The sequence below is a fragment of the Tachysurus vachellii genome, chromosome 1 (genome assembly GCF_030014155.1).
Source record: "Tachysurus vachellii isolate PV-2020 chromosome 1, HZAU_Pvac_v1, whole genome shotgun sequence".
Taxonomy (NCBI): domain Eukaryota; kingdom Metazoa; phylum Chordata; class Actinopteri; order Siluriformes; family Bagridae; genus Tachysurus; species Tachysurus vachellii.
In genome coordinates, this window is record NC_083460.1 from 19,004,788 (window position 1) to 19,148,966 (window position 144,179).

Below are 144,179 nucleotides of genomic sequence, written 5' to 3' on the forward strand. Positions count from 1 at the left end.
GAGAATGTCTGACCCGGTTAATGTGCAGAACATGGAGGTAAGACCGACTGTTTCTGTTTATGTTACTGATAATGAGAAGCCTAGCTGCAGTGATGTAAAAGCTGTGAGTCAGAGTGATAGTTACCCTTAGTAATCGCCCTTAGTGAAGGGTACGGGGTCAGAGTGATAGTTAATCTATAGTGAGGTCAGTAAAGGTGTGAGTCAGAGTAACAGATATTCTGTCCTTATTGATGATGAACAGGAAGTGAGATCTAATGAGAGACACAGTGATGAAATAGACACACTTTAAGAGGCAACTGAGGAAGTTTTTGGTGATGATGACTTAGTTACTGATATGAAAAAATACATAACAGCAAAATCAGGTATGGATTCAAACCTGCAAGGAATAAAAGCAGAGCCGCTAAAGGTCAATTAAAATAAATGCACATGGGATTCTCTTCTTTTCTTACCTGCCTTTTAATACCACTATTTCTTACTTTTACCCTACCACCTTTCACTATGAATCCCATGTTTTGTGTCTTTAACTGTGAATGGGGTTAGAGATAGAAATAAATGGACAGAATTAAAATAAGGTATAATCCTAAATATTTTGTTTTCACAAGAAACTCACAATGATGTGAGCAGTGAGGTAGTCTGGGGTGGGAGGTGGGAGGGGAGTGTTTTCTCAGTCATGGGACTAACCTAAGATCAGTTGATGAGGTAGAGAGGCGACTGCTTATGATTAGAGCAAAAATAAATGATATAGATATTGTATTTATTAATATCTATGTTACAATATCTTAGTTTTTACATGAGTAACAACCTGCAAAATGCATGTGTCACACCTTGTATTGTCTCTGATCATCACCTCATCACATCAAATTTCATTCTGTCACAAATGATTCCATAATGTTCTTATTGCCATTTTAATGTAAAGCTAACACAAGACCTAGAGTTTTATGAGAGTTTTAACATTTTTTGGGGATGTGGGGCAAGCCAGAAGAAAGATTATGAAAGTGTTCTTCACAGATGGGAGGCTGGAAAAACTATTTATAACACACACCACAATTAAGATTAAACAAGCCATGTGACTTGTAGAGAGAGAAGAATTGAAAATGTTTTAATTGACCAAAACAATGCAAATGTGCAGAGGGATCTTGTTTAGAAGAGGCAGGAACTAATAGGTATTTTACAGGAAAAAGTCAAAGGAGCAATTTTTAGAGAACGTTTTATCTCTGTATGTGATATGGATGCTCCTACAGATTACTTAATTAATCTAGAAAAAAAAAGAATGCTTCCAGCAGTGTTATGCCTGATGGAACCGTTACTTCAGACCGAGTGGAGATGAGAAGACTAGCTGTTGCCTTTCACTCAGCCCTGTATACCAAGGAGTTTACGGAGCAATGCTCACTGACTGCAACTGGCCAGTTTGACTCCTAACCCTAAGGTTGTGGGTTCGAGTGTCAGGCCGGCAATACCACGACTGAGGTGTCCTTGAGCAAGGCACAAGTTTTGGTCTAGAACTCCCCCCAACTGCTCCCCGGGCGCAGCAGCATAAATGGCTGCTCCGGGTGTGCGTTCACTGCTGTGTGTGTGCACTTTGGATGGGTTAAATGCAGAGAACAAATTCTGAGAATGGGTCACCATACTTAGCTGTATGTCATGCCATGTCACATCTTCAGGAAGGCTGCAACCAACGTCGATTCCATCAACTTGGAGGACCATCACCACATGCTCCAACCAGAAGCCATGGATGACTGCTAAAACTGCATGCGCTGCTGAAGAGGGGACAGGGCGGCCCTAAGAACAGCAAGGGCCAAACTGTCCCGAGCCATTAGGGAGGCAAAGCGCGCACACGCCCAGACAATCCACAGCCACTTCTAGGACAGCAGAAGCACCCGGCACATGTGGCAGGGCATACAGGCGATCACAAACTACAAGACAGCTTCACCTGCCTGTAATACTGATGCCTCCCTGCCAGATGCACTGAATGACTTCTATATTCGGTTTTAGGTGGAGAACAACGTAGTGGCAAGGAAGAACATCACTTCCCCAAGATCAGGTACTCTGTTTATCCACGGTCAACATGAGGAAAACTCTATGCAGAGTTAACCTTCGGAAGCCTGCTGGACCACACAACATTCCTGGCAGGGTGCTCAGAGAATGTGCAGAAAAGCTAGTGGATGTTTTTACTGACATCTTCAACATTTCCCTGAGCAGATGTATATTTCCCTACATGCCTCAAGACAACCACCATTGTCCCTGTCCCAAAGAAGTCTACAGTGTACTGCCTCAATGACTATCGTCCCATCGCACTCACACCTATCGTTATGAAGTGCTTTGAGAAACTTCTCATGAGGCACATCAAGACCCAGTACCACCCTCAGTGGACCCCCTACACTTCGCGTATCATCCCAACTGCTCCACGGACGATGCAATTGCCATAGCCCTTCATTTAGCCCTCGCCAATCTGGACAATAAATACACTCATGTACGAATGCTGTTCATATACTTTAGTTCAGCATTCAACGCAATAATCCCTCAGCACCTGATTGAAAACTGAGCCTGCTTTGACTGAACACCTCCCTCTGCAAATGGATCCTGGACTTCATGACTGGGAGACCTCAATCAGTCCAGATTGTGAACAGCATGTCCAGCACCACCACACTGTGCTGACTCACGACTTTGAAAAAGAGTGCATATTGGATTTTTTAATAGTGCTTTGTTGGAAGACTCACATTTTAAAGTGTTTTAAAATGGAAGGGTAAGAAGAGTACGTTCTCAAGGTTGCATCAATTGTGGGAAATTGGGAAAAAACAAATACAACAATTGTGTAAACAATACAATTTCAATGTCAGGAGTACAGCTAAAAAGATTCAAGTAATTGAAAATAAGATTATTGAAATACAGAGGTTGATTGAAGTAACAAGGAAAAATGAGCATTTTAAGATTTTAAAAGAAAAAAGAATGTCTCTGAAAATCTGCTGGGATATAAAGCACAAGGGGCTTTAATTAGAACCTGCTTCCAGGAGTTTTCTGAGATAGATGCTCCTTCAAAATTTTGGTTTTGGTCTAGAAAGGTTTAATTCATTGAAGAAAGTAGATTCATTCTTGAAGAAAAGAAGAAAGTAGATTAATTCATTGCCTAAAAGATGCTAATGGAGAGGAGCTAAGCGAAGCATCAGAGAGTCAGAGAATTGTCGAGTTCTATGAGGAAAAAGTGAAAGCTAGACAATTGTGTGAAGATTTCCTGAGTGATTTACCGCAAGTAGAGTTACCAGCTAAGGCGAAATTAGTTGCACAATTAACGGAAAATGAGTTATATGAGGCTTTGCAAAGTATGGACAATAGAAGAGCTCAAGGAATTGGGCTTACAGTAGGGTTTTATAAGGCCTACTAGGGGTATCTTAGGCAGTGACTTTCTGGAGGTGGTCTACCATAGAGGAAGGATCAAGAAAGAAACTACCTTTAAGTTGTAGGCATTCCTTGCTAATTTTATTACTAAAGAAAGGTGACTTGAAGGAAATTAAGAATTGGAGTATCCCTTTTGAGTGGATTTAAAAATATTGTCAAAAACCTTGGCTAGTCGTTTAAAGAATGTGATGTGGCAAATAATACATAATGATCAGTCGTACTGTTTGCCTGAAAGATCGATAACTGATAGCATCGCTGTAATCACAGATGTCTTTGTAGTGGCAAAATTAACAGGTCAAAATTTTGCTCTCATTTCATTGAACAAAGAGAAAGCCTTCTATCGAGTAAAGCATAAGTACTTATGGAGTTTTGGCTTTCCCTGCAAATTCATTAATTTAACTAAGATACTATATAGTGACTGATGTTCCCTATCAGGGATGTTATATGCTATAGCAATTGAGCCTTTTTTGCTCAAGTTGAAGGTTCTAACGGGTGTTACACTGCATGGTGAACAGAATCTTTATTTGTCTGCATATACAGATGATGTAATGGTGGCTTTTACAGGAAAAGATGATGTAGAAGGAATGAAAAAGGTTGTAGGGAAGTATGAAAAACTATCATCAGCTAAAGTAAATTGGAGTAAATGTGTTGCTTTAGAAATAGGAGGGTGGAAGGAGGGGAACCCTTGTTTTCCAGGAGGTTTAAAGTGAGTTTAAGGTGGAATTAAGTATTTGGGAGTTTATTTGGGTAAAGAGTAGCATGTTAAAAAAAAAAAAACTGGGAGGGGGTAGTAGAAATGATTGAAAGAAAATTAGGAAGGTAGCAATGGCTACTCTTTAGAATGTCATATAGGGGTTGTACACTTATAATTAACAACTTGGTGGCATCCACCCTGTGGCATCCTCTGGCATAACTTAAAACACCCAGGGGTCTGTTATCAAAGATAAAAGCACTTATGGTTGATGTTTTCTGGAATAAGTTGCATTGGGTTCCATAATGTGTTTTGTTTTTTACCAAGAGATGAACGGGGACAAGGGCTTGTTCATCTAGAAAGTAGGAAAACAGCTTTCAGGTTACAATTTCTGCAAAAGTTCCTTTATGGTAAAAATAATATATGAGTCTCATATTAGAGAGAATGTGGAAAAAGACTTAAGAAATCTGCCATTGTACTATTAAAGCATAAGGTTTTATGAAAATATCAAGGGAGACACCTGCATCGTCATTGTTTTGGCTCCTGAAAGAACCTTTAGTGAGAGGAGGAAGACTGGACATTTGTGAAACGTCTTTCCCTGGAATAACCCATAGATTAATAAACGTGAAGGCGATCAACTTGGGGCAACTGTTGAGTCGATACAACAGCACAGTGTCTGGGAATAAACTCAAGGGGGATAAAAGAGGAAAATTTTAACTGAAGAAGAGATGAGATTAATAATGGGGTACACGAGTGGATGTCCACCTGATAATAATGACCCCTTTCCTAATATGAAGGTTTCAGCCATGGCTTGATATGAGAGAAAAGAGTTTGGAAATATGCTCAGCTGTGGGGGAAAAACTTTATGAGATGAGTGTTAAAGTGTTGAATAAAGATAAGCTCAAGAGTAAAAAAGAGATCTTTTGGAAATTACACTTTGGGGTTGATGAGAATTTTAAAGCAGAATGGAGAATATTATATACACCACCATTGACCAAAATTACTGGAGACTTGCAATGGAAATTATTGCATGGAATTGTTGCAGTGAATATGTTTGTAAGCATTATTACTCAGTCTGTTGAAAGTAAGAGCCCTTTCTGTGACTATAGACAAACAATATTTAACTGTTTTTTTGTATTGTAATAGATTACATTTTCTGTTTTTAAGACTGCAATAAATGTTTGTTCAAAGTTGTCTTTTCCAATGTTGGTTTTATTTATGGTTTTAAATATTGGAAAGAAAGTAGAAAAAAAGGGCGTTTAACAAATTTTATTGTTGGCCAAGCAAAGATTGCAATTGTTCTAACTAAAAGGAGAAAAGCAGAGGATAAGGAAGAAACTGATATTGATGGCACTTTCAGGAATCTTGTTAAAGCAAGAATAAGACATGAAATCATGTTTAATAAATTAATGAACAATATTGAGGGTTTTAAAAAAGTATGGAATTATGCAGATGGTTTGTGTACTGTTTTAGATGATGATCTCTCTCTCTCTCTCTCTCTCTCTCTCTCTCTCTCTCTCTCTCTGCTGTAAACTCACAGCCTCACCCTTTCCAGGAAGCCTCCAGACCATGAGACGCCAGCGGCAAACCACCAGCCCTCCAAAGGCCTTGAGCCACAGACCCAATCAACCTACTCCTCACTTAAGAAATAAAGCCCTACTTTTTCTGCTCTAACTGCCTGTTCTGTGTCTGTGTTCTGTTTGTGAGTAGCTACATATCTTGTCTAACTCTGTGCAGATCAGCATCAGGAGATGTACATATGTTAAATGTATCCTACGCTTTATTAGAACCATCTGTACACCTGAACATTCAAGTGTATATTTAATCATCCAGTGATGCTTGTGCATCATTAAAGCAGCTTCAGTTAATGTTCACATCAAACTTCAAATTAGGGAAAAAATATAATCTCAGAGAATTTCACAGTGGATTGAAATTCCTTACTGATGAGAGATCAGATTCAGATTGGACTGAGCTGCCAGGAGGTCTGTACAACCACGATGAGCAGAAAAGCATCTCAACATGCACAAAATGTCAGACCTTGACTTGGATGGGCTACAATAGCAGAAGACCACGTACGTTTTCAGTCCACAAACAAGAACTTACCCAAAGGTTTAGAAAAAAAAATCAGCTGCCATGTCTCATGTTTCTGTGAGTCTGTGCCTATGATAGCATCTGATTCATTTTCTTGGCTGAATGGAGAGGAACCTGATGTGATATTCTGATGTTGAAGCTCATCCACCTCTACGTTTTGCACAGATCAGCCCTCTGATCACTCTCATCAACAAGCTGTCCGGACCCTGGATGTTTTTTATATTTCGCACCATTCTGAGTAAACTCTAGAGACTGTGAGAAATCCCAGATCACCACAGACACACATTTCTTCCTTATTCTGATGTTTGATGTGAATATTAAATAAGTCTCTTGATCTGTATCTTCATGATGTTCTGTATTATGCAGCTGTCACGCGATTAGCTGATTAGATATATTAGATAGGCATGTATGTCCAGGTGGGTAGGGGTTTCTAATAAAGTGGACAGCAAGTGTATACAACATTAGCAAAAATCCTGTAAATATAAATATATATCTAAATTAAAATCACATTTCAGTAACACAGTAACTTTACTGAGAGTTTATTAAGCTACCTGTTTTTTTTCTGCACTCGGAATCACATCTCTGTGTCTAACACAGATGATGTGCGATGATGATGATGATGATGATGATGGTAATGATGATGATCTGTCCTTCTCCTTCTCCTACTTGTCTTCTTACGCAAGTACTCAGGGTTCAGTGGAGGATTTCTGCCTCGATTCTGATTCACACTCACTAAAGCCGCCTCTATGTGCACACACAAGACTTATGCATATAGATTTGCAGCTCCAACCTTTTTTCAAGGATTTAATTCACTTTCAGGCGAGTTTATAATTTGATCTTTGGACTTTGATCTTATGCCATTTCCTTTATCTGTGCTTTTAGAGCAGATACCTGAATGTTTCAGCTCAGTGCCTGTGCATGCAGCATGTGTGCTGTTAGACTTCAGTTAGATATTCAGCTTAACTTTATTTCACACTCCTGCCTTAATGTTCCAAAAACGTGTCCCTGACTTGTTATGAGTATAAAATAGTGATAAAGTGTTGAGCAGTTGAATTAAAAAAACAAACAAACCTGGTGCTCTTTTAGGTTGTAGATTGATTTTAAAGACAGCGGGTGACTTAACACTGAGTTCAGTAAGAACGTATGCCGTAAAGACTGAAACGTCATGTTCTCTTCTCAAGCTCTGTGGTTCGAGTTTAATTGCATTTGAGATCGGCTAAAATTCACCTTGTGATCTCCTTTTGTTCTTGCTGTTTTCTTTTATCTAAGCTTAGAGCTCATAACAGGTAGAAAAAGAAAGCAAGGAGCTTGTGTGGGCTTTTAGAGCCTGTTCTGTGCTCAGGTGCTTTTAAAGCAGCGAACTCTCTGCCGTAACGAGAACCTCGCCTTGTTCGACAGAAGGCATGACTTCAAAGTGCACCCAAATGTCGTGACAGGCTTCCAGATCAAATGTGAGCTGTACCTCCTGAGTAATTTGGCATTGTCTGTGGGCTGCCTGTTTCAGCAGATGGCCAAGCAGAGGCTGTTTCATTACCAGCACATCCTCAGGGCTCTCAATCAATGCTGTCTCTTGCTTTTCTGTCACTGCTTCTGTCTTTCATCACTAGAAGAGAGTAATTCCATTCAACTCACTCTGTTTTCACTCCACTGTTGTCTGCTGTGATCCAGAGAATCATCATATCAGGCCATAAACATGTGCAGGTTTTATTAATTAAAATACAGTAGCAAAGTTAAACATGGCCTTTTTGGGGCACAAAAGTCTAAGAGCACTCATGAAAATATTTCTCTTTCTGTTCTAATTTAACACAACAAATGAAAAAGACAAATTTTAAAATATTTCATGATTTTTTTTTCGTTCATTTTTTGCTTTATTAACAGTGTGCACTCGAGGAGGACCAGACTTCAGAAGTTTGTGCAGAACCTTTAGATTGAATCCATCGGAGTCTCGTTACGATCACAAACTTCAACAGCACAGAGATTAGGAACGAAGATAATATGAATTTGAACAAAGCAGTTAACATGCTAACCTTTTAATCTTTATTTTAAATATTTAAAAAATTCATTAAAAAATGTTCAACATGATCTCTGACCTTTGGACCCCAAAAAATCCAGAGATCTAGAAGATTATTTTCTGGTCTTTGAGTCTTAGAATGTTTGATGTAGTTTACTGCTGTGTAACGAACATGAACTGAGACGTATTTAAGGTGGTCGTTATTCATACGTTATACGCCTTATGCCGTAGTTAAGGTTAGATCTTTTAAAAACAGATGCCTCCTCTGACCCTCCAGACCAAAGATGGGGGACTCGATGTCATATGACTTGACTCGAGTCAGACTTAAGTCGCAAAGTTTGAGACGTGAGACTTGCTTGACAAATATTAAAAAAAGACTTGACTCGACTTTGACTTGACATTCATGACTTGAGACTTACTTGAGACTTGCACATGTGTGACTTACTCCCACCTCTGCTCCAGAGCCCAATGCATGCGACAAAACGAAGGGATTTATTTAAAACAACAGAAGTTTGGAAACAATACAAACATGAAAACTAAAAAAACGTTCACCCAAAAAAGAGGAACAAAATCGGGAGACAAAAGACACAAGGACTCAAATAAAAACTAATCAGAGAGACATAAGGAACAGGTGTGAGAGGCAGGAAGGCACTAAGGCTAGGGCAGGGCAAACACCCCTGAGCAGAGGACTCATGCTTTAACTCATCATTAGTTCATTACTGATTCAGGATTAATTTCAGTTATTAGTGCAGGATTCTTCATGTACTGTTATTAGAAAAAATCCCTTTTTTTTCTGATCATCATACTTGAAGCTCCAGGCTGAGTTTTGTTTTATTCTCACTAATAGAACTTCTTGACCATTTCCTAGTTTTTTTAGCAGTAGTGTGATGACATCCTGTCAAACATCTCTTATCATAGGCATGAGGCAACATCATTCATTTAGAATCCTATTCATCTTTCAAAGTCTTCTTTTAGTTTTTGTTCTTGTCTTTTTCTATAATAATGACAATTCTACTTTAGTGATTTTTTTAGGTTGCTTGGGATTTTTGAGCATTTCACAGCAAATCGAATATTTTCAACAACATTATAATCATCCTCGCTTCATATTTTTTAATTAATTTTGCCAGTTTAGTACAAATCCCCATTGTCAAAATCTAGCGGATTATTCCTCTGAGGCTGTTCACTTCCATCGCAGGGTGTTCAGAGGGTTTAAGGTCAGTGATCTGTGCAGGAAACTTTGTCATGCTGGGACAGTGTTGGGCCTCTAAGTTCCAGTGAAGGGAAAATGTGTTGCTGATGAATAAATACTGCATGATGGTCCTGATGCTTTAATATATCAACATGGACAAAGTACAGTAGTAAATGTACGTCTCTTGCTCTACTTCCTGTACACCCTGCTTGTGAAGTGTAAAACTACGTTCACACACATGGTGATTTTTATCACTGCAAGGCTTCAGCTGCTGCATTATCAAGTCGTTAGTAGGTGTTCCCATTAATGGTTTCCATAGTAATGATGTTTATTAGTGGGCGGAGCAACTAAAATTATAAATTAGTTTTTGTGACACTAAAATGAAACATTCTGGAGTGAGATTTGGAGTTTGTGTGTAAAATCCAGCAGCGTTTATGTGCATCACAAACGAGATGAAGGTGTGATCTTCGTCACGGTTTACGTGTGCTCTAGTGTCTTAACTGCCATCAGTGGAGCATTACGTCACTCCACATTTATATAAAGTATAAGTTTTATGAAATTTATCTGATTTCTGGACACGCCCACTTCCGTCACCTGGGAGTCCAAAGCTCTCATTATTCGTCTCTGTTATTCATAGTATGTGTGAACGCAGCATGAGGAACTGAATAACACCACAAACTCAAACCACCAGAGATAGATGGCAAGTCTGGATTAGTTACAGAGCCATGACACTGTCTGGTGGAGAAGCTCTAAAACAAATACGCTCTCTGTGGGTGTTTGCACATTTCACTAAGGTCACCTGAGACTAATAAAAAAAAAATAAATAAAAAACCTCTAAAATTTCTCATTTCTCAGAGAAAAGGGCATTGTGTACTCTTAGAGGCTATAAAAACAGCTCTTTTTATTAAATATATTTCTGAAATAGATAAACGGTCATATACAACAATAGCCATATAGAAAACTGAACCCCTGACCAAAAGAAATGGATTTCAGTAAGAAAGCATGGTGTTGTCTCATGACAGGTAATATAATGCACTTCATTCTAGACCTTTCTGTAGACTCGGCGGATTCTTAGTAACGGATTTAGCTGCATTATCGGGTGAACGTTTCTGACATACAGCCGCGGACACACACAAAGCTTTCACCATTGAACTTTTGCTAGTGCTGACTAAATGCCAGCGCTAATCCGCTTTTGTTTACCGTTTTGTCTCTTGTTTGATCTGATTGTCTGATTTTGTCAAATCCTCATCACAGATATTTTCTGACATGAAAAGAGACAGGGATTTTTCCACATTATGAAAAAAGCTGAGACGTTTCCTTCTCAGTGATATCAGAGCACATTCAGTTGAGTAAGCAACAAAACACAAAGCCTGTGCTGAGTGTAACAGGGTTGGATTAAGCAGACCAGCATGTTTCCTGTCTTGGGCTTTTTACTTGAGACTTGTGTGTACAAGGTGCTGTGTTAGAGTCTCTCACTGTTATCAAACAGCACACAGTATGTCACACAAGTTCGGATTATTTCCTCATCATTTTTTAATCAAATAGTTTCTTGTTCCACAGAAGTGTAAACTGGAGTCCGTACTGACCCTGACTTCCTGTCCAGCTTGGATCAGAACTCAGCAGCTGTGTCAGACAGGAGAGGAGGCCTGAAGTAAAAGATGGCACAGAAGAGTCAGAAGGTTTGGGTCGGGCGCTCGTGTGCACAGCTTATAATAATATTCTTATTTCTGTAGCTAATGCAACAGAAGCAACTCCTGTCAGATGAAGTACTCCTTGCCGACGTGGTTCGGTTTGGAAGGTTCCAAATCCAAGCTGGGTTTTTTACTCTTTATGGAGACGGCAGGCAGAGGTTGGGGTTCCCTGTGTTGGTAAAGGAAGCGGATCAACACAGCCAACACACACAGCGTCGTAAACACGATGGCAGCCACGACTCCTGCGAATGACACAATGAGTGTTATTACTGTTTCCATTAGTGACCATTAGCTGATTTAAATATCCAATACATCACACCCTGCTGTACTCAGATCATTTGCATGTGCAACGAGATAAACTGGGTGTGTTAGAGGTGATTTACAAAGAAGAATTTCATGAAATTGTCAAAAGCGGGGTTCATTTATCAAGCTGGGTACAAATTTGTTAAAGGAATTTACATGAAAATGTAAAAACGGCATCATAAAAACCTACTGGTGCTCCTGAAGGTGTGCACACCTACACACAAGACGTATAACTCTGATCATATCACTTGCATGGAATAGTGAGTACAAGAATATCTGGAATTTTTGGGTTCAGTCTTGTTTCACAAAATTGGACAAACAATTAAATACTTATTACACTAATTCTTCTTCTTCTTCTTCCTCTTCTTCTTCTTCTTCTTATTATTATTATTACTTGTATTATTATTATTATTATTATTATTATTATTATTATTTGTATTGTTATTATTTTTATTATTTGTATTATTATTGCACTCTATTCAATATGTTAATGTTTAATCATCATTAGTTCAGCATTCTATTCATGTTGAAATAATGAAACCTCGAAGGTCTGAAACACAGTCAGTAACCGAAAGAAATGTTCAGACCTGTAAATCAAATTATATTTGGTAAAAACAGACCAAAGTGCAAATTATTTAAAGTAAATGCACAGATTCACTCATTTGGAAAATTGAATGCTTTTTGAAGAGCAGTATTGTGGGTAGTAGAAATCAGAGTCGAATAGATGTGAAATACATCAATTTCATTAGATTTATTTATTTTTTTTATTAAAGGTGGGGTTTCTGTTGTTTGAGAAATGCTTCAGAAAACTGAGTCGGGACGACAAACAAAACAAAAATTAAAACAAACGTGTAGCCAATGAGCACAAAGGGGCGTGTCTTGTCAATATGGGCGAAGAGAGTGTTCAGCGCGCATGTGTGACATTAGCAGAAAGTGGTTTTAACATTGACATGGAGGATAAAAACAAAGAAAGAAAGTGAAGAAAGGCTTACGGTAAGGCAAGAAGTAGGACCCGTGTTAATATAGGATCAGCTTTCCAGCACTGGAGAGAACTGAAGGAGCGGGAAGTTGGCCGCATATTCACAGATTGGAGTTTCCCGAGTCAATAACTCCTGAGCTAAACGCTGTTTTGCTTTGTTTCACAGAACTAATATATGCCGTCCTTTGCATGATTATGCTTGTGTGTCATTTTTGCTCGTTTGTTTATCTGCAATCGTATTGTTCTTCCCTTCAGCTATGATAGACACATTTGTTTCCATTAGCCTGGGTTACGTATGTATGTTTGGGCGGAGCTATCAATACAGGGGTGGGACCCATTTTGGTTAGGGGCATGTTTGTTTTGGTGATTTCAAATGTCAATATTGGCTTTCAAACATCGGAGACCCCACCTTTAAACAAAACTCTAAATAAAGGATAATAAAGTGTGTGCGCGTGTGTGTGTGTGGGGGGGTGTTTACTTGTTTACTTCATTAGTAAAGAAAAACAAAAAAGAATGTTTAGAAAAAAGAATCATTACAATATTGTAAAAATAATTATTATATTATCGTTATAAATAAAACTAATTAAAAGAGGTGATTCTGTCGGTACTGTGCGGTGAATACTGAACAAAACCAAGCGTACCACATTAAACCACCCAGCAATGTCAAAGAACCTTAAATAAATCAGCCATATTGTCATATTGTCAAGTGGGTGTTAAGAACATTTCTACGTTTTTGCACACAAATTTCTCTAAAAATCTAAGAAGAGATTTTCACTTTGAAAAATGAGAAACTAAAGTAACAGTGAGACTTTACTGGTTTATAAGTTTTAGCACAATTCGGAGCATTAGATAATCAATGCCAGAGGATGGCTCGTGTTCCCGAACAAACCTAAACCTGTTCCTGTTGTTTCTCACCTCCAATTAGTGCTGAGTCACTCTGTGCACTCTTTGTCAGAGGAGCTTGATCTCGGTCTGATTTTGATGATTCATCTCCTGGAAGAGAGAAACAGGATGGAAGATGGAAGAGGAGTCTGAGCTTAAGAAAGAGAACATGAGGATCATGTAGATTCAAGAGATTTGCAGTAAATCATTCAATCTAAATGGTAGAGTCTGCTCACAGCTTGTACCTGAGCCTGTGTGGGTGATTATGTGAGTGTCTATGCTTGATTTAGCCCCACAGTTTGAATCCTCCAGCCGGCCATGAACACTGACTGCTGAACTGCCTCTGTTTTGGAGCGCTGCTTTTAAAGGGGCAGCTTGATTAAACTGGACAGAAGACAGGCAGCCGACAAATCCTCTTAGTCCTACACGCACCACTTCCTCATCAGTGATGTCACTTCCTGTTATCAAAGATTAGAAAATACAGAGCAACAGTAAGCACTACTTTAGAAAAAAAAAACTTTTCGTTCAAGTTTTTTTGCAGGATTCAACACTTTTACTATGGATTTATATGCTAATAACTTTGTGCCATTTATATGAAGCTAGTGGGTGCAAGTGTTGGGCATGCAGAAGATAGGGATAGGTGGAGAGAGATGATTCGCTGTGGAGACCCCTGAAGGGAATAGCCGAAAGAAGAAGAAGAAGAAGAAGAAGAAGAAGAAGTTCATTTGTAATAGGAGAAAACTCAATAATAGGTGCATCTCAATAAATTAAAATGTCATGGAAAAGTATTTGGCACCTGCCCACACTGCCAAAAGCACCAAATGTTTATGTCCACAATGTTGACTGTCTTTTTAAACAGTGTGGAAAATTTCAGAAATGCTTAGATTTTCTGCCAAAGCCAGAAGCTTCTGTTTGGCCATTTTTTTAAATTAAGAGTCCAGTTCTATGTGCAATTCCCAAACAGCTGGAGGTACTTGTGCATCTCTACCAACAGAAAACATACAAATATAAACCGCAAAAAAAAAAAAAAAAAAAAAAATTTGGTACCATAAAAATGTGTCCTTATCTCCCCAGGGATAAATAACCTTTGGTTTGAAAGGTTCAAATAAACTCCAAGCGAACAACAAAGAAACTGGTGAAGGGGTTGGTGGCATCAGATAACAAATATGTATTTCCACCGTTAAGAGAGTCCTACATCAGATTGTATGTATTTCAGTAAAAATCACCTACACCAAGACAGCATTATAAAGCCCTGCTGAAATTTATAGGTTGTCACCAGAATTTTGGAGGAATGTTCTCCAGTCAGAATTTATCTGAGTATGCCATATAAGAAGGAACAAAGTTGATGCTTTATTCTTTTTTTTATCTGAAGAACACAATCTTAACTGTGAAGCATGGGGGTGGCAGCATCATGGTGTAGAGAAGCTTTGCTGGAAAAAATACTGTTATTATAGAAAATGGATGGCAATCTGACGGAGGAGGAGTTTTAGAATACTGAAGTAACACCTCAAGACATCAGGTAGTAATTTCAAGCTTGGACACAACATTCTTCTTACAACTGGATGGTAAACATTGAAACATCTATAGTTGTTAAAAATTGGCTTCAAGACAAAGTGAATGTACTGAAGTGGCTGTCACGAGGCCGGGGTGAATCCCACAGAACATTTGTGGAGTTAACTAAAAAATGGTGTTTGAGCAGGTAGACCACCAAATCAGACCGAGTTACACCAGGAATTAGTGAAAAGTCCAGTGTAGTATTGTGAAAGCTTGTGGAAGTTAAGTCATTAAATCTGTCACAAAACTGTCTATTATTTGAAAAGGACCTGTTATAGGTACCCTAATAGACTGAAGACCTAAAAGGTAAAGAAACATGGAACCTGTGGGCTGCATATAGATGGATTTATATGAGTTTTGGGAGTAAAAGTTCCCTGATATTCCTCTGGTTAATTTGGCTGGGAAACTCTCACTACTCTTCAAAAGAAAAAAAATGTTTGCCATTCTATTTTTTCTGGCACGTTTCAGAAATATTGATGGGTTCATTACTCTAATCTCTATGAGTCAAGGCTACAGCAGACTTGCAGAAATCAATATTGTCCATTCACATATTTCTTTCCCTTTACGTTGTTTCACCATTAACGACTAAGGATGGCTGCACTGGAGCTCGTCGCATTTAGGCGTGCACTTTACTACAAATTTATTTCAAACATCCTCCTGTCTCTACCAAAGAATCAGGGTCATGCCATGTCCTGTCCTGCTTATTAGTTACCCGATTTAAAGAAAAAGGTTTCCTAGGCAACGGCGTACAAATCCATTTACCCTTCACTCAACCCATCTGTCACAGTGCTGATGGCTCAGAATGCACACTCTCGCTCTCTGCCTCTCTGCCCTGCCAACCACCCACCTCATTCTAACCTGCCTCTGAAAAGAAGAAGAAAAAAACACCCATCAAATGGCTCTTTAGAGGTGCAGAGAGAGAAAGAGAGAGAGAGAGAGAATTCTGAGAAACTGCTCATTAAAATTCATAGAAAATTATAGTAGTCCTGATTGCTAGCAGCTCATTTTGGGTGGAGTCGAACAGGTACAAAGAACAAAGAACATCAACAGTGAACAAAGACACGTTCTTCAGCTGGAGCTGGAACTCACCTCGGATTCTCCCCAGAGTTAAAATCCTGACTGGAGCAAGAGCAGAGCCAGGAGACAGACTGTACTGCTGCATCACTGTGTTATCGATCTGGAGGCACACGAGCAGATCAAACACAGATCATTCATACCACTTATAGAAAAATGGAGATTTATTGGACAAGCACATTCTGAAATTCTTGCGACGCTGCAGTAAAGAGTGTCCCAAAGTTGCATTAAAGGAACACTTCAGGATGTTTCCAATGTGATTTTATGTATTTAAAAATGGAAATGAATAATATTGTTACCGGAAACTTTTCATGAATTCTTCAGAATTTAGCTTAAGACAGAAGTATTTATTTTATTGTCTTTTTCTGATAAAATGCATTTGGTTGAAAATAAAAATGGTTACTAGCTGGAATGCATTGCTCCAGTATTTGAAAGACAGACCTTTTAAAATTTGTTTAAATCTCCATACTGAATTGTTAAACTTACTCCCTAAAATATTATACAGAGTTTTGCAGTCCATATATAAACATTTACATGATATGATTTCAGGACTACGTTACCATCTGTCCCTGGATCTCAAGTCATCACCATCATCATCATCATCATCATCATCCTCATCCTCATCATCATCATGATGATCATGTGCATGTTGTGGTGAGGTTTTACAATGTGTGTACATAGTCATGTGACCAGTCGATTTTTTCTTAACCTGAAATACTGTGACATAATATCACAGACGCTTTGACTCAGGAGGGTGTTAATACGTTAATACTGATGATCTACCGACAACATGCACTTACAAGAATATAATATTTCATCACAATAAAACAGAAAAAATATGATCACTAAAATAGTAATTTTTGTCAAAAGAACAAAGCACATATTTATTTCTGTATCTATCACCATATTTAAATGTTAAATGGTCCATACAAATCATAAGTGTTGTGGTATGAATTAACCCTTTTGGCAATTAATAGTAACAGTATCTCTGTCTGGGTTTTGATTCCAGTGAAGATCCAGCTGTGTGTGCATCTAGAAAAGTTTCCCAATGAGGACAAGTAAAGAGCTATTTGAAGACCCAATGACAATACACACTTTTGTCTGTGTTCAAAATAATAAATTAGTGTCTTGTCTTTGTGAGCTGCTTTGAGACTCTCCTAATTTCTTTTGCAGAAATTATCCGATGAGAACAAGCTACATTTTGAAACCTTACAGTCAATATTATTGATAAATAAAGATGCTCATATTTCAATATCTCTGGGGAAAAGTAACAACCTTCTTATTTTAGTCAGTTGATATCTAGCTAGCAGGATGTGCAGATTCTGTTACATTTAAGAACAATGTGTAATTGTAGTTTTACCATTGTGTATTTTATATAGAATAGATATAATGATCATTTCAGGGTCTTTGTGGTTCTTACAGTCATCAATAAAGAAGCTGTTTTTATTATATAAGTTTAGCTGTCAGTTTTCTGAGACTATTACAAGACAGATTTTGTATACAGTGACTGTCTATAAGTCTATAAGTCCCCTTAAACCAGTGGTCGCCAACCCACGGCTCCAGAGCCGCAAGTGGCTCTTTCATCCCTCTGTTGTGGCTCCCTGTAGATTTGGAAAATAAATATTTAATTGAAATTTATTTTAGTTAGTTAGTTTTTAAAAAAAAATGTAATTCTAAATTCTAAGATTATGATGCTTTGTAACATTAAAATAAACCATGTGTAATTTTTTTCGCTCAAAATATACGTCGTAAATGCCGACTTGCGAAATCCGCCGGCGGGAAATTGAAAATTCCATTCAGTACAGATCAAGCTTTTCAACCCCAGGTAGGCAAACATGGAAAAATGCAAGAAAAGAAAAGTTTCTGAAGAAAACAGAACATTTAATGAGATGTGGACAGATTCATTTGCTTTTACTGCTGATGAGTATGCCTAATGCTGCAGCCAGCAAGTTAAAATTTTGATGTCATGAATACGAAGAGGACTCAATTAGACGTTGAACATTTTATTTGAAAGTAACCTTCAACCCAGCGTCTTTTTTGTTAAGGTTATTTCAAACTGTTCAAAATATTTTTGTTTGCCTGCAGAAATAAAATTTCGTTTACTCGGTAGCAGTTCATTGATTTCATAAATGCAACACACCAGGGGCGGTTCTAGGATTTCATCTTTAGGGGGGTTTAGCCCTCAGTGAGAATTTAAAACAAGAAGAATTTTATATTATATATTATATGACTACATAGTAAGCCAAAAGTTATTTAAAATGGCAAAAGTGGACACTTTTTATGCATGATGTAATGATGCCAGTCTTGAATCAAATCAGTTCATGTACAGTATGTGTGTATTCTCTACAAACAGTGTGTCCAATGAATGCAGTCATTAATAAAAAAAAATATTCACAACACAAAGACCAAATCAATAAATGTTATTTTTATTTAGTATTGAATGGATTGTTAGCATTAATATTTTGTTTGTGCTATAAACTCTAAGAATTGTGAAATTTCACTGCTTTTGGTTGCCAACTTTGCGGTTTTCCGCCGATTAACGTTATAGATAAACGCCTCCAGCTCTGACTGCCTGTGCTTCTCCGTTCAAATAAAGCAGACAGCTGATGATGCACTTTTGCATCATCACTTTTGAAAGAATACAACGCACACATGTAAAAGCAAAGTAAAAAAAAATCGCTCTTGGATCAAACTGATAAATAATTTTCTTTCCCATCGACGACATGTCCTGCATTTTAACGTAATTTTTATTGTTTATTTATGAAAGTAAATATTACACTTTTAGTTTTAGGGTGGCTGAGATCACAGACAGGGGTGCTGGAGCCACCCTAAAAAAGGTCTAGAACCGCCCCTGCAACACACTACAGTTTAATCTATACTTTCCATAAAGGTAAAAAGCGATATATGCAGTGTTATCTTCATTTTAGATGTCAAAAGGGTTTTGTGGCTCCCTGTGTTTTTTTTCTGTGGGAAACGGATCCAAATGGCTCTTTGAGTGTTTAAGGTGGCGGACCCCTGCCATAGACCATTATAGGTAAAACCACCGGTGAACAATCACTGGAAACTAATACTGATGCTTGAATGTACTTACTCTGTGGATATAAAATATATATATTAATAATAATAATAATAATATAGTGAACCTCATGTTATTGTGTTCAGATAATAGCACTGCTTTACATTTATAAGGTGGCTGACTATATTTTTCTGACTCACTAACTCTGGACACACATTTGGCCCAAACAGTGCCAGAGTTGGTACAGATATGTTGGTAAGATAAGTTGGTGCTACCTGGGTGTGAAGCTGCTCTCCATATAGTAGACTTTTGAATACCTGAGACATACAGTAAAAGTGACAGGAAGTACAGTAAAGACTGCCTCCTACTTTCAGTTTGCATTAAGGCGGTGAAGCTGGGGACAGTGTATCCTGCCCTCGAGGTAGCTAAATTATTATTTTTTTTTTTTTGCAGAGGGAAAGAATAGGAAACGTATTGCTAATTGTCTGGTTGCCCATGAAACTAGGAGAAGCCCTTCATCCCTCAGCCAACAAAATGCACATCATCAGACTCCTCATGGAATTTGATGTAGTGATGCTAGGTGGTCAATGCAAAAGACATCTTAGCTGAAAACCTGGCAAGACCCCAGTGTGCTGGTAACGTTTGAACCTTGAGGTCCCCTGCAGAGTCCAGAGGTGACACTCTGTTGTTTAAGTGACTCATTCACCTTCTACATGTCATGAGTTTGTTGCTGTGTAGGGGTTAATTCTGGGATGAAGTGAGTCTTGCCTGGCTCAGTGGGTACACCTGCAATATGCCTTTACTCACTGTTGGACAGACTAGAGCGAATGAGCCAGAGGGCATGTTCACCAACAGCTGGGAGTGCTGTGGACTGCCTGCTGGCTTGGAAAGCCAAGGGGGACATTTTGAAGGACAAGGTCATTCTCAATGACCAGTGGAGCACATGCAAGAGGAATTGCATCTGTAAAGTGGGGTCTCTTAACCTTAGCTAGCTAGAGGGGGGGAAGCTTTAAATATGCATAGCTGAGCACATTTGAGCTCTGGCCGAGCATCTGTAGCTGCAGCGTCATCACTGTTTCCCTCATCAAAGTCATGCAGAGTGAAATTTCTACTACAGTACATGGCAAAACAGCTTATTGGGAAGTAGATCCAAATGAATGAAACTCTTTGGCTGTAATAATGGCACCACAGGCAGCCAAGAAGGCTTGTGGTTTCTCAATCTCTAAGACCTCAGGTGCTAAAACATTCCAGAATGGAAGCTAATAGTTGTGACAGACGGGCAGATTGCCTTGCCAGTGCAGCAAAGCAGTGCTCGTTTCCTATATGCCAAGCAAGGAAACTGACCAACTAACCACCTGACATGTACTACTGTCGGTCACACCTTCATATCCCTTCAGGATTTTGTAATGTTGCAATCACAGAAATGAATGCAAAATCAAACAAACTCCACAGTATTTGGAGAATCTTGCAATTTTCCAAACATTCCAGACTTTTTACTTTCTGGCCAGAGACGCATGATGTGACATCATCACAACACACAATCTGCCAAAGTCCTGTTTGATTTATGTGTCAAACATGTACAGTTATCAGAGAAAGCCATTACATGTGTGTCTTCACTGATATAAGTGTAAAAGAAAAAAAATCTGAACTTGCAATTTCACCAATTTTCCCCAAAGGTTTGAGAATTACCACTGAATTTGGTAAGAGGACACATTCATTAAATGTAACTTTTTTAAATCATAAATTATTAATAAAACTTAACAGTCTGTATTATGTTCTAATTCTTATCACTACTTAATATGAAACAAAAAACAATAGATTTAAATGATGACCAATCCCATATAATCAGCAGCTGAAGCCGAGTCACTCTACAGAAGTGTTACCTGGACATGAAGATGATTTCCATCACGATTTATTCTGACCCAGTGGAACCGTCCGTCAGCTAGATTGGCAGGTTTAAGACTGAACTTGTCTGGACCTGTCTCCTGGTTCAGCCTGTACCAGATCTGCAAGCTGCCTGGGAGACCATAAACAAGCTTTAAGAATGTACAGCGATGTCCTGTGTATGCTGGCTGAGTCATTTACATCATTCATAAAGCTGCAGATCTCAGACTTGACACATTTCTGGTACCATTTGCATTTGTGAGGAAGCATGATGTGTCTGTCAGAGTAATGCATTATCAGTTAAACATGCAGGGAATACTCATTTCTCCTTTCTCTCTCTCTCTCTCTCTCTCTCTCTCTCTCTCTCTCTCTCTGCCATGATTCACAGATCTGTGTTTGCTATAAAGGATTTATAAAAGCCAGTCATGGAAACTTGAAGAGATGGTGTTTCACTCCTCTCTGCCAGTCAATAAAAAATTCAGAGGAGTAAAAGAAGAAAATGGGCAGCAGAGAAAGAAAGAGAGAGAGGGAGAAAGAGAGAGCGAGAGGAAGAGAGAGAGAGACAGACAGACCAGGAGCTGCCATTATGAGATTCCTCTTCCATTCCTTGTGTATGTACAATACAGTATCTTTTTTCCTACAAGTGAAATTAGAGGATATGGAGTTGTCGAGTTGAATAAAATGTAGTAGTCATAGAGAAACATTTTTATGTGATTAATTATTCTGAACCAGGCCCTTTTTCTCTCTTTTGAAAAGCAGTAATTGCTGTACAGTTGATCTCTTACCATTTTGGGTCAGGGTAACTGCCATGTAGCGCTGGTCATAGGACTGAGCAGACAAGAGCAAAGCTGGTGTGTGTTTTGTTAGGAACCCGAATGCCACGTTTTCCCGGGATCTAACCATGTCTGAGTGTTTGTTCCTTAGCAGTTGTTTTGGATCCTGGTTCCTCATTACGGCAAATGGCTCCTGAAGGGCATACGTTACAGACGTCCCTCTCTCAAAGGATGCAGAGATAGCTAAAACAGACACGCACAGAAAAAACAGACAATTATGCTAAAAAAAAAAAAAGCTTTTGCTAAATTATGTAAAACATTCTTTTTCTTCATTCTGATACAGCATGTGAGCACAGACATCAGAGAATCCGCAACTCTGGCTCATCAAGTTCATCAGATGCATGAGAAAATTTCTTCCTCTACTGATTTTTCTTCTAATTAGGAAGCAAGCATTTGGAAACTTATTGCTATGATATAAATTACAGGCTCTTTTTTATTTAGTCTCTTTTCATTTGTCACCCTTCCACCACACCGAGCTGTAAACAGTCACTGTGTAATCCGACGCTTTCTACAATCACCACTGTAAAGACACAAAGCTATTACATCACTAATTTGATTGACAGGCCACTGGGTGAGTCTGAAGGAGAAGCAGGGAAGCTGTAATTAGGTTCTTGGCAGGTGAAGCTTCTCCTCTATGGCCCACTAACTCCATGTCAAATTAAAGAGAGTTGACAAGCAAGGACGTGCTTTCAACCAATCAAACCCCTCCTTTCTCAACACATCTTTAAAAGGTTGAATGGATCCATGGATATCTTTTAAGAAAGACAGGTTTTAGCCAACGATTATTCCACTACATGTTTGACATTTAGGGCTGTAATCCAGTCAAGTCCAAAAGTCTTGTCAATGTTTGTGGCCATGGATTTCATACTTATGATAAACCTGTGTATTCTTTAGTCCTCACAGGTTTCTCACTAGTGTTGAGACAAGCACCTTTAATTCTAAATCAAATGAATTGTATAGCACTTTTAACAACATTGACTCAAAGCAACTTTACATAAGTATAGAAACATAGAATAAAAAAAAATTAAGTTTAAATTACTATTTAGCTCTAACATTTATCTTTATTAGGGATAAAATAAAAAATGCAGACAGAAGGTTTTTTTGTGTGTAACATGATTGTGGAAGCTGTCAGGGAAAAGGGTGTCTAAACAGATTAAAGATCCAAATGCAGGGATAAAGGGGGAAAAAAATGACAAATGAACAGGAAAACAGAAAAACAAGACAAATACAACCGACACGAGAACAACAAACAGAGAGACAAGGACTCTGGTATAAATTTGGGGTAACTATCATTAAGACACAAGGAACAGGTATGCAGAGGTGGGAACGGATAAGGAAAGGGCGGAGCTAACAAGTGATGCAAAAACACAAAAACACATGGCACAAACAAAAAAGCAACAATGTCCCCCTAGTGCCCAAACAGGAAAAAGTCCAGGCCAAATCCTGACAGAAGCTGGGGCATGGTCAAGCCAGGAGCGTGGTCAAGCTGGGGATGGATTCACCGAATGTCTGCTTTTTACCATCATGTTTTTAATTAGTTGTCAAATTAATACAACAAAGCCACTAAATGATCTACTGTAAGCAAGAGCAAGAAAGATGTGAGGTCTGAAGGCCAGACCTCCATGTGTCAGGAACTGGTGTCTCTGGCAGGAACAAAAAAACAGACTGTGGTGCAGGAATAGCAGAAATAAGAGTTTGTTAAAAGAAAAGAAAATAAACTCAACAGACTAGAGAGAAACTAAGCAACTAAAATACAAAAACTAACCCATAAAACACGAGGCAACATCAAGGACTCGACCAAGAACACGTGCAAGACAACCAGTTTAAATAAAGGAGGTAATTAGTGAAACATAAGGGACAGGTGTGTAGAGGCGGGAACGGGGACAGGACTTAAACCCTGTTGGAACACCCCCTTGAGTTCCAGTGGGGAATTGTCCAAGTTATCCATTACTCCCTGTGGCTCTTGTGTTATCTTGTGTTAAGTCTTAGTCGTCAGTGTTGGTCTTGACGGCTAAGTCTTAGTCATCAGTGTTAGTCTTGACGGCTAAGTCTTAGTCATCAGTGTTGGTCTTGTATTAAGTCTTAGTCATCAGTGTTGGTCTTGTGTTAAGTCTTAGTCATCAGTGTTGGTCTTGTGTTAAGTCTTAGTCATCAGTGTTGGTCTTGTGTTAAGTCTTAGTCCTCAGTGTTGGTCTTGTGTTGTGGCTGTGTGATTAATTAAGCACTCTACTTTAAAAATGAATTTCAGCCTGCCATATTGTGGTAACATAAACCTGATACTGAATGCTGAATTAAACTGATCTGAAGTCTGAATCGTGTGTAACTGAGACACACATTTAGAAACATGTCTAAAAATAAAACACAAAGCACGTAACTATTGCATAACCTCAGAAAAGAGCTTAACTGTGTAAACATGACTGTGGTCTGAATACTAATGTGTAAAATTTCTGTATTAAATCCTCACTAAGTGTATTTAACTCAACTCTAAATACAACAGCTGACACATATTTACAGTTAATTTAATTTCTAAACAAATTTATACAGCATAATATATTCCAGAACTAAGTATAGCCCAAAACCAAATCCTCTTCTAATGAGTACAGAGTAATTCTCACCTGTTTTGCAGTTGGCTCCTGTGAATGCTGTGTGTGTGCAGTCGCATATGTAGCTGTTCCTGTTCTCCAAACACCTTCCTCCATTATGACATAAGCTCTCACTGCTGCAGTGACCCGGGCAACCTGAGTTCATGCCGGGAGTCATCTTAGCACGTTCATGAAGGTCAAAGGTCATCCCATTGATGCTAAGTGCACGGAGGCACCCTATGAAGCCCCTCTGAGTGGTCGGTGCTCCTCCTGAGAGATGTTCGCAAATAAATTCTTTAATGAAAATGTATATTTGTTTATTACATGAATGATAAACATTAAACCTAAAATTTTTTTAGAATGATATAAATCTATTGTCTGGATATTGGAAGTTTGGACATGGGACTAACAAATTTAACTGTTTGTCTGCTATTAAATAACAAATGAAGAATATATCTCTTATGTCAGTTAGAGAGGTATAGTAAAGCTTTTTATACACCATCTTTATAGAAATTCATGTAATGTTAGCTAATGATGCTGGTGACAGCCAGCTGAAAACCTCATTAAAACTCATTACAAATTAAATCAGGGCAGCAAGATCCTCTCATCTATTATCACAACAGCAAAAAGCTGAGTGTTTCAGCTGTCATTGGCAGTGTTAACTAGTCAGTATTGTTAGTTAAGTATTTTAACTAGCCAATAGTGACATCTTTTATTTTGGGCTTTATTAATTGCTGAAAAAAACAATCTTGAACAGCTAGTGTAATTAAGTATTTATGACTCTTTAACAGAAAGTGATATGCAGATTTGATGTAAATAGCATCTTCAGCGCACTGACCAGCACAATGCAATTTCACCATATGTCAATCTTACAGACAGAAAATGACAGTGTAATCAGTAACTGTCATGCCCACTGTCTGGAAGATGGCGATGAATTATTTATTCAGATAATGTGCCAAAAAGTGATTGAAATAAAAGCTCTATTGAAATAATCTATAGGCTTTTAAATTTTTCTTTAGTAAATTGTCTCATTCGCCTCTTCCATAAGAAAATCTCTTCCAATATGCACACGGTACAATTAAAGTCTATTGCAACTCGAGTGACTGCTGTAATCAACTTACTCTTCAAAGAGATGAAATCAAATTCAAAGCTAAAGAACTCATTACAACTTAATGAAGCAGTAATTTTGAGTCATAAGCCCAGTTATTAACTAAACCCCTGAACAGTTAATAGCTGAGTATCTTTATCACTCATTCTGTTTTTATATCAGAGCCCTATATTAAAGCCCCAGGTCATTATGAATCATGTGTAGTATATATGATGCTAAAACTACACATCTGCCTTCATACCTAGTGTTCATTTATGGCATTTAGCAGACTCCCTTATCCAGAGTGACTTACAATTTATTTCATTTTATACAACTGTGCAATTGAGGGTTAAGGGCCTTGCTCAGGGCAGCTTGGTGGACCTGGGATTTGAACTCATGCCCTGCCGGTCAGTAGTCCAACACCTTAACCACTAGGCTACCACATCCCTGTGTGTTCACAAGTGAATGAAAATATGATTTTGTACCACTTATTGAACAAAGAATCGCATGGACCCTGGTGTCAAACACAAAAAACAGGGCACAGGGCAGGGAAGATCCTAGTTAGGGTATCAATACATTACAGGGCACAATCACACACACCCGTTTACACACTACAGACAATTTAGAGATGCCAATCAGCCTACAGTGGATGCCTTTGGGCTGTAGTAGTAAATCAGTGTACCAGGAAGAAACCCCTGAAGAATATGTAAACTCAACGCATTAGAAAATCATAAGAATACAAATATAACACAAACACATGCCAAATTTTGCAGCATAATAAAAAAACAATGAATGCAAGGTCTCTGTAATACATCCTTGCTCGCAGACACAAAGAGTCCTTTGAAAAGAGTTCAGTTTACCAACAAAGAGCTGGCTGTTAAGCTGGAGTCTGTGCTGTCCTTCAGTGGCTGCTTCAGCGATTTGAAGGGGCAGCAGGTCGACCTGCAGCGATGCCTCTTTCACATTCCTTTCAGCTCGTACATAATGCCACTGTCTGTCATTCAGAACCATCGGCGACCTGGCTACCAGAACCACTGGGCCGTCACCGAGGTCAAAGGTGAACGTGACTGCTGATGGAGCTAGGAAGAGGAATTACTATTATTCATATCAATTTTATGTCATATTGCTTACTAATTTGGAAAATGTACTTTTTATTTTTGTTTTTCATTTACAACACAACATTAAAACACACTTCCTGCGCACACTACAGTATTTTACTCACAGCTCAGCTCCAGCCTGATGAAGTCTTGTACTCCTACATTCTCAAGGAAGAGGCCAGAAGGAGCTCCGGTCTTGAAATAAAAGGAGATGTCTATGCTCAGCTCAGCTTGCAGTGTAGGGAAATGCAGATATGAGGACTCCAAAATAAAGGAGGCAGAGTTCCACAAAAATCCTTGAGGCAGTGATGGACAGGAAACAGAGATGGTAAAATAACTTACAGGTCCAATTATAGAAATAAAATCATCCGTGACAACGTGGAAATAAATTCAGCAACAAACAGATCCTTAAATCAGTAAATAAAACCACCCACGATCGCCAGAGCAGCGCAGAGGTCCGATTTGAAAGAGCGCCTGCGATCCCGTTCTGTTTGTGTCTCCGATGGCGATCTCGCTAAGCGGTAAATGGTCTTTGTAAGACAACAGGCCAGTATCATTCACCCTGCAGAGAGAGTGGGAGAGATTGTGTGGGGCACCAGGAATAATGAGTGAGAAAAAGAAAAAAATCAGTTGCTTCTCAGCTTGAGGTGAAAAAGCCTTGGGTGAAAATCGGAACCGTATGATCTGCTGCTGAAAAGGTGTTAATGGTGAACGTGTGAAGTTAAGCAAGCTGGCTATGCTCACCCACAGAGATGTTTTAATGTGGTGCAAAAATAAAAAAATTAAGTCTGGAGGTTTTTTAACATGACATTACTAATATTTATTATTAGCAAGCTACGTTAATTTCAATAGCATGCAAGAAAAGCTTGCATTTTTCCATGCATGTTGATGTAGATTACCATGTTTCCTGGTCAGCATCACAGTTGCAGAAGTAGTTCATGTCCCTGCAGTTGCCTTCCAGGCTACAGGAGCATTGCTGCACTCCAGGCAGAGACCCTCCCCAGTACATCCTCTTAACACCGTCCCTGTCCAGCCACCATGACAAAGGAGTGCCATCTGGAAATATTTCACATTTCCATCTGTGCTGCAACTTTCAGGGATCATTGTTGCTCTGACAATTTATATATGAATTATATGTAACAAGTACAAAAGAATACTGTCAGTATGAAATGTTCCCTATTACTGCATGTGCTATTTTTTTTATTTAATTCATCGTGGATGCTCACTGAAGTCAGTGTCCAATGAGTTCACTTAGTAAAAAAAGAGAAAGGATTTTTTCATTTTACACATGAAACACACAATTCTGTTCCAACACTCCTTTGATGTTCTGTACCATGTGCAAATGGAACCGCTGGCTACAAGTTAAATAACATGATTAGCTAAGTTGCTAAATGAGCTCCTCTTTATAGACCTATTTAATTCTTTAATTCTAATAAAAACTTACCATGCAGTAGCAATTTCATCTGTTTATCCCACATGAAATAATTTCCCCTGCGTCACTCAGAGTAAACACTGTTCATACTTTACCCGAGGTTAACAACTAATTCTGGGTATTCACACTGTACATTACTTAACTGGTTTAATGTTTTTATCTTATTTGTTTTTATGTGTGCCATCTACAGCCTTGATTTTTTTATATGTACGGCATGTGACTGGTGTAAATAATGGCTTGAGCTTTCCATGTCATTCCATGCCAATCATTTGTTGATATCCTTCTAATTTTTCAATCAGTTCCTTAAATCCTGTCTTATTTCTGACTTCTCTAACCATAGCTGTAAACTCCTCTTTGCTCCACTTGATATATTTTCTGTCACCATTTTACTTTTTTGCTCAAATGTGTAGCTATTGTTTACACACAATTGTTAGTGTACAAGGCATGTGATATGAGGTCGAAGTGTTTTTCAGTTTCTGATTGGGTTTCTGTTGCTAATCATCTAGTTGTAATGTTGGAACACAACATCACTTCACACTGTACACATTTGACACCACAATGTAGAGTTAATAATACAAAAGTGCTGCTAACTCTGCTTCAGTACAGGGTTTCATAAAAAAACCTTGCTAAATTCTAAATTACAAATCGAAAACGTTCCTGGGGTTAAAGTGGGGTTTGGAATAACAATAATTAGCAGTTAAGTACAGTGTGAAAAACCTCTTTGAATATTAATGATATAATGTTTATATTCATTAGAACAATAATCACCTGTTTGTGGAGTGGAGTAAAAACCAAGATGGCGGAGTGAACCGACATGGCGGGGTGAGATTCAACATGGCAGCGCACTGAACACAAACGCAAACACTGGATTACCATTGAATTCATTCATTTATCAAAACAACTTTCGCTATACTGGATAACCACCCTTGTCAAGACTCGGACAACCTGCTCAATTGCATCGACAGCTATTTCTACAATTTGGATACCATGTCAGAACCAAACAAGAAAATACGCAAACGGGATTCATCCACCGAAACAGACGAGGAAATCACAGTCGAGGTCAGTGTACTCGCATCCATAAACTCCAAACTTGCCATACTCGAACTTCTCCATACAGACATCCGTGATCTGAAAGCTAGTTTCGAATTTTCTCAATTACAAATCGAAACTTTAATGCAAGAAAACGTCGAACTAAAAGCAACTGAATCACATCTCTCCACTCAAGTCACAAAACTCTCCAAAGAAAATCAAATTATGCAAGAAACCATATTGGACATTCAGTGTCGCAGCATGCGCGATAATCTGATATTTTCAGGAATAAACATACTTCCACAAAATACACCCGACGACCCAGAGAAGGCAATAAAACAATGCATGACTCTCTTAAACTGCCCGCAGCAACAGTTGAGGAGATAACTTTTCACCAAGTTCACCTTCCATCCAAAGACCCCAAAAAGCCACCTCCAATAATCACTAAATTTGAACACTACAAACACAAAGAACTCGTTAAAAGCAGAGGAAATCGATCGAAGAATACCACGTATGGGATGTATGATCAGTTTCCCAAACAAATTCAAGACCGCAGACGAAAACTATTGCCGATAATGAAACAGTTCCGTGAAGAAGGAAAGCGAGCTACTTTATCGGTAGATAAACTTTACGTGAACGGAATACTTTATCGTGATCTAAACATCACTACGTGGCAATAGTTTAACCAAGATTATCATTGCTCATCCTAACACTGACTGTTCCATAATGCATTTTACATTGCCATATAGATAAAACCAGTTATAAATTTCATTTATCATGCCAATAGCTATTAATGAATTCTTATTACACACCCTGATGTCTCCTTTATACTTTTTTTTCTTCTCTCCTTTTGTTGTTGCATTTTTTTCTTTCTTTTTCTTTTCTCTCTCTTCTTTTCATTTATTGCTACAATGTTATATATCTGCCTCAAGCATCACATGCATTGTGTCATTATCTCTATGTATTTTTTATTTCTTTTTTTGTTAATCTTTACTCTCTCTATCTGCCTCTGACATGGTCAGAATTTCTATTTGTGTGTGGTATTTGTATAAGTGTCTTGTCTATCTATGTTCAGTGTAGTGTTTATATATCTATCGTGTCCATTCATGTTTTGCGTTTGTCTATCCCAGGCGGGGAAACCTCCCACCCCTTCTATATATCATGGCTACCTACTTTAGGTACAAATAACACATTCTACACACTACCTACTTTCAGCCATGCAAACACTTAACCTAATAACATGGAATGTACGTGGCTTTCATATTACTTCTAAGAGAATTAAAGTAATCAACCACCTTGTTAAATTAAAGGCAGATATTTGCTTTTTACAAGAAACACATTTAACAGATAAAGAACTACAACACATCCATTTCAAACAATTTGATAAAATATTTTCGTCTACATTTAACAGTAAACAAAGAGGTGTTTCCGTCTTGATAAATAAAAACATCAGCTTCACTCTCAATTCTTCAATCTCAGACCCAGAAGGAAGATTCATTATCATCAATATATCTATTAATCACTTAACTTTCACACTGGCAAACATATACGCTCCAAACAGTGATGACCCACTTTTCTTTCATAACCTTTTTTCTTTGCTGTATAACACCACAAATCTCATAGTAGCTGGAGATTTCAATACTGCTCTTAACCCATCACTTGACCGTACACACAACCACAGCAACACACGAACTGGTCACTCATCAGAAGTAATTAAACAATATATAATGGACTATGGCCTTAGCGATAGCTGGAGAGCAAGGAACCCACTACTAAGAGAATATTCTCATGTTTCTTCAGCACATCGTTCTTCCTCTAGAATAGATTTCTTTCTTGTTAGCAACTCACTAATTCAACAGATATCAGAAAATACTATCCATTCAATTATTATCAGCGACCATGCCCCTGTATCTTTAACATTAAACATCCCAGTACAGAAGAAAACTTTCACAAGATGGCGCTTCAACACTTCTCTCATAGAAGACCCCAACTTTAACACTCTTATAAAAAGAGAATGGGCATCCTTTCTGGAAATCAATGACTCTTCAGAAATCTCACCATCAACACTTTGGGAATCAGGCAAAACAGTCATGAGAGGCATAATTGTATCATATTCATCGTACAAGAAAAAACAGCATCAACAATTGGAAAACATTCTTGAGCAGAAAATTAAACAGCTAAGAAATCAACAGTATACCACCGCATCTGAAGAAGCACAAACCGAAATAAAGCAACTAAGAACAAAATTGGATAGTATCATAAACAAAAAAACACAGTTCTGTATACAACTACTCAAATATGATCAATTTCACCTCAGTAATAAAGCAGGTAAATATCTGGCAAATATGCTACAATATAAAAAAGACAAGTCACTTATCACATCCATTTTGGACTCTTCTGGTAAAACTCAAGGACCCTCAAGAAATTAATAACACCTTTCGCCAGTTCAGTACAGCTGTTTGTATTCTCCCAGCACTCAACCTCTACAATCAGAAATTGAATCCTTTCTTAACACTCTGGACCTTCCCTCATTAACCACAGAAGAATCAAACTTTTTTAGAACAACCCATCACCGTTGAAGAACTCAGCAAAGCATTAGAAAGCATGCCAAATAACAAATCACCTGGACCCGACAGACTACCGGCAGAATTTTACAAACATTTTTGGGATATTTTATCACCAACTTTTAATAGATTACTCACAGAAATTCAAAGTACATCTACCATTCCCACACATATGAACACAGCACTTATCACTGTCTTCCTGAAACCAAACAAGGACCCAACACATCCCTCTAGTTATCGCCCACTATCATTAATCAATACTGACCTGAAAATTATCACAAAGACTCTAGCAACCAGGATTGAAACAGTTATGCATTCACTAATTCATCCAGATCAGACAGGCTTCATCAAGAACAGAAACGCAACAGATAATACTCGCAGACTCTTCAACCTTATCAATATCGCACAAAGACAGCCACAGGAAACCATAATTGCATCATTAGACGCAGAAAAAGCATTCGACAAGGTCAATTGGACATTCTTATTCACCACCCTCCGTAAATTTGGTTTTGGAAGCTCATTCATCCAATGGATTACAACCCTATACACTTCCCCAAAGGCAACAGTTGTCACAAATGGGATCACTTCACCAAGCTTCACCTTGCACCAAGGAACTAGACAAGGTTGTCCACTCTCTCCATCCCTTTTTGCCATATTCATAGAACCACTTGCTGTAGCAATACGCCAAAACCAAAAAATTAAAGGAATTCAAGTCAACAAATCTCAACACAAAATTAGTCTTTATGCAGATGATTTATTATTATATTTACAAACTCCATCCCAATCACTCCGCGAAACATTCAACGTCATTAATGAATTCGTTACCGACCTGCCCCGGTCGGAGGGGAACATCTGTATCCTGGTGGCAGTGGATCGGTTCTCCAAGGCCTGCCGCCTCGTGCCCTTGAAGGGCCTGCCAACCGCCTTCGAGACCACGGGGACTCTCTTCCATCATGTCTTCCGGAACTTCAGCCTCCCGGAGGAGATTGTGTCGGATTGTGGGCCCCAGTTCACCCCACGGGTCTGGCGGGCCTTCTTCCAGCTCCAGGGGTTTCAGTGAACCTCTCGTCTGGCTATCACCCACAGTCCAATGGCCAGGCGGAGCGTAAGATCCAAGAGCTAAGCCGGTACCTCCGGACCTACTGCGGCCGGAGCCAGGAGGACTGGTGCCGTTTCCTGCCGTGGGCCGAGTACGCCCAAAACTCCAGACATTGTGGGCCGCGCCCTCAGAGCGCACCACCGGATTATTCCTGCGTTTGCTGCAGGTATTTGTGTTTGCTCTGCCTAGTTTGTTTTCTAATAAACTTTGTTTGCTGCTACTTCGGCTTACGCCTCCGTTTCCGCATAACAACTATTCTCAATGATTCCGACTACTCCGACAGACTATTGGTATAAAAAACTAGACTCTCTCAACCACTCAATTATACTGGAAAGATAAAAAACCGAGGATAGCACTTACAGTACAACACTCCAAAACTCAAAACAGTTAGGCGGACTTGAAGCACCAAATTTCTTGCACTATTACCTGGCAAACCAACTACACCACTTATATAAATGGACTCAACAACATACATATTCCAACTCATGGCTTGATCTTGAGCAATATCTGTGCTCCCCGAATTCAATCGCAGACCTTCCCTTTTTACCACAGTCAATTAAAAAACTAGACTTCTATAATAATATCAACAACTCTGGCAGCCTGGTGGAAAACCAATAAAATTACAAAATCACTTTTAGCACCATGTAGATACACCACAATTTGGCACAACCCTGACTTCCTTCTTCACAATGAATCGATCAATTTTCCTAAATGGCAGCAAAAGGGCATCACCCACCTCCACCACATATTTGAAAATCACAAATTTATGCCATTCACCTCAATTATCCAGAAATTTGAGATTGAGAAAGACCAATTTCTTCACTATCAACAGCTTAAATCTTTACTCAAAAGTAAAATAACTTTAACTAATACCTTACAGCCTTCTAAAACCAGTGAACAGTTAATGGAAACCACCCAAGAAAACTTATATCTAAACTTTACAGACTCATCACTTCATCTAACCCCACAATTACCCTGCCCAAGGAAAAATGGGATATTGACCTCACGCTACCTTCAGACCCGGATTTATGGACACAGATCTGTAGAAACACCTTCAACATGACCACCAACACCAATTTACAACTCATACAATATAAAACCATCCACAGAACCCACATCACTCAGAGTAAACTATTTAAAATGGGACTATCTGACATAGATATCTGCTCACAGTGCACCTCTGGGAACACAGACACCTATCTCCATGCTACCTGGCTATGCCAGCCCGTTCACTCCCTCTGGACTACAGTAACCAACACACTGTCTTCAATCCTGGACTGCAGAGTACCACTGTCTCCTATACTCTGTCTTCTAGGAGTTATTTCAGATACCCCCATCCCTCTCAAATATAAAACCCCAGTCCTTATCTCTCTAGCTGTCGCTAAGAAAACAGTCTTTCAAAACTGGAAATCGAAATCATCTTGTCATATCAACCATTGGACTAATCTAATCACAGAATTCATTTTGACAGAAGAAACCATTGCGCATAAAAATAATAATATATCTGCCTTTAAAGAAACCTGGAAACCATTCATAGTCTTTCTACAAATTCAACAGAATATGAACCAAGTGCATTCCCATTACCCTCCTTCCCACCCTTCACTTCAACCACCCCTATCTTTACCCCCCAATAATAACTAATAGACACACGTACAGATATACCAACCCTACACTCATAAATTCTCGCCTGTCTGTCTGTCTGTCTGTTTCTGTCTGTGTGTTTGTCTGTCTATGTCTGTCTCTGTCTGTTTGTTTGTCTGTCTGTCTGTCTCTCTGTTTTTCTGTCTCTATCTATCTGTCTGTCTTTGTCTGTCTATTTATGTCTGTTTATGTCTGTCTATGTCTGCCTGTCTGTCTGTCTGTATATGTGTACCTAGCTGGTGTGTACCCCCCTGAAATCCCTTTTTTTAAAAAAATTTTATGTTTGTTAAACCTTCATATGAATAAAAATAAAGTTGTCCTCCGAAGTCGGGGGGGGTGGTGGCTGGGCAAAAAAAAAAAAAATAAATAAAAAAAAATCACCTGTTTGGCATTAAATTAGATGTAACATAAAGAATTGCACCACCAACCCACTAAGGGCATCTTCAGAGGTGTTTTTTGTCTAATGGCAATTACAGTCGAAACACTCGAGAGGAAATGAGGGTTTGTTTATCTTGTGAGCAGAGCCACATGTAATAGCTGCGTCCCTTCCCAAAGACTTGAAGATTTACTATCTGACTCTATTTCAAGAAGTGTTTGTGTGCAGAATGATCACAAAGTTGAGCTCTTGCTTAAGGGATTTAAAGAGGCTTTTACTTTGGCAGAACATTGTGAACTGAAGCCAGAAAAGAGACAAGAGATGTGCATGCTGACGTTAGCTACAGGCTCCTCTCCAACTAAGAGAAGAAGTACTTCCCCACAGCAGAACAGAGATATCAGAGAAAGTAGTCAGGAATAGCTCAATGCTGTCATCTACAATGAAGTAATAATCTGAGTAATAAATTATTAATAATTTAATAATAAATTAATAATACATTATTAATAATTTATTAATAAATATTTTCTCCACTGAGTCCAGTTTTATTGAACACATTGTTTTCTTAAATAATCACTTAAAGCTTTTATTTTTTTAACCAGTGGTTAATGGCTCATAGTTTGCATAGCTCTAGTATTTCTGTTTTTGTCTAAACTTATACGTGTAATATATGAATAGAAATAAAAAAATAAAAAATTGATTGAAAAAGATTTCAATTTTTGTTGACATCAAACCCATTTCTGCTCTCTGAGAACCCCCAAAATGCTTGTTCATATTGTCCATCATCCAAAATCAAAGTCTTGTAGCCATGCAATAATTCACTTCTTTATACTGATTAAAAATACTTGCTAGCAGAATAGAACACCAGTGTACTGGTACAAAGGCTTAAAGCATGTCTAAAAATCTGATTCTAATTCAAACCTTGAAAAAATTCCATCAAATCCTTTTGATGAGGAGACGAGTAAGGAAACGTGTGCATTAGTAGAATAAGGATTGGCATGTTTGAAGGTCAGAAGTGGCCCAGGTTTGGGGCATCTACCTATTGGAATAATTGCTGCTCTCTATTTTTGGAATTTGACAGACACCCTTATTCAGAGCTACTCACATTTTGCCTTCTACAGCTGAGCAGTGGAGGGTTAAGGGCCTTGTTCAAGGGCCTAGCAGGTGTAGTTTAGCAGTCCTAGGATCTGAACACATAACCTTCTAATCAGTAATCCATCATCTTATCCACTGAGCTATTACAGACTTGATGGCATAACTACTAACTACAAAAAAATCCAAAACCATCACTATTCCACCATCAGCTTTTGCAGTGGGAACGAGCAACTTTTCTTTTTTATTGTAACAGATAAAAATGTTATTGCTGTGCAAGGATAGATTATTTCCAATCTTAATGTTAGTCGTTCTTGTTGAAGTTCAAAAGCTGCATTTGTGGTTTGGGGGGTCTTAGGAAGAACTTACCAATCATATAAACTGCTGTTTTCTCCTACACCCTCTGGAGTCAGTGAACTCCCTGAACCATGAACTCCAATTCCTAGAAAACACAACAGTCTACAAACACGGCTGTTCCTGGAAATCCCACCTCAGAATCCACCACCTATTACCTGCCATTGAGTGTTCCTAGTGACCTATTAAAAAGTGCTTAATTACTGCATTTATTCATGTGTAAAATATATTTGAAATAATACAGAAACATTCTTAAATTTATAAACATATAAAAAAGACACCATTGTATCTGATCCGTTCCTGTGTCATCTCACAATCTTCCTAGACAACTCGCTGATCTCCCCTTCGGCCACTGTACGACACAACCTTGGATTAAACTGACACTGTCCAAAAGCCATTTTTATCCACACAAGCCACTCAGGTGCTTGTTCGGTCTTCAAATTTGGTTGTTTCATTAGACAAAGCAGTAATTGTTGGAGACATTAATATTAATTTTGACAAGTTAGAAGATCCTCTGAGAACAGCAGTTGTTTCCATCTTAGATTCAGTAGGGGTGAACCAGAATGTAATAAGACCCACTCATAATGGAGGTCACACTATGGATCTCGTTCTAACCCTCGGATTAAGTATAGAATATATAGTCACAGTGCCTCAAACAGAATCTCTGACCACTATCTCATTTCATTTATATTGCACTTCAGACACCATGTTTGCAATTTGCCACATCACCGGGTTAAACGTACATTTACATCCACTACTGCAGAGAGATTTACCAACAGTCTCCCAGAATTACCATGTGACCCACAGAACTTGATCAGGTGACCCACAGAACTTGATCAGGTGACTGACTATTTAGAGTCAGTGTTTCACTACACCCTAGATATTGTAGCTCCAACACTCTGGTACAATGACAACACACAAACTTTATCAGCTAGGAAATTAGAACATAAACAAAACTACAGCATCAAACTAAATGATCAGTATTTCGATTAGCATGGAAGGAAAGCCTTCATAGCTACAAAAAATCTCTTAGTGCTGCTAGATCGATGTATTTTTCTGAAGAAAACAAACTGAAGACAACAAAAATAAACCTACATTTTTATTTAATACTGTAGCAAAATTAAACTAGGAATAAAAACACTGTCAAAAAGCACACACCATCTAATAATTTAATACCAAACAATTTGATAGATAATGCTGTAGATAATATTTCTCTTTTTGATCAGTACTTAGACCCTTTTGATCCCCTTCAAGAGACTGACTTATTTTCACTGATTTCTTCTTCAAAATTATCAACCTGCATACTGAATCCCTTACCCACCTGTTTCTTTAAACAGATATTACCAGTAGCTTTCCAACCCATTTTAAAGATAATAAATTATTCCCTTAGCACTGGCTATGTGCCGGAATCTTCAACCTAGTGGTTGTCAAACCATTGATTAAAGAAACTGACCTCGAACCAGCTGTCCAACTATAGGCCAATATCAAACCTCCCCTTTATCTCCAAGATCCTAGAAAATGTTGTAGCTTAGCAGTTATGTTCAGACCTACATAGGAATAATGTTCATGAAATGTATCAGTCAGGATTTAGGCCTCATAGCACAGAGACAGCGCTGGTTAAAGTGGTAAATGACCTGTTACTGGTCTCTGATCAGGGTTATGTCTCTTTGCTGGTTTTACTTGATCTTAGTGCAGCTTTTGATACAATTGATCATTCTGTACTACTTGATAGGCTAGAACATATTGTTGGTGTTAAAGGGACAGCTCTCTCCTTGCTCAGGTCTTATTTGACAGATCGATATCAGTTCATAGACCTAAATGGTGACCACTCTAAACAAACTAAGGCAATGTTCGATGTTGCACAAGGTTCTGTTTTAGGCCCATTGCTTTTCTCCCTATATATGCTACCCCTTGGTGCAATTATTCGTAAACATGGTATTAGCTTCCACTGTTATGCTGATGACACACAGCTATACTGTATGTTTCAGCTAAGTCAGATGTGAGTCACCAGATTAATAAGATTGCAGATCGTGTGAAGGACATTAGACAGTGGATGCTTACTAACCCTCCTGCTTAACTCTTATAAGACAGAAGTTCTTGTACTAGGACCACAGGCAGCCAGAAGTAAGCTTTCTGATTACAGAGTAACTCTGGATGGTCTTTCTACTACATCATGTGCAGCAGTAAAAGCCCTTGGTGTGATTATTGATACCGGTCTCTCATTTGAAGCTCACATAAATAATATCAGCTTCTTTCATCTCAGAAATATTGCTAAGATAAGAAATATGATGTCATTACATAATGCAGAAACACTAGTTCATGCATTTGTTACCTCTAGGTTGGATTACTGTAATGCTTTACTGTCTGGATGTTCCAGTAGGAGCATAAACAAGCTCCAATTAGTCCAGAACACAGCAGCTACAGTCCTAACTAGAACCAGAAGATATGAACACATCACTCCTATTTTATCCTCATTGCATTGGCTTCCAGTCAAGTTTCGCATTCATTATAAAATACTATTACTGACCTATAAAGCACTTAATTTTCACATGTCTTAGTACCCGAGTAATCTTTTGTTTTTTTATGATATGTCATGCCTACTTCGATAGGTGCAGGATATTTGTTAGTACCTCAAGTAAAAAAGTCTCCAGCAGGGGGCAGAGCTTTTTCTTACAGAGCCCCACAGTTATGGAACAAACTTCCAATTAGTGTTCGGGACTCAGACACAGTCTCAGTGTTTAAGTCCAGGCTAAAAACACATTTGTTTGGTTTAGCTTTTTATGAATAGCATTTCTTAGGTAAAGGAGCAGATCTGGAGGGTTCATGGACATAGAGTGCCTGGTGAACTGGGATGTCTGGATGTTGTCTCCTTACCACCCTCACAAGTAAAAGTGCTATATAAATACATTTTATTTCAATCTTGTCATTTCAAGACTAAACTACTGCAAATTGCTTCTGTTAGGTCTACATCTGAACACAAATCAGCCTTTACAAATGATCCAAAATTAGCTGAACTACCGCACCAACCAGCACTTCCTCCACTTTTTACATTTAAAACACTCGTGCTTGTATACAAAGCCAAGAACAGATCAGCTCCCTCTTACCTCAAAGCTTAACACTTCCTGCACTGCACCGTATTTCCTCAGAACTTCTAGCACTGCTCAACTCAACTTTTGGGGCCTGGTGATGAAATGAACTTTCCCTAAATGTTAGTACATCTATGTCACTGGCTATCTTCAAATGACGGGTGCAGACCCCTTGTTTAATAAAAATAAATAAATAAATAAATCTCTGGTGCTCTTCTTGTCCTGTAGTTTATGACTGATTGTATTCTTAGTCAGTATTACTGAGCCAGTATTGATGTTTATACTTTTGTATGTTACTCTGGATAAGGTTGTCTGGCAAATGCCACAATGTTAATGCAAATAAATATAGATAGTAATATACATTTTGTATAATAAATGTCTTCAATAAATATCAAATATAAAAGCCTTACTCACCCCAGGTGTCAAAGAGGCGAGACTTCCTGCAGCGATATGTCACTTCCTGCTGGCAATGTTCTGCCGATGCCACCAGGGAGCGGATGTGATAAGGCGAGATTGAGTAGTTGAAAATAAGGACATAGGGGCTTCTGGGAGTGGAACCTTGAACGCTAACAGGCTGTAAATGATCATGGCCTACAACTGTCCACAGTTTGTCCTCTGTGAAGAAACAAGAAATCACTGACATACAAAGATTTTGTGCTAAAAACATGAAACACACACTGTGGTCATCATCAGTTGTGGGGTTGAGCCTCTCAATCTAGCCTTCATTTGCCCACATGTGCACATGAATGAGAAAAGGAGATTAGCAACGTGATGAAGTGAGATACAAATACCTGATGAATATCAAGTAGGGAACAGAAGGTCATTTATTCCGGGGTTGTGAAATGAAGAGCGTTACGGAGCTGGTACTTACTTCCTTTCTCTATGCAAATTAAAATCCCCCATGTGTGATGGAAAGAAGTGCCTGTTTGCTGAGCCTTAAAGAATCAGCGTGGCTAACAGATCCTGTAATTGGGGTCAGTCTGAAACAATCTTCTTGCCAGCAACGGCTAAAAAGATGATTTCTATTTGTATTTGTCTTTAAAGGGTTTGAAGCATGAAATGGTTTATCTTCTGAATGAGAAGAAATGGAGAAGGATAAAACAAACTTAGCAAAGAGAAACATCTCACCCACACAAGGTACCGAGCATGTGGCTATGTTTGCCTGGGTTATTTAGCCTAACTCTCAGCACCGGTGCTCTCCTGCAGCCAGAGTCAGCCTGCAGCAAAACTAAGAATAATGGAGCTATCAGTCTTGCGAGGCCAAGCTGCCAGTCTCTGCAGGCTGACACGCTTTCTGATTTTTTCCCCTTCTTCCACCTACATTCCTCCCTGCTGCTGACATAATGGACCTTTCTTCTCTTGTGAGAGGACATGCTGTATTACAGGCTCAACCCAGAGACAAATCAGTCCGCTGTCTGATGGGAGAAGCTGAGGGGATGTCAAAAGGTAAAAACCAAGATGGCTGAAATTACTAATGAGTCCTGACAGGGGGTGCTGAAAAATTCACTGGTCCTCAGAGCACAGGATGCACCTGTGAGCCTTCACATGGTAGACGTTTTAAAGTTCCAAGGACAACTATAGTTTTATTTTTGTGTTTTTTATTCATTTGTTTAGGACATTATATATCAGGTATAAATGACAAAATGTAAGTCGCTCTGACAAAATGTAAAAAATGTAAACTGTTTATTCCAATTATCCCAAATCAGATTATTTTTCAGTTTGCATTGTCTAATTGCATATTTGTGACTCTGAGTCCTAATATAAGTCTGTTGTAATGATACATCAACTGATGCTAAGCTAGGGCACATCATCAGTGATGTACCTGATCTCATTGGGTGTTTCGGGTCTTTCGAAACATCAGACACCCTCCTTCATGTGACCCAACTGAGGTTGATCAAGCCTCAGCTTGTGCCCTAGCAGCATTTGTCCACGGATCTGCTCTTTTGATCCAGAGCCACCTCGAAGCCTTCTCTGCAGCCTCTGTGCTATTGCAGATAGCCCTTCTTCTTCTCTCACCCGTGATGCCGAGTGCAGTGTAGAATACTCTATGTAGAGGGACTGCCCTGCAAAACCTCTGCACCCCACCTCCACAGGTAAGTGGAGCCTTCCTTCCAACCAAACCTTCCAGCTTTGGTTATGGCAGTCGTTGACGAGGCCTTCATATTTCGCCCTCTTCCGATCAAAAGCTTCCTCCATTCGATCCTCCCATGGCACAGTGAGCTCCAACATGACCAGGTTCTTTGATGCCTCAGATACCAAGACAATGTCAGTTCTCAAGGTGGTATTGACGACATGCTGGGGGAACTTAAGTTGTCTACACAAGTCCACTTTCAGCTGCCAATCCTGTGCGGTGTTCAGAAGCCCTGATGTTACCCTGGCAGATCTTTCTGGTTTCTCTCCAGCCCTGATGAAGCTGATGGTTTGCTTGGGGTGCTTTGACTTCCAGCAGTTGTTGATAGTAGCCTGGATATTCTCTGCAATTGTTGCAACTGCTTCAAGGTTCAGTGTGTGCATGCTGAGATACTTTTCTGGCCACCACAATTGTACAGAGTTTCTATGTGAGTTACAGTAGTTTTTCTGTCAGCTGAAACCAGGCCTCTTAACAAGTTGCTGCAGAACTATTGTGGTTATTCAACCATTCTGAAGAAACTCCAGAAATGGTTGAAATCCCAGGAGATTAGCAGTAACAGGAATACTCATAAATATAGGAATAAATCATGTCACGGTCAAAATATATGAGGTCACATATTTCCCCATGCTGATGGTTGATGCTGCTGGGCATATTTTGAGGAGTTTGGAGGAAAAACTAAAGAACCCACATGGACCCTGATAAAGTACGAGTTAACCTTAACCTTAACCCTAATCCTTAACCCTATAAACATTAACTCAAGCTTAGGCTGGATCAAATATGGTAACATGGAGCCTGTGCATTGGCATAAATCTTTTTTATGTATATATTTTTAGCTTTATCTTTTATGCCATTTTTATCTTCCTATATCCTTCTGCACTACAACACCATTTATTCTCCTCCAGTGCTCTTCAGTGTCTGACTATGAGGAGTTCAACTAGCTGAACTACTCAGAGGTGTAAAGACAAGCTGAACCAAGTTAATGAGATGAGTAATTTCTTAAGGCATTTTCACAGACCTAATTAACACCCTGTGACTAGAAATACATGACAAATAAGGTAGAAAGTAACCTACGTGCATTTGTACAGTTCACTAGTGTGTGATCCAAGGGCCCGCTGCCATCAGGATCAATGGTGAAAATACCAGAAGGGCTTGCTTTGTTTCTGTAGGCTTCACACGATCGCTCGTAAATTGCTGTGAAAGACCAAAACATGAAAGAGAGATAAAGAATAGTTACTTGTTCGAAAGAGGTGGATGAATCCTATTTGTCATTTAGTCCTATACCGTTACTACGCTTCTGAGTATCAGGATGTCCTGTATCTTTATCAATAACTCTCAGTTGTTTATTTAAATCACCACCAGCATACTGAAATCAAGCTTTCTGCAAAACGTGTCAGTCACATCAGTGGATTCAGGATGTAAATCCCATCAGGTACAAATTTAGTGTTTCAAACAAATATAGCTTGGATAAGAATACTCGGTAATGGATTAGTGCAAGCACAGAACTGATTTTTGGGTGATGCTGAGCTGAAAATCCAACCTGCAAGCAATAACTGAAAAAAAAAACCAAGGTTTATTGTTACTACAGATAATATTGAAATCAATAAACTAACAAACGATTGATTTTATGGAAATAACATCATAAATCACTACAGAAAAATCACCACCACTACCACCTGGACCACCAGTGTGTATATGTTTAACACTATGACAGTTTAAACTGTATAATTAATGTATTACTTTGGTTAGGGTTGGTAATGTATACATTAGCTAAATGTAGCCGTTAACTGTCATGTCATGTAGACATGTATATATACTGCATCTCTACATAATAATAAAAAATAATACAGCAATAATAAAAGAAACTTATTTCTTTAGTGCAGAGACTCCTTCAGTATTAAAGTTTTGCCCAGTGACTTCCTAAAATTAAAATTAATAGCAGGTTTAGTGAGGGGTTATTAATTTTTTCCATAATAATTTTAAGGCATCACAGCTTATTCCTTCAGAAGTTGTAAGTTTTAGACCTATACCTGAAACCTGTTTAATCAGACAAACAGATCTGAATATGTTTCAGCTTAGCACATCCCAAATATGGCAGACAAACTGAAACCTTATTAAACAATGTTTGACATGAATGAATGATGAAGTCCACAAGTTCAAGTACACTTCACCACGTGCTTAAAATTAGAGATGAAAAAAAAAATAAATCCTGTCTGCTGCTGATACACTCCAATGTTGGTTATAAAAAGGGTCATACAACACAGAGGTTGTTTTCTTGCCTCTCTTGGACACTCAAATTCAGCTACATTTATTACCACAGGTTTTCTCTAGCAGGTGAAATTTCACAGTCATAAATGAAGCTGAGGCCATTTTTAAGAATGTGTAGGTATGTGGTGTGACAGGGTCAGAGACAGACAATTTACGGCTAAAATGAGTGTTTGTACTTGTGACCCACAGAGTTTAATACTAGGTTTGGGAATAAGCAAACAATTTAGGATTGAGTTTGGCCTTGAAAACAGGTTTTAAAGTTTTACAAACACTTTATAAATGCATTCAAACCAAACAGATATGAATTTTATCTTTTATCTATTTCCAGAAAGGTTCACGCTGACAAGAGGTGAGCCTCAGATTGAGATCCTGAGAAGTTAGCGAACTTCTGCCTCTCATCTCTAACTTTACAATTTACCCTTTAAATTAGTGTCAAAAGTCTGTGTGTGTGTGTGTGTGTGTGTGTGTGTGTGTGTGTGTGTGTGTGTGTGATTGTTTCCTGTGATGGGTTGGCACTCTGTCCATGGTTCCCCTGCCTTGTGCCCCGAGTCCCCTTGCAACCCTAGGTTTAGGATTAGGGTTAGGATGAACAGCACAGAAACAGATGGATGGATGATAGTAACTGCCTGGTCAGTATAGTGCATTGGTCTAAATTTGGAAATTAAAGCAATTAATTTTAAAAAATAACATGGCCAGGTACTCAAAAGTCTCTAGTTTAGGCCAACTCATTATCTACCTGTGGGGTTTCCTCCAGTCTTTCTCAGTATTTTCAGGGGCATGTTTAATTAGAAAAACACATATTTAGGTGACACTAAATACACATATCAGTATCTGAACCTCTAAACTGATACAGAGACAGGTACAGAAACACTAACAGAGCGTTTATCATTAATCGCAGTCAGATCTTTACAAGGCTTTATTTTAGTGTCTCATCCTAACCATTTTAAAATGAATCCCATGACAAGTCTTTATCTTGTCAGCATGACAGTAGTTAAATGTTTTCAAATTGTTTGTATTCAATATTTATATAATAAAGCGGTCTGTTTTGCAGTTCACGTAAATGATTTTTTTAAGGACGAGCACAGTTATGATCAGTCATCCTTTCAGATATGTAATTTTTTGCTTATTTAAACCTTAATGTTTCTTCTTTATCAGACTGGGAAACAAAATTGAAGCCATCATTTTCATTCAGAGACCAACTCCACTTCACCACAGGCAGCATAATCTTAGGGTTTAAAATCATTTACTTTGCTTAAAACACTTATTTTTGAGTGTCATTTTATTCTTGACCAAATCACATCTGTTTTTTTAAACATTTGTATTAATCGAGTGCCCTTTCTATAGGGCGATGCTCCTGTGTGCGCACTGTGTTATTATCTTAAATATATAGTGTATTTCTGTCAATCTTAGATTTACATATTTTGCACACAGTCCGTTGTTTGTGTTTTGCCCACTGTTGAATTATTAGGCACCTCCTCCTTGTGGTATAGGCTCCAGGGCTAGGATGGAAATTCAGTGCCCAGGTTGTGTCACCTTGGATGTGGCAGCTTAGCGGTTAAGGCATTGGACCACCAAGATGCTACTGCTGGGCCCCTGAATAAGGCCCTCAATTGCTCAGTTGTATAAAATGTGATAAAAAATTGTTAAGGGATTTACAAATGTGGACTGAAAAGGAGCACAAGTACAAACATGTGAATATGAAACAACTTGAAGTTTAAGATCACTCCACAAGCATCTCTAACATTTTCAGACATTAAACGGCTTCAGCAAACAGTAATTATGGAGAGGTTCATGTAAATCTTTTCACCTGAACACAAAAACAGAAAGTTTTGTTGTGTTCATGTCTTATTCAGTGTCACAGTGATGGTTAATGGCTCATATGAAAGTAGATCTTTAAAGTATCTTCAAATTATATGTTGATTTCAAACCCATTTCTTCTCCAAATGTTTGTTCATAATCATCTAAAATTTGAAGGTGTTTATCTTCATCCACAAAAATTCAGTGTAAAAATTGAGAGATAACAGAGTCAGACTCATTTTAGATCAGACTCACAGACACAACGTTCACATGTTTATACTGATTAAAAATGTCAAATGTCAGTTGACTGGAAAAAGGATTTTACAGAAAATAAGCTCTAATTAAAGAAAATCTTTTATCTCAGTATAACACACTGTATGTGTGAGTGAATTTTTGATCATTTATAGGAATTGTTTTGCTAATAAATACATTTAACAATGAAATAAATGTTTTTGACCTAGACTATAAAAGACATCTAGTTTAACAAAACACATGGCTAATCTTTACAATAAAAAAAATCTAAAGTGTTAAGTCTATTGTAAAGATTTTATTTACACTATAAGATATTCAGCATCAGGTGGGTTGTGCTGAACTCACGGTTATGACAGGTCGAGCCCGTGTAGCCTGTTCCAGAGCAGTTACAGTAGAAATGGTCCCAAGACTGGAAGCAAACTCCACCGTGTTCACAGAAATTCGGTACACATCTGTAAAAAAAAGTAAATATCAATATCAGGAACATGTATATGTATATATATATAAAATGTAAAGATAAGAGTTTGTCTGAGTCTTAAATCAGATCTGATATTGTGAGAGTGTGTTCTGATGTAATGATTCAGTCTTACACACACACACACATACACACACACACACACAAACATACACATACACTCTCACATGCACACACATGCACATGCACCCAAACAAACACAAACACACGTACACACACACACTCTGTAATATTTTATCTAAGAGGTTTTTTGAAAACTGAGACTTATTTGTGAAAACCATGTAAAATTCGTACCTGTCACGGATACTGCAGATGTCAAAGCTGAGCTCACTAAAGTTCGTTTGTTTCTCTTGTTGTGTTCTACTAAGGCCGATAGGTTGGTTGTTGATAAAGATGAGACGAAGGCAGCCCTGATATCCAGTGTGAGGTTTCTCACAGCCAAGGTCATAGTGTGATACGGGGCAGCCTGCAACAACACAATGTCCACAACATCAGAGTGACAAAAGCCTGAGCAAATATATTCTGCTTTACGGAAAACAAAACATCAGAATACAGGACAGTTAATGCAGATGTTAGCCGAATCACACTGCCAAATTTCGAGCTGAGAGATTTAATTTGGACAGTGAAGGTTGGGGAAAGATTACTCAGTACAGCTTAAAGTTATTTGCAGTAATAAGTTTTTCTTTGTAAGAACCAAAGCTTTTACACACAAAGTGGTTTTAATTATATGCAGCATTTGCTAAAGACAAAGGAATAATAAAAAAATGACCTGCTGTGGGTCAAAAAATAGGAGGAAATTGGGAGGGAGATCAGTTTTACATTGTCCTAAATAATTATAATAATTTTAGTTGTCCTAACATAATAACTTCCACTTAATCGGTCACACAAACTATTAGGTGAATTAACTGATTTAACTAAAGAAGCAGCTACACTGAAAATGTCTCTGTTGTTTAGTCCAAACACAATACTGAGGTGATTTCTAACTAATTTTCCTACCAGCATCCAATAGGTCAGGGCAATTGGTCATATACTTCTTCAGTCTGGAACGAATTATCAATACGGGTGCTTTTGTGTGTGTGCAGTCGATTTAAACTGGTGGATGTCAGCGATAAAGAGAGCATTTGTACATTTTTAACAGGACAATAAACACATTTTAGAACACTGTAAAAAATCATTTTAATGTACAGTACAATCTTTACCAATAAAACAACATATAAAATTTAAGTAATTATAATACAAGAACAATTCTGTTTACAATAACATGAAATAGGTTTATATCTTAATTCAGTTTGCTATTTTTTATTAGACAGTACCTCCAAATATAACAGTTGTTCTCTGTAAGCTGTTGGTGAGCTGAATAATCTTCATAATCACTGGTTTCTGAATGTCCACAGTCAGATAGACCTGCTGACCTTTGACCTCTACTGCCACAGAGTGCCACTGTCCATCACACAAACCTGGTCCTTCTGCACAGAACACACATGAGGTAGCAGAGTTTAGCATTAAATGCTATCCATATTAACCAGTGGATGTAAAAAAAACCCACAAAGATAACAATCTTCATAGACTGTAGAAACTGCTGTGTGTAAAAATCCACTGAAAAACACTGAAATTATGTTAAATTTAAAGGTGGGGTCTCCGTTGTTTGAAAGCCAATGTTGACATTTGAAATCACCAAAACAAACACGCCCCTAACCCAAATGGGTCCCACCCCTGTACTGATAGCTCTGCCCCACACATACGTACGTAACCCAGGCAACTAATGGAAAGAACTGTGTCTTTATCATAGCTGAAGGGAAGAACAATACGATTGCAGATAAACAAACAAGCAAAAATGACACACAAGCATAATCATGCAAAGGACGGCATATAATAGTTCTGTGAAACAAAGCAAAACCAACGTTACTCACCTATCGAGAAGGAAAAAAGCACCTCGGCGTCTTAAGTAAAGTTTGCCGCATATTCACAGATTGGAGTTTCCCCAGTCACTAACTCCTGAGCTAAACGCTGTTACTAGCAAAACGCGGTTGTAGCTGCCACTCTACAATACTAAAATAGAAAAGAGGTGTTATTTGTGTAGTAACAGTGTTTAGCTCAGGAGTTATTGACTCAAGAAACTCCAATCTGTGAATATGCGGCCAACTTCCTGCTCCTTCAGTTCTCTTCAGCGCTGGAAAGCTGATCCTATATTAACACGGGTCCTACTTCTTGCCTTAACGTAAGCCTTTCTTCGCTTTCTTTCTTTGTTTTTATCCTCCATGTCAATGTTAAAACCGCTTTCTGCTAATGTCACACATGCGCACTGAACACTCTCTCTGCTCATATCGACAAGACACGCCTCTTTCTGCTCATTGGCTACACGTTAGTTTTGTTTTTGCTTTGTTTGGTGTCCCAACGCAGTTTTCTGAAGCATTTCTCAAACAACACAGACCCCACCTTTAATAAACAAAGCTCTTTATGATTGGATGATTAAGCAGTTCTCCTAATTAAGTGCATGTTGCGTTTACATTTTTAAACTAAAAATGAGAACAAAGACAAGTTTCCACAACTTCAAAAACTAATGTGGAAGCGGATGATTTAATAGATTTCACAGATGTAAATTTTGCTCACCGGTGCTGATTTGAGCTGTGCCTTGTGGGATTCCTCTCATGGTGAGCAGGAATAAACCCCTACTGAATTGCAGGGTGAGAGATGATGACTTCGGGCCCTGAGTCAGTGGAACAGTAAGCAAACAACCGTCCTGATTCCATGTACGGAACTGGAGCCGTACGGACAAACCTTCTGCTGCCCAATCGGTCGGCAAAACCAGAAAACTATTGGTGGCACTTAAAAACGTTACAGCCACTGGCTGCGAATCAGAGCATGAGAAAGTCACGTTACCCTGAAACAAAGAACAGATAGAAGATAAAAGAAAGAGTAAATATAGCATCATGAAAGAAATGATCTGAGAAAAGGTGAAGGCACAAGTTCGATGTTTTTTCTTTAAAAGATGAAGAACAGACATCCATCATAACAAGGCAGCTACAAGTACAATTAAAAAGTGTAAATTCATAAGAGGATCTAAAAAGCAGAGGCATATGGAGAAAATAGATTGGCGTGTGGGCGTGAGGTCGACAGTGATAAGGAAAGAAGAAGAAATGTGTCCAATGTCACAGCGTTAACTCCTCACGCAGTTCAACAGTCTGAGTGTAGGAACGGTTTAGTTATTTACTGCTTGTGTTCTCCGGCTGTATGTTTGCTGACATTCTCAAGGCTGGTAATTAAGTACACAAACTGCCTAAAGTTTACGACTGACTGCCAAATGTCAAAATTTAGGGCTTGCATATAAATGCTGGAGCATGGAACAAATTAAAGGATCAGCAGCTTTTTCAAGATACTAAAGTAATAAGTAATGGAGCTTTTCAGGAACAAAAAGATGTCTAATAAAGAGGAAGAGAAAAGCAGAGAGAAAGTAAGAGCAAGAACACCATGTCTTAGTATTCTGTTAATTACTCACAGAAAGGGCACTTTTACACTTACATACAAATAACAACTGTGTCTCTTTCTCTCTCACACACACACTCACACACACATGCACACACACACACACTCTGAACTTGACATTATAGTGACAGAAAAAACTATCACAGCAATTAAGCAGTGTGTAGATCTAACTAACTGAGGTCACACATACTAACTGCCATAACACTCACTCGCTCTCACTCATTTTCTACCGCTTGTCCAAACTACCTCGGGTCATGGGGAGCCTGTGCCTATCTCAGGCATCATCGGGCATCAAGGCAGGATTCACCCTGGACGGAGTGCCAACCCATCGCAGGGCACACACACTCTCATTCACTCGCGCAATCACACACTACGGACAATTTTCCAGAGATGCCAATCAACCTACCATGCATGTCTTTGGACTGGGGGAGGAAACCGGAGTACCCGGAGGAAAGCCCCGAGGCACGGGGAGAACATGCAAACTCCACACACACAAGGCGGAGGCGGGAATCGAACCCCCAACCCTGGAGGTGTGAGGCGAACGTGCTAACCACTAAGCCACCGTGCCCCCAGCTGCCATAACACAACTATCTTTAATACATTTACACATACACACACACAATTCTCCTCAGATGTGTTTACAAGTTGGTATGACAACAGAGATTATTTGAATGTGGGTGATATCTGTAGCAATAATTGCCTTTCTAACATGCTGACAATAAACAGTAACAAAGCCAAGCATCTTACCACGGTGTAGATCTGAGGTTTGCGTCTTTTGGCCATGTCGATGATGTTGACTCCGTTGTAGTAGAGGTTCTCCAAGCAGCCGTGAAAATTGTCCCGCAAAAAAGTACCAGGTTTGCCTGGCAGAGGAATTCCTCCAAAACTAAGCTGATGAGAGTTGATAAAAACAGACATATGCAATGAATGGACAAGCAGCTAAACAGAAACCGGAACAGAACTGATATAATGAGGCGACGTCTGTAAGATAATTGTAAAGAAGCCGGGTTAAGAAACATTGTAAATAAAGTTAGTCTCCCAAAATATATATCAAGATGTTGAAGAAGATAAAATGAAATGGACGTACAGTACAGTAAGCTTCATCAGTTCAGTCGTGTCTACTGCTTACACAATGACATTAAATAAAAGACATTTAGCTGAAAGAACAGAAATGAGTGAATGAATGGAGGCCTGACAGAGATCAATGGAGTGAAGAGATGATGAGTGTGTTGTTGATTGCTTCCAGAGACTTTCATGTCAGGTGATGACACAGAGACAGATGTGAACAACGGTGATAATAAAGTGAGAACCGATTTCACACAGTAAAATGTGTAATGCAGTGCTTTTTTCAATAAAATGTTAGAAACATAGTGGGGAATTGTGCATTATTTAGGAAAAGGAAAAGCTCATTTTAAGATATTGATGGATGGATGTTTTAACCAGCTACAATACTGTATATTTCCTGGAAAAATGTAACAAAATGAAGCAAAAAAATAAAGTAAATTAGAAAAGATGGATAGATGGCTATGATTTGACCAGGAACGAAATATTTCCTGTGCTGGAAAAATTCAAACAAAATAAAAATAAAAACAAATAAAAGTTGTAAGAATGATCAATCCCAACGTCTCTGAGGTATCTAAGGTGAGACGGTACAGTATGTCATCTAAATGACTGCAGTATTCTTGTTGCAGTACTAACAACTGCTTTGACTGCAATTTTAAGCTGCTTTTCATATGTCCTCTGTCGAACATTTAAAGGCCAAAAGTCCTCTTATGAATTACAATCACTCCTTTATTTTCAGAGATGAATATATTTTGGAGCACTTACAGTAGACAAAAACCCTGTTGATGGTAAATATGTTTTTTCTTTTCCTGTTTTCCTATGAACATAAACAACTCTTAAATAAAACATAACTATAGATTAATGTATGTTTGGATGGATGGACAGACAGATGGATGGATGAATGGAACAAATTGAATGAATAGAATTAATAAATTAATAGACAGTTAGATGGATGGATGGATGGATTGATGAACGTTATTTTTTGAGATGGTTTGGTGGATGGACAAACAGCCAGATGGGTAGATGAATGAATGGACAGATGAATGGAATGGAAGGAAGGATGAATGGAAGGATTACTGGATGGATGGATGAAGGCTATTTTATTTTGTCTTGAGATTATAACCCTTTTACAATTACACGTTTCTAAAATGTAGAACACACATTATTTGGTAGAATGGCAGAAGAAAAGAACATGATTTAATAGGTTTTCAACATTGTTTCTCTTTCCTTCCACTTTACTTCCAGCTGATTGCTGTTTTAATGGAATCAATACGTAACAGACTGTTGCAGGATTGCTTCAGAAATTGCGAGCTGAATTCGAACACTCGCGCTATATTTAACTGTCAGTAAGGTTTTGGTGTTATGGTCTGCAATCCTGCAACAGTGGCAAGACAGAGTAGAGACTAGAGAGCAGACAGTACAGAGCAGAGAATAAAGAGTAGAGAGTAGATACTAGAGTATAGAGACTAAAGTCTATAGAGAGTAGAGAGGAGAGAGTAGTAAAGAATAGAGAGCAGAAAGTAGATAGTAGTAGAAAGTAGAGAACAAAGGATAGAGAGAGGGTAGAGGGCAGAAAGTAAAGACTAGAGAGGAGAAAGTAGTAAAGCGCAGAGAGTTGTAGATAGCAGAGGGTAGAGAGTAGATAGTAGAGTAAAGAGACTATAGTCTACAGAGAGCAGAGGGTAGAGAGTAGTAGAGGGTAGAGAGAAGAGAATAGAGGGTAGAGACTATAGTCTATAGAGAGTAGAGAGGAGAGAGCAGAGCACCATCTTACAAAAACAAACCTGCTCTGATCTCACGTCTGATCAGCGATGTTCAATCACAAGGTGACAGATAAGTGAGTGAAGACTCACATTTACAAGTTTCATCTGGCTTTCTTGACAACATGGTAACTAAATGTGACTAAATGTGATTTAATTGGCTTGATTGTTTGATTTAATTGACTCAAGATAAAAATCATTGTGTAATTAGGTCAATATAAAGAAGTTATAGACAAGCAGGTTTTGTGCTTTGACTAAACCAGCTCCAAAGATCATTCTTTCATCTGTAAAAGATAATTAGCTTCCATTTAAAAACCAGAAAGTGTAAAACAGCTAGCAAGGAATGATTGTGAACAGTAAGTGTGTGCAATTTATAAATAACTGCTAAGTAAGCTGATTAATAACGAAGATTTGAATAAGTTCTTAGAACAAATGCTACAAAGGAACACTTTGTTTTTTTATTGAGTTTTCCCATTTTCCTGTGTATTAAAATCATGTAGCCATGTAAGACATTCAAAATGTAGTATAGTATTCATGTGGTATTGAGAAGCTATAGTGAGGTGCACAATTAATTATACATATAAACATTAATTATACACTGATTGCTCTGGATCCGGGAAGATCATGAGGACTTTTAATGTGGAACAGGGTTAGTTCAGGGCAGTATGTGGGGTGGTGGTCCTTACCTCATAGTCTACCTCCAGAGAGTCCTCCTGACCTTGTGTACGAAAGTGCTGTGTGTCTTTGTCTACTGTGAAGTTCACCTGCTTGTTGAAACGCTCTATGAGGACAGAATGCCAGAGGTGGTCATCAAGAAGACTGCCTAACATCACAGAAGTGTGTCTACCGCTGGACTGGGGTTTAGCATCATCTGTAATTAGAGAGAGTGAAGAGAGTGAAGAGAATGAAGAGAGAGAGAGAGAGAGAGAGAGAGAGAGAGAGAGAGAGAGAGCTATAAACACACACACACACATATATATACAGTATACATATACATATAAACAAATATAAAGCTATAAACACACACACACACACACACACACATATATATATATATATATATATATATATATATATATATATATATATATATATATATATATATATATATACAGTTTGTCCTACTGAAATTATAACATTTTAAACATATAGTTCATTTTAAATCCATCACCCTTAAGTGGAAAAAGATAAATATCTGTAAAAGACCTTTTTTTGGTCTTTACAGTACAGGTAACTCTAAAGGAAAGCTTTATTGATGAGATCTCTGACCGCTTTTTTTCACACCACAACTCCTTTGCATGTGTTTCACAAATTATGGGGTGACATGATTGCTTTAGATGATGTTATTATTCAGCTGTGGATGAAAACAGATGGAGAGAGAGCGAGAGAGCGAGAGAGAGTGTGAGAGAGAGAGAGAGAGAGAGAGAGAGAGAAACAGTGAGATATCAGAAGCTACCTAACACTTTGTCAGGAATCTTCTCCTCGCTGTGAGCCGAGCTGCACACACACAGTACACACAACACACACACACTCACAGCACACACACAGCACACACAGCACATACAGCACACACAGTGTAACAATGATTTCTCTTCCACCTCTGTACCTTGACCTAGCCTCATTTTTGACTGTTTATCTTAGTTTTGCCACACGTTTGACCACAGACTGTTCCTTAGCCTAGCCTGTGTAGTCCAGTTCTTGCTACGTTTCTTAACCACAGCCTGTTTTTTGAATTTGACCTGCGTTCTGCTTTTGGATTCATCTGTTTGGATTTATCTGTTAAGTCCAATAAAATCTGCCTGCACAAGTCTCTCAGTGTAGCATGTGACATACTGCTGACTTCACAGTGGGACCCCATGGACAGTCATTAGTGATCCAGCTTCTGTTAGGTGACAAAAACTGGAGCCTTATACGTACAATATGTGCACCAACCTACAGTACATGCTTTTTCTGTCCATAAAGCAAATGTGAAGTGGACTGAGACCACTTTATTTTCACAACACACACATCAAGGTGACCACAACATGAACCACACACGAACCTCTGGAGAAGGTCTGAGTACGGTTCTCGTGTGGGTCATTATAAAATGGTCTGAGATCATTTAGTGTGTTCACTTATGCACAAAAGTGCTGTTTCATCCATCTGAGACCACTCGGATGGAGCGAGTAGCAGAACAAAACACTATAATAACTTTTCTGAGCTAGATGGGTAAAATGTGGTGTTATTCAAATGAAAAAGAAAAACAAAATCCATCATTAACATTTGTGGTATTTGGATTGTGTCCTCATCAAGAGTGACTTACATGTACATTCATCCATTTTACTACAGTTCCATCAGTAGACTTCCCTTCCTCTGGGGACACGTCCTTTAGTCTGAGGTACATCCTCTTGCTTGCACTGCATATATTTGCCTGTTTTTAACTGATGGCTGTTTTGTTGTGTGTTAATATTTATTGCAGATCCTTTTCCTGCTGTATGACCCTGCTTTTGTTTTGTACTAATTCTATTTCTGTAGTTGTGGGCAGAAGCAGAAACAGCAGCCGTGGTGACCCCAAAATTTACATCACAAGGTGAGAAAAACATTATTCTTTCATGACGTTAGACATATTGTGGCTCACAAGACCAGAACTCTAACACCTTTACAAAACTGTGAAACGTTCAAATGGAACCGTGTGTGTTTGCATCCTGTACGGCTAATACAACATTGTGCTTGTGTGTCTGTGTGAGGAGTAGTTGCTATAGCAACAGCTTCCAGCACAGTGTGTGAGCACCTCTTCGTCATGTCACTGTAAACATCTACCTCACTGTCCATTACACTCGTTTACACCACTCCCTCTAATCACTCTTGTTCCCTTCACTCCCCCAGACACCTCTCCTGTTTTTGTTCGCTCCACTCCTCCTTCGTTTATTAAGCCCACTCCCTTTAGTCCTTCCCCTTCCCTCTCCTGCACTCGTTCATCTTCACGTCTTCAATTTTAGATCTGCAGAAATTCAATCTTCCTTTCTTCATATGTATCTTCAATACAATCTCTCTCCCTAGACCTTTTCCTTTTCTTCCTATCTCCCTCCACCTCCCTAATTCTCTCACTCTATCTTCTTAGGCATCTCTCATCTTCTCTTGCTCGCTTCCTAAATTGCTCCATACTTTAATTCTTCAACTTCCTCCCTCCTCCTTGTAAATAGCACAGCTCTTTCCTCTCTCACTCCTCTACATATCGTCTTTTACTTCTTTACTTTTAATGTCTATACTTCACTTGTTCACTCTGCTCGCCATTACACCGCCTCCTGCACTCGTTCACACCACCACCCAACTCTTTTTGCATCATTCCTTAACACAGTTTCCTTAAACTTCTCCTTCATTCACTTGTCTTCACTCGTCCTTTCACTCGTCCTTTCACGATTTTCGTTTAGTGAAAATCCAATCCTCTCTTCTTCATATACTATCTTCTGTCCAATCTCTTGTCCCCTCGCTATACTTTCACTCTTTTTTTTTCTTCCAGTTTCTCTTTTCTTTTCCAATCACACTCCCCTTCCTGCCTCATTATGTTACTCTTACTTTCTTTCTTCCTCTCATCAACTTTGCTTCTCCTCCCTTATCAGTGCCTTCTTCATCTTCCTTATTGTCTGTCTTTTTCTCTCTCTCTCTCTTTATCTTTTCCAAGCACTCTCCCTTATCAAACCCAGCTTACCCTTTCGTTTCCCCTCACCTCCCTCATTTCCCTGTTGCCTAGCCCTCTCAATCTTTATCCCTGTCTTCTACTTGCACCTCACATTATTCCTTTGCTCTGCCTCTTCTCCATTTCTCTCTCATTTCTCTTTCTTTACCTTTTCATTCTTCTGCCAATTTGGAGGAAGGTTACAGAACATCTGGGCCAAGTTATGCACAGTGATTACATTTCATAAGCCATAAGTCTGTCTCATAATATATATTATATTAGGTTAATATGTATACTTTGAATGTGTGTATGCCATGTGGTAGCCTAGTGGTTAAGGTGTCGGACTACCAATCGGAAGGTTGTAAGTTCGATCCCAGGTCCACCAAGCTGCCACTGTTGGGCCCCTGAGCAAGGCCCTTAACCCTTAATTGCTCAGCTGTATAAAAATGAGAATGTAAGTCGCACTGGATATAAGGGCGTCTGCCAAATGATGTAAATGTGTAGTATTTATTGTATAGACGATATTTACTAATTCACAGGGTTTTGCATATAAGCTAATTTAGGCCTAAAGCAATACATCAAAGCATCATGCTTATGGTTCGACAGAATCAGACAAACAAATTCAAACCAAAATAGACAAACACACAGCCTGTGAACGAGGTGATGGATGGCAAAACAATAAACCACAGAAACACAGGAACTCAGTGAGACACCGGGGCTCATGGGATTTGTAGTCCACTACAGATCCGGTGAAACCTTCTTGCACACTTGTTGATACGGAGATGCTTGATGTCAGGATATTGTATAACTTTTCACTATTTTTTTGAGTCTCTAGTACCAGCAGTCTGCTGTGTCTTTAAAGATCCCATTGACTTCTTTTCATAATATCTTATTAATGTATCTTGTATGGATTTATTTTTCATTTTCAATTTTTTTCTGGCTCAATTGAGTTGGGCAGAAATTTTGGTAGAAGTGAAGCCAGGTCTATGAAATCAGAACCAGCCATTTGTTACCTCTCGTCTTACACAACTGCAGAGATGAAATCTTTTTACCAGAGGCTTGTGGTCGTTATGTACAGCGTTGATTTTCTTTGTCATGTCACACTATATGTTCATAGAAAAGTTCCAAAAAACAAGGAAAGAAAATTAAAATGGAAAAAAAAACTGCCATTAAATCTTAACACCATAAATGTAATCATTAATATAATATTATATTATTAATATAAGCTCTTCTCCATATTGTGAAAGTAAACAGTTAAAGGAGCGAACAGCAAAACTCACTGTAATCTATTTTATTTAAATATTTTGGTTTAAATCACATCTCATATCTACAGGAGGTGTTTTCTGCACATTGTCGTGCCATGTTCTGCCAGTCGAAGCTGACAGGGAAGTGAAGTGAACACGAGTTCAAGCCTCTGTTCTGTCCGTTAGCTACTCAGAAACACCGCTGTCACTACAGTACAGTATGTGACCTGACACATGAGCACTGCAGAGTTAAGAGAAGGGTTCAGTGTTATTCTGGTTATGATTTTGTGCTGCAGTTCCCAAGAAACCCTCACAATGATTAGAAAGAAAAGGGGACATTGTGTAGCTTTTACTTAGAAATAAATCACAGTTAGGAGCGTAGACACACGGGCCACTTTAATCTGAACATTCTGGTACATACTGTATGCTCATTTCAAGTAATTATCCAACCAGCCAATTAGGTGGCATAAAATCCTAGTCTGCGGTGAGTTGTGTTCAGTATGGAATGTCATGTCACAATCTACACCACTGCTTCATGTTGCACCTCCTGTACATCACTTACAGAGCTGAAATTAATCTATTCACGATTCATTGTAAAAATCTCACTGCTGCACTTCTGGTTAAATACAAACTGTATTTGATTGGCTTTGTATGGGGTCTTTACTACACAATCACATTAAAGTTAAATCTAATCTAAAATGTAAACAGAATTTGGAATATTATGTGTAATAATAATAATAATAATAATAATAATAATAATAATAATAATAATAATATATACATATTGAACATGAGGTTTATTTGCTGATCTCTCTCTCTCACACTCTCTCTCTTTCGCTCTCTCACTCCATCTCTCTCTCTCTCTCTCTCTCTCTCTCTCTCCATCTCTCTCTCTCTTTCTCTCTCTCTCACACTCTCTCACACACTCTCTCTCACACCCTCTCTCTGTCTCTCTCTCTCTCTCTCTCTCTCTCTCTCTCTCTCTCTCTCTCTCTCTCTCTCACCCAGGTTAAGATGTAGTGTAAGTCTTCCTTTCTGGAGCTCCAGGGTGATGTAGTCTCCTCTCTGGCCCTCTCCATGCAGCAGAACACCGTTTGCTTGCCTGCTCCTGAATCGCACTGAGATCACGTTCTTCACTGTGCTTGTGGATTTCTGATTAAAGCGGTAGAGCAGAGCACTGTGCCCATCAAAATCTGCCACATCTGACTCTGAAAAGCAGAAGAACATATCAGAGAAGTGAGAAGCGTTTGGAACAAATTGACAGCAAAACTCTATTTCAGTCACAGGATGCGTCACGTCACGCTGCGAGAATCATAATTTCTTTGGATTTCACGGTAGCACAAAATGCAAGGCAGACTTTAAGTTGGTAAATGACCTTGTGGAAATTGTCTGTCCATTATGCACACATTGGGAATTGTGTAAAAATGTACATGCAAATGTGAATATGTTTACATCTAAAACATTACTAGGGTTAGGGTTAGTAGGGTTGTGTAAAATTCTTCTGAAATTAAAAAAAATGTAAATTCTATTTACATATAAATGTGAATTTTCTTTTCCTGTGCACTACAGAGTTGACTTTTCCCATTTAAACATTTAACTACTGTTGATACCTCGGGGTTATGGTTAGTAAGGTTACCACACAATAACATTGTAAGTAGTGAACAAAATAGTGAAAAGAAATTTGTATATTACTTTTAGACCATCTTTCACCTCCCCTGCTCTGCACCCCAGAAGGAACCATCAGCCGAGTTCTTATGTCTACCACTTTGTGGAGTATTGTTCAGTTCATGCTAACATACCAAGCCTTTGTCTTAGACCTGTGTCTGTTAAAGTCTCTGCTTTTGCATTACTGTCTTGGATTTGTTTACAGATTATTTTGTTTTACTGTTTTTGACTGATGAGTTTGGATTAGTTTGCAAACATGCTTCACGGTTGACTGCCATTGAGTAAAACAGTAACTCTGTTCTGTTGAGAGAATGTTAAAACTGTTTCAAAAAACAATCATAAAGAAATTTAGACAATGACCATCATTAATATCATTAATATCAATTATAATATCAAATATCCTAAAAATAAGTCTAACATCGCTATGATCGATGATGCAGATACTTCATAACTGTGTAACGTTTAAAAACAGAGACAGGAGGTTAAAATATCCAGATGTTCTGAGACAGGTTCAGCAGACATCATGTGATTTTAATAGACATTAACATACCATTAGGCCAATTCTGATTTATAAACACATTTTTCTTTCACAGTTCTGTTCTGTTTGGTCTCGCAGCATACTGTAGACCTAGTTACAGAGCTATGAATGAATCAAACCCTTCAACATTTCTGGATGTCATCAGCTTGACTTCCATCATTATGAAGTCTTTTTGGTTCGGTTTGTGTGGATGAAAGGGAAAAGACTATCTAAAACTTCAGCAGCCTTGACAGAGCGTTGTCAGTAATTTCGTCGCTGTCACGGTTGACTTGAAAGAAAGAATTTGTGCTTAGTGAAGTCAAGAGGGAGAAAAGACGGACAGACCGAATACCCATCAGCTGCACACAGTCACACGTCTCCTGAGGTCTGAATTGAAAAAGCTAAAAGTGGTGAATACTTAATGCATAATCCTCTTTGGAAAAGATGTATTTCAAAAATGTACAAACACAATCACACACTCAGACGCACAAAGACGGTTACTGACACATATGTTAATCCATATGATAACCCGGTTTCACAGGAAAGAAAGATTTACATGCAACTTATTCAAAACAACTTCTACATGTTATCAAGTCATTGAGCAACATATCACATTTTCACACAAATACAACTGAATGCTGGACTAAATTTCACTATCCGCTGGATTCTTCTGCTTTTCTCTGCAAATACAATTCAGCATCAGTTTTATTGCCAGGTTCTTTAGGGTCTCCATGTACAGGAATTTGTCTTGGTGTGTTGGTGCATAGTAATAATCGAGAAGAAGCATAAATATAAGAAACAAAAAATAACTTGTATAAGCATAAAGATTTACAAAAAAAAAAAAAAACAAGCTATTAGATGGAAATAAAAGTAGAAACCTGAATTGTACACTAATGCAGGATGTGAAAAGTGGTCACTGCAGATATACAGTTATAAATGTTACAATAGTTGGACATGTGAGGAAGGAAGGTGCAACATAACAGTCAGATTTGTGAACATTAATTTAATGTATCTGAACAGTGGTGGGGTAGTTTATTATTGTCGACATGTTGGGTCCTAGATGTTGTTGATGAAGCCAGTTGCAGATGGGAAAAATCTGTTTTTGTGGCGTGAAGTTTTAGTCTTTAGGGACGGCAGCCTTCTGTCAGAGACGAGAGATTCTGTTCAGGATGAGAGCGTCAGCCACAATCTTAACTGTCCTGGAATTGTACAGATCCTGAAGAGATGGTAGATTGCTGCTGAGAATCACCTTCTCAGCAGAGCAAATGACACCCTGCACCTAACAAATAGTGGTGGAGGAGGTGAGTATAAACTTAACAATGGAGGTGTAGAAGTGCACCATCACTGTCTTTGGTAGGTTAATCTTTGTCAAGTACATCCACTGCTGTGCTTGAGGTCCTGGGTGATGATGGTTCCCAGGTATCAGAAGGAGTCCATAGTTGAGTCAGGTGAGTCACACAGAGTGACAGGGGTGGGTGGGGCTTTGTTCTTCCTAAAATCTACCACCACCTCCAATGTTTTCTCTGTATTGTGCCCCAGGATGTTGGTGCTGCAGCAGTTCACCAGGTGGTTAATCTCCCTCCTATAAGCAGACTCATCCCCCTCAGAGATGAGCCCTATGAGGGTGGTGTCATCTGCAAACTTCAGAATTAGTTTAATGGTCTGGTGACTGGAGGTGCAGCTGTTGGTATATGGGGAGAAAAGCAGAGGAGAAAAAATGCAGCCTTGGGGCGAGCCAGTATTTATAGTCCAGGAGTCAGAGACATATTTTCCCAATTTCACCTGCTGCCTTCTTTCAGTCAGGAATTCTGTGATCCACCTGCATGTGGAGTCAGGTACGCTCAGCTGGAAGAGCTTTTCATGTAGCAGAGACAAGATGATAGGGTTGTAAGTGGAGCTGAAATCCACAAACAGGATCCTAGTGTAGGTTCCGAACAACCCGGAAACGGTAGGTATCGTTTGTGAATGGAAACTTACCGATCATCGGACGAGACACCTGTCACTCAAGATACTATACAGGTATGGAATCTTATGTGTAATGTGAAAAGTTCTCTGTTTAAATATAAGAAAATAACATTAATTAATCCACAGTAATCCATTCCATCCATCCGTTCCAAATTTTCCCTGCGGCAGACTGTTGAGACATGTATACCTTGAGTGACAGGTGACTTGTCCGATGATCGGTAAGTGTTCCAATCACAAACGATACCAACCTCTTCCGGGTTGTCTGAATTGTAGTTGTGTTTTCGGATTTGTTAATGTGTTTTCGGATTTGTTAATGTGTTTCGTGCAACGACTCAGACAACCCGGAAAAGGTAGGTATAGTTTGCGAAAGGAAACTTACCGATCATTGTACAAGAGACCTGTCATTCAAGATATACAGGTGAATGACAGGTGTCTTGTCCGATGATTGGTAAGTTTCCTTTCGCAAACTATACTTACCTTTTCCTAGTTGTTTGACTTGTCGTTGTGTTTTTGGATTTGTTAAGGAGTTTCGGATTTGTTCATTTGTTTTCGGATTTGTTAAGGTGTTTTCGGATTTGTTAATGTGTTTTCGGATTTATTGTTTTGTTTCCGGATTTGTTAATGTGTTTTGCACTTCTCGGCCACCGTAAGAAACAGAATAAAAAATAAAGTTTAAAATTAAGTTACTATTTATCTCTAACATCTATCACTAATCCAGTGGTTTGTGTACGCAGCTGTACTGCACACAGAAATGATGCACACTGAAATAACCTTTCTATTAAAGCATGTTTGATTTAGTTTACATGTTAATTAACACATTAGCTAATAAATCTCGCTCACTTCAATTCAAAAACAAAACTTAAAGTAGTCTATTGTCTTGACTTGTGAGTTGAAACATAGTTTGAGTTTATTCACCTTTTTAAGGCAGCATATGGATATTTTAGTCAATACTCTAAATTCTTTTTTATATATATTTATATATAAATATATATCTTATTTAAATAGCGTAGTGGTAAAAGCTTCAAATATATTGGTACAGAAAATGCTCTCAAGTATCGGAGTAAAGGTTTGTTCCTGTACGACACATTGTTGTGCCAGAATGATGATTTTCAAGCTATATGGTGTTCTGTTTAAAAACACACACAAACATTTTTTCTTTGACATTTTAGTGTGTGTGTATGTGTGTGTGTATGTGTGTGTTTATGTATGTGTGAGTGTGTGTGTGAGTGTGTGTGCGAGTGTGTGTTTGTGTGTGTCTGAGTATGAGTGTGTGTGTGAGTGTGTGTGTGTGTGTGTGTGTGAGAGAGAGAGTGTATAAGTGTGTATGAGTGTTTGTGAGTGTGTGTGTGAGTGTGCGTGTATGTGTGTGAGTGTATGAGTGTGTGTGGGTGTGTGAGTGTATGAGTGAGTGTGTATGTGTGTATGAGTGTTTGTGAGTGTGTGTGTGTGTGTGTGAGAGAGAGTGTATAAGTGTGTATGAGTGTTTGTGAGTGTGTGTGTGTGAGTGTGCGTGTGTGTGTGTGAGTGTATGAGTGTGTGTGGGTGTGTGAGTGTATGAGTGAGTGTGTATGTGTGTATGAGTTTGTGTATGAGTGTTTGTGTGTGTGTTTGTGAGTGTGTGAGTGTGCGTGTGTGTGTGTGTGAGTGTATGAGTGTGTGTGTATGAGTGTGTGTGTGTATGTGTGTGAGTGTGTGTGAGTGTGCGTGTGTATGTGTGTGAGTGTACTGTATGAGTGTGTGTTTATGAGTGTGTGTGTGTATGAGTGTGTGTATGAGTGTATGAGTGTGTGTACGAGTGTGTGTGTATGTGTGTGAGTGTGTGTGTATGAGTGTGTGTGTGTGTGTGTGTGTGTGTGTGTTCTTACTGTAACTGCAGCCATAGATCTCCAGTCTGAGTCCTATTCCTCCTGTGGGATTTCCTTCTAGAGGCAGAAGTCGTAGAAATCGAGTCCTGATAGAGTGCAGAAGCTTGCGCTGGACCACCGAGTCCATGTCTGTGTTCCCTGAAAATGTCTGCAGATACAATATTTATACATGACATATGACTCATAACCACTCAACAACCAACGGATACATTTTGCTGAAATATCTTTTAGTGGTGTTTTTAATGGAGCTGTTTTGCTTTGGTTGATTATTATCAGAAGCAAAGGAAGGTCAATTGTGCATATGATGAGTTGTTATTTGCACCTTCCTCTCAATGCAATTAATGATGCAATTAAATTAAATGACTTTTCATGTCTACTTCCACTCTTGTCTTTGTAGCCACTCTTTTTGGTCCTGAGCTATAATTCATGAAGCCGAGCCATTTTGCTCTTGTGGATCTACAAACATGAAGTTCTGTGCACAAATTGTTGATCAGAAATCAGAAATAAAAATAAAAGATGGATCTTTCATGGTATGGGCAGATGAGGGAATAAAAGTATGTGATAGCACTAAAATGGCTGCAATAGCTTTAACACAAGGAATGATTGCTGCCATGTTTGTTCCCTGCACACCAATTTCAAAACATAGTCCCAAATAGAATGAAGGTGGGAGAAAGAATGAACCAGGCTTCGTGGGGTGTGTTCTATTATTCTGTCATATTGGGGGAGGTCATTATACAAGCAACAAGTCCTGAAATAATTCATCTTCATCACTGCAGAGTGCAAAATATTTGAGAGAGAGAGAGAGAGAGAGAGAGAGAGAGAGAGAGAGAGAGAGAGAGATGTTCATAACATACAGCAACACTGTTTTACAGTATCAGCCTAGATCTAATGAGTATTTAAAAGGGAAAGAAAGAAAGAAAGAAAGAAAGAAAGAAAGAAAGAAAGAAAGAAAGAAAGAAAGAAATTTAAAGGGGGTCAAAGATTCAGCACTAAGTTTGAATTTTCCTCATTAATTGAACAAAGTAGTTCATTTATTCCCCATGTGCACATACTGTAAACACTGGTAGCTTCCCCACTAAGGCATAATATACATGTTCTATTCTGAGCCGTGCAGCCACCGGGCCCTTGAACATCGCCACCACATCCACTGCAGCCTTGTCTAGCATTTTGTTCTTCCTTGATATCCAGATGGCTAGTTTTGCTGTTTCAGACAGAAAGTTTAGCAGAACTATGATATATTTCTGTCTTACTGAGTATTTTCGCCCAAAAATAAAAAACTTGCAAAGACCTAAAACTGAAAACCAGTGTTCTAACAACAGGAAAAGACTTCCAAAATGCTTACACTCTGCAAAGAAGTGAAATAAAGACTAGGTTTCTGAACAGAATGAGCAACCCTCTCAACACTGGGATCGAGGTGCACCCGATGTCTGAGGCTATCGCCCCATGTTCTATCCTACACTGGAGGTCGCCTGTCCCTTTATTGATTGGACGCTTGTACAGGGAACGCAAGCAGCCATTAGAGGAAGAATCATTGCCAAAACACTCATCTCCACCATGCATGACACACCTTCACAGATAGCATGTATAGAGCTTTCTTCCCAGCCATCTCAAAGGTACCCAATGCTGGAGCTTTAAAGGATAAGAGTAGTCTCTCCTCTTCTCTCCTCTTCTATCCACTCCTCCACAGCAGCCCTGATTATAAGTGTAGGGAAGTCATAGTGGTCTCCTTCTCTCCACTGAACAATAAGATGTGCTCCATTCTGAAACTCCTGATAGCCTGCAGGCAGTGATCTCCATATCTCTGCTGTTCGTTGTCCCAATATTCAGCATGATCTAATCCCAGTACTTTCTGCAAGAACTTCTTAGTCGAAGCCCACCTGGTGGTCCAGCTTTAAGCATCCAGCAGTTCTAAGACATGAGCACAATGAGTAGAAGACAACAGTCTTGACTGAAATAAAGAGGCTCTTAAACAAAGGCTCCTCCATAAGCCATGCGCCAGTTGCTGTGTCAAGCATCCTTGAGAAAGAGAGCACCATCCATGCTTCCAGCAAGGATCTGTAGAATGGTGTGATCTTCACCAGGAGTGGCTGTGTCCTGCCAGGCAAAGTTTCTCTGGTATAAGAGTCAGATTGGAGTCTAAAAGTCATTATCCTGGATCTGATGCTCACCAGGCCCTGTCCACCTTCTTGTACTAATAAATGTACAGATGCTCTGACCCATTGTTGACCTGACCAAAAGAAACTCACCAACTTCTTGCACAAGCTATGCAGGTGGTTGAAGTAAACTGAATTTTGTACACTGAATTTTCTGGGGTAGCAACCATTTCCATTTAGACAATTTGGTGCAGACTCTCTCCACTACACTCTCCCAGTTCTGCTTTTGAAAATGGGAGGCTTATACTGGACTCTCCACCTGTCCCTCAAAAGGAAGTCTGGTCCCAGCAGGTCTGGCCACTTTGACAATTTGCTGTCTCAGCGATTGCAACTGTGTTATTTTCATTGTGATATAGTACAGTGCTTTCTTTAGTGCTGACTCCAGATCTCCAGATTTAGGGGTATTAAAGGATAAAACATTGCCACACGCTTATTCTTCTTTTTCCTCACTGATAGCTGGAGTGAGTTTAATTTTGGGAAAGTCCTGTTCATCTAGGTTGTCCCTTCGAGGTCCTCTTACAATGATGTTTCTGTAGCTGCTCGGTAGCACAGAGAAGATTTCATCCTTCATCTTGGAAATGAGACATGCTGGTTGCAAGTTTGTCACCACTTTAAGTGCATTGTCAGATCTCCAACCATTTCCATCCAGTAGATGTTCCAGCTTTGTAACTCCATTTCTTAGAAGGCAAGATCTCACAGTTGCTGAAGACAACAGTCTGGTCTGAATAACTGGATTGAAGAGTAGGGGTTCTTCATAAACCCAGTCCCCTTCTTCATCTACAGGTCTTTCCACTTTTAGGATGTTCCTCCAAGCTTGCAGCACTGACTTATTAAAGGATGTAATTTTGCCAAGACTCACCCGATCCCCTTTTAGATGAAATATGTGTTTGTGAAGTCCCAGGTTGCCTGCTCATTGCTGAATTGGACAGATAGTTTTGGTCTAAGCCAGATCTTTGTAGTAAAGGAGTCTCTGAGCTGCTTGTAATCTGAAGGCTCGTATGCGACTCTTGATGTCCACCAAGCCTTGACCTCCTTCTTCAATTGGCAGAGACAGCATCGAGGCCTGGGTCCAGTGCTGTCCAGTCCAAAAGAAGTCCACCATTGTTTTCTGTATTTTGCTTATGAGTTCATCAGATGGTTCGATGACTATCACTTTGTGCCACAAGCTTGAGGCAGCCAGGCTGTTCCCCACCAGAACTCTACCTCAGTTGGACAAGTGTGGTAATTTTCCATTTAGACAATTGGGCTAACACCTTTTCTAGCAAGCCCTCCCAAGTTTTGGTTTGAAATTGTCCATTCCCTAAAAACACCCTCAACACTTAAAACCCTTCGCTTCTCCATCTCAAGCCCGTTTTAGTCCATTGCCCAATGATAAATCCTTCTGTCTTTTCACAGTTAACTTTGGCTGAAGAAGCTTTTTCATACTGTTGCATGCAATTATTAACAATTGTTACATAATTCTGCTCTGTAATAAATATTGTGATGTCATCAGCATATGCTGAAAGGTACACTTTAGCACTGTTTCTAGCACCTTGCATTGTGACTCCATGAAGATCCCTCCTAAACTTGCACAGAAGAGGTTCTATAGCTAGACTGTACAGCTGCCCTGACAGAGGACATCCCTGCCTGATCCCTCTTGAGACCTGTATGGGAAAACTTAGCCCTTCACCCACTTTGACCATCACTAAAATACTATTATAAAGTAACTTAACGAGAAATAAAAGAATCACCTAAGCCAAACCTTTCCAAAACATTAAAAAGATAGCTATGGTCTACCCTGTCAAATGCTTTCTCTTGGTCTTGTGAAAGAACACCCAAATTAGAATCATTAAAAAGACTAAAATCTATGACATCACGTATTAAAAAAGATTGTCCTTAATTGACCTTTCTGGAATGCATTTGGTCTTTCTGAATAATAAAAGCTAAATGGTCTTTCAATCTGTTTGAAATGCATTTTGAAAGAATCTTTTAGTCAACACAGAGCAGAGAGACTGGCCTTAAGTTTGTCAAGAGTCCCAGATCGCCTTTTTTTTGGCAGCAGGGAAAGAACAGCACGCTGACAGCTGATTGGAAGAGTCATGTTCCTTAAACATTCTGCTAAAACTTCATGGTAGTCCAGTTCCTCAAAAGTGTTTATAAAACTCTTCAGGTAGTCCGTCTATGCCAGGCAACCGTCCAGCAGCTAGCTGTTCCATTGCCTCGGTTAAGTCCTGGAAGGTGATATCACCATCTAGTGCCACTTTTTGCTCAGGTCCCAGTTGCGGTAGATTCTGAAGCAGTTCAGCTGTACTTTCAGGATCACATTGTTCAGCACTGTCTAGCTCTGTAAAGAAACCTACTGCTATTTCCTTCATTTCTTTTACATCTGTTGTTATTGATCTGTTTACATGACAGAGATGATGCATCTGCTGTTGGTGAACAGTCCTTTAAAGGTTAAAGAAGAGAATGCTGGGGGCGTCCATGTCTTTAATTGAGCAAAATCTTGATCTTGAATACAGATTGATACCGATACAAAGAGTTTTACTCTTTACAATCTTATTATCAATAAAGTCTCTTCCTATTGTATCTGTTTGTAATTGTTGTACAGTTTTCTTTATTCTTATTGTGTTATGCGAGGTGTAACATTGGCAGAACATTTAAACATTTAAATACTTTGCCTACATCCCACCACTGGCTAAGACCTTCAAGATCGTTTTTTTCTTTTTAAAACAATTACAAAAGAAAACATCCTGCAACAACTTCACATTGAAACGCCAGATGTACTTTGGCTGTAACCTTTTTTTCGTGTTGTAATCATTGGTGACCATATGATGGTCTGATAAATCATTTTGTATAATGGAAACATTCATTATTCTACTGGTCCATGTTTTGCTTATATATAATCAATCTAATCTGGCCCTGTTAAGCCTATTATCCACTATTGTAACCCAGGTGTACTGTCTAACTCCTCTATCACTTTCTCTCCATATATCTGTTGTCATATTTTTTAGTTATTTTTAGGAGAGCTGTACTAGATTGACTGTGAGGTTCCTCTCTATTTCTATCTATTAAGAATTCTGTAGTACAGTTCAGTCCCCCCTAAAACTATACGCACATTTTTGTTAAGGTTTTTAAGAGTATTTTCGAGCTTCATGAAACCTTCCACTCTTTCTGGACCTTTATTTGGAGCATAGACATTTATTAAAGCATAAACCACACCACCATATTCTAACTCTGTAAACAAAATCCTACCTTTCTCAATTTCCTTAGTAAATAAAATATTTATATTCAGACTTTTTGACAATAAAATACGTAGCTAGAACTGCACTGGTATTTGTTCCATTTGTTCTATGACACTTTCCCCACTCCATCTTATTCTCCCTGTCTGTATGTGTTTCTTGTAAAAGCAAAACATTAATTTTATTTATTTAATAAAAATCGCCCTATCTCTAGCCCCATTTACATTAAGAGAGTCTATTTTTAAGCACTCTGTAGAGAAAAGAAAGGCAGAAATTAACAAAAACAAGAAGAGAAAGTACAGAAAAGAGGATGCTTCTTTACTCAAAGCTTCATAACTTGCTGTACGTTGAAGCACAGTTACTGTTGCCATGAATTTTTCTACATCTGGAAAGAAGTCTCTTACCTCTATAGTCTTACAATATGTTACATCTAGGAATTCATTCTCCTGCAGTGTGTAAAAATCCTCCATTATACAATCAGATTCAGAAATTTATGAAAAAGTGTCATCATCATTAATGTCTCCATCATTACAGGCTTCAGAACAATCTGCAGTTGACTGTTTTATATTGACCTGTTCTACATTATTTTCAGTTTCTGGGTCAACTATTTTTCCATTTTCATTCACCTTTGCTCCTGTAGTGTTTTCTCTAGCATTAACATTGTCCTCAGTAACCATTTCTTTAATCACTGTACCTTCATCATTCGCCTCTATGTCACATTCACCAGTGTTCTTCTGCCTGAGACTGTCCTTCATCTGTGACAGATGGACTGATCTCAGGAGCTGCACTTGAGCTGGGTTCATTACTGCCCATAGCTTCACTGGTACTGGCTTTGTGTGGGCAAGCGGCCCACTTATGTTCCAAATCAACACATTCAAAAAAGCACTTCATGTTCCCTGTACTGGCATAGTTCATGAACGATTTACCTTCATGCCACACACAAAAAGACACATCCAGCTCAGGTTCATATAAAAACATTTGTACATGTCTTATAAGAGACAGCACATGTTTTAAGGCCATGTTTATGAATTGTGGTATATTTGAAATAGTCAATAGTTGGAGTAACAAGCGTTGAAACAAACACATGCTCTCACAACTCCGCTGCTAATTAGATGATTTACGAAGTTTTCTTCTTTTACAAAACCCACCACAGCTTTATTCATCCTGGATGCTGAACAGATATTTTCGTACCCGATTTGCTCACCTAGGTTCAGGTACACACCTGATGCCATGACAAAGAGAGAGGGCCGAGACCCACTCCTGAGGGGACGCCATCCCCACCATGAACAACACTACACTTCTACCGGCTACTATTTACTCACTTAATGCATAATGCTTTTAACAGCAGGTTTCCCAAACTGTCGCCCTCTCACCGTGTTCACCCTCACATACACACCCACACACTCCCAGCATGCACTGAGTGAGAGAGATAGAGAGCGAGAGAGAGAGACATAAAGAGCACATAAATTCATTAGAAGACATGGGATTAGTTTCCACTGTTATGCTGACGATCAAAACCAGATGAAATAGCTAAATTGTCCAAATTAACTGAGTGCGTTAAAGAGATAAAATATTTGATGATGTGTAATTTTCTGTTGTTAAACTCTGATAACACAGAAATACTACTTATCGGTCCAAAAACCAGTACACAGAAGCTCTCACACTTCAACTTCTATTTAGAGCTCGACAGTGAAAGACCTGGGTGTTATATTAGACAGCAACTTGTCTTTAAAATCATATCACCCATATTACAAACACAGCCTTCTTCCACCTTAGAAATATTGCCAAGCTGAGAAACATCTGTATCTGATGCTGAGAAGCTAGTTCATGCTTTCATGACCTCTAGACTGGACTATTGTAATGCATTACTAGGTGGTTGTCCTGCACCTTTAATAAATAGGCAGTTAGTCCAAAATGCAGCGGCCAGAGTTCTCACTAGGACAAGAAAGTATGACCATATAACCCCAATTTTATCAACCTCTACACTGGCTACCTGTTAAGTTTAGAATTGATTACAAACTGCTGCTACTTACGTACAAGGCTCTTAATGGTTTAGCTCCCACGTATCTAACTAGTCTTCTAACACGTTACAATCCTTTGCGCTCTCTGAGATCACAAAACTCAGGACTTCTGGTAGTTTACAGAATATCTAAGTCTACTAAAGGTGGTAAAGCATTTTCATATTCAGCTCCCAAACTTTGGAATAGTCTTTAGACACACTTTCCCAGTTTAAATGTAGATTAAAAACTCATCTCTTTAGTCAGGCGTACACATAATACATCCCATAATTGTAAGGACTCTGCCCGGACTCTGGCCACGTGCGTTTGTTTACGTTTCTCGTCACGTGTCTGCCCCGCCTTTGTCTGCTCCATCTACTGTGGTTATGTCCTGTCTTTAGTCTGCGTGATGTTTCATGTTTTCTGTTATTAAACCCTGTTTATTTATGCTATCCTGCGTTTGGGTCCGCTTCTGTTCCGTGTTCATTACAGAAGATGCCGCCACCTTAGGACCCAGCGGGATAGCAGCAACCTGGACCGGCCGATTGGGAGTACCTTTTTTTTTCTTCTTAGATTTTGTTTCCCCCCTGGACTTGGTGCGTTTGGTGACATTGGTCCGCATTTTTTCGGTGAGGGATGCCGCCCTGCTTCCGGTTTTTCCGCGGGGGGCGCCGCCTCACTTCCTGGTTGCGGGCCATATCGCCAGCCCGAGGTTTATTTTGTTTTTCGGTGTCCTGTGACATCGCCTCGCACCTTCCGGTGGGGGCGTCGTTTTACATTTGGTTTCCGTGGAGGACGCCGCCCCACTTTCTGTCCGCGGGGGGTGTTGCAGGCCCGCGTTTTGCCCTGTTTTTGGATTTTTTTTTCTGTGGACTTCCCTGTTCTGTGGTGGAATTTTTTTTTCCCCCTCCCTCCCTTTCCTGGACTCTGGGGGTGGGTCTGGCCGAGGTGCATCGGGGGTTGTGCTCGGCCCTTCAGCTCGGCTGTAGACGTCGCTCGGCCCTTCAGCTCGGCTGCGGACGTCGCTCGGCCCTCCAGCTCGGCTGTGGACGTCGCTCGGCCCTCTCTGGCTGCGCCACCGTGTGCCTTGCTCCCTCCACCTGCCTCGCCGTGTGCCTTGCTCCCCCCACCTGCCTCGCCGTGTGCCTTGCTCCCCCCACCTGCCTCGCCGTGTGCCTTGCTCCCCTCACCTGCCTCGCCGTGTGCCTTGCTCCCCCCACCTGCCTCGCCGTGTGCCTTGCTCCCCCCCCTCCCGGACCCGTGGAGACTGCCTGGACGGACTGGCGCGTCGGGAGCCGCGCCTTGGGGGGGGCTCTGTAAGGACTCTGCCCGGACTCTGGCCACGTGCGTTTGTTTACGTTTCTCGTCACGTGTCTGCCCCGCCTTTGTCTGCTCCTTCCCTGTCATCACACCTGATCCTTATTGTCATCATTGTCTTTTTGTATTTAACTGTGCCGCGTTGCCTCATGCAGCGCGGCATCTACTGTGGTTATGTCCTGTCTTTAGTCTGCGTGATGTTTCGTGTTTTCTGTTATTAAACCCTGTTTATTTATGCTATCCTGCGTTTGGGTCGCTTCTGTTCCGTGTTCATTACAATAATATTGTGCACTATTACATCAGACTTGCAAATATTATGAACAGCAGATACACTAATTCCTCTCCACTGCTTCTCTCTTTCTACCCATCCCGAGGCATCCAGAAATTGTACCAGCTCCGATCTTCTTCCATGCCATGAAGATTTTGGACCTCCACTGAGATGAGGCCGACTCTGAGAGAATCCTGAGGCATCTAGAGATCTACCAGCTCCAGTTGGACTCTGCGTTACTAAAGAGGAGACGCAACTCCATGTGGTGTTTGAGGACAACAACCTCCTCATCACTACAACATTTATCAGACTGTATATTTATAATCACACCCTGCAGTGTCACCCATATGAGGATGAGGTTCCCTTTGATTCTGGTTCCTCTCAAGGTTTCTTCCTTTACCATCTAAGGGAGTTTTTCCTCCCCACAGTCACCTGGGTCACCTCAGACTTGCTCATTGGGGATAAATACATACACATTTAAATATATCTAATATTAATTGTGAACTTTTGTATCATATTAATCTTTATATTAATCTTTATAATACCCTTTTGTTCTATGTTTATGTTCTGTAAAGCTGCTTTGAGACAGTTTCAATTGTAAAAAGTGCTATACAAATAAACTTGAATTGAATTGAATATAAATATATATTCTTCACAACAGCTTAATTAGAGAGCTTAAATTTCTGAAACAGCAGTTAGTACAAGAGGACTGATCATTTAGATACAACATGTTCTAGCGTCTGTGAGACCAGTTCAGACTGAAAATAATTCAACATGGCAACTGGGAACAAAAGCAGCAAATTATATAGAAACAGACAAAATGTTCACTGACACAATGCACGAAAAAGAGAAATGGTGAAGCAGGAAAAGACGACTTCTGAGCAATTCTCTGGCTTGGCAGATATTTACCAGAAATACATATTTAAGAAAAAAAAGTAATGTCATTGTTTATATTAAACTTAATTTAAAGTTGTTTTAAGTATTAGAGTGAATGATCAATTCACATAGAATTAATGTAAAGCAGTTATACGGTGAAATGTTTTTCATGCATATATAAAAGAATACATTCTCAAGAAATCCTGCATATTATTTGTCCATTGTAACATTAGAGATCTTAGATGTGACTTTTACTCGTCTACTATAAACGTCATTTGGATTCCTGAATTTTTTGACATTTAGAGCATTTAGCGGGTAAGTCAGTTCGTTTGAGTCCGAAACAAGCAAAATGCATCCACAAGCACACTGACACAACCCAGAGTCTCTGTTGATTGCACAATGAAGTAGATTAATTCACAAATTACAAGTGCCTTATTGTTAAGTGTGTAATTAGTGTTGGCTATTAAACAGATGGGACTTCACTCTGTATTCAGTAACAGCCAGTGACTCAGTGGAACCTGTTTAACAAATAATGACTATTTACATAACTGCTGGAATTCATTCCACCACTAGGACCAGAACAGAGAGGAGTTAAACTGCAGCAAGACCTGAAGTTCAAAGACCTTGATAAAATGTGCCCAAAAAATGGTCAACTCTGGAGATCCAGTGGAGAAAACGTAGGGATTAAGATGATGATATGATGAGATGAACTGATGCGTTCTGAATAATGGAGGATTGAGCAGAGACAAATAAGCTCTCTAGAGAGAAACTGCATGATTAACGATATCTGATCCTCCAGGACTACACAGAGGCTTCGTGCACTTAATAGTCACTCAAAGAAGTGTGTTTAACAATATGAGTGTGTCAGTCAAGAAATGTCCAACAGAACACAACTGATTGAATGCCTCAGCAATTTCTTCAACAATGCACGTTTTTATCTGGTTGTGTCCGTCCGAGTGAAAAACGATGATAAGACTCTATTTAAACATCCCTAGGATGGATGTAGGAACGAGTGAATTGATTAACATATATTGATTTGAATTTCTAAAAGAATGAATAATAGAAGAAAGAAATATACATTCATCAATACCCATCAATTTTCTGCCTTTGCATGCAGTCATTCATAAAACCTCTATTTAAACATCATCCACATTCCTGTAGATAAAGCCAAGCTGACTGTGACTAATTCAGCTTCTTATTTAAAGATGAAGGCTAAACTGTCTAATCTTCCTCTCATCTAAATACTGGCCACTTTTTCACCCAGCAGAAGCAGGAGCATGGGCCTGCAGGAGCATGCACCTGACGTATACACAACACACTTAGACACAAGCATTAGTAGTAGACGGGGCAGTCGTGGCCTAATGGTTAGAGAGTCTGACTCCTAACCCTTAGGTTGTGGGTTCGAGTCTCGGGCCGGCCCCCCAACTGCTCCCCGGGCGGCTAAGCATAAATGGCTGCCCACTGCTGCTGTTGTTGTGTTCACTGCTGTGTGTGCACTGTGGATTATGTGGAGTTAAATGCGAATTCTGCCGTATGTCACGTCACTACTACTACATCTAGTAAGTGGTGAGCTCATGGTGATGACTGTTATTGGAGTAGATTTTTATAAATAGCAAGAAAACTTGAAGAAATTGAATTTGAAGAAATTTGAAGAAAAATAGCAGATTAGAGAATTTGAAGAAAAATAGCAGACTACTGATGACAACTCTAACTCTGTACATTTATTATATGTGTATTCCAATTAGGTCTCATGTGTTAGCATTTTTATTCATTCAGACACTATATATTAGAACAACATTACTGATAACTGATATAACAATAAAAAATCAATCTCCATTCTACCGGAGGAATAAAACACCAGTGTCCTGAAAAGGGATCATTCATTATGTGAAAAAAAATCTGAAAACAAGCTCCAGAGAGCAGGGGTGAAGGTGTTACAGTCACATTGTTTGAAGAGCAGAAATAAAGAGGCCATACCACAAGATCTACTGATCAGAAGTAAAGATCAGAAGGTCAGACTGGAATTCACAAATAAAAAGCCACAAAAGTTTTGGAACCCAGAGGAACCTCTACCAAAGCTGATGAAAAGGCCAAAGTCTGGATAAAGAACAGGCTGCTACTGGAACATCCTAACTATTCTTTATTGATGATGGATCTCATGATGGCAGCAGAAGAATGTATTCAGAAGTCTACAGAAACATTCTGTCTGAAATTCTGTCATTTTATATTCATCTATTAATCTTAAATCCAAATGTCTTAAGCGTATAACAAAAAAATAAATAAAATGTTCCTATACTTCTGGAGGGGACTTTATAATGTCAATCCTCTCTGACATGACGTGACATGACTGCTCATCACTGAAGGAAATGCGCTTTTGAATCTAGACTCATGACTCAAGCATTTTGTAAAATATTAAGAGGAGAAAAATAATGATACAACAGTGTTTGTGTCATGAGACTGTGATATACTGAGCTACTAATATCAATGTGACATAATGAGATACATATTCTTAGAGTGATCATATAACATACAATATGTATAAAAATCTCTGTCTTAAGCCATATTGTAATAGAGAGCAGCTAGCAAAAATGTAGCTTATAGCAGTTTATTAAATAAAATCTAAACATTATATCTATAATGATCTAAATAACTGATAGTAATGGTAAGATAACTGTTATGACAGCCTATGACAGCGATATGACATCAGGCATGTAGTGTTTATGTCAGTACAGGTTACTATAATCAATATCGACATGTCTGACAGTGTGTCTCACTTACACAGGACAAGAGCGTTCAGCGTAGAATATGTAACTAACAGGAATACGACGAGTGATTCACTATAAAAATGGCCTTCCTTTGAAAAGCCAGGAGAAAATATCCATAAGCATGTTTTTGATTTGATTGACCTTTTAAGAGTGTGTTAATGAGAACTGTCACTGCGTGATAAATGTGCCAAGCCACGGGAGCTGCTCAAGCTCGAGTCCCCTTCGGTCAATGGCATCGATCTGAGTGGGTGATGGTTTGGACACCAAAACCTCATTATGTGAGATGAAGAGGAGTCTGTGTAGAAACCCGTAACTGAAAAAAAAAATGCATAACAGCCACATTGTCAACCCTATTAATGTAAAAGAGAGCAGTGTCAATCCTATTAATGTAAAAGAGAGCAGTGTTAATCCTATTAATGTAAAAGAGAGCAGTGTCAATCCTATTAATGTAAGGGACTTTTATGATTCTGGAAATGTACAGTAGCCAAAGTCTGACAGCTGATTTCTTTCTTTTTTTTCTTCTTTTTTTTTGATTGCAGCCTTTATGTGTCACATAAACATCAGAGAACAATAAAATGCTTTTGTTCGCATATCCCATCTAACACAGCTGAGGTCAAAGGACAGTGTGAGATGATATAGCACCACTGGAGGAGAGGGGGATAAAGTCCATGACCAACCTTCTGATCAGTAACCCACAGATTAACCATTTCAGCCAACTGTTTGTAAGGGACATACAGTATGTATTATAATATAAGAAAAGTGAAAAAACGAATATAGTAAAATACGAAATGAATGTATCTTACATATAAAATGTCCTATAAGTCCATTTCTATTCTGCAGATGTATGAAGTGCCAGTTTAGTGTAATAGAATTTAGTGTAGTAGAATTTAGTGTAGTAGAATTTAGTGTAGAAGAATTTAGTGTAGAAGAATTTAGTGTAGTAGAATTTAGTGTAGAAGAATTTAGTGTAGTAGAATTTAGTGTAGAAGAATTTAGTGTAGAAGAATTTAGTGTAGTAGAATTTAGTGTAGAAGAATTTAGTGTAGTAGAATTTAGTGTAGTAGAATTTATTGTAGAAGAATTTAGTGTAGAAGAATTTAGTGTAGTAGAATTTAGTGTAGTAGAATTTAGTGTAGTAAAATTTAGTGTAGACGAATTTAGTGTAGTAGAATTTAGTGTAGTAAAATGTCTTTAATTTTATTTTTTTTATTTATATATTTGCATTTCTTTCTCGTTGCTGCTGTAACAGAGAAATTTCCCAAAATATGAATCAGGTGCAGTCATGTGACATGTGTGGTGTTCAGGTGAGGCACAGTGGCTGATGGGAAAGTCCTGATCTATATTATAACTATAAAACTATGAGAGCAATGAAAAAAGTTGTCATATTTAACACAAAACAAATGATTAAAATTTGTTAAACAACTTAGTACATTGTGAGTAAAACTCTGTTACAAGTAAACGACAGGAACTCACTCGAAATCTTGAACTTATTTTACTAAATTAAACTAATTTATTAACTAATACATCACCGTCACCAAAATACACCACATTATCCCTTTACTCTTCACAGTAACCAGAACAGTCTAATGGTTAAAGGATGTTGACAAAGACTAAGAACGCTGAATTTGTTGGTAAAGTGAAGTCAACTAATAAAATACATAAATCGTGCAATAACCAACCTGCACAATGTTTTGGAAAGGCTTCGTGACCTCGGCTTGCTGCAGAGACCTCCAGTCCTCAGCATCTCCTGATACCGGAGACCAGGAGAGGTGATGCCGAAAGCGGTGTGCGAGGAAGCGGAAGTGCAGTAAGCGGGCGGGTGTTTGTGCTTGGCTAAAAACAAACCCTAGGTTAAAAACTAACCCTAGGCTAAAAACTAACCCTAGGCGGCCGGCACTCCCGTCCATTCTACTCTCCAATGTTAGCTCCCCGGACAATGAACTACATCGACTCGAATGCACTACACGGCAAGAGTTTAGAAACTGCTGCGTGTTTGTTTTCATGGAGATGTGGCGCTATTCAGCTGGACGGCTCACCTCATTTAGAGCCGAGAGTGGACTTGTGGTGGTGGTGTGTGTGTTTACATCAACACTGAGATTTGTGGTGGTTGTGTGTGTTTATATCAACACTGAGGCTCATGCTGGTGGTGTGTGTTTACACTACTGCCCTTCAGGACTGCTTTAAGTGAATTGACTGACTGATCTTCAGTGAGGCTGCAACAATCAGTACAAGCAAACATCGTTATGAAATGCTTCGTGAAGCTCGTCATGAGGCACATCAAGACCCAGTTACCACCCTCACTGGACCTCCTACAGATTGCGTATCATCTAAACTGCTCCACGGACAATGACATTGCCACAGCCCTTCATTTAGCCCTCTCCCACCTGGACAATAAAGACACTTATGTATGAATGCTGTTCATAGACTTTAGTTCAGCATTCAATACAATCATCCCTCAGCACCTGATTAGGAAGCTGAGCCTGCTGGGACTGAACACCTCCCTCTGCAACTGGATCCTTTACTACCTGACTGGGAGACCTCAATCAGTCCGGATCAGGAACAGCATCTCCAGCACCACCACACTGTACACTGGAGCCCCTCAGGGGCTGCGTGCTCAGTCCACTGCTCTTCACCTTGCTGACTCACGACAGTACAGCAATGCACAGATCGAACCATATTATTAAGTTTGCCGATGACATGACCGTGGTGGGTCTCATCAGCAAGAACAACGAGTAAGCATACAGGGAGGAGGTGCAACATCTAACTACCTGGTGTAGAGCCAACAACCTGTCTCTGAATGTTGACAAAACTAAAGTTTTTGACTTCAGGAGAGCACAGAGTGACCACTCTCTGCTGAACATTGATGGATCATCTGTAGAGATCATCAAGAGCACCAAATTTCTTGGAGTTCATCTAGCGGAGAACTTCACCTGGTCACTCAATACCAGCTCCATCACCAAGAAATCGTCTCTACTTCTTATGAAGGCTGAGAAAGGCACATCTCCCTCCCCCCATCCTAACCATGTTCTACAGAGGGACCTTTGAGATCATTCTGAGCAGCTGCATCACTGTCTGGTTTGGGAACTGCACCATCTCGGATAGTGAGGACAGCTGAGAAGATCATTGGAGTATCTCTTCCCTCTATCATGGGCACTTACACCACACGCTGCATCTGCAAACCCAACAGCATTATGGATGACCCCACACACCCCTCACACACACTCTTCACCCCACACATCCCTCACACACACTCTTCACCACACACATCCCTCACACACACTCTTCACCCCACACATCCCTCACACACACACTCTTCACCCCACACACCCCTTACACACACTCTTCACCCCACACACCCCTCGCACACACTCTTCACCTCACACAACCCTCACACACACTCTTCACCCCACACACCCCTTACACACACTCTTCACCCCACACACCCCTCGCACACAATCTTCACCCCACACACCCCTCATACACACTATTCACCCCACAACCCCCTCACACACACTCTTCACCCCACACACACCCCTCACACACTCTTCACCCTCCTGCCGTCTGGAAAAAGGTACCGAAGCATTTGGGCCCTCACGACCAGATTGTGTAACAGTTTCTTCCCACAAGCCATCAGACTCCTTAATAAATGAACTGAACTGTACTGAGCACAACACACACACGCACATCATCTGTATGGACTGCACAGACCTACACCAAAGAATGAGTTGAGAGATAGAGAAGATTACTGTAACAGTCTAATACTAAAACATCAAATTTCGGTAAGTTTTGAGATTAAACATCAGGATTTAGTTTTCCAGAAAAATATTTCGAAAGTTAAGTCGCTATATAAATTAACGTCAGACGCTATTAACAGATTAATCAGACAAGAGAGATCGGTTCGTTCCCCAGTTCACCCATAATATACATAATATACCTAAAGTTGCCTTGGCCACCCTATGTATAAAACTCTAGTTCCGTCACTGAAGCAGATGGAGAGCGCGCACTAACTAATAAACCTTAACAGTCGTGATGAAACATGGAAGGCGCTACAATAATTAACCAACAATAATTAAGTTCGGGTACCGGGATTTTGTGATGGACAGGACTCCCTGCAGTTTTGGGCTCTGAACAGTCACACCCTCCCCTCTTTGTTCAAGGTAGTGGTAAGAGTTATGGCCATCCCTGCATCAAGGGCACCTGTTGAACGTGTATTCAGCCATGGTGGGGTGATAATGCGACCACATCGCTCACAATTGTGTGACAAAATTCTATCAAATTAAATTTTTTGCAAGTGCAATGTAGTGTAAATGGTTGGTCACTGTTTATGTGGAAATGTCAGCTGTTTTGCAACAGCACTTATAATTGGTCTTCAGTGTTAGGCTTTGAGTGAAAAGCGCATGGGTCGTTTATGGGGATGCACACACACACACACACACATATATATATATATATATATATATATATATATATGCAAAGCACAGTCATATTCTTGCACACGCACGCACATTCAATTTAAAGGGATAGTTCACCCCAAAATGAAAATTCTGTCATCATTTTCTCACCCTCATGATGTTTACAAACCTGTATAAATTTTTTTGTTTTGATGAACACGGAAGAAGATATTTTAAGGAATGTTTGTAACCAAACCATTCATGGGCCCCATTCACTTCCATATTATTCTTTTTTCTCACTATGGAAGTGAATGGGGCTCATGAATGGTTTGGGTACAAACAGTCCTCAAAATATCTACATGTGTGTTCATCAAAACAAAGAAATTTATACAGGTTTGTAACATCATGAGTGAGAAAATGATGACAGAATTTTCATTATAGGTGAACTATCCCTTTAATATTAATAAATTACACTCACTCGTCTTCTGCCATGTTTGAGGCATATTGAAACTTTTCATGCTTTTACTTTGGTCTTATTTCAGTTACATTTACATCTTAGGCTTTGTAGTTTTGATTTTTATTAATTTTTAGATTTTTATTGTATTTACAACTCACCTGTATGTGGACACGTTTTAAAATAAATGCATATAATAATTTTTTGTTGCAAATAAAACTCTCATAGTCCATAAATACTGTAGATTTAACTTTGTTTAATATATACATTTAGTTAAATCATCAAACATCTGTATGACTTGCCAGTGACTTGCTTGACTCAAGCTATGACTTGCCATGAATTGCTTGACATAAAGCAGTGACTTGACTTGACTCTCACAAATATTGACTCGGACTTGCTTGAAACTTGCAGGTTAAGACTTGAGACTTACTTGTGACTTGCACATGTGTGACTTACTCCCACCTCTGCACCAAATATACACTCTTCCAATATACATCCATCAACCTGTTTACATGATGTTTTACACACTGTTTTTGCTCTTTGCACATGCTGTCTTACATTTCAGTCATTTGCTGTTTTGCACAATACTTTACAATATCTCATGTAACTGCTGCTATAACACTGTGTTCATTCTATTATTACTGCACACGCAATATTGTTGAACATACAGTATTTACACTGGTGCTGTTTCTGTGTATTGTCTTTTTTGTATTGTCTTGTATTTTTTGTTTGCACTGCCTTTTGTCTTGTTCTGTCTTGTCTGTCTTGTTTATCTTGTCCTGCACTGTTTGCACCTGGTTGCACAGATGCACTTTATGTATCTACAGTAGGACTAACTGACTAAGTCCTTATAGCTCTGTCTTTGTGTTATGTAGCATCATGATCCTGGAGAAACGTTGTCTCATTTCACTGTGTACTGTAACAGCTATATATGGATGAAATTACAATAAAAGCTTCTTGACTTGACTTGACTTGACTTGACATCACAAACTCTGCAGCCTACAAATGAATTCTTAACAACCCCCTTTATTTCCTCGCTCCCAGGCACCATCCTTCCTTGTATTTCCTCTTAGAATTAGCTCCTTTGTTTCAGTTTATTCTTTAAAAAGTGTAAAGTCAGTTCTCTAGTGTTTAAAAAGACTGCCTTTCTGATCCAGATGATCATTTTTTTCTTGAGTTTAGTATTTTCTGCTTTTGACCATACTTAATTTATTTTGAATTGTTTGCTGGGAACTGTTTCTAATTTTATCAGCTGTTCCTAATAAATTGACTCACACTTACTTTCACTCTGCAGCATCTGTATTCCTAACATAAGGTCAGATGAATCAGATTAAAGTGATAACTGCTCTAATATTTTGTCGCTGTCAGGCAGAAACCTTGTATGTCCAAATTTGGTCAATTTCATATTTTTCCACATATCGATGCTATTGGTCAGTCCCCACGTGGGTCTGTTATTTTTACAAGTTATTAACCAATCTAAAGTCTTGAAAATAGCTTGAGCACAAATCTCATAACTCCATTGGACACTTCAACTGTCCACCTCTTCCTCACTCCGTGGGAGAGCTTCGCGGCATATTTCTCCTCAAGAAGAGTCGCAACGAATCAACACGTCTTCTGAGGTAAATGTCTTCAATACACTGGGCTCAAAGAAAAAAAAATCTTGACCCCCGCTAGTTCTGGTGCTCATCTGAGGACAGGAATTAAGCGCAAGACAATCCACTGCAACGCAGACTAAACCCTGTGCACTGCAGATAAGGTACGGCGTTTTTTTAATTTCCTGAAAAATAACGGTTTTGGAGATACGAGGATTCCGCCTGACAGCGACGATTTGCATTGCATTTACTCTCTACACCAGTTAATATAATCTTATTGTAATGTGAGGGTGCTAAAACCTTTACAATTTTCTCTGTAGGTTGAGCAGTGTATAAAGAGGCATACAGTTCTGCTGAAAAATGGAGTTCTAAAATTAAATGTATTGATTTTTTTTTTTGTGTGTGTGTGTGTGTGTGTGTGTGTGTGTGTTAAGCAGGTATTTTACACTCAGAGAATCAGGAGAACACGGACCAGCAGCATGGTTCTGGAGGCTAAAGTCATCGATCTCACAGCTGTCACAATAAAGCCAAACTAAACAAAGGATAACTGGAGTCAGTGTCAGTAACCACACCAACCTAAAAATAACTGTGGAGTCTGAGATTCATCACAGATACAGTCGGTAGTTGATAGATGGCCTTTTCCCATCATCAAGAAAAACAAGAAAAATAGACTGAATGAATTTGTGTAAATTATTATTTATCCTGTTTAAGTCATAGTAATTATAATATTCTTCGATTTTTTTTTATCTAAAGCATACAGCAGGGCTTCTCTTACTGAATGTGATTATAACGGTGTGTTCACAAGAGGCAGGAAGTAAACATGTATACACAGCATGTGCTTTGGCACATTTCCATAACCCTGTACACTGTGAGTAAAACTCTGTTACAACTAAACGACAGGAACTCACTAGAAATCTTGAACTTTCATTCATTCATTCATCTTCTACCGCTTATCCGAACTACCTCGGTCACGGGGAGCCTGTACCTATCTCAGGCGTCATCGGGCATCAAGGCAGGATACACCCTGGACGGAGTGCCAACCCATCGCAGGGCACACACACTCATTCACTCATGCAATCACACACTAGGGACAATTTCCTACAGATGCCAATCAACCTACCATGCATGTCTTTGGACCGGGGGAGGAAACCCCCGAGGCACAGGGAGAACATGCAAACTCCACACACACAAGGTGGAGGCGGGAATCGAACCCCCAACCCTGGAGGTGTGAGGCGAACGTGCTAACCACTAAGCCACCGTGCCCCCTAAATCTTGAACTTATTTTACTAAATTAAACAAATTCACTGCCACCAAATTACACCACATTACCCCTTTACTCATCACAGTAACCAACACAGTCTAATGTAAAATAGGGACTAATGTGAACAGAGAAGAATATAACCTCACTAACTATTTAATCTCCATTTCAGTTTTATTTGCTTTAACAGTTTTTAACAGTGTCCCAAAGCAGCTTTACAGAAATATATAAATTCAGGGTATAAATGATATATTTTAAATGTATCCCTAATGAGTAAGCCAGAGGTGATGGTGGTGAGTAAAAACTCCCTGAGATAATACGAGGTAGAAATCTTGAGAGGAACCGGACTCAAACACTAGAGACTGTGGAACATATGTTCTCCTCATCCAGTAAACTATTCAGTGAATGTGAATGAGACCTAATAGGTGCTGTGGTGCACCGGTCATCTTTTATAGAATGGGGTGAGAATGATCTGCGTGTCTAGATTCCAGCCAAGTTTCACAAAAATAGATGTTCACCTTTAACTGATCTTCAGCTCCTTCTCTATGTGGACTTTCAACCTTTTGGTGCAAGCAACATGTCACACAGCAACATTCTAAACTCTCAGTTGAATGCTCTGTTTGTCAACACAATTAATAAAGCTGGATAGGAAATATATGCCTCCTCCATACTGTATGTTTGTGGAGTTTCTCCCTATGAACAAGGACCAAATTGTGATGTTTAGTTAAATTGTGATGACCAGTCAGAGTGCCAGTGTCCACTGTCTAAAGAGCTTACAATGGACACATGAACATCAAGAACTGGACCATAGAGCAACAGAAGAATGTAGCCTTGTCTGAAGAATCACGTTTTCTTTGATATCACGGCGGGTGTGTGTACATCACTTATCTGAGGAAGAGAAGGCACCAGGAAGCACTGTGAGAAGAAGACAAGCCAGTGAAAGCAATGTTCTGCTGGAAAACTGTGAGTCCTGGCAGTCATGTGGATGTCACTTGGACTCGTAAGTAAGTAAGTAAGTAAGTAAGTAAGTAAGTAAGTAAGTAAGTAAGTAAAGTTTATTTATATAGCACATTTATCACAGCAGAGCTGACCAAAGTGCTGAACAAAGTCAAAAATAAACATAAAATAAACAAAACAGATGATACAATAAAAATAGAACATAGACAAAAATCCAATTAAAATGCCTGGGAATAAAAATATGTTTTCAACTTCACTTTAAAAGTTGTACTGGAAGGTGCAAGGCGAATGTCCAGTGGAAGTTGGTTCCAGAGACGGGGGGCTGCAATAGAAAAAGCCCTATCACCCTTCGTTTTTAAGCGTGAACGAGGGACAACCAAGAGAGCTCTATCAGAAGATCTTAGAGATCTGGTGGATGAAGAAGGAATAAGATGATCTGTAAGATAAGATGGGGCTTGACCATTAAGAGCTTTAAAAACAAACAACACAATTTTAAATTGGATTCTAAAATAGACAGGAAGCCAATGAAGAGAGGCAAAAATTGGTGTAATGTGATCTGTTTTCTTTGCCCCGGTCAAGAGTCTCGCAGCTGCATTGTGAACCATCTGTAAGCGTGCAATGGATGGCTGAGGAAGACCCAAATATAATGAATTACAATAGTCAAGGCGGGAGGTGATAAAAACATGAATGACTTTCTCCAGGTCATTAAAAGTTAAAAAAAATTTCAGTCTCGAGATGATCCGTAACTGATAAAAACTGTTCTTGACAACTGTATTAATTTGCTTAGTTAAGCAAAGTTCAGAGTTCAGAATGACACCAAGATTCCTAACCTGGGAGGAGACTGAGGGGAAATGCTTGCCAAGCTCATTTATAAGACCACTTCTCAACTTCTCGTACCAGCGACTTAAACATTATCGCAGAGCAAGTACACCCATTCATAACTACATTATTCCCTAATATTAGTGTCCTCTTCAGCAGTATGATGCACCCTCATACACTGTGAAAATTGTTCAGGAACATTTTGAGGTACATCGCGAAGAGTTCAAGGTGTTGACTTGGGCTTCAAATTCCTCAGATCTCAAGACCCACCTAACAACTTACAGGATTTAAAGGACCGGCTGCTAATGTCTTGGGGTCAGATACCATAGTACACACACACACACACAAACACACAGTCAAAAAAGAGTGCATTGCTAGTGTTGTGGTTGTGCATTGCTAGTGTTATTTTATTCGGTTTGTTTGTGCTCTATTTAATGATGATCGCTGTTTTTCTTTTTTCTATTTCTTTTTCTATTTTTCATTACAATGCATTATTTTTCATTACAACACGTTCAACCTGTGCTGTAACTGCAATCATGCTAATAAAGCTCATTGAATGAAAGTGAATTGAATTGAATGAGAGGATGGTGTGGTTGAAACCTCCATCACAATCCATGTGCTGTTTCAATAATAGCCAAGCGGTGAAGAAAATAGTCAGGTAGTAAATGCTTTCAGAATGTTGAGCGATGCATGACTAACCTCCTGCTCCACTTCTTCGCTTCAGTTAAAAAGTGAAAAAATTCATCTTGAATTTTGTACAATAGAAGTCACATGGCATTGTATTACAGTATATTTCTTTGCACAAAAACTGCTTGATAATACCTATGTGCATTTATTATCTATATATATCTAAGGGAAAGTACTGATATGTTCAGTTTGATTACTGTTTGCAAGCCACACAGTTATACTGACAAGTCGGCTGTTGGTTAATAAGAAGTGTGCTTCGTTATTGAGAGTCAGTGCCTCTACACTGGCATGAAGCAGATGGCATCAGACCATGCGTGACTGTCTGATTCTGTCACCAGCTGGCTTTGCTGGAACACTGACATTACTCTGGCATGGAGTGACATCTCCATGAGAAAGTTTCCCACATTCAATGCGTCACAGTGTGGCTTGCCAAGGACACGAGCACAGGGGAAGAGTAAATGTCTGAGTGAGAGTTTTAAATAGTTGGAGTGTTTATCAGGAGACTCCATTAACCTCCATATTTCCGGTCACTGTACACTGTGCCCAAGCAATTTACCTTAAGCCAATCTGAATAACAATAGACAGAATTAATTAAAAATCTGAAATGATTAAGTAAATTAACTTGACATTTGTCGTGCTAATTAACAGGCAAGCCGCGCTTTCAAAGGCACATTTCCGAAAGCTTTCCGAGCCGAAAATGAACCCTTAACAATCCAACCACAATTAAGTTCATGAAGCAGATTTAAAGTCTGTAAAATTATCCTGTAGGACTCGTTAGAGCTGCTGGTGTTCCTAAAGAGAAGAATAACTTATCGATGAGGATATAACAGTACACACCGGACCATTAACAAGATTTAAAACACACACTGCTGGAACTGTTACCATACACTCGGCTAATTTCTTGGCTTTGCTGTGTCAATATTTTGGAAAGATATTTTGTTAGACATTCTGTTTTTATCTTAGATATATCATGTTACATGCACCTTATATACTCTAGGTTTGTGTTTACAGTCAGTGACTTAAGCCTAAATATCCACTATATAGCCAAAGGTTTGTAGACACCTGACCATCACACCCGTGTGTTGTGTTTTGAACATCCTTTTACAACTGTTGTTGTTATAACCTCCATTCTTCAGGACCACCAGAGTTTGCAGTGTGGCTCATGACCAAATTACCAAAATATTTCTGCACAAATGATTCTAAACATCACACTAATCAATTCAAATTAAATATAACAATATGGCTTCCACCCTCATTATTCAGCCGCTCCTGCACATCCTGTTTGGTACAGATGCAAAAATCATGACAATAAGGCAGCGGTGAAAAATGCTTTATGTTACATTTAATTGTGCACACGTTTTATTGTGTCTGCAAGATACCGAGGTCATGAAATCATAATATGTCCATGTAATACAGGCTCGAGGTTAGAATTAGCTTTTTTAATTTTGAAAAATTAATAAATTGTAAATGTTTTTGCTTTCTGTAAAGAAAATGTCTCACTATTTAAAGTACAACCTGACAAGACACTCATCTGCTGTGATTATGGCTTATTTAATTTTAGCCCTAAATTGCATTTATTTATTTATTTATTTATTTATTTATTTATTTATTTATTTATTTAGGGGGCACGGTGTCTTAGTGGTTAGCACATTCGCCTCACACCTCCAGGGTTGGGGGTTCGATTCCCACCTCCGCCTTGTGTGTGTGGAGTTTGCATGTTCTCCCCGTGCCTCGGGGGTTTCCTCCGGGTACTCCGGTTTGCTCCCCCGGTCCAAAGACATGCATGGTAGGTTGATTGGCATCTCTGGATAAATTGTCCCTAGTGAGTGAATGAGAGTGTGTGTGTGTGTGTGTGTGTGCCCTGCGATGGGTTGGCACTCCATCTAGGGTGTATCCTGCCTTGATGCCCGATGACGCCTGAGATAGGCACAGGCTCCCCGTGACCCGAGGTAGTTCGGATAAGCGGTAGAAGATGAATGAATGAATTTATTTATTTATTTCAGTATGTCATTTTTGTGGTGAAAGCAAACTGTGGTTCTGTGTGGAACAGAGTACATGCCCTGACCAGAGAAAATTTAAAACGACACCCAACCTGCATAACTGTACTATCAATGTCAGCGAATATGCTTTTTGGACATGCTGAAGAAAATTGCAATTGGGTTAAAAAAATCATATGACCAAACAAAATATTAATGCCATTCAGGTGTTATTGCATCTGTATGAAACTAGTGCTTCATATAGACAAACTGTGTTAATGTGGCTACCATTATAAAGTGATTTAAATGAAATGACTTAAGTTAGTCAAGTCTTTGTTCATTCATTCAACCACAAACCCACCTGTCCTTCTGAATAAACAGAAAATTAATAAACTGTAAAGTCATGATGCAGCGCAATGACTGACTGGCTCATTACAGCGCTACACATGCAGAGTGTTATGCATATGGTTGCAGACTTACCCATGGCATGTTGTCTTGTCTGTAGGTTCTCCATGTTCTGCCTGAGTCACTATACTGCAGCTGGTAGCTGCTCACCCAGTCTGCCCTGCCCCATCGGCCCTGTGTGGCCACTGCTGTCACCTCCAAACGATCTCTTAGGTCCAACTGCAGCCAGGGACGGCGGTCCTCATGGTCTGGAGACCATCCACCAGAACCTGCAGGGAGGAAATCAAGTGGGAAGGAAGGTAAGTACAGTGATATGAAACAAACAATTGAAACTACTATATGTCCATCATCAAAGACAATGAAATGAAAATCCAATAACCTCTAGACCTGTAACAGACCTAAACACTCCTCAGTGTTTCCACATTTTGTAGTATATAGTATATTCTGTTTTACTTTCTTCAGTCCTTTCTATGCATTTGTAAAGCATCCTGCTAGGTCTCATCTACGTTTCTTTCATTCATTCATTCATTTTCTACCACTTATCAGAACTACCTCGGGTCACGGGGATCTCAGGCGTCATCGGGCATCAAGGCAGGATACACCCTGGATGGATTGCCAACCCATCGCAGGGCACACACACTCTCATTCACTCATGCAATCACACACTAGGGACAGTTTTCCAGAGATGCCAATCAACCTACCATGCATGTCTTTGGACCGGGGAGGAAACTGGAGTACCCGGAGGAAACCCCTGAGGCACAGGGAGAACATGCAAACTCCACACACACAAGGCGGAGGCGGGAATCGAACCCCCAACCCTGGAGGTGTGAAGCGAACGTGCTAACCACTAAGCCACCATGCCCACAATCTACGTTTCTTTCCCTGCTTAATATGAGAGAACATGATGATTATGAAAATAAGTGTGTTAATAACTTCCCTAGAGCCAACAAACAAACAGAGGCTCCCTATTCCACTAGAACAGATACAGAAACTTCTATAAATCCACACAGAAGATGAGATGAGAAGACTGGTGTAGTTGTGGATAGTGGAGAGAAGAGAGGTGGGATTTGTCTTACTGTCATTAAGCTTAATCACAGACCCTGATCCCATTTCTGATCCTTTTATTGTCTCGGTCTCAAATCCAAACTCAGAGTCAATCTCAAACTCAGTAACCGGTCCAGTTTATTACCCTGTCTACTTCTTTCCTAATGACAGTCCTAACATGTCTTTGGCCTTTCTCAGAGTCAGAACATTAATTTAGGATCAGAAATAGCCTCTGAACTGTCCTATGCTCTGCTCCTTTCTCTGAGTTCAGGTTATCACAGATCATTTGTAACTTTCTCAGTTGTCAGTCTTACACCTCATGTTTGTAGACCTCAAGCCTTCCTCTAGTCTCTCTCTAGTCTCAAGCCTTTTCTCTCTCCTGCTTGAGTCGCTAAGCAATAATAAACTCTCATGTGCTCTTGATTTCCTTTTTTTTTTTTTTGCAGTTATTCTAGGATAACACATCCATATATCTCCTATTTGTCCTTCCTCTTGACCTCTGACCTGGCAGCTCCATCTCCAACATCCTTCTACCAATATAACCATCTCCCTCCTCTGTACATGTTCAAACCATATCAGTCTAGTCTCTCTGTCCTTGTCCTCAAAACAGCCAACCTGAGCTGTCCCACTGATGTGCTGTCCATCCTCGTCACTCCTAAAGAGAACCTCAACATCCTCATCTCTGCTACCTCCATCTCTGCCTCATGTCTTTTCCTCACTGCTACAGTCTCTAACCCATACAGCAGATTGTTCTTAAAGATCAGCACTAGAACATGTCTCCTGTTCCTCAGGCATCTTTCTTACTCTCTAAAATCTTGTTGAGCATTCGAGATAGAAACTCCACTGCTGTCTCTCCTAGACCCTTCCACACCTCCACAGGTATGTCATCTGGACCAACAGCTTTTCCACTCTTGATTCTTCTCAGATCCTTCCTCACCTGATCCTTTCATATCTTTTCTAATCTTTGCTATTTCCCTCACCTCTTTGCCGGTTCTTTCTCTCTCATTTTCATCATTCGTCAGCTTCTCAAAATACTCCTTCTACCTTCTCTGCACACACTTCTCACCTGTCAGCACCTTTCCATCTCTATCATTAATAACCCTTATCTTTTGCACATCCTTCCCATCTCTATCTCTCTGTCTTGCTAATCTGTACAAGTCCTTCTCACCTTCAATCGTGTCGAATCTGTCACAAAACTCATCGTATGCTTTCTGTTTGGTCTTTGTCACATCTCTCTTCACTCTGTGCTGCAATTCCTTGTAATGTTGTCTACTTTCTTCAGTCCTTTCTATGTCCCATTCTTCTTAGCTAGCCTCTTCCTCTGATGTTTCCTTATCTTCTTTTCTCCTCCCAGATGACACACCTTGCACCCTCCTACCTGTCTCCCTGATCACTTCTGCAGTAGATTCCAAGTCATCTGGAAGCTCTTCCTGACCACCCAAAGCCTGTCTCAGCTTCTGTCTAATGATTTTTGTATGTGTATGTGAGTATGTATGTCTGTATGTCTGTATGGATGTATGTAAGTATGTATTGGTTTATTGATTGATTATTTCTTGCTTAAAAGAATAAACCCAGACTATTTTAAGCAAGAAATAATCAATCAATAAATCAATACATACTTCCATACAGACATCCATACAGACATACTGTACACACTCCTTAAAAGGCTCAGCCTGACGTTAGGGTTGCAGAGATTAGACGACATAATCATAATCGACCAAATCAATTAAAATGTACTTTATCATAAACCTGTACAAATGTCTCTATACCTCTATATGATATACAATATATGACACTACAGCTGCTTGTGGCAGCAGTGGCTCTGCTAATGTTTTCTTATGGTGCTTGATTCAAAAAAAAAAAAAGAAATTTAAACACTAGTAATAGAGTTTTTTTGTGATTTAACATACTACATAAAGGTTTCTCAATTATATCACAGATACAGTGCTCTAACCAAATAGGATTTTTTATGCCACAAAGTGAAAATGTGACCAATAGAACACTTAAGAGCAAGCTGTGTCTTTCCTTCTGAACTTAAATGAGGGAATTGTGTTATTCATTACCAGAATTTTCTGTCTTATTTGCTCTGTTTGCTTTGTGTTCATTTCTGACCACCCGTGTCACATGGGGTTTTGAGTACAGGTCTAATCTAGCTCATAGAAGAAATACCATATCAGGATAGTATAAGTGGGGATGGATGTGATACACGTTAAAAGGATAATTCTGTGAAAATAAAAAAAATAAAAAAGTGGCCCAACAATATTCGCTGTTAACTTAATTAAAAAATTAATTATAAATCCAGGGTCTAAAATTGGGGCAACTACATAAAATAGTCCATTATTTGACCATTGTTCAAGAAGACACCAGGCAGGCTCAGCTGTTCAGATCTCTAACAGATTCTTTGCTTATATTTGAACCTAATCCCCTTCAGTGTACTTGTGCTGTCTGAATAGATAACTAGATAATAAAGAAAGGCAGTAAACAAATATAAATCTGCTAGTACACAACAATCATGTACATAAGATAAATCTGGCAAAAACGAATTAAAGTAAAAAAAATCATCTTGTTGTTTTGTCAAAGCTTTAGAAAAGTGACCTATGAGTTTCAGGACTACTTGTTTATTAATAGCTGAAAGGTCAAGAAGTGTCTTTATTACAAACTGAGACTTAAATTTGCATTATGAAAATTAAATGTTCCTTAAATAGGTAGAATCAGTGTCATCAGTGCTTATGATCACTAAACGATGAGCCTCGCTTGTGGACGTCAACAGATAGTGAGATGGCAGTCTAAGCCTTTTGCACACAGGTTTTAATGCATACCAGTCTGGTGATGTGCTGCTCCACATACACAGCTTTTCATCATTAAACTGCAGTCACAAAACCAAAATCCAACAGTATCATTTAATGCATTACAAACTATGTTGCCTTACTTATGCAGACTGGATACTGAGTACAGTATTCAAACTCTCTGAGTAAAGGTATTCTGGTCAACACCCCGTTCCTCACCAGTGCTCCCTTTCATGCCTTATCGCCTGCATGGATAAGCCATGAAACTAGCCCTCAGTAAGATCAAAGAACCCCAACAGGTCCTGTTTAATAGCTCAAGGGAACCTGCAGCTAACTGCAGAAATAAAACCATTTAAACATGTACCATCTCTGCTGTGGAGATTTACAATGTGTGCTGATTGGCTGTCAGGAGACCTTGATGAACTCTGAAAGGAGGCAGAGGGAAGTGATGACAGCAGCGGGTCTTCACAGTAATCTAAATGTGAGACAAGACAGATAGAGAAACAGATAGAGATATACATTAGTGTTCTTTTGTAAAAATCAAACAGCATTAGAAATTCAGATGGAGAAAAATAAAACTTGAAGCAGAAGCAGAAATATTTTTGCAAAATACAATAGCAAGATGTCCAATAGGAAACAAACAAACAAACAAGCAAGCAAATAAATAAATAAATGATAGCAATAATAATAATAAACAAATTTTAAAAATCCTCAAAAAGTCAAAAGTATTATATGAGCAAGAATGAATACAGTCTTCTTGGTGATTCTTTATGTCTGTTTCATATGACTAAGAAATACATACATTTGAAGGCAAAAGATGAAGATCTTACACTGTAAGGCGAGATAGATTTTCTCTGTATTTTGATAAATGTGCATTAAATTACCCTCTCACATCTTCCCCACACTCTTGTATAATAAGGATGACAGCACTGCTGACCTTTACGAAGGCAATGAATGGTTGTGACAAAAATCAGCTTTTAGTGCAAGAATAAAATACTGAGACGGAAAGAAAACTAGAGATGAAATGACAGAGTTACTGATAATAGCTTCCGGACAGTTTCTACACATTTATATATTTACTTATTCACGGCCCTCATGTTCTCAGTGTGTACACAGCACTTTCATGCTTCCTTCTGTAATTTAGACAATGTGTCATGAGCAGCAATAAATGCCTGCAGGCTATGAGGTTAGTAATGATAGATCTGAACTGTACTTTCCTACTAAAGCAAAAGTTTTGTGTTTTTTATGTTCCATTTTATTTAATCAGACAAGCATATGTTTAATGATGTAGCTCGTACATGTTTGGTCATATGCAGTGTAACATGTTAGAAGAAATGTGTACCATTGATATAAGACTGTAAGAGTCTCAAATTCTGTGGAATGAAAAGATAAATTGATTCAGCTGCTCTAAATAATGTAAGGGAAGTGAAACGTAAGCTCTTCAGCTAATCTACTAAACACCTAACATCTACTGATTTTTATTTGTCACAAACATAGTTATATACAATATAAAACATAAGCTATATAAAGAAGTATAAATCCAAGAAATAAAAACCTGGCCTCTACTCCTTAGACTGTGCATATGAATAAATTAAATTTAAAAGCTAAATAAGAAAATTAATAGAATTTTTTTTTACAGATTAAAGAATAAAATGTGATGTAATGAATGTTTAGGTGAGTTATAAACTGTTATAAACTGTAAATTATAGTGTGCAGAATTTCATTGGAGTGAATGAAGCATGACATGTTTTAGTTATCAGAAGTTTTATTATGGGCTAATAAGTGCTAGCGAACGTGATGCAAAAAAGTCTTCAGGACCAGTTAGTTAGATAACTGAATTAAACCTGGAAACCTAGTTTAAACCATAAAAACCAGTGCTGTGTGCTCGTGATTTTCTCATACATCCTGCTTTTGTTAACGGTGCAAGCTAATCTGCATAACATACACCACTCTACATTAAGCCAGATGTGTGTCATATGTGTGTATACTGTAGCAGGTCGGTGTGTGCTATATTTACAGCATTGAGCATATCTATCTATCTATCTATCTATCTATCTATCTATCTATCTATCTATCTATCTATCTATCTATTAGTTGATATTTAAAAGATCATCTATAGACTAGCAACTTATCTCTAATCCTATCCATCTATCAATCCATCCATCCATCCATTTATCCTTCATGGGGTTGTGGGGATCCTGGAGTCTACCCCAGTGGGGTTATTTATTTGATGTTATTTGATTTATTTTGTCTATCAGTGAAAGTAAGAGCTTTATAAGTTAACTCTTTTTATCAAAATAAATGTTGATATTAAACCCATTTCTTCTCCAAATGTTTGTTCATAATCATCTCAAATTTAAAGGTGTTTGTCTTCGACCATTAAATTCAGTGTAAGATTATCAACAGAGTTAAAAACGCACGTCTCACACTGAAAGATAACAGAGTCCTGATTCAGTTTAGATTACAGAACAAAATATCAGAATATATATACAGAATATACAAAACACAGTGTCCTGCCTCAATGACTATCTTCCCATTGCACTCACACCCATAGTTATGAAGTGCTTCGTGAAGCTCATCATAAGGCACATCAAGACCCAGTTATCACCCTCACTGGACCCCCTACAGTTCGTGTTTCGTCCAAACCGCTCCACAGACAATGCCATTGTTACAGCCCTTCATTTAGCCCTCACCCACCTGGACAATAAAGACACTTATGTATGAATGCTGTTCATAGACTTTAGTTCAGCATTCAGTACAATCATCCCTCAGCACCTGATTGGGAAGCTGAGCCTGCTGGAACTGAACACCTCCCTCTGCAACTGGATCCTCAGTTAGTCTGGATCGGGAACATCATCTCCAGCACCACCACACTGAACATTGGAGCCCCTCATGGCTGACTTACGACTGTGCAGTAATGCACAGATCGAACTTGTCTGTCTTGTTTGTCTTGTGCTGCACTGTCTTGTGTGTCTTGTTTGTCTTGTCCTGCACTGTTTGCACCAGGTTGCACAGATGCACTTTATGTGGCTAACTTACTAAGTCCTTAGCCCTGTCTTTGTTTTACTGTATGTAGCACCATGATCCTGGAGAAACGTTGTCTCATTTCACTGTGTACTGTAACAGCTATATATGGATGAAATTACAATAAAAGCTTCTTGACTTGACTTGAGACTCCCAGTCTGTCTTCGTACAGGTAAAAAAGTTCAATACAGACAGAAGGCTGACTGTGAATGATTTAATGATTTTGAAATATATATTTGTCAAAAAGTAACTGTCTTGAATCCTGGCTCGGTTTGTTTTCAGGCTCCCCACCAATCTATCAGCTTGGTCATGTGACCAATAATATCATCTGAAATTCTGCAGCTATAACTACTGAATTCCTGTGATTTATTCAGACGAGCACAGAGATTGCCTGTTTGTGCTGATAGTTTGTTGTGTAATAAAATGTGCTAGGTGTACATAGGTTCTACATGCTTGCATAAGGAAAGTGATGTCTGTGTACAAGCAATCGTACACTCCTCTGTTTCACCCTCAGCATTTTATTTTAGCATTCAGTGCTGAACGTCTCTAATGAACCTTGTTTGTGCAGACTGTTCATATTAAAACCTGGAACTAAAATAAATATGCTCATAATGCACAAAATAAATAAATAAATAAAAAACACCAGAAAGAACAGCAGGTTTGGGAGCTATTAGCTTTGTCCAGGGAGCAATCTAATGTTCTTGCTTGTTTTTTTTATTTCAGAATCGGCACTTTATATTTTGATAGTACATAGTGAAAACGCACACACAGTCAATACACACACAGTCAATATACACACAGTCATTACACACAGTCATTACACACAGTTATTACACAGTCAATACACACACACAGTCAATACACACACAGTCATTACACACACAGTCATTACACACACAGTCAATACACACACAGTCATTACACACAGTCATTACACACAGTCATTACACACACAGTCATTACACACACAGTCATTATACACACAGTCATTACACACAGTAATTACACACAGTCATTACACACAGTCATTACACACAGTCATTACACACAGTCTTACACACAGTCATTACACACAGTCAATACACACAGTCATTACACATACAGTCATTACACACAGTCATTACACTCACAGTCATTACACACAGTCATTACACACACAGTCATTATACACACAGTCATTACACACACAGTCATTATACACACAGTCGTTATACACACAGTCGTTACACACACAATCATTACACACACAGTCATTATACACAGTCATTACACACACACAGTCATTACACACAATCATTACACAGTCATTATACACACTCAGTCATTATACACACACAGTCATTACACACACAGTAATACACACACTCATTACACACACTGTCATTATCATACACTTTTATCATACATTATCATACACATTATCATACATACACTGTCACTGTATAATACTCAGTCATTATACACACTCAGTCATTATACACACACAGTCATTACACACAGTCATTACACACACAGTCATTATACTCAGTCATTATACACACTCAGTCATTATACACACACAGTCATTACACACAGTCATTACACACACAGTCATTACACACAGTCATTACACACACAGACATTATACACACAGTCATTACACACACAGTCATTACACACACAGTCATTATACACAGTCATTACACCCACAGTCATTATACACACAATCATTACACACAGTTATTAAACACACAGTCATTACACACAAAGTCATTACACACACAGTCATTATACACACAGTCATTACACACAGTCATTACACACACAGTCATTACACACACAGTCATTACACACAGTCATTACACACAGTCATTATACACAGTCATTGCACACACAGTCATTACACACACAGTCATTATACACACAGTCGTTACACACACAATCATTACACACACAGTCATTATACACAGTCATTACACACACACAGTCATTACACACAATCATTACACAGTCATTATACACACTCAGTCATTATACACACACAGTCATTACACACACAGTAATACACACACTCATTACACACACTGTCATTATCATACACTTTTATCATACATTATCATACACATTATCATACATACACTGTCACTGTATAATACTCAGTCATTATACACACTCAGTCATTATACACACACAGTCATTACACACAGTCATTACACACACAGTCATTATACTCAGTCATTATACACACTCAGTCATTATACACACACAGTCATTACACACAGTCATTACACACACAGTCATTACACACAGTCATTACACACACAGACATTATACACACAGTCATTACACACACAGTCATTATACACAGTCATTACACCCACAGTCATTATACACACAATCATTACACACAGTTATTAAACACACAGTCATTACACACAAAGTCATTACACACACAGTCATTATACACACAGTCATTACACACAGTCATTACACACACAGTCATTACACACACAGTCATTACACACAGTCATTACACACAGTCATTATACACAGTCATTGCACACACAGTCATTACACACACAGTCATTATACACACAGTCATTACACACACAGTCATTACACACACAGTCATTATACACACAGTCATTACACAGTCATTACACAGAAATGACCAAATGATGTTATTTGATATATAATACCGTTTAAATCAAGGAGGTTTAGATTCTGGCCCCAAGGCCAAGGACAGATAATAACTGGCCCAAAGTTAGTGTGCATTAGTCAGTATAGTAGGTCACATTTCTTTGTAATTGTTGAGGACATCCTTGATTTTGCTGCAGCTTTTATTTGGTGAGATTTTGAATGAAACTGCAAACACATGATTCATCATTTAAGTGAAGACATGTACTTTCTATGATAACTTGTTCAACACACATGAAACGAAGATGACTTTGGCTGAATGTGTATTGTGATGTTACATTGTCATTGGGATTAATATAAAATTTACAGACATTTTTAAACATAGCAAGTTCCTCATAACTATAATTATTCAACATAATAATGATCTAATTTTAACTCCAATATACCATGATAGACATATGTACAGTATGAGTCTTTATGTCACCAGCCCTAGAGGTTTTTTAAACCAAGTCTAATCTGGCCTACTTTCACCAGACTTGGTTACCCCTGTTTTAAATCAAGCTCACAAGGGTTAAAGCTTTATGTTTTAATACAGTACAGTATAAAATTATTGTCCTACTGAAGCAATGTCTTAATATCAAGGCCATAAATTGTTATCTTATCATTGTTCGTACAGAAGAAAATTATTAAACCCAGAACCCTAGCTCTCTAATAACTGATCATAATTGTTGTCACTTCTAGAAATCTTTGTTACAGGATCTTTTAGTAAACAAATCTAATTTCCCGAGGGAGTTTCTGGCCTTAAGAGAGGCGATAGAGTAGATAATATAAAAAGCCAGGCTAGATTTAATTATCAAAAGCAAAGACATGAGACAAATTTCCTCAAAGTGTTGTTTTCTCCAAGGATCATCAAACAGAGATAGGAACACAATATCACACTGTCTACACTAACAAACAATAGTTCTCAAAGTGTACACTAAACTCCAAGCACCAAAAAGTGACCACACATTAGACTATTCTAATGATGTCAATACAACAGTGTTTTCAATAAATGTGTCCAAAATAAATCTAAGTACTTGTACAGTTAGTGGGCAATATGTTGGTGTATATCTAGCAATTAAATGATATCAATCCCATATGCTATCTCAGATGCCCCAAGTGCTTAGTCATATTCATGTAAGTATATATAATATTTATATTTATATTCAACCAGTTAATTGTTATCTGAACAGAAGTAAAATGTCTCAAACTGAAAGCCAAATGGTGTCCAGACTCATTTTATAACTTTTGGTGGGAAAGTATTTCATTTATACTGATTATAAATCGGGGGCACGGTGGCTTAGTGGTTAGCAAGTCCGCCTCACACCTCCAGGGTTGGGGGTTCGATTCCCGCGTCCACCTTGTGTGTGTGGAGTTTGCATGTTCTCCCCGTGCCTCGGGGGTTTCCTCCGGGTACTCCGGTTTCCTCCCCCAGTCCAAAGACATGCATGGTAGGTTGATTTGCATCTCTGGAAAATTGTCCGTAGTGTGTAATTGCGTGAGTGAATGAGAGTGTGTGTGCCCTGCGATGGGTTGGCACTCCGTCCAGGGAGTATCCTGCCTTGATGCCCAATTTACGCCTGCGATATGCACAGGCTCCCCGTGACCCGAGGTAGTTCGGATAAGTGGTAGAAAATGAGTGAGTGAGTGAGTGAGTGAGTGATTATAAATCACAATATAAGATAATTATACTAATACCTTACTGGCAAAAAATGCTAAATCATTGAGTTTTTTTATCTGGGTTTAACTAACTAACTAACTAACTAACTAACTAACTAACTAACTAACTTTTTCTAAAGTTAAGCAACTGTGTGTAGAGACCCACAAGGAGTCTGTATTAAAGGTGAATCGAAGTCTCTGAGTGTTTAGATGAGGCTGCTGATGAAGGGCCCTTCGCTTCTGACCTGCCAACACCATCATTATTCTAAAGGTCAGCTATTATTGCCCCACTCCTTTACATACCCAATGCCCTATCGAACAGAGTACAAAAGCTGCCACCACGAACACTTGAGAGAACAAAAAGAGAGTGAACAGATACAAGATGATGCTAGAAATTGGGATAGAAAACAATTGTGAATGGGAAAAGTCATAGAAAAGTGTAAGGAAAGTAAGATAGGTGTTACAGATAAAATAAGATTAGACAGCAAGACAGGATGTGTGCAATCTCTACAATACACACTTCACACAATCTACCCGAATCAATGGACATGACGGTTGTTTCAGCCAGACAGCTCTGAGCTTGTTTAGACCTCCTACGATCGTTCATGCAGCTGATAGGTTGCCATGATCACTGTGATTAGGAGCATTAATGACAGACTAAGGTGTGATTATTGAGTTTCCACCAATCAGCTTGTCAATCAATTGTGCTCCTGTGCATTCAGAAGCTTTTTGGTAATATGATATCCAAAAGGCTGTTAAAAATGAAAGAGGGCCATTTAGTTTTAGTGGTTTTGTAAACCAACATAAACCAACATGCATTCGGACAGCGAAAAGCAAGGCTATGAGATGTGTGAAGATCAATCCATTTGTTCAGGTCATATTATTACAAATGCCAAATGAATTCATACTCAGTGTATGGGGTTGAATTTAACTTACAGTAATGAACATATTTCATTCTAAAAAGAGTCATTTTAAAGGAACCTATATAAGAATCTGTGACATATCTGTGAATTGATGAATGCTAAAAGCATTTCTGTTTAGAAAATATGCTGCATTAACCTCTGGTTGATGAACACATTGTTAGATAGTGAGAGAAAAGTGCGATGTTTCTTTTTAAAGGATGTTGTGTTTGGGCTTTAGTTTGCATCTGATTTAATTTCCCCTCATTAAAACCCAGGAGGATTTTGTTGTCCTCCATTCTATTTTAATCTGTGTAGAATCTTTGTCTGCCTCTTTTGATCTTTATCTGTGATCCTTGGCTCAAGCCTCATCAGTGTAGGACCCTTGAACCCCTCCTTACCAGCCATCCTCCTTGTTTTTAAAACCTCACTAACATGATACAGCCAAAAAGTGTAAAGAGCTGGAGGTTGTTTTTTATTAAATTATGACAAATTAGACTGGAGCTAAATGCATTATTATTTAGAGTTGAGAGCACAGATAGAGTTCGATTTCTGAGAGAAAACTGCATTTTTTCCTTTTTTATACATCATTAGAAATATTCTAAAGAGAAAAGGGAAGAAGGGAACTAAATCACAGATATGGGAAACTGGAAGGAAGGAAGATGGCTTGAAGGAAATTGGAGCCTGCACAGTAATGTTGTTTTGCTGGTTTCTTTTGATATGATAATGACGATGAGCTCAGCTGTGGTCTGGACCCTGGCTAGTTTTACTTGGAACATGGACAAAGATCACAAAGAAAATAGTACCTACATGTCATCAGAATTCAAGGTAATGTCTGGATGGAAAGCAGTGGAAATGTTATATAGACAGATACAAGAATGGAGCATATGAATGGATTTCTCTTCTCTTTTCTTCTCTTCTCTTCTCTTCTCTTCTCTTCTCTTTTACACATTTACATTTATGGCATTTGGCAGACATCCTTATTCAGAGTGATGTAAAAAAGTGCTTTTAATAAGTGGTTCACTAGGTTACAGGCAGGATACCAGATACTCAAAATTGTTCAGTTTTTTGTATTTTTTTTTTTACATATAAGAAACAAGGGAACACCTGCTAGTTCAAGTGTTTTAGGAAGACGTAGGTTTTTGTAACCCCCTTAGTTGGTTTTTAACCCACAGATAAAACGATAACTCACTAAAATTCAATGATTACTACAGAAGACTGTTAACCCAATTAAATCCAATCAGAAGACGTAAGAGTCCATAAGACAGGTCACACACAAGCAAATATGATTTAAATTCACTTCCTTATATAAAGCAAGACGCTTTTATTTCTAGGATCTAACAGTTCTAGGATCTAAAAATTTTAATGGCACTATATATAGAACAAAGTGCAAGCAAAAGAAATGCAAGTTTAAACGTAAATATACATCAGCTTTGAGATTGGCTTTCAACCAAAAAATATAAAAACTCAAAATAAACTAAATGAAAATATTTCCAATTCAATAAGTTCCTTCTAAAGCAATTAGTTTATACAAAACTCAAATGTCAATACTTAAGTGGAATCACAAACAAATTTTCACTGTGAATGCTCATTTGTACAAAGCAAACGTGTCAGCATTGTTAACTCAAAATGTACTCTTCAAATATAATGCACAAGAATGTCAGGGAAAAAATGAGAATCCAAATAATAGCAAATGATATTTTCTGTCCTCAGTTCCTTGTAATGAATGTTTAAGTGCTCAGAAGGAAATAGTAAATAACCAAACATCCAATGATTCAATAAAATGTTTTGTTGGAGGAGATACAATACAGGGATGAGTTCTGCTGGAATTGAGTTTTAACTGATGAGAGATTATCCATGGTGAAATGTCCACCAGACATGCTGAGAACCGAACAGAAGCCATGGCAACTGAGGGAGGGATGGAGGATATTAGCTGGGTGTCAATAGCATAGTAGAGAACCCATTAGCATGGTAAGAGAACCCATGTGAGGAAATAACTTTAACAGGAGAGTGGGTATACTGAAAGAAAATTAGAGGACCAAGTACTGAGCCCTGTGGTACACCAGTGGAGAGTCTGCATGGAACAGATGTCACATCTCTATATGTAACATGATATGAGTGACCTTTCAGGTAGGAAGCAAATTCCCATGCTGATCCACCAATTTCAAGACTCCTTAGGGTGGAAAAGAGAGTCTTGTGAATGACTGTATCAAGTGCTGCTGAAAGGTTAAGGAGGATGAGGACAGATGAAGCTTGGCTGATCTAGCAGCATGCAGTTTCTCAGAGACATCAAAAAGGGCTGTCTCTGTCAAATGTGCTGCTTTAAAGCCAGACTGGTTGGGATCTTGGAGGTTGTTCTGTGACAAATAGACAGAAAGTTGATTATAGACAATGTGTTCAAGAATCTTTGAAAGAAAAGAGAGAAGTGATACCGGTCTGTAGTTACTGATGATCCAGAGCAGGTTTCTTCAGGATACCTCTTATAATAACTCTTGCTCTCTTGAAGGTAGTTGGTACATGACCAGAGGTTAGGGATCCATTGGTGATCATGGTGATGAAGAACAGAAGGTCTTGCAAGATTGTTTGAAGCATAGTGGAAGGGAGTGGATCCAATGGGCAGGTGGAAGGATTACAGGCCCAGATGAGTTGTGAAATCTCTTCTGCTGATACGGTTGAGAAATGTACAATGAAGGAGTAGGGGAATCCTGACTGTGAGATGTAGGTGCGGTCAGGGTCGAAGTGAAGATCCTGCAGATTTTCCCAATCTTCTCAATGTAAAAATAATCAGTCTTCTGCAGTCACGGAGGATGAAGCAAGTGGAGCCAGGGGGTTGTGAAGAGAAGATGTTGTAGAGTTGACAAGGGTCTTGTGAAAGAGCTTCAAGTTTTTTCTTGTAGAAGGAAGTCTTAGCAGAAGTAGAGTGAAGACAGCTTGGTCAGGAGCGTAGGGTCAAGTTGTGATTTGAATTTGTGATTTCTTCCACTTTCTCTCTGATGATCTTACTTCTATTGAATTGCTGCACAACACATCTGATTGCCAGGGAGCAGAACAAGAAGTCGTCTTGGGTTTAGTGGACAGAGAACAGAGATTGTCCATGGTTGAGGAAGGAGAGGAGAGAAAAGTGTCTGTGGCTGAGTCCAAGGGTAGTGAAGGGATGAAAGAGTGCAAGAAGCTACAGAAAAAGAGGAGATAGAGTGGAGGTTACAATGGGAAAGAGAGAGATGTTGAAAGTTGGTTTAGGTAGGATTGGGAGAGTGATGGTGAAGGATACCAGTTGATGATCAGAGATGTGAAGTGGGTTAGCACATGTCTGTAGGGCATTTCCTACTTTGTGTGTGGGGAGGCAGCTTACTGTCAACACCTTTCTGTCTGTCTTTTATTCATGCTGTACTTCTAACTATAAGTTATAAGCTCTATTAGTATTCTTCAAATGAGGGCGAAATTTTGTATTTTTCATTTATTTGCACTGATTTGTTTACTCATTTCATGTAAAAAAAAACAAAAACAAAAAGAAAAAAAATTACTAAGAATCTGTCTGTCATTAATTGTACCAAAATATGATGACAGAAAAAATGAAATACAACTTAACCAAAGCCTGCATAAAAATCATAATAATCACTTGAGCGTCAACAAAAAAGTGACTAGATCATTTTAGAAATAGCAAATTGATCATATTTTGTGGGTCACATCCAATATGTAATTGTTTCTTTTTATTTTGTTCTTTGATTAAGTCTGATTTCTGCAGCACTAAAGCCCTGTTTGATATCTAAAGTAAAATGTCACCTGGAGCACAAAATACATGGCATTTTTGGTTTACTTGAAAGAGTTGAATCAATTCTGGATTGATCCAAATGTTCAACCTGTGGACGGACTCTGACTGATTATTGTGCTCCTCAATCGAGTACGATTTCTGTGATTTCTACATGAAAGCAGCTTCTGATTCTGACCTATTGATCTAACATTAGTAGGTTTTGTAAGTCGCTCTGGCAAACTCTATAAGAGCTGCAAGCCAATTCATCTTTATTGCTCTTATGAATCACATTGTTTCTTTTTCAGAGCACCAAAGTGAAGGATAAGGTGCTAAGAGAATGATTAAATATGTATAAATGAAAGCTGAAGGTTCATTTTCTAAAGCAAAAATTTATCATTTTGTTAGAAAAGGTCTCATCAGCAAGGAGAAGGAACCTGGTGAGAAACGTGTTGAGGTGAAATCCTTGATAGTTGGTTTCACATAGTTGTCTATGAAAAATCTACACAGAATTATTTTGTGGAAAGCTGCCAGTGTTTCAAGTACATGTGGGAAACTATAGTACCTGATGGAGCTGAGAACGGAAAAGAAGCTGAAATTTATTTTCTGAAAAATACACAATATGCTAAAAGATAACCATTTTTAACCTTTAGCCAAGCCAAGATTGTGAAAGCGCCATTTCTTTAAATTTGCAGAGCTACAAATTAAAATTTTACTATTTAAAAAACTTAAGTACAATAGATTTCATTGCTAATTGTCTCATGATGAAATTTCATCTCGCATTGTTCCAGCCTCAATGCCAATGCTGGCTGGCCTTGATTAAAGCAATAAACTTTGGCAGCAGGTGATCACTACTCTTCTCACTGCTGCAGTTTTGTAGCTAATCTTCGCATCAAGTATCAATCAATAAGATGATTAAATTGTAGGGCAAACTTTCAATATAATACATCTGAGCATGTATTTGTAAAATTTAATCAGGATGTTTTACCTGAATAAAATCTATTAATGACCAACTTTCAGAACAACTATGGAGAGCTGTTTATTTCTGATCATGGGAAATAAATTAATTGCTTTGCTGAGTGTCAATCATCAAACTGGAGAAAGAAGAAATCTTTTCTTTATCGCCCACACACTGTTTTTTTATCCTGATAAAGTCTCATGGTCCAAGTCTATCAGCAACTTCTATTATTCCACTGTTCAAAAATATATATATTTCTTAGCTTTTTGCTTCACATTTGCTGCTAAAATCAGTGAAGCAAAAAAGGTTTCCATCTGTTCTGTTGAAAAGTGGAGGAGGTTTTGTGGAGGAGCAATTATGTCACTCCAGCACCAAGAACAGTGCATCTAAGAGCGGCTGCAAGGCAAGGAACCTGTTAGCAAGCTAAAAATGATCAGGAGCGCTCCCCAGCTCTTCAACCTCCATGAGAAGATTCCTAGGAAATGCTTGGCTCAGCAGTAGGGGACGGTAAGTTCCTGGTTAATGTAACACGCCTTGTTTCTGCACCATTAGAATCTGCAGAGATGCCAATTAGCCTACAATACATGTATTTGGATTGTAGGAGGAAACCAGAGTACTCTGAGGAATCACCACAGAGACAGGAATCACCACAGAGTCAGAAATTACCACAGACACAGGAATCACAGCAGAGACAGAAATCACCACAGAGACAAGTATCACCACAGAGACAGAAATTACCACAGAGACAGAAATTACCACAGAGACAGGAATCACAGCAGAGACAGAAATCTCCACAGAGACAGAAATCACCTTTCCTATGCAATTTTCTATGTCAGAGGCTTTGGGTTACATTGTTAGTGCAGCTTTAATATTTATAAATCATGAAAAATTAGGAGATTTAGACAAAAGTGAAAGTGTTTAAAAAAAATCAGACAGTCCAAATACAGCAAGTTGACAAAAATACTAAGAGGTCCAAAGACTTGAAAATAAAGTTATAGCCACACTGACAGAAAGAAATGTAGTGTGTTGGGATTGTAATAATCTCAGTAGTAAATTCTCCCCTCATTCTTCCTGACTCCAGTCTTTGCCTATTCTTCTAAACATATCTAGCCATAAAGCAGTTTTGTCTATACAAATAAAAGAGGAATTTACTGACATCCCTTCAGGACTTTCTGCTTAGACATGTACCAACTGTAAAATGTCAGAAGATGAGCAGATCATGACGATGGCTCATACTGAAGTGCAACACCTGTTCGTTCCATCAGCAACAAACATCAAATTTGTGTCACTTGTTTGCTTTCTGCTCACTCGAGTGCACTATGGCACAACGGACACCAGGCAAACCGTAGTGCAGCTACTGTATTTAAAGATAGTCTTCAGATAATATTTACTGCTTTCTTTGCCTTTCTTGTTATAAAACACTCAATAATATCAATAATATCAACTTATTCAAGATGCTATATAAAAGAAGACTATATAAAGGACATTGACACACTCTACCTTTTTTTTTAAAATGGACAATATAATTAATTCTATTCCATTAAGCCAGTGATAAATTAGGACTGTAAAAAATATATCCAGACAAAACAGCAAACCACCCATACTGCAGTTAGTAGTTAATTAAACATGACAGCATCTACCTGAGTTCTGGAGCAAAGGAAGAAAAACACATCTGCTTGAGTATATAAAGTCTGTCCCTTAGAATAATGCAGCACAACAAATACATTCAAACATTAGAAGAAAAGCCAGTTTTTTAATATGACAACATTTCAGTCACAACTAATGAGCAAAACTAAGCCTGTTAATTTTTCTAATCATCTGCATGCTGAATGTTTCATGGTGATTGTTTCAAATGATGCCATATGGTTGGAGATCTAATATGATGTTCACTATAAATTGTTCACTAATCAACTGGCAACATCTAAAAAACTAACTGGGTATTTATAAAAGAAAGAAGAAAATAAAAGTAAAGTAATTTACAAACTTTTTACTATACAAATGCACAGCACTATAATATTTTAATGGTGTATAAGTTAACACATATCCCAGTCCATTTTAGTTGTATCTTGACACAAGATACAACTAATCTGAAGGTTAATGGTCTTCTTCAACCATGACTGCATGACATCACTGGGATTTGAACACACAACTGTTGTGTTCTGTAACTTCAAGCCTTAATTACTGAGTCATTACCAACACAGCAAGCAGCACACACTACTGTAATTCAATCACTGAATTAACTCCACCTAAATATTGCTGTGAATCAATGCAGGCTAATCAAGCTAGCTGTGGTGACTCAGTGGTCATATGTTCAAATCCCAGCACCATCAATCCTTGATTGGCTCCTTGAGTAAGACTCTTCATCTCCGTTGTATAAAAATAATATTCATGGTTATGTGTTATTTAATGCTATGTAACATATTGCAGATGTTTTTCAGGTTGTCTGGACATTACTGTAAAAATCTACAGTCATTTTTATAATCTAATCAAATCTAATCTAATTACTCCCTGTGAAAGATGTTCAACACACATGATGACATCACAACATCCTGACCCAAATTCTACTGAAATATTTGTAAAAATTACTGAAGTTGCTTTATTTGCTTTATTTATTTATTTATTTATTTATTTATTTATTTATTTATTTCAATTTATGCGATTTCAAAATCCTGAAGGGGGAAATCATCCTTAATGACTCTTGGTTACTCATTAATAAATACAGAATAGCACAAGATACAAACAAATCCACACTAGAAAGATACAAATGGAGGATTGTTACAGTACCACACAAATGCATGATCTGGATGCATGATCTGAATTCTGTTATTTAACTCATGACACAGAGATTTGCCAAAGTTTGTATGTATTATTGAATGCCATATCATAAATTTTAACTTTTCATAGATATAATAATGTTATAATAATATAATATAATATAATATAATATAATATAATATAATATAATATAATATAATATAATAAGTTACTTCCTCTTATCGTTTACTTTACAGCAGCTATAAACAGCTGTTCCTGTATTATCTCTTAAAGTAAGACAAAAAATAAAAATAAATACTGTACATGGCTGCCATATCAGAAAACAGAAAGTACAACCTCCTGTGTCCTAAACTTACATCTTTCTTTCTTATACACATTTTTATATCTGATTTTTTTTATTACATTATTCAGATAAGCCTCCATTAAAGTCTGTGTAAGTGAGTTGTTACTGAATGATTGATACAATATTAGAACAAAAACATTAATATACACATTTCACTTATTTTACAGAACTACAATTACCGTGTAATTATAGAAAATGACTGCAGGGGCCCTGAAATGAGAATTCAACACTGCTGTGATATAATATTATAGATTCATGTCATTCAGTCCAACAAGATTATATACAGTATGTATTACAACCGACTTACTCTTTAATGAATGGTTTGACATGTGCAGCTCAGGTTAGAACATGAAACAACTTCGGTTTCTGGATGTTGTCTGACAGCTAGCTAAGCTAATATGTGATGCAGTGAGCAATGTACTTTAAAATACAGAATTTACTAACTCTACTGATCATTTGTTCATTTGACCTAACTTTTGTAATATTATGGAAAATATTATGGGTGAATTTGTAGCTTAATAATTTGGGCCACCAAACAATCTATCTTTTTTAACTAGTTTACTGTAGAAACACAGTGTTGGAGATGGAGCACAAGAACCAAAAGAATGTTAAAATATTAAAATATCCATTCTGTACTCTGATTGCTACTAAAACAGAAAGAAAAATAAAGGCAATGCTAGTTTCACGATGCACTGCAAAAATGTTATTCAGCAATTAAATCTTGAATATCATCAAAATTAGTCTTTTTATAATAATTTTTTCCCATTTATTCCTCTTCTAATTTGTGTACAATTTTTAAATATGAAGCCTTTATTTCTAGTAAAAAGCAAAGAAAACTAGTCAAATTAGTAAAAATATCCAAAAATCATAAGTTTGATCTTATAATCGAAAATTCTAAATAGTTCTGACTATATTTAAAATATTATTAATTTTCTAAAATGTTTTTTTGCAGGATGTTTGTACTAAAAAATAAAATGTAACGAATGTAATGAATAAAATGTGGCCAAAGATAAAAGAAAAAGGATTTTTTTTTTTTAAAACGCCTTGTATTCTTTCATAGTGCAGACACTTTAATCCATTCTCCAAATGAACAAAACAACAAAAATAAGCTATACATCAGCACTCATTACAGTACACTTCTGTCAGATTTCAGCTTTACCTACACTGCAGTATCATCTAATGGTTTTCTCAAAGCAAGAATAGAGTTTCTGCCTGCGATGACTGCTGTTGTATGCAATCTGTTGTTAAATAAGCTTATGCAAGTAATAGCATGACTAATGGCTTGTGTAGGGAAGATGTGTTATATTAGATTAATCACAACATGTAAGTGTAACGTGTCACTTTTAAAAAAAAAAAAAAAAACACTTTTAAAAATAAAGGTGCTTGGAAGAACCACAGAGGTTTACTCACTACAAAGAACCTTTTTATTATCAATGAAAACTTTACATGGACATTAAAGGTTCTTCATAGAACTATACACCCTGACTCTTATTTTTAAGACTGTATGGTCGGGGAATTTTAGATTTCCTTCTCAGAAAATATTTTCTGTTTTCTTCTTTTCATATTAACATTTATGCAACAATAACACTGACATAGAATATTTCTTAAATGTGGAGCCAGGACCATTGACAGTGAAGTCAGAATAAAGAGTGAATATATCAAAATATTATATAATTTACAAATATGACATATAATTATTATCATGTTTATTTTTCTCTTTTACATTGATATAACTGAGAACGTGTAAGACTATTCCCTCACTCATCTTCACAAGACTCTTAAATAAAAGAGTTTCCTTGTGGTTTTATATAAACCTCTAGGGTTCTGTTGAATTAGATCTTTTTTAGGTTCTGTATAAATGCATTGTATTTATGGGTGTACATCTAATCTACAGTTTTTAGGCCCATCTTAAGCATATTTGTTACACAATATTATAAAAAAAAAAAACTCCACCTATGACCTTTAATGGCTTGCTGCAGGTTTCTTTTAGAGTTAGAACCAGTGGCGGTTCTAGACCATTTCAACTGGGGGGGCCACGCTGAGGCCAGTTGTATTGTTAGAGGGGCCACATTGTTAGAGGGGCCACATTTATTAAAAATTATTTCACATTCCACATTTAGGGGGGCCACAAGGGGGTCCAAGCCTGTTGTCACAGTGGCACCACCCCCAGCAAGTGGTTAGAACCTTCATGAAGCTATAAAAGGTCTAAGAACTCCCTTCCTCAATAGTTTTTTTTTTGCCCGAATATAGTTTAGTGTTTAAAAATGTAAAAATAACATTTCTGCCCCTTCTTCTGAAGTTGCATCACAGTGCAGTCTGTTACTGTGATTAAGTACTGTCAAGAAAGATGTGCCCTCTCATATATCATTATTAGTAGCAGTAGAACTCCTACACAGAGTTAGAAATGTATGCTACAACTAGAAAAAGACAAAGTGGACTTTGTTTGTTTTCTGTAGTCTGTACTTCTGCATTCCAAGTGCACTTTGTGACATTTACTGAATGCAATTACAGAGTGGATGAAGAGTAAAAAAACAGAGCATGAAAATGGATCTTTTACTTCTTTTCATTTCAGAGGACCTGGACAGTCTCCTTTGGGATTCTTTCTTCTTGTTTCCTTGCACTATAAGGAGAGCCACTTGGAGATTTATAAATTGTGGGTTCTGTGGAAACTCTAACTAACTTCTTAATCTTAGTATCTCAAAAATATTTGCTGATCAATGTTTTCTTTGTTCCTAAACTTTATTCAGGACTGATAGGGTTTGGATGATTAACAATTCAACATCATGTTGATAATGATAGGCCTCACAGGCTGTGGAAATAACGATGACTATTAACGACCATCCTCTGATTCTGTGTGGCTGCAGGAAGTGGAACTGCACAGCAGACATGGCTGCAGAACCTGCTATAAAGAAATGGTGGCCTCATTAGGGCTGAAAACGTGCATGTAAATCTGTACACATTTGTTTCTGGCCCTTAAGGAGATAACAGGAAATTCACTGGGCAACAAAACCTTACAGACTGAACTTCAAGTTATAGCAGCCATGGCAACAGGGTGTCACTGGAGCTGCTAACAGATAAAGACAAGTTTGCTTGGCTCAAATGCTGGAGCTTGCTTAAAAATACTATGTACCATCTGTTGCTGGTACCTGGACAGATTTTTGTCCCCAGAGGCACTAAATTATATGAGACACATTTTAAACATGTTAGACAACAGGGTACGTTTAGGTACCATTCTGTAATCCCATCAAAGCTGGGTTTCAACATTGAAAAAATGTGTGCATAGCCTAGTGCATTGTGACCAAGTCTACAGAGCATTATTCACCCAAGATGTCCAGCAGAGGTTCTCAATTAATGTGGTCAATGGTGATTTTCCTTTCTACAACTAAAGCAGTATAGTTTCATAATGTAGGTTCAGATAGTATCCTCTCCAGCTTCACACTTGGCCACCTCCAAGAGTTTGTGGAAGCATTGTCTCACACCAATGACAGACTGATAGTTTCCTGCTGGGAGAATGAAAACTACTCAAATCTTAAAGGTGTGGAACAGCTTTGACAAGCATTCCGTTGTGAAAGTTGAACATGATGCTAGGTGGTTTGTGCAGAACTACATATGAAACAATGTATGATGCAGAAATTAAGTGTCAACTGTTGGTCAGGAAGTTCAGATAACTTGGCAAATTGTATGCATCATCAGACACCATACAGTACCAGAGTTAGGGACTGGCTTATAAATGTCATGCTCTGGCCAAACCCAGTGTTCCTGCCAAAAGTGCAGTATCGATGTCATGGTACTGTATCTTAAGAATCCTATCAACCAGTCAGGGATCCCAAGTTTCTGAAGCATCATAAAGGAGTTCAGCTGTCTAAAGATGGGTTAGCCCATTGGGTCAAAGAAGTCATACATTTTTCCTTTAAGTATAATTAAACACACAGTATAACTACTTTAATCGGTTACCTCTAATAGGAGTGTCACTTGCAGATAATTTTGAAGCTGTGACATGGAGCTGTGACAACATCTACCTCTGCCAGATTTTTTTTTGCCAGAACCTTCCTTCATACCAGAACATGTGGTGAAATTAAATGATAATTGTATCACTTTAAAATCCAATAAAGAGCTGCATCAACACTAGTAATTAATGTTGTCTGTTACTGCAGTTCGTGTAAAGGCAAGAAGACAAGCATTGATGTACCTTTTACAGGTTGCTCTTGTGGAGTCATGGGACATGACAGCTTTGCTATTGTTACTCAGCAAGAAAATAAGCAAATGGGAAATACTCCTGAACATCCAAAGGAAACTCAATCTGCCACTTGATCACAGACCATGCTCAATTCATATTTTTTTAATATACCTTCACTTTATCTCTTCTTTGTGAATATTTCAATTACACTGTCAAAAACCTAAAGAAAAAAAATGTTTGATATGTTCCATGGAAAATGAAATATTTAACTGCATTTGATTTAATACTTTTCCATCTGCTGACAAACAATTTGGGCTGGAAGAATCAGATTATTTTATTTTGAATAATATATCCTGTAAAGTACTTCTGATCTTGGTTCATTTCCATAGTGGTTGATTGTCTTGGGCTCAAGATCTTTGCCAGGACTTGTTCGAGGCAAAGCTGTAATTACAGATGAAGACAGCTCAGGTATCTCAGGAGACACTCATGAAAATATAGAGCTGCTGTCTAAAATTGTGGGGCTTAGCTAAATTATACAGCTTCCTGTAGAGCTGGAAACAGAGGAATACGAACATACAATGCTTAGCATATGTTTTCTGTCCCTCTCATCTTTCACATATTTTGTTGTGCTTCAACCTGGAATTAAAATGGACTTAAACTGAGTTATTAGCATTCAATTTACATACGTAGTATGTTTCAACATTTGAAGCTGAAAAATGTTTAATGAAAAGCAGAAATTTGTTAACAGATGTATTCACCACCACCACCACCACAGTAAATCATTTATGACAGATCATTCCAGAGCAGGATTCAGTCACTTCTCAGTTTTGTATTTTGTTAAGTTTCTGCCTTCCAGAGCTTATTTACATGGACATTTACAAATAAAGTTAAACATTACTATAAAGTAATTAATACAGTTTTGAATGTCTTCAGCTGAGTTACATGTAAACATTTAGCCTCAGCTGTATATAATCTGTAATTTTCAACACATACCCAAACATCAGGAAGCCCAGAAAATAAACCACTATCTGAGAGACAGACCACTGAACATATTTCATTCTGAATAAGCCTTAAATTCTGAAACCGTAAAACAAAAATGGGATGCTGAGAGAAATCTGTTGCTCTCAATGGTGCTGAACACTGTAGTCACAAGGAAAGCTTCACAGACTGTTGTGATCACAGCCATGACCACTCACCTTCCTTTAAGATGTAGAAACACTGTGGATACTGACTATGGCTTGTTACATCTCTCACACAGATGGTTGAGGAATCAAAGTCGGACTACAACGACCAAAATCACTTGAAAATATCTATGCAGCCCAGCTTTTATGTCTATCAAAGTTGAGCATATTTACATCTAATATTAAATGTGCAATTGTAGATAAATAATGACATGATCAGCTATGTTATCTAAAACGCAATCGTTTAATTGTCTACACTATAACACATATATAACACTCAAATATATAAAAGCAAGGAACCTGGTGTAGACCTAATAACTGCAAATGCGCCTTGTTCATGTTGTCATTAGTTTTAATTAATTAGTTTGTTTTTTACTCTTCTTCTGACTGTCAGTGTCTAACACCGTCACTGTTTGCTTCACATGGCTCATACATTCACTTTCATATTTATATTACTGTAGAATTACTCACTTATCGAGACCCTACTACTAATGCTACAGCATTAGCCGGCTATACTCCTGGTTACTCCTAAATACTCCAAGACAAGATATACAGTACGAGGCGTCTCTATGACATCTGGTTTGAGTAGAATAGATCTGAATAGATCTGAACATCTGAATAGATTTGGAAATATCTTTGTGGAAATACCTACATAGTAAAAGCTGTTGTTAAAGGTATTGGGTATAGATGTATAATCTGTTCGGCAGTTATGTGGGAATAAAATACCATCAGAATTTTATCATTTGATTATTCACTTCATTCAACTTGTCAGCTAATTACTAAGTTGTTAAATTTGGTGAAAAAAAACCACAACTCTCAGCCTGGCAAACACACACACACAGAGAGAGAGAGAGAGAGAGAGAGAGAGAGAGAGAGAGAGAGAGAGAGAGAGAGAGATAACACGCATGTGAACGCACGTGTTGGGGGAGGATTCAAATAATATTATAAAACATGATGGTAGGCTGCTTAAGAATACATTTAAACCAAGTAGGTTTTCTCTCGCTATTTATTTTCACACGCGTACGCACGAACTTCCGATGAGAACTTAAACCAGATCAGATCCACATTGACTGGCACTTCAGCCAGGGCTCCTAACCATTTACTGCTGCAGGCGCACGGCTTTGCCAGCGTTTTCCCGCGCTCTCGTGTCCACAGATGAGATTATATGACATCATAAATGTGCGCATGAATGTCAGTCATCTCTCAATGAGTAAGACAGAGACATAAAAAGACAAAGATCTATTCTGTTTACCTCATGCATTTACGATCAGCGCGTAAAACACGTTGGACGATGCAATTATTTCCTCTTTCCTTCTACATTAATGTATAACTGGGCAGTTTTCCTGAGGAAAGATTATACATTCAACATCCATATAACTGGTGGCTTACTGAAATATTACCATACAATAATTGACACTATTGCATTTGATGAGTAAACAGTCCGGTCCTCAGGTACAGAAGATGAAGGTTTATGTGAAAATGTCTTTACAGTCAAACTACAGCATGAGCTCAGGAGAGAATATGGGCTATAAAACATTAGACTCTTATAAGGGATTAGTCACAAACCTGGTCGAAATACAGTTAGAGGCTCTCAGATGACTTTCCCAAAAAGATTAAAATATAGGATTAAAAATGCCGAATGTAAAATATAAAATAAAATAAATAAACAGATTTGGAGCGCAATTAAACTTAGATACAATAAATTTTAATTTTAAATCAAATAACCTCAGTCTTTTATTTATTTTTATTTTTTTTTTATTTGATTTTCTCCCAATAAGCTCGTATAATCCATTTAAGTAGTAAATACACCAGTGTTCAATGCTAACTAAAGCCACTTCATTTCTATCTCAATAGCGAACAGATTTATCCTATATCCGTCGCTCGGAATCTGGATGGACGTCAGTGAGCGCTGTGTAAGTGAATGAATGGGTTCGTGATATTCATGTTATAATACTTAGGATTGTATTGAAAACTCGTGACAGAAATAGACTCACAGCTGCTGGCACCCAAAGCAGGAGTAAAAACACTGAGGGTGATGATGATGATGAAGACCACGCCGATGGCGCTGATGAATCCCATCGTTTAGAAAGAGCAGGTTAGTCCTCGTTAAAGCTCAACGCTTCCTTTCAGAACACCTCGCCAGCTCCAGGTCCAGGTCTAGGTCCAGGTCCAGGTCCAGGTCCAGCTGCAGCCTCTAGTGAAAATAGCTCAAAGATTCCTAAGTTTCTCTGCTCGTGCTACTTTCTCTCTCCTACCGCACACGCGTATACACACGCGCGGGCTCACGCACGCACACTCACTCTGATATATACACGCAGAGAGAGAGAGAGAGAGAGAGAGAGAGAGAGAGAGAGAGGCGCGTCCAGTGATTCTCTCTCTCTCTCTCTCTCTCTCTCTCTCTCTCTCTCCCCGCTCTGTGCGCGCACGCGCGAGTAGCACCTGTAAAAAGGAAATTATCTATTTTATAAGACCTAATATAAATTTACTTCCATCTGAATAGGGCTATAGATTTGAACGGTGTCTTGTGATTCATGGGACAGCTGTGAACAGTCAAGGACGTCAACCTAAATAAAATAACCACCACATTTAAAAGTGCAAAAAAACATTTGGATTTTCAGGTAAACAACAGTTCTTGTAAAGCTTATCCTCAGATTTGGTACTCAGTCGCATTTGATCATTCATCTTTATTAACTCCTTCTTCTTGGTCATTGTTGCTGTGGATCCAGATTCTATTTCAGGAATTCATCATGGATAAAAACCAGTCCAAAGAGCAAGACCCCATGCACAAATATTCACATCTAAAGGCAATCAAGTGTAGCCAGTGCATCTACCTGCACATCCCCAGGAGAAAAACTACCCAGACATGTGGAGAATGTACAATAATAAGTCAATAATCTGAGCATTGGGTTGAACCAGGGAACACTGAAGAGTGAAGTAGCAGCTCCACCAGGTGCACCACCATGCCATCCTTCTGTTACTCTTACTGTATATACTGCGTTTTATCCACATTTTATATGCTGCTACTATATGAACATCCACAGGATGAAATACTGTCACTGAATACTGAAAGAAAGTGACTGTTATCATCAGACATCTAAATATTGCATTGCCTTGCAATATATTGTCTTGGGACAGTATTATTCATTCAAATATGATAATAGCTTTCCCTCGGGGGAGAAACTGACAGGATGGTGACAGTATTCACCAGGATCTGGACATCTGTCTAAATTAGGCTGAAAACTGACATTTGGCCTCATTTATCAAGCTGAAGACAAATGGATTTATTCACAAGACATTCACAGGAAAATTTACACATAAAATTTGGTATTCATGAAAATCCCCTAATTTTGGAAACATTTTTAATCCTGCTCATTCTCCTTAGTGTGAGGAAATCTGCTTAAAAGTAAAGCCTGGACCTTTATTTTTTATGTATGGAAAAGCATTTAGAAGACGCCTTCATCCGGAGCGACTTATACAAGTGCTTTGGAGCACTGGAACACATCCTCCTGTTTATTCAATAAGCCTGGGACTAAGAGTATCTTTATGAATATGGAGTAATCCTAAGCGTTTTAGATTATAAGCATCAATTATGGCATGTGAAAAATAAAAAGAAACACAGAGTTATAAATTAGGACAAATGAATCGGATCATTCATTAATAACAAAAGAATTGCTGTTGTACAGATAGAGAGGCTTCAGTCTGTCTGTGCACTTGGATAAGCCGTAAACAAATGTCTCAGCTACAGCTTTAACACTCTTCATGCTTATGTTTAAAGAATGGATTGATTTTTATTTTTTGAAGGATGAAAGCTGGCTTATAAACTAATTATTTTAATGCTGAGCAACACTTCAAGCATGTTATCAACTGGCCACAGTCTAGACCTTTTATTCTCCTCTATTTACACGTCACATTATTTTCAAGTCACATTTAATTTCCATTTTCAGTCATTTGTCTTAAGATTTTCCTTTTCAGGTGTTTTTACTCTGAGAAATAGTTTTTATTGTTATATAGAAGTGAGTTACATCATTTTCACTGCTTTTCACTATAATGGAGATCAACATAAGTAAACGAGTACAAAGAAAATCAGGATCTTAAAAATCAACTTTTATAAATCTAGCAGTAAAAATAATGGTTCAGCCTCACAAACATTTACACACAACTTTATTACAGACTGCTAAATGAGGCTTTTTGTGTGTCATTATATGGTGGATATCAGTGTCCAATCTACACACGTATACTGTACTCACTCATTAATGCAGGTCTGATCTCTCCAGCTTACTGACAGGTTATGGGATCAGTGTCTGTCTCACACTCTCCCACCTCACATAGCATCCATGTTACATCTTAACCCTTTTTAAACTGATGTTGACTAGAAATCCATTTAAAGGACATTTTCAAGTCTCATAAGTTTGCAGTGTTTGTTTTTATAAATTGTAGTCGGTTATGAACAAACACTCGGGGCATCTTATAGAGCAGAAGAGGGTCTGAGATCAACATTTACTCTGAAGATAGAAACATTTGTGTGAGAATAAAAAAAATAATTTTTTTTCTCTGTGAATATATTACACCCTAGCAGGCTAGAAAAAAAATAGAAATACTCAAAATTCTTAAATTTTAAATTCCTTGAAATTCTTAAAGTTGAGTTTCAACTTTTAAAAGAATCGTTAAGCACCAATGTGGAGTGTCATGTGAAAAAGAAATACAATTCTGTGAATTATTTACTCAAACTATTTGTATCTAGAGACATTTTTATTAATGAGGAGGTTGTTTGGAGTGCATGCAATCAAATATGGATACGGCATAAATTAGACACACAGCAAAGACATGATCAAAGACATGCCACTTCAAAGAGCTAAAAAAAACACATCAAGTTAAAGACCACCCTCTTAATTAAAGGAACAATATAAACAGATGTGTTTAATAAATAAGCTGAGAGACAAAACAAACAAACAACAAATAAACAACAAATAAATAAATAAATAAATAGATTAATTTGCATGCTTTACTAGTGGATGGGTAATAACATACTCAAATAAATAAAGAAATAAATCAATCAATCAAATAATAATTAATTGTTTTTACCCCAATAAATTTCATTCTTGGAGATGAAATAAAAGATAACATACTATATGCAGTATTCACACTGTGACTGAAGTTAACGAGTGATGATCTAAACACTGAAGGTGTTGGAATGTCCGAATTACCCCGGATCATAAATTTGCTTTAATTCTTTGGATTAAAGCATAAAAAAAAAAATTTAAGCCTCGACAGTATTTCATACCTTTCAAACTGCAAAATATTTTTGTCCCTTACAATATTTATCTTCAGTACTTCACTGTTCTTCAGTCACTGGAAGAAAAGTGGAAGGTTTTGGATTGATGAGAAAACACAAGGATTATTATGCATAACATAACATAACTTTTTAGTCTGTGCATGAAGTGTCATGGAAGTGCAGTCATGGCTGAGAGAGAGAGAGATGGAGAGAGAGAGATGGAGAGAGAGAGAGAGAGAGAGAGAGAGAGAGAGAGAGAGAGAGAGAGAGGAGTGAAAGAGAGAGAGAGAGAGAAGAGAGAAAGAGAGAGAGCGAGAGAGAGAGAGAGAGAGAGAGAGAGACAGAAGAGAGAGACAGACAGACAGAGAGAGAGAGAGAGAGAGAGAGAGAGAGAGAGAGATGGAGAGTTTGTCAGTATGTATAGTTTTTATTTTTATTCCTCTGACACAGGCAAAAAGAGCAGAAACTTTATGCCAGAAGTATAACAGTTCGCTGTTTATAAATTTGCACTTTCAAGTTTTCTCTCTCTCTCTCTCTCTCTCTCTCTCTCTCTCTCTCTCTCTCTACCTCCCCCCCCACTCTCCCGCTCTCTCTCTCTCTCTCTCTTTCTCTCTCTCCCTCTCTCTCTCCCTCCCTCTCTCCCAGGGTAAACTTCCTGACAGTCTCAGTACCCCTACGCAAGTGCTGTTCTGCACTTATAGACTTGTTTGTTTACCGTCTGCTTTGCATATTATTATCAGTGAAACTTAATATCACTCTGTTACCACGAGCTTATGAAAAAAGCTGAACATATAGAGACGTGTCTGTAGTCTGCATATGGCTGAGTGGGAGATTTTGAAACACATCGAGGAAAGATATTAAACTAACATTAAACAATGTGTCTTGGCATTTTAGACATTATTCTGTAGCATTTCGAATGATAAGATTATTGTCTAAAGATTATGTTAAAGGGTCACAAGTCTAAATGGATTTTAGCTTAAATGCTGGATGAATGATGACGGTCCATATTTGGGTCTGATGTCCAGGTCCACAAAGCTTTCACCATTAGGGGAAGTTTAAATATTTTTCCTCACACTGATAAAAGGCTCAGAATTGACTTAATAAGAGTAAAAAAAATCATTTGAAAGTGCTTTAGCACGTATTATCACATTAACAATGTTAAGCTAACATTTAAATGTTAAATGTAGATTTAGATGATCGCTTTAACAAATGGCTTTTAGGCAGAAAGAACATGGAAAAAGAATATAATCTGATGTAACCTGAAGATTAACAAAAGAAATAATCTATCATCCATTCAGAAGGTTGTCATTGTAGTGACCTCAGAGTCTAGGATTTTAGCCCGTGTCATTGTTTATTTCATTATTTTTGATGCCATTTTGAGATTAGAAATGTAGGGGTAAATGTAAAATGATAAAAAAAGGTAATATTATGAATCAATAGTGATACTTACTCAATTATTTATCCAGGATACTGTTTCTACATTTCAGACTTTTTGAGCCTACATCTTGGCATCTTTAGGCTTTCTAATCCATTAAATATTGATGAGAGGAATATATATTCCCATATTTTCATTATCTGCAATCTTTAACAAGTGGATCGACTCACCTTGTTTACTGAAGTCGCAGCGCAGTGTAAAGGATCTACTGTTCATTCACTGTGAGTAATGTTGCACAGAGATTCCACTTGTCTTAGTACTTTCTAACATATTTTACCGCAGATGAAGTTCACTTAAGGTTTGTTTGTTTAAATACACATAAAAACTAAACAAAATACTAACAACCAAAGACCTTGACATTGTTAGCGTTATTTATTTATTTGTTTGTTTGTTTGTTTGTTTGCTTGTTCCTTCGTTTGCATGATTGCCATAAAAACATTTCAGTATGTTACATTTCTACCCCATGGTGCAAAATACAGGTTAGATTCAAATAAAAATAGATTCATTTAACGCCTTTAATGTGATGTATTGAGTCAGACAGTCACACTGGGAACAGTAATGATATTCACAAATATACCCTGAGACCTTGCACTTTATTTTTGCCAAATCTGTTTCTATCATATGAAGACAAATTTCTACCATTCATCATGATTATGAGTAAATCTCTGACAGTGGAGACGATACGACACGGCATGTTGGATTCTGAGAGTTGGGGTGGAATTGAGGTGGGGAAAAATTTACTGTATTTAATATGTTAAGATTTTGAACCCGTAATATTCTTCTACTTGAATTCAAACTCAAAAATCTCCTTCTTTAGAAATTGAAGTAAAGCCAGTTATGACCCTAACCCTAACCCTAACCATGCATGTTGCTTATCCACATTCCATAAACTTTAAACACTTTACAAATCATTCTTCATTAATAATTATAGTGGACATGCTCTATCTCGCACCTCAAGGGGTTGAGGTTCGCATGTTCTCCCCGTGCTTCAGGGTTTTTCTCCTGCTAATTTAGTTTCCTCACACACATTGTAAGATGATTATTGTCCTGTGATGCACTAACACCTCATCTATGGTGTCCCTGGAATGTGCCCTGTGTCTCCAGACTCAGTGTCCAGATTCTCTCAAACTCCAGTCCCTGTATAACGCTGTATGTGTATCAGTGTATCAGACATTAAGACTTTCTAAGCCAAAGACTGTGAAAGGTTTTAATTTACTGTCCACTCTAAACAGAATATACATCCTTTTACTTTGGATTTTTATATATAATCTTTATCTCTCACAGCCTTTTATCAGTATTACATTAGACATACTAATATGTGTGTGTTTCCAGGTTTAGTTTCAATCTGACTTTTCCAGGAGTCGCTTAGAAAACAAAGAGCAGTTGCAGAAAAATTTTTTACTCCCGTTTTGAATGTAATATCATGACACAAGTCGTATTTGTAAATGACATACAATGCGCCTCCTTTTTCCTGCACACTTTATCCTCATTAAGTGTGATGTAAGTAAATCAAGGCCTGGGTTAGTTCAGTAATTATTTCGTTTCATTTTCATATTTAATTAATAACTTTCATTGTGTGGAGAGGAAAAGAGACAGAAAGCAAATCTCTCTTTTCCAGCTGACCTCAAGTACTGTATCAAAATGGACAGTGCACCTAAATCTTCTAGATCAAAAACTGTGGAGTGAGATACGTGTGTGTGTGTGTGTGTGTGTGTGTGTGTGTGTGTGTGTGTGTGTGTGTGTGTATGTGTGTGTGTGTGTGAATTTGCACAGTCAGGTAGTCTGTACTCTGTGGATGTGGATGTGGATTTCCCAGAGGAGATGAATGAAAGTCAATACAGAGTCTGTAATGCCGTTGCTAATGGAGTTTCATTGCAACGTTACATTGCAGCTTTCTGTCTTCGGTCAGACGAACACACAGCACAGATGTTTCTGGGTTTTAAAGCAACATGCTGTATAAACATGTGATAAATGTTCCTCCAGAATGTTGACCAAATAATCAGTTAGAGATTCAGACTTGAGCTTTTTGTAAGAGTGAACTACAGTGATTTATTCACAAAAGTGAGAAATCACAATGATTTTAAACTGACAAACGTACTGTAGTCTGTGTGGCTGTGTGATGATAAACGTCCAGAACTAACACACAGTGCAAAAGGACATAATGTCTAGTTTAAAACAACTGTAATATTGTTGGATTTTAAATGAAATCTACAATGTAATCATCCTGTATTTTAACCTTGCACATGTTTTTTACATGAATCTGCTGTCATGATGCTGCCTAGCAAAAAAAAAATAAAAAAATCCATTATTCATAAGAAAACATCCTGAAACAAATCCCTATGGATGCGATCTGCAATCTTCTGTCCCTCGCAGAAGGTCTCGGTGTGTGTCTGACCACACCACAGTGGGATCCTGAGATCTGCCTGGGAGTAGATCACTGACATGTAATGCCATTGTGGAGCTCTTATCCTCTCTGCCTTGAGCTACTTCAGTGCTGATTCACTTCCTCGGGGTAAAAGATGCTGATCAGAGCAGGCAACACCGAGACAATCTCAGCCAGGAGCTGAACCAGTCGAATCCCTACCTATACTCTGCAAAAGCCATAATCCCATCTTAAATGTGGTCTCTGTGCTGTCATTAGGTTTGGCCCCGAAGCTTCTCTCGCTGTAAGGAGCTCTGTAGATTAGTGCCTGGGATTGTTGAGTTTGCAAGTGCTGCAGGAGTGAGAGAAAACTTTACTTACCTTTATAAAAAAACATAGAGATGTTTCTCTCTGAGTGTCTTACTGTGTACAGGCCTGAGGCAGCAACTCTTTAAGGGGATTCAGAGTCTCTTCTCGCTTGCAGAAAGTTTTATTGTTCTCTACTGTACCCACTTTTTTAGGATTTGTAAAAGAAGAGCTTTGTTAGATTTCCTCTTAATTAAGTCATTAGAATAACAGTCCTCACTTTGACTGGTGCGAAAATGTTTGTAAATTTTCTTTATTTCTGCATTAATCTGACCTGAATGTGACCAGATCTTCAACTAAGTCCCAAAACTAGAAATAGAATGATTGTAAAACATTATAGTTATTGTAGCATATTGGTGTGACATCAGAGCCCTTACAACCAATAACCAATAACAATAAGTGGGATCATTTCTGCACCATTCTGCTTCCTACAATTTAAATGCATTTTAGGTTTCACAACATTTCTATTAGGTCTGACTTTATTTTTCATTAAAATGTCCACAGATAATTCTTCTTGTAGGCTTCTGCCTTATCCAAGTGGACTTTTCTGCTAGACTCGTGAACATTGACTTTACCGTGATCTTTTATTCTGTACAGTTTCTTTGGGATTTCCCAAATTATTATTCCCCACTCCCTTGGAGCAGGGCAACCAGTCCTTGGGATCTAAACAGTGGTATTGAATTTCTCCATCTGCCTTACAATGGATTGGTGAAGGCTAAAATCTTTAGAAGTGGTTTTATAAACATTACCAGTGTGGTGAGCATCGATAACTTATTTTCACAGACCCTCAGGAATCTCCTATGATTGATCACATGACTCTGTCAGGATCCTGTGTAGGGAAGAGCATGTTTATGTTTGTCGTTTTCTTGACTGAGCCACCGAACAATTTTAAATGAACTTGTGTTCCAAGAGCTTCACATATTGACATTTTCATCAGAGGAAGATATTTAATATTATATAATTTTGCTCAATAAATAACTTGGGTTTACTCCAATTCTCATTTTCTGGTTTTAGGACTTAGGGATGAAAATCTGATCACATTTCAGTTAAAATCTCTGAGTTTTATCAACATTTTAGTGGCACAATACCATCAAAATGCATTTAAAAATTGCAGTGATGAGACTGTTTATACTGGTGCTAGAATAAATATAACACACTGAGCACCTGGTGATGAACTTTATAGAAAATCTTCATAAGATAAAACTGACAAGAAATTAATGAAGAACTTAAAAAACTGTGAAAAGACAGTGAATTAAACTTACATTGCATTGTACTAATGATCATTATAACTCAGTGACAGATGGCATGCAGATATCTCTAACATTCAAACACGTGGTCACATGATGAACCCTTGAATATAAATTTCAGAAAGGTTTGCTTTGGTCAATCTAATGGGATGTGGTATCCTAGTGGTTAAGGTGTTCGGCTATTAATTGGAAGGTTGTGAGTTCGATTCCTACATCCACCATGTTCCCACTGCTGGGCCCCTGAGCAAGGCCCTTAACCCTCAATTGCTCAGTTGTATAAAAATGAGATTAAAAAAAAAAGTAAGTCGCGCTGGATAAGGTCGTCTGCTAAATGCTGTAAATGTAAACCCCACTGGTACAAAGTGTTAGTCATGTGACTAGCTCATTCATGAACTAGTAAACTCTTTTAACCAGCTCTTTAACACTTTTAAGCTCAGAGCATATTTCTAAAATGCAGTTTTTTGGAAAATGGGTATCAAAACTATAACTACATGATGGCACATAATTAATCTAAGTTAAAATAATGAATCTAAGTTAAAAAGTATATAATGTACTGTCATGCAGATATACTGTTTATATACTATAGTTAGTCAGTAAAATACATTTCCCAACATTGCTTTTCCAACAAAAAATTAAACGTTATTGCCAAATGTTTGAATATCAGACAGTTTACAACATTTTACAACAGAACACTTTTCAGACAAAAAACAGCTTGAGATTTATTTGAAAATACAAACACGTGTTCTTCAGTCTACCAAAGAAACTTTGCACATTCTCCACAATGCTCAGCACAACGTATCAGCCGGTTACCTTCTAAATGTAACATGTACCTAACATAAACGTCATCACAGTAAATAATTACTTTTATTTTATTTTTGGTTTATTTCTGTCTAACTATTATTTCTTGCTGTAATTTTTTCTTGAGCTTTGCCTTTACAAGACACAATACTGGATGTACATGAAGCCACAGGTGGGTTAACTCTCAGTTCCAGTCCCCAGCCCTGATAAAAATGGGAGGGTTACGTCAGGAAGGACATCCAGTGTCGTGCCTCAGGTTTTCACATATGTGGAACAGATGATCTGGAGACCTTGAACATGGAGCAGCTGAAGAACAATGACAACCTGCATAGTTAATATGTACATAATGTCACAATCCAAAAAAAATATTCTACACTATGTGACCAAATGTATGTGGACACCTGTCTTATTACACAAATAACAGACCTTTTATTTGCAGCTATAAAAGATCCTACGCTTCTGGGAAGATTTTGGAGCATGACTGTGAGGATTGTGAGATCAGGCTGTTGTGAAAAATCTTAGTAAAAATAATTAAAGTATTATTCCTTACAATACTATAACCAAAGTAAAGTATTAAGCCTTGCAATATTACAATTGGTGTCATAAGACATATGTAGGCGAGGTTGTAGGCCCCAGATTTTGTAATAGTTTTAAGGTAATATATGACTAACATATAAATGGCTACACCTGAGTCAAAGTGTAAACAAGAAAAGAAGTTTATTGTAATAATAAACTTAGTACAAATAACCAGACCAGGTGCTATCAGGCCTAGTCAGTCTGAGCTCTCTGATCAATAATGTGTAAGGAAGTGAAAGTCAAAAGTTCAGCTGAAACAGGCCTCATGTAGGGAGTAGGGCGAGACAGCTGAAAGGGCAGACTTGTTTTTCTGAAAAATTAAAAGGGCAGACTTGTTTTTCTGAGAAATAAAGGGAAGTCACTTAGTGATTCTGCAAAGTAAGGGGAATTTAGAAAGGAGGAATTACCTGAATGTATAGAAGGCACCTAGAGGTGCCAGGGTATATATTGAGGAGATTTCCTGGGGAGAGGGCTTGCTTTCTTGCTTTTTTGTGTTTGAACTTTTTGGGTTACAGGGGAATGCTCGCTTGGGGTTTTTCATTTCATTGCTTTTGACTTAGAAATTTTTCCTTGAGCTCAATGGAATTGTTGGCTGGTTGGCTGCAATAAAGAAGTTTGCTCATTCTTATCCAGGTCTGGAAAGTCTTCTCATTGTTTTATTTGTATCAATTATAGTGTTATCAGTAAAGTTTAGTTTAAATATTCAATATTCGACTAAAAGTCTAAGTGTGATTCACCCGGTGATATGTCCACTTGGAGGCGGGCTCTGAGTTCTGACAAGGCTCTGAAGATCAACAAGAAGGTATAGTGCACAGTTCATGCTCCAGTTCATCACAAAGGTGTTCAGTGCTGTTGAGGTCAAGGCTCGGTGCAGAACATTTGAGTTTTTCCGCTCCAACCTTGGCTAAGCTGTCTTCATGGAGCTCGCTTTGTGCACAGGGTCATTGTCATGATGTAACTGATTTTAACTTGTATTTAACTCTGATAAAGTGTAAAAACTGCTTGCTAATTATCAACAAATGTGCTTGCGAATTATCCACACACTTTTGGCCATATAGTGTATTAAATAGTTTAATAGTTCTAATGTATTCACCCTTTAATGTATTTAACCTTTAATGTATTCACCCTCTCCTGGTCTAATGTCCTGTTAAAATGGTCCAGATAAATTTGTATAGTAATAGAAGTGAAAACTAATCACTTGTGTATTTATGTAAGATGTGCTGCTCTAATCTCTCTGTAACAGTAAGACAGCAGTAGTGATGTGGTCATAACTGCCTGGATACTTTACACATAACTACTCAAACAAAACACTATCTGATGTTTATAGTCTGGAGAATATATACTGTATATTTCTGGAAATGCAGTCATTATGCTGAACTTGATCTTTAAATAGAAATATGCACAAAGAAATAGATTTAAAGATCTCATTCTCTCAGTTTGTAATTCAAGCTTGATGATCTTCCTAAAGTAGCACATGTTCCTTCCAAATATTCTGCCTTATATACAGCTTTCTTCAACCACATTTACACATTTAGAGACATCAGAAGCATTTTATTTCCTTTCTTCTTATTTACAAAAGGCTGCATGTGATTAATAGTATCTTTGTAATGATTTTACTTCTTGAATTAATCCATGGATATGCTGGAAACTGTTGGAGAAGATAAGAGCTATCTCACTAGTACACACACACACACACACACACACACACACACACACACACACACACACACACACACACATAGAGTAATGCATTTACCTGGAGGCTGTGCAGAGTTGGCAAAGGAGATAAGAAAGCACTGCGATAATTCATTGATTTGATTGATTCATCACTCCTGAATCATTACAGTACAGTACAAAGTCATTACTGCCTTTTCTAGATATTTTACCAACTTCACCATCATCAATTTGCAGAACAAAGCATGCTTTTTGACCTGAGTGAATTAAACTGTGAATCAAGCAAACTGTCTAAACTGCTACAGTCTGAGACCACAAACTGTAATATATATGAATTTATTTAGTATTACGTTGTGCCGTTTTATATTGCTTTGAAAAAAGCTCTGGCTGACGTACTGTACCTGCATTCTATAAACACTATGGAGTATATAGCAGAAACTTGTATATAAAGAAATCATTTAGCATTCATTACAGATATAAGCACTGCACTTAAAAAGCATTTCAGCTCTCTCTTCTTCATGCATGACCAGCGAGCCTGGGGTAACAAGGAGAACTCCGGAGTCGGATGTGTATATAAATTTAAATACATGGTGTCATTTTCATTACTCCTCCTGTTCTGACTTTCGTCGTCCTCCAGCATTCCTCCCAGTCTCTTTCCTGAGTCAGGAATTCACTGATTATTGTTCTAGTAGCTGAGAAGAAAAAAATACTAAGAGTTTTGAGGTTTAGGAAATCCTGGAAACTAAATAGGTAAATTAAAGTACATGTGATTGTTCTTGTTCTTCTAATTATTATTATTGTATTTATTTTTTCTTTTTCATTAATTTATTTTCAGATGTGATTCCCCCATCTTCCTCCCCCCGATAATTAATTGTGCTTTTTTACATAATTTATGTGGTAAATTGTTTGCATGATATTTTTTCCCATGTAGTACACAAAGGTACATCTCAATAAATTAGAATGTCGTGGAAAAGTTCATTTATTTCAGTAATTCAACTCAAATACTGAAACTCGCGTATTACAGTATATACATTCAGTACACACAGACTGCAGTAATTTAAGTCTTTGGTTCTTTTAATTGTGAAGATTTTGACTCACATTTAACAAAAACCCACCAAAACACTTTCTCAAAAAATTTTTGTTGGAAACTTTTCCACTACATTCTAATTTATTGAGCTGCACCTGTACATGAGGTTATATTTACTGACATATAATTAACATGATGTCACAAGCGAGCTCTTATAAAAACTCTCCCTTGTTAGAAAACATATTAACAGATACTACAGAGATCCTCTATAAATGTTAATTAAATGCCTCCTAACAAACGTTGTGTTACTTGTGTTACTTGTGTGTATTATTTGTGTTTCTATGATTAATAACATTGCATTGTTTGATGTTTTAAGCAGCTTGAAGCACACGAGCCATAAATGAATCTCTGAACGTCCATTATTATAAATCTGTGATTTATCTTTCTACTAATGTCACAGCAGTAATTCTAAAGATGATATCAACATCTTTGTGACCAAGAAGCAATCTGAGAATTCATTAACACTTTAGTGGAAACATAAGTAAAGCATCTCCTCATCTCTATTGTGTGTGTAGTTCATTTCTTAGAAGTCGAAAAAGGAAGCCTAGAATATTTTCCACCCAGAAGTTGGTTTGTTATTGTTGTGGCATCAAATAAATTTCTCCAATACAGAATACTATTAATGGACCATTAATTTGCACTTCTTTGTCATCATGGGGTAATTTGCAGACAAGCAAGAAAGTGACAAATGAAGCCACAGCAGGAGCACATCAAGGAAGGAGAGAGAAAAACAAGAGAGTGAAGGAGGAATGATTAAGGAAGGAACAGAAAGCAGGGTGGCTTTGAGAGACTGATGATATGATTTGAATTATCATAAAAGAAGCAGCTCTCTGAAGAGGCTTCTTATGCTGAACTTAATGCCATACTGATGTGTGTATCTGCACACGGCTGAGCTCATTAGAGCTCTGGCTGGAAAGGTGGGAAGTCCAAGGAGAAAGGGAAGAATAAATAAAATAATAAAACTGTAGGGAGACAGAAGAAAAAGGAAAAAAAAAAACAAGAAAGATTATTAAAATGCTATAGTGAAGAAGAAAATTAAAAACTTGAAAACTTTGAATTGAAGTGGAGCCCAGGTTTGAAGCTGTAATGTAATGCAGTGAGTTGAAGCAGCTCGGCTGCAGTCATGCATGTCTGAGGAGTTTAACTAAGCTGAGCTAGAGCTTTTCACCTGCTCTACAGTCAGTCATGCACTGGAAACTGCAATAGCGAGTCGTCCATCAGCTCTCTGTAGCTCTGTAATTGCTTGAGGTTAGGCGCTATGTGATATGGAGGTAATATGAATGCAAATATAAAGCTTAGATAGCCATTAAAATGCAAAACACCTTAAGGTTTACTGATAGCAAAGAAAAGTCAATTATCACAGCAGTCATGCTATATGGCTGCTCCTGTGACTAGCACTGAGACTGTTGTATGCGACTTGTGACTTAAACACAAAACAATATTAGAACCAATACAATGTTCCACAATAAATAATCAAAAAAATTCCATAATGTCTCTCACAACTTCATAAATGTTGAAGTGAAGCCAAATGTTCAGAAAATCACAGACTGAACAGGACTCACTCCCTAAATCCACCAAAGCACCACAACATGGAAGATCGTGTCTCCCATCACACAGTCAATCTTACATTCAAGGTCACTTAATTACTGATTACACACACACAAACACACACACATACACACACATAAACACACACATACACACACACAAATACACACACACACACATACTGTAAACACACACACACAAACACACATACAGTACACACACATACACACATACACACACTCACACACAAACCTTTGTATTTTATACATGCTAAATTAACTCAAATTTACACTAATTTTCACATTTTGAACAAATGTTGATTTTTTCAAAAATATTTACTTTTAAAAATATTTAATCATATTTTTAAAAGTAAATATTTTTGAAAAAAATCAACATTTGACATATTGAAATCTGAAAAAGAAGGACCTATTTATCCGTGACCTTATGGAAGTGAGTTGGAATGTACATGCATTTTATATGCTTTTCATTATAAACTCTACAGTATTACTGCTTTCATCTATAGTTCCAAACTCCAGGATCAGAAGTAGTTTTATTTTTTATCACCTAACATCATCTTACTGGAATGGCTTATAAATAATAAAGGCTGAAAAAAAAACCCTAATCATTTACCACTGCTTGCTGATAAGCATTTTATATCAAATCAATAGGACATCATGGTTTTTCTCAGTAATACTTACATCCTTTGAGCTCATTTAACAATATCTGATGAACCTCTTTATCCTTGAACAAGTCACCTAACAATTGATTTGTCGATACTTTGATCAATAACGTTGTCAATATCAAGGCTTCATTAAAAACAAAATGTCATTAAGTACAGATTTTCTTACTAGAGTTTACACTTCTATTTTATGTTCTAAATCATTTTTTCTTGTTTTAAATCACCAAGAATTAGTTTAAATCTGAAGAAGCTTTGAAAATAAAACTAATTTCTGGTAAGTTCTCATTATTTCATTTGAAAGACTATTTGATACTGTATATTGGCTTGTGACTGGAAATGGGGCCTGAAAGCCAATAGTGAGCCAGACTGCATGCTGCAAACAAACCAAAAAATATACACACATTGTTGTCAAATAAATAGACAAATCATTTAGACGACTCATGGAGAGTGCAGATTACCTTCTGATAACAGACTGAAAGAATCATCCTGGACCATCATTGTGAGACTGTTTCATTTATTTCTTCAATATATTTAAAGGCTCTAAAGCTATTTGCCTTAAAACAAACAAAAACATTAAGACTTCTGTTTGATCTGCAGTAAAATGCATTAAGCTGAATAGAATTAAATGACCTTACGAGACCAAATCAAACCTGAATACGATATAATATCTCATTCCTGTTTACGTGTTTACAATGGAGCATGATTCCACCTCAATAAAGAAATATTTCTGAGGCATTCTAGCCTATATTTACTTGGAAAAACATATTTGTGTTAAATATTTATATATTATATAATTTAATGTGCTTCTTCTTTGCCTCCTCAAATGATAATCTCTGCATTGTTTTTCAGGCAGAATTTCCTGTTCCCGATTTGGACTTGATTGCCCTGCAAGAAAGCAAGAGGGAATAAATGTGAGTGACGAAGGCTTTGTAAGGGAGTTTCCAGAATCATGATCAATGTCTATACTGTGGGTCAGTTAGCAGAAACACAAGGGCATCATGAGAACATCAACACCTCAATGTACAAGTTGGCATACATGGTAGTGTAAAATGTGGTGACCAAAGAGGTTAAAAAGAACTTTAATGCTCTTACAAGACTTCACAAGATGTCATGAAGAACCTAGACAGAACAAGGAGTAAATTGTTTAATGTTTAATGCGATTAAATAAATCTAATGATTCAGACAAGCATCAGGAGGAAAACAGGAAGCAGAACAGAAAACCGCTGTGAAGTAAGCATACATTTGTTTTTTACAGTGGACTGAACAGGACATACAGTAGAGTTTAAACCGTTAGACTCAGGTCCTGGGATACCCTGCTACATCCTAGACCAAGATGCCAATCAAACCATAATGAGCAGCGTAACGGAGAACATCTGAGAAGAAAACTAAAACAAATCTTTCCTAAAAGCATTAACCTGTTATAATACATACACAGGTCTATCTCAATAAATTAGAATGTTGTGAAAAAGTTCATTTATTTAATTTATTGTTTCTTTTGATTGTGATGATTTTGACTCACATTGAACAAAAACTCACCAATTCACTTTCTCAATAAATTAGGTGAATTGTTGGCCTTCTGGAAAGTTTGTTAATTTACTGTGTATGTACTCAATACTTGGTTGGGGCTCCTTTTGCTTTAATTGCGGCCTCAGTTTGGCGTGGAAATGAGCAAACTTTCCAGAAGGCCAACAATTCACTAAAAATGTTTTTATATTAGTCTTATGAAGTATTCTAATTTGTTGAGAAAGTGTTTTGGTGGGTTTTTGTTAAATGTGAGTCAAAATCATCACAATTAAAAGAACCAAAGACTTAAACTACTTCAGTCTGTGTTTACTGAATTTATATAATACACAAGTTTCACTATTTTATTATTCTATTTCACTATTTTCAGTTTAATTACTGAATAAATTAACTTTTCCACAACATTGTAATTTATTAAGATGCTCCTGTATATAACAACATTGTTGTCCCCATCAAGTCTTACAGCTTCAAGGTCAAAAGTATTAATGATCTGTTGAAGTTAAAATGTACCCTTTAAAATTTACACCCGGAAATGAGTTAAAATATATTTGCATATTGGGCGGGAGTAGAAATATCGGATTGATATACGATTTGCCAATACGCATTTATGTGGCCTAATGTAAATGGAACAGTTTTAACAAATCAGATAGTTATCGGATCAGAGAAAAAACATGAAGTGACCAGGTGTAAAAAGGCCCTCTAATTTAGATCATAATAGTTTGTAAATCTTAGTGCTGGAACACTGACACTGAAGGAAATAATATTCTACACCGATTATTGTGTACACTTTAGTAGTGTGGAGTAATCAAGCACAGGTGAAGACATGCGAGACATGATCACATGACATTTACAATGAACAGCAACACACCTGACAGCTCCCTCTAGTACTAGGGCTGGAAATCGCCCCAGTCTGTGACAGACAGTTCATTTATTGTAACCTGCTGGTTATTTTTGTAAGGATCACTTCTCTGTAATTTTTTTCTCTTTCCAATATCTATTGGTCTTTTACTTTTGCACCAGATCCTTTATTAATTCTACAGCTAACACAATGTCCATAACCTCCCCTGCATCCAAACATCCAGCTCTCTCTCAGCCCACTTCTCTCTCTTCACCATCAGCTTCCATCTCCTTTAAGCACAGCCTTGTTGTTCTGTTTTCAGCCACTTGAAGCAATGACACTGGCTCTTAGAATTTAGATGAGGAAATGTATCCACCCTTACATTCTCTCTTCTGTCTGAAGATAGTGAAAAGCTCAATGGTGTGAATGTAAGTAATAATATCGAACCCTCATTCTAACTGAATCAAAACCCTTAATTTCAAGAACATTTATACGTTTTAAACCATTTTTTCCACATTAGCTGGATGTGCCTCTGAGCCTGGCAGCTATACAGTGATTGGCACTGACAAAATTTTATTTCTTATCCAAAGCTATTGAGAATTAAATGCATTTGCATTTAATCCAGCATTAATCCAGAAACATATGGAAATAAAGGGCTCCTTATTTCAAGCAGTGAGACACTTCAACAGAAATTCAAACAGCAGTAATAACATCTCTATCACTAGTCTAGTTGTTGCTATGTAGCAATAAAGTGTGGAAGATGGAAAAAAACCCAAAACATGTTTATTAATGGGTTTATGCTCGATTCACTCCATTTAATATTTATTGCACTGCTGAAGGTTGATGTATGTAAAAAATTAGACCCTAGTGCCGAGATTAATGACTGTATTACCATGAGGAACCAAACACTGGGTCAAACTGGGATTTTTTTTTAAATCAATTTCAGCTCTTGTCTTAGTAATTTCAGCTCTTGTCTACTAATGAAAACTGATGAAATATGAACATCAGTTTTCATTAGTAGTTGGTCATTTTAATCAAACTGAGATGTGTAATTATAATCAAACCTTTTATTAAAATGTTTGCAGTCCTGAGCGAATGCTCTTTGTTTAGTAATGATAGGCTCATTTCTCTGTGGGAGAGCATTTTGAATGTCCCCAGTTTCTGAGCTGCTGTGCTTAAACAACATCTATAAACTGTTTAGATGTTGATGAGAGTGGCCCTAAGTCTAGCATCATAGCGCAATTACATGAATAAAAGATGTCGTTTTCTTTATTGCTCAAGTCAGTTTGAACAGTTTCACACAGGTATTAACAATGAAACAAATGTACTGATGTGTTTGTGTGTGTGTGTGTTTGTGTGTGTGTGGTGTGTGTGTGTGTGTGTGTGTGTGTGTGTGATGCATGAGGGCATGACACATACTCTGCACTCGATTGACTATCACACACTATCACACATATTGACTATGTGGGTTTGTGTTTGTTTGTGTGTTTGCGTGTATGCAAAAGACTGATGGCTCCAGCATCCGACCAATAACATTTACTGGAACTCTCAGAGTCGTTAGCACAATCCCTCTGTCGCCACTGTGCCTGTCAGACTCCGGGCCCTGCTGCTCGGAAACCAGGTTTTTGCAACGTGTATCAGGTTAACAGCCAATTTGTCAGGAGCTTTCCTTTCTGCTCAGAGCTCTCTTTAATTCATCCGCCTGCATTATAGCTCCTTTCCCTTTATTTAGATCCATCAGCAGAAAGTTTAACACGTTGTGGTACGGTGGCCCATGAAGAAGACATCTGTTCTGTTTTATCTATGTGAGTGTAATGTCCTTATTGTGTTACTATTATCAGCAGATAGCAGATCAGCTATTGTTCATAAATTGGTCATGACAGTGACAGAAAGACAAGGAGTGTGGAAAAGAAGCAGGAGGAAAACTGTGACTGTCTCTCAGCGTTGCTTGGCATTTTCCTGAAACCATTTTTTTTCATTATTGAGAATGATTCACTGCTGAATTGAAGCTGCTTATTTTAGCCTTTCTGGCTAATTTTTTTTTATAGTCTGCTAATTTTTGTCCTTCTCAATAAACAGATGTAAACCATAATGATTTGTAATACTACTCTAATTCCTCACCTGCTTTGTGGTTTTATTAACTAACCATGTCCATTAGGTGCACTCTTGCCAGTAATTGAATTCTAAGCCTTGTTTTAACTCACACAATATGAATTAGCAGTAATACCAAAGCATCTGCATGTAGACACAACAAATCCTAGTTCCATGTTACTGTATATAGCACTTAAAAACACCATAAATACAAGCTGCCTTTCAATGAGAAACATCCATCTTGCCAAGTCGGCTTATTAGCTATATTAAGGCTTCATTACCCCGCTCACACATACGGCCCGTGGTAAATGAGCCACTGTGTCTTTCCAAAGTTATGGGCAGCACCGAGTGATGAGACTCTAACACCAGATTCAGTTTTTGTCAATTTACAATGAACGACTTATTAGAAATATAGATAGTGAACAACCTGAACTGCAGTGTACACACACATATACACACACACACACACACTCACAGACACACACACAATTTTCTTAAGTAATTATTCTCACAGCTCCTCTTCATTTTCCTGTCATTATAACCCACCAGTCCAGCTCTGGACACAGTAATTGCTGTCATCTCCATGGCTTTATTGTTTCCCTAAGAGACAGAAGTGACATTTTCAGTTATTGTTCAAGTTGCTTTACTAAAATACGCTGATCCATTAAAGTCACTAAGCAGAACCTATGATTGATATAATTCTAAAATGAAAATATAATTCTTAATTAGTGAACAATCACAGCAGAGTATACAATTACAAGAGACACAATATTTATTCATATTGTTTTTATTCATCAATATAAACACCGGTGTTCTCATTTTCCTTGGGTTAGGGTTCCTTTTTTAAGGAGAGGAACAATAGAAGAACCTGGTCCACCTCAATCTTTGACATGCTGTGCATTCTGAAATGCTTCACATATCTTTATCAACAGCTGTATTAACACTAGTATTCTGGGTTGCCATGGCCTTCTTTTTATCTCAAACCAGTGTGGCTCTTCTCCCTTGAACTCTCTCATCACTAAGGCATTATTGGGAGATCAGCAGTTTTCTGAGATACTGTACTCAAACCAGCCTGTCTGGCACCAACAACCATGACACAGACAAACGCAGTCAGATCATTTTTTGCCTCATTCTGATGTTTAATGTAAACACTAACTGAAGGTTTTGACTTCTACCTGAATGAGTGTATACACTGCATTGGTTGCATGAATGAGCAGGTGTTCATGTGTTCCTTATAAAGCCGATGGTCAGTTTATTGATACATCATGCCACTTCACAGCTTCTAACTATGCTAACTGAAGACGGTTTGTAGGATGCTGATAGTGCCGAGTTGTTTCAGTAAGGCATTATCCAGTTAATGTCATCCTATCGATGTCAGCACATTATTTATTTACTTTAGGTCACAGTGCCTTGCGTACGCCTCAGCAGATTCCTCCATGGTTATCTCTAGGTCTTTTAACATTAAGTTGACATTTACATCTTTTTTGCTTGGTGTTCTTCTCTAGAATGGGAAATCGTCAGCCTGGGGTGAAGTGCAGTCCACTGCACAATTTAGGTGCCATGACAAACAACCCCAGACAAACAGAGATAACCACACACACACACACACACACACACACACACACGCAAACTAAAAAGATTCAGCACTTTGACTACAGTATATTTCTATATTAGTACTTTTTCTCTTGTCTCAGTCTTGATATAGGTATATACTGAATATATTTGACAGAAAGTTGGCTGAGCATGTTCCCCACCAGCAGGAGTGTTTAGGTTGTGTGTGTGTGTGTGCTTGGTCTTTCCAATGCTTAGTGAATGCTGATCAGTGTGACTAAGTGCTGACTCCTCAACCCCAATGCAGAGTGGAATTACCACAGAGAAGCCCAGTGTACTTCACAGCACATAATTTCCATTATCTTTTAATGCTTTCAGAGATATTTACTCAAACCCCCATGTACTCTGAAATCAGGCCATCTTCAAAGGCCAGTGAAAGCTGTATCACGAGTTTCTATTAATCGGTGATGAAAATCAATATTCTTTTCTCATGACTGCATTTGTGCTTTAATGAACAATTTGTGAATGTGAACGTTATTCAATTGAGTATTTTTTCCTGTTAATTAATCGATTACTAACTGAAAAATAAATTGTTAAAAAGTTAATTGACACACTGTGAAGCCATTAAAAAAATGTTGTATGTTATTGTAAGTATTTGTTTTAATCAGAGTTATGCAAGCTAAGAAGGAGACTGTCTGACATATGAACAATAGAGTTTAATGAAAAGCAATGTCACCTCATGTTCCCTGATTGCTCCTCTTGTTCGTCTGCTCAGATCGCACGTAAATTGGCAGCAGAGGCACCTGCACAACATCAACTGCGGGCCATAATGCACTGGTAATGGGGCAGGAATTAAACTTTAATGAGGCCTAACTTCAGGGCCATCTCTACAAGCTGTTGTACAAATGGTACATACAGGACATTTGTGCTTTCCTGAAGCTTCCAGTTCTGTGTGCTACTTTAATCATGCATTTACTATGTTTTAAAACAGCATCAGACACATCACTTTTAAACATATCACAGTTAACATATCAGACACATCACTCGGTTAAAAAGAACAAGCAATGATCCATAGAAAATAAATATGGTGACTTGAATGTGCTAGACATCCACAGTGTCTTCTGCCTGTGTAATTAAATGGACTGCTAACATGCAATCCATGGAAAATGCAGTGGAAAAAAGAGCAAATCAGCAAAATGACAAATAAATGTGCAGTTCATGGTTAATAAGCAAATTACTGACTGAGCCAACCATCCTTAAATTCTGTCTCTAAATACTCTCTACATTAGAATTTAAATAAATGTCAGGTTAAAGATTTTTCAGCCTATTCAGGTAATAATAGGCTGCAAAAAAGTCCAATTTTCTCCTACACACAAACTAGCATTCTTTCATTGTGTAGTATCTATAATTTAATTGAGCCATTTGATTCAGAAATGCACTTAAATAAAAAAACAAAACAAAACTGTAAAACTTCTTAGCACCTATAAATAAGTGTGCATTATTATTATTATTATTATTATTATTATTATTATTATTATTATTATTATTATTATTGTTATTATTTATTTATGTATTTATTTATTTATTTATGTATTTATTATTTTTGCAATATTAGTCCTGTTTGTTATATAAATCCTAGCTACTATGAAGATAAGTCACTAAGTGTAATCCATTTAAATTGCCAGAGATGAATCCCCATATTATTTCATACTGAGTCAGCTTCTGGCCCGAACAAGGCACTGGTTTTAAAGTACCTTTGGGAAGAGTGGAACAAAAGAATAACTTTATGTAAAAAGTGCAAAACATCATAAACACTTTGAAGAGCAGGCTGTTTCCTGCTTCATCAGCTAGACACATTTGAAAGACTATTTTGAGAGCGAGAGAGAGAGAAGTGAAGAGAAAGGAAAAAACTGAAAGCCCTAACCACAAAATCAATTGAAGTTTTGCTGTGTCATTGGACCATTATTGAAAATGAAAATAAGCATGTGTTTTCAGATTTTACTTTGCATCAACCACAATTCCATAATCCCAATAGATTATAGATTCCATGTCCTCGCCCTGCCCACTTCTCTGGGATTCTTCTCTGCACCTTCCCTTTCTCGTAAAGGTTTCAATCACACTGTTTTTCCCCTGCAGAGGAGAGGCTGGTATTTAACACACACACACACACACACACACACACACACACACACACACACATACACACGCCAAAACACAGAGGACTACAAGTACTAAGACAGCCTAAGGAGCAGGAGATTAAAAATTGTTCTGTCCTACAATCTAAAATAAAACTTGAGCAAATCAATATTCTGATTCTTGTTGGATGAAACAAATAAAACAATTTGCTCTTTATCTAAAAGTCTTCAGTTATAGCTGACAGTCTGCATTTAATACAGAATTATTACTATTCATTTTATCTGTAAACCAAATTCCTAATATGCTACACAACACACAAACAAACACATGCGAGGAGTAGTTCATGCTTTTCAGTGTACTTTCAAAAACTCTGCTAAACACCTAAAAACATGTTGGTCCCTGACTCACAACTATTGCTCCAGTAGGCTAACATTCACACTCTCTGGTGAGTGTACAGTATGGTTGTATGAGTATGTGTGTGTGTGTGTGTGTGTGTGTGTGTGTGTGCGTGCGTGTGTGTGTCTCTATGTGATGTTCTTTAAGGTCCATGTGCCACAGTACAGACTAATACACAACCCAAATTTCTCTTTGCAACCTAATAAACTGTGCTGACTGGGACACTGAGAAACCTCTGTAGTAGTTTATTAGGTTGCAAAGTGAATTTGTAAGCTGTCTCTATAGTGGATGGGGTGAATTGGACTACCTATTTTAGATTTACCTCCGGTTCCAGCTGTTCTCTCTTGAGAAGCACCATCACCAGAGACATAGGAACCATCTCTCCTGAGGTGGATATATCTGAAGTACAACACCTCTATTGCTTCCCTAGACCTCACGGCCAATTTCTTTGTATGTCCTTGCCAGTCATTGTAATTTTGAGCTTGACATGGGTAATAAAATGAATACTTGATCTCCCTTTGAAAATTACCATAGCTGAGTACTCCTGTCATACACTCTGCACTATCGTTCTTGTACCTGTCGCAAAGAATAGTGTTAAGTGACTCATATTGTTTTGCTCTCAGGTCCAGAACATAGTGACTGACATTTTAGCTCTTAGAAGGGCCCTCCCCTGAATTTTACCTAATGTCATCTAAGAGGCTTAGGTCTGTACAATAATTTAACTGAGGAAAGGCTTGTGGAGGCTTGTGGAACCTCATGTACTGCAAAAAGTTTCAGTTCCAATTCCAGTTCCAAGCATTATCATGATAAAAAACGTATGAATCATTTTTTTAAGGATTTCATTGAACTCACCAACCCGTCCCATCTAAACACTGGTGCCAAACAATTTAATTTATATATAATAATAATTAAATTAGATTAGATTCAACTTTATTGTCGTTACACATGTACAAGTTCAACTGGCAGATGGTTGATGTGGATGGGGTGTTTCCTTCCTCCTGAAGTCTATGATGAGCTCCTTTGTTTTGCTGGTGTTAAGAAGCAGGTTGTTGTCGGCACATGATGCAGCCAGACGCTGTACCTCTTCCCTTTAGGTTGTTTTATCATTGTTGGTAATGAGGACAATCACTGTGGTGTCGAAGTTGACTATGCACAGGCCTGCAGTTGTACAGTAAATGAAGAGGGAATAGAGGAATGAGCTCAGCACACAGCCCTGTGGTACACCTGTGTTAAGGGTGATGGTGGCAGAGCGGATGTGGCCTGACCTGACATGCTGGGGTCTGTTGTTCAGAAAGTCAAAAGTATATAATAAATATATAATAAATACTTTGTGCAGGGATGCAACCTTGTCAGTTAGGGTCTCTTTTGGGATAACATGAAGAGTGCTGAGATGTTGTGAAGAAGAACAGCTACCAGGTATCACATTAAAGAGTCCACTAAAACTAAAATTGCCCCCTCACACACAACCACAAAGAAGTTTTCCATTATTCCTTCTCTACTATACATTTTAATGCCTGACAAAAGAAGCAATGCTATGCATTTCTGTTAATATTTCAGTTTAATATTACTTTCTTTTTTTTCATAATATTGCCATTTGCAATGTTTTAAAAACTTATTTTGGGACCTGCTGTATATTATAAACTGTGATTCATTACACTGTCATACACTGACTTTTATTTTTCTGGGCCAGAAATGAACTAAAACTTTCCATAGATCAGAGCTTCTTTTTTCTACCAGAGAGGACTGGGTCAGTAAAGCAACCAGAATTTCCTTTGCACCACAAGACTGCTTTAAAACTACAAGCTAAAATCATGTGCAATTCAAAGCTTTGGTCCTCTGGCACCAGGAGTGATGAGCATGTAATAAAGAGATGCAAACCTAGTGAGTAATGAATGAATTATTAATACTGCTGTTTAGTTAGCAGCATTTCTACGTCTCATTTTATAACTGTCTCATTGCTGGTCACAATAATGTTCACAACTAGGCTGCAAGCCACTGTACTCTGTTTACTTGATAACAAATTAAAGGCACCCATGAGTTCAGAAGCAAAGAAGATGTAGTTTAATTTATATTCACACTGAAAACTTGGCGATTTATGCAGCAGTGCCTCCTGACCATCGATGGTAACGTGGTTCGCCAGCCTTAATAACGACATAATTACTCTGAAAGGCTCTTATACTTGGTTTATGCTATAGACTACTATCTAGCATATATAGTAACCTTATAATACAGAATGCCAATCTAATAGCTTTAACCCTTTTTATCAGACTTATGGGACTTTATTATTAAGTGTAAACAAATACATTTTAATGTGTTTAATTCATAGCAATTCTGATATAAAATGAGTCAGAACTCTGTGGGCTTTCAATGTTAGACATTTTTATTTCTGTCGGGATGAAAGTACACAGAATTTTTATAGTTGAACATGATGGCTTTAAATTTTAGTTGCTTCTGATCAAACACTCATGTATCTCAGAGAGCAGAAATGCTCTAACATTTCAATTTTCCTTCACTGGAAGCGTAAGGCTCAAACCTGTTCCAGCATGACAATGCCCCTCTGCACAAAGCTAACTCCAAACACTACTTTGTTTAAGACTTTACACCAAAAAAAGACATTATTGTCTCTTTTGTGCCTTTGAGCATGTTTCATGGCTCATGGATCTTTCAGTTATGTAAATAGACATCAAAGGAACATTCACTTTGTCTATTTCTGTGCTACTTTAGCTGTGGCCTGCCAAAACTTTCTCTCTGTACATTGTGAGGCATGATCATTGGGGAACAATGAGCCATCCAAATGCATTTGCTTCTTCTCTTTTCTGCTTTTCCAGGGAGACATTTAACCCTTCTGTATTTCATGAATTCCTATTGCACTTTTGCAGGGTCTCACATAAGTAGAGGTGTGAACAAACTACATCTGGGTGAGTGAGCTCTATTCATAACAGTGCAAGAGCATCACTCACCATTTAGTCAGAGACAAGCCATAAGTAGGGACTAGAGAGAACACACAATGGAACAGTTTGCAGCCCTAATGGCTCATGGTGTTAAGAGCTGTAATCAGATCAGTTGTCAACTCTTACCCAAGTGACAGGACTGGATGTGATGTGACAGGATGCATCGTACGCTGTATATAAAGTGATGCAACCAAATAAGAATATAATATGGAATTGTCAACTCCATATTCTTATTTAGTTGCATGACTTTATATACAGCGTACGTATCTGTCAGACAGATAATGGGTTTTATACAGATACACATACCTTCACTGGGTTGCTTCAGTTGTTTGATCTTTACACTGCTGGACTGAGCTCTGGGTAAGAACAACATATGCAATTAATCATGCATATGTCTAAGATTCAGTTTTATATAAATTCAAAGAAGTGGGAGTTTTATAAAACTCTGCCCAGAAGGTCACGGTAGATGAGCTTAAGATCAGCATGGTAACGCAAATCATTAAATATCTTTGGGGATTTTTTTAGAACATATTTATATATTTATACTGAGGAGTATTTTGCTTCTCTTGAAGCCTTGATGCTTTCTCAGTGTTGATTATGTTTTGTCTTCCCAGCCAGAGAGAGAAGACAGAAAAAGAAACCAAAATGTAGTCCAATCTGTCTCAGTGTTTCATTTCATACCCTAAATTTCACTCTTGTGCACTCTTCTCTAGAAAAAAAGGTCTGTTTTATCCTAACTCTGACCTGACTTGGATTTGACTTTAGACTAGAATCCAAGAATTTGAAAGTTCCTGATGTTGTGAAGCTTCAGGCATCAACAACCTTCAGAAAGTCTAATATTCCTAAGATGCATCAAGACTCCTGTCCTGTAGGAGACATTCTACAAGGCACAGCAGAAAATATATGTTCATGGTCATTAATTTATTTATCATGTCTGCCAATTTTGCAAATTGTCAAACATCTATACACAGATATGGGATTATTGCACATTCAGCCACAGGAGCATCAGTGAGATCAGTCAGCATTCCAGGGCACCCCTAAAGTGATCATACAGGTTGAGGTCAGAATCTGTGTTATTCTGAACCAACTATGGCAAACCAAGCCGACTGCCCTGATGATTGATATAGGAAACTAAACATAGTGCTGTCTCCGAGCACTAGCAGACGGTAGCCTCTGAGGTGTGGAACAAAAGTGTTTCAATATAGAAGCTCCAGATAATTTATGTGCCATGAGAGATAAGGGCCCTCAAAGGACCCTGGTGGGGTGGTCATCCAAAACCGTTCTCCAGCCAGAAAGTAAGGCGTCTGTTGAAATATTCTTGGGATGATGACATGTCCTTATAATGGGACCCAAGATCAAGAACTGGGACCCAAGATCAGGAACACGGCGGCGTAGCCGGAGGGGCCGAAAGACGTCCACAGATCTATGTCCAGAAAAGGAAGGAAGGAGGGAGGAATGGAAAAATCCTATGCCAAAGGCCAGTCCCGAGCCACCTATACCACAGGAGCAAGAAAATATCCAAAATAAAAAGTAGAAAAATATGATATCCTCTACGGGAAAACATGAAGTGAACAAGAACAGGCGTGGAGCGATGACGCAGAGCACAGAATAAACAAACAAACAAACAAATAAATAAATAAATAAGCTGGTGACATCCTCCACAAACAGGAAGTGAAGCACTGTCCTCCATGGGAAAACAGGAAGCAAACAGTGTCCTCCAGGGGAAAACAGGAAGCAAAACAGCGTCCACCAGGGGAAAACAGGAAGCGAAGCAGTGTCCTCCAGGGGAAAACAGGAAGCGAAGCAGCGTCCTCCAGGGGAAAACAGGAAGCGAAGCAGTGTCCTCCAGGGGAAAACAGGAAGCGAAACAGCGTCCTCCAGGGGCAAACAGGAAGCGAAGCAGTTTCCTCCAGGGGAAAACAGGAAGCGAAGCAGCGTCCTGCACCAAAACGGATGCAGAGCGATTTCCACAAAAAAGGAAAAGAAAAACAAAACTCCAGAAAAAAGGGGTCAAAAGTCTAGAAAGAATAGTCCAGAATAGATGCTCCACAAAAGTACCCTGCTGGGTCTGAGAATGGAATAAAAAACAGAATAAAAAAAATAGAA

General features: G+C 38.1%; 1 protein-coding gene across 1 annotated transcript; it reads right to left on the minus strand.

The window, feature by feature from the left end:
- Positions 1 to 8,074: 8,074 nt before the first annotated feature.
- On the minus strand, positions 8,075 to 115,852 carry cntnap5l (contactin associated protein family member 5 like). Its single transcript, XM_060876136.1, has 24 exons — positions 115,540 to 115,852; positions 92,491 to 92,601; positions 88,372 to 88,565; positions 63,164 to 63,311; positions 58,156 to 58,359; positions 52,939 to 53,123; positions 50,178 to 50,321; positions 48,558 to 48,828; positions 47,261 to 47,413; positions 46,242 to 46,413; positions 45,818 to 45,924; positions 42,230 to 42,349; positions 39,442 to 39,642; positions 27,257 to 27,413; positions 26,792 to 26,919; positions 26,483 to 26,653; positions 26,121 to 26,339; positions 24,207 to 24,443; positions 21,544 to 21,774; positions 20,758 to 20,891; positions 15,874 to 15,961; positions 13,476 to 13,688; positions 13,264 to 13,341; positions 8,075 to 11,308 (listed from the first exon to the last, which is right to left on the minus strand). The coding sequence occupies exons 1-24, from the start codon at positions 115,622 to 115,624 to the stop codon at positions 11,133 to 11,135; spliced, it is 3,927 nt and encodes a 1,308-aa protein (XP_060732119.1). The 5' UTR covers positions 115,625 to 115,852; the 3' UTR covers positions 8,075 to 11,132.
- Between the last annotated feature and the right edge of the window lie 28,327 nt (positions 115,853 to 144,179).

What these genes read in the sequence shown, in the direction of transcription:
- cntnap5l (XM_060876136.1), bottom strand. Translation starts at nt 115,624, where the DNA reads ATGGGATTCATCAGCGCCATCGGCGTGGTCTTCATCATCATCATCACC. An exon ending in GATGCTGACCAGGAAACATG is followed by an intron (nt 26,920 to 27,256) that starts GTAATCTACATC and finishes CTCTCTCTGCAG; the next exon opens with GGTGAATGATACTGGCCTGT. An exon ending in TCTGCGCTGCTCTGGCGATC is followed by an intron (nt 26,654 to 26,791) that starts GTGGGTGGTTTT and finishes CACTGCCTCAAG; the next exon opens with GATTTTTGTGGAACTCTGCC.